General features: G+C 46.7%; 1 protein-coding gene and 1 long non-coding RNA gene across 5 annotated transcripts; one reads left to right on the top strand and one right to left on the bottom strand.

The window, feature by feature from the left end:
* Positions 1-539: 539 nt before the first annotated feature.
* LOC140409588 (uncharacterized) lies at positions 540-58,435 on the bottom strand. 4 transcript variants are annotated; one of them, XR_011940431.1, is made up of 7 exons: positions 58,306-58,435; positions 27,555-27,916; positions 18,224-18,277; positions 14,738-14,992; positions 13,462-13,599; positions 8,488-9,192; positions 540-4,230 (listed from the first exon to the last, which is right to left on the bottom strand). XR_011940431.1 is itself a non-coding variant. In XM_072497955.1 (6 exons), the coding sequence occupies exons 2-6, from the start codon at positions 27,869-27,871 to the stop codon at positions 8,985-8,987; spliced, it is 972 nt and encodes a 323-aa protein (XP_072354056.1). In that variant the 5' UTR covers positions 27,872-27,916; positions 58,306-58,435; the 3' UTR covers positions 540-8,984. The 4 variants fall into 4 exon arrangements, 3 of the variants coding, with proteins under 3 accessions (XP_072354056.1, XP_072354065.1, XP_072354060.1); XM_072497955.1 differs by having other exon boundaries at positions 540-9,192; XM_072497964.1 differs by having other exon boundaries at positions 540-9,192; positions 58,322-58,422.
* Positions 57,112-97,888, top strand: LOC140409621 (uncharacterized). The gene is made up of 3 exons (XR_011940444.1): positions 57,112-57,441; positions 75,691-75,818; positions 96,380-97,888. It is a non-coding gene; the product is annotated as an uncharacterized lncRNA (long non-coding RNA).
* Positions 97,889-109,535: the final 11,647 nt, after the last annotated feature.

Genomic DNA, 109,535 nt, shown 5'->3' with positions numbered 1-109,535 from the left:
AGATTCTGAAAGGAGATACTCCTCCAATCACAGGCCATTCCGTTTGCTGCTGATTGCGCAAATATGGGAAAGGAATAGTTGTAATAAACCTTACTTGAAAGTAGAGAGCACTCACCACTACCATCTCACGGGCAATTAGGGATGAGCAATAGTTACTGGCCTAGCCAGCAATGCCCCCCATCCCATGAATGAATAAAACTCACTTGTTCCTTCTAAATTGCTTCATATTTTTTTATGTTTTTCATCTTCCAGTTGTTGAGACTCCGTCCCTAAGCAGCAATACTCAATCAACTTGTGGAATTTCATAATTTGCCCCGATTCTACTCAGTGGTGGTGAATGGTCCCTTCCACTTGCTTCGTGGCAACCCCGCCACTGGTGCCCTCCGCTCTCCTCGCAGGACCCCTGCCACTAGTCCAGCTCTCCTCCCAAGACCATTCTCCTTGCGAGATCCACCACCGCTGGCCCCTCTACTCTTGGAAAATTTGCACCTCTACTTGCTCTCAAAAATGTGGTGCCAAGTAATGACAGGAGTGCACAATTAGACTGGAGACCAGGCAGTTTATTCAGCATCAAAAAATCAGGGAAACATGAAGTAAAATCTCTGTACATTATGTTTCTGAGCTCTCTAAATAAACCTAATATACAACACAGAATAAATGAAGTAATCAAAACTCTATACACAATGGTGCACTTTACTGATCAGTGGGCACTGCCTGAAGGCAGCATTCCTGTCCTGTATGAACAGGATTGTGCATTAGAACACAAGCTCTGGTAGCCAGTTTATTCTTTCGCAAATATTGACCCATATCTTTAATATCAGTCTCACTTAACCCAATCTCAGTTACTTAATTCAGATAAACTTCAAATAATGAACAAAATGTCACCGTTGGTATATTGGTAGCTTACCAATAGATCTTAAGTCTAATTTGTAAAACAAATTGGCAGAGTTAGATGGGTGGAAATGCAGTCATTTACTGCTGTTGCAAACCCAGAGAATCTTAAACAGTCCTCAGAGTTACAAATATTAACAGGCATGTCCAAGTACAAACTTCAGAAGGATTTTTGCTTGAAGAATGCCGGGATGACCATGAAAAACATTATAATTCCTCAGAATCGACCAAGCCTGAATGAAGTCAGCGATACAAGAAACGGTCTTTTAACAACAATAAATTATGCAAATAAGGAAAACGTGTCCTGTTAAACAACTCTACTTCTGCCAGATCATATTTAGTTAAATGAAAGAACAATCACTTTCAAGTAAGAGCTTTTTAAAAAAAACTGAATTCCTAGTTTCTACTAACCAAGAATATTCAATTATAAAGCTACAAATAAATGCTCATCAACATTTTTAAAAAAAAGTTAGTGACCAATTCTTTTTTTTCACCAATTAAAGGTACAGCAGTTATCATGGGGGATTTTAATCTACATGTCGATTGGTTCAACCAGGTCGGTCAAGGCAGCCTTGAGGAGTTTATAGAATGTATCCGCCATAGTTTCCTAGAACAGTATGTAATGGAACCTACGAGGGAACAAGCGGTCCTAGATCTAGTCCTGTGTAATGAGACAGAATTGATTCAGGATCTCATAGTTAGGGATCCTCTCGGAAGGAGCGATCACAATATGGTGGAATTTAAAATACAGATGGAGGGTGAGAAGGTAAAATCAAGCACTAGTGTTTTGTGCTTAAACAAAGGAGATTACAATGGGATGAGAGAAGAACTAGCTAAGGTAGACTGGGAGCAAAGACTTTATGGTGAAACAGTTGAGGAACAGTGGAGAACCTTCCAAGTGATTTTTCACAGTGCTCAGCAAAGGTTTATACCAACAAAAAGGAAGGACGGTAAAAAGAGGGAAAATCGACCGTGGACATCTAAGGAAATAAGGGAGAGTATCAAATTGAAGGAAAAAACATACAAAGTAGCAAAGATCAGTGGGAGACTAGAGGACTGGGAAATCTTTAGGGGGCAACAGAAAGCTACTAAAAAAGCTATAAAGAAGAGTAAGATAGATTATGAGAGTAAACTTGCTCAGAATATAAAAACAGATAGTAAAAGTTTCTACAAATACATAAAACAAAAAAGAGTGGCTAAGGTAAATATTGGTCCTTTAGAGGATGAGAAGGGAGATTTAATAATGGGAGGTGAGGAAATGGCTGAGGAACTGAACAGGTTTTTTGGGTCGGTCTTCACAGTGGAAGACACAAATAACATGCCAGTGACTGATGGAAATGAGGCTATGACAGGTGAGGACCTTGAGAGGATTGTTATCACCAAGGAGGTAGTGATGGGCAAGCTAATGGGGCTAAATGTAGACAAGTCTCCTGGACCTGATGGAATGCATCCCCAGAGTGCTAAAAGAGATGGCTAGGGAAATTTCAAATGCACTAGTGATAATTTACCAAAATTCACTAGACTCTGGGGTGGTCCCGGCGGATTGGAAATTAGCAAACGTGACACCACTGTTTAAAAAAAGGAGGTAGGCAGAAAGCGGGTAATTATAGGCCAGTGAGCTTAACTTCAGTAGTAGGGAAGATGCTGGAATCTATCATCAAGGAAGAAATAGCGAGGCATCTGGATGGAAATTGTCCCATTGGGCAGACACAGCATGGGTTCACAAAGGGCAGGTCGTGCCTAACTAATTTAGTGGAATTTTTTGAGGACATTAACAGTGCGGTAGATAACGGGGTGCCAATGGATGTGGTATATCTGGATTTCCAGAAAGCCTTTGACAAGGTGCCACACAAAAGGTTGCTGCATAAGATAAAGATGCATGGCATTAAGGGGAAAGTAGTAGCATGGATAGAGGATTGGTTAATTAATAGAAAGCAAAGAGTGGGGATTAATGGGTGTTTCTCTGGTTGGCAATCAGTAGCTAGTGGTGTCCTTCAGGGATCAGTGTTGGGCCCACAACTGTTCACAATTTACATAGATGATTTGGAGTTGGGGACCAAGGGCAATGTGTCCAAGTTTGCAGACAACACTAAGATAAGTGGTAAAGCAAAACGTGCAGAGGATACTGGAAGTCTGCAGAGGGATTTGGATAGGCTAAGTGAATGGGCTAGGGTCTGGCAGATGGAATACAATGTTGACAAATGTGAGAATATCCATTTTGGTAGGAATAATAGCAAAAGGGATTATTATTTAAATGATAAAATATTAAAACATGCTGCTGTGCAGAGAGACCTGGGTGTGCTAGTGCATGAGTCGCAAAAAGTTGGTTTACAGGTGCAACAGGTGATTAAGAAGGCAAATGGAATTTTGTCCTTCATTGCTAGAGGGATGGAGTTTAAGACTAGGGAGGTTATGCTGCAATTGTATAAGGTGTTAGTGAGGCCACACCTGGAGTATTGTGTTCAGTTTTGGTCTCCTTACTTGAGAAAGGACATACTGGCACTGGAGAGTGTGCAGAGGAGATTCACTAGGTTAATCCCAGAGCTGAAGGGGTTGGATTACGAGGAGAGGTTGAGTAGACTGGGACTGTACTCGTTGGAATTTAGAAGGATGAGGGGGGGGGTCTTGTAGAAACATATAAGATTATGAAGGGAATAGATAGGACAGATGCAGGCAGGTTGTTTCCACTGGCGGGTGAAAGCAGAACTAGGGGGCTTGGCCTCAAAATAAGGGGAAGTAGATTTAGGACTGAGTTTAGGAGGAACTTCTTCACCCAAAAGGTTGTGAATCTATGGAATTCCTTGCCCAGTGAAGCAATAGAGGCTCCTTCATTAAATGTTTTTAAGATAAAGATAGATAGTTTTTTGAAGAATAAAGGGATTAAGGGTTATGGTGTTCGGGCGGGAAAGTGGAGCTGAGTCCACAAAAGATCAGCCATGATCTCATTGAATGGTGGAGCAGGCTCGAGGGGCCAGATGGCCTACTCTTGCTCCTAGTTCTTATTTAGCATGACCAATCCACCTATTCTGCACATCTTTGGGTTGTGGGGGTGAAACCCACAAAGGCACGGGGAGTATGTGCAAACTCCACATGGACAGTGACCCGGGAAGGGATCGAACCCGGGTCCACGGCACCGTGAGAAACCCTCCTCAACTTGTGCAACTGGGGGTTGTATCAATTCAGTATCAAAATAAATATATTTTTGATAAACATCATGCTTCATATTTACAAAATAAACTCATCAATGCTGTTAACTTTCTTGGTTACTCAAAAGGTAGTGGGGTACAAACCTATACCTACCAGAGTCTGTAAGCAGTTATCATTCTATCAGGTTACTTGCTGTCGTGGAGAGGGGAGAGCATGACAAGGAAGAATACAAAGATGTTAGGAGAGAAGTAACAAACAAATTAGGACGGCAAAGAGGAACAAATAAGTTAAAGCCAAATTGTAAAACGTTCTGCAGCCAAATACATTTTTAAAAAACAATGGAAAGGCAGGATGGGAATAGGGCCATTAAAGGACGGACAAGATCAATTCAGAAGCCGTGATAATGAATTGGCAGAAATACTACTTTGTTTCAGTATTTTAGAAGGGAGATAGATCAGGTTCTATGGCATCAGAAACAGAGGTAAGAAAATATATACCTGCATTTAGAATAAATGGAATAAATAGGAAAATATTAATCAAAGTCAGAGAGAATAAAGCCCCAGTTTGGACGGATTATAGCTGTGCATTTAAAAATAATCTAATGAGATATGCAAGGCACTATTCCACATTTTTAATAATTCATTGTAAAACAGTGTATTGCTAGAGGACTGGTTGACAGCTAACATTATACTATATTTCAGAAAGGAGATAGAACATGTCTGAAGAACTATAGACCAGTCAGCTTAATATAATGGAATCCCCGCTTAAAAAATAAATTAGAAAATAAATGTAAAAACCAAAACGTTATAGTCACAAAGTGTTTCAACTTCATTGACCAACCTCATTAAATTATTTGAAGAAGTAACAGAGAATAGACAGACAAGGGTAATGCAGTATCCAGCTTTCCAAACGGCCTTTGTTAAAGTATCACGTAATAGACTAATGTGACTTCCGGTGGCAACCATGGAGTGAGTGGTCGCACATTTGGTGGCTCCCGCTTGTAGTGCACGTTTTGGACCTTTTCCCCGACTAACGACGGACCTGAGTGATTGTATAAGGTGCGGGAGAGGTGGAGGAAGAGTGTATCCCACCGGTTTATGGATTTGTGGACCAGAAATGGTTGAAAAAGGGAACGACTGTTGAAAGCTGGCGTGGAGACTGCGACACAGGGTAAGATGACGGAGGGACAGGGTCCGAGCCTGCCTGCCCTGTGGTCGACGGATCAGCTAGTGAGCTTCCTCCATGAGACGTATGCCCAGCAGAGAAAGGAGAACTTGGAGGACCTGGCCAGGATGGTGGATCCCATAAAGGCAGGGATCGACCGCATGGAAATTAGTTTGGAGGCCCAGGTTCAGACGATCCGGAAGGTGGAGGAGGCGGTGGGGAAGCACGAGGAGCAGCTTGCTTCGATGGCTGTGGAGATGGGGTTGATGGGTAATCAACAGAAGAGGCTGCAGGACAAGGTCGAGGACTTGGAGAATAGATTGCGCAGGCAGAAGTCGAGGATCGTGGGCTTGCCGGAGGGCAGAGAGGGAGCAGATGCCGGTGCATATTTGGCGCGGATGTTTGAGAAGCTGCTGCGTAAAGGAGCGTTTGCTTGGCCCTTGGAGGTGGACCGGGCGCACAGGCCGCTTATGAGGAAGCCGCAGAGAAACGAGCTGCCGAGGGTGATGGTGATGCGATTGGACCGGTTCCTGGATAAGGAACAGATTTTGAGGTGGACCAGACGGATTAGGCGCTGTACGTGGGAAGGCAGCGAGCTGCGTCTACCAGGACCTGGGTGCAGAGCTGGCCAAAAAGAGGGCGATCTTCAACAAGGTAAAGTCTGCCCTCTTTAAGGGGGTGAAGTTCGGCATGTTACACCCAGCGCGTCTGTGGGGAACGTACGAAGGCCGGGAACTGTACTCTGGGTCGCCAGAGGAGACGATGGAATTTATGAGAGACAATGGACTGGTGGAGAGTGAGGACATTGAGCTCTTGAGGGGATGTTCCTATCCTATATTTTGCTTTTTTTCTGGTTTGTATGAACCACTTTTGCACTGTACTTGGGGCTGTAGCTCTGTTTTGGGTTTTGGATCTGTTTGTTTTTGATGGAGGATGGTGGGTTGCTTTTTCGTGTTTGGTGGGGATTGTAAAGTTTACACTCTGAGGATGATTGAGCGGGGGGGGGGGGGGGCGGTCAGTGGAGGGTAGGTTGCTAGGCGCTATGGGTGGGGGCTACTGGCTAGCTCACAGAAGCGCAGGGGGGGGCGAGCAGGTGGCAAGCGTGTTGATGGGGGGTTGGGATTGTTATTTTGTTATGGGGTGGGGGTGGGGGGGAAGAAGTCTGCTGAGAGGGAAGGGACTGGTGAAAGGTGAGGGTTGACGATGGTGGGTGCCCGAGGGGATGAGGCAGGGATGTCCACTCTCCCCATTGTTGTTTGCCTTGGCTATAGAGCCTCTGTCGATGCGAGGTTCAAAGGACTGGCAGGAGATAGATAGTACGGGGGGGATGTGTGTGTGGAGCATGGATCTCGTTATATGCGGACGACCTACTTTTGTATATTTTTGACCTGCTGGGGGGTTTGGAGTGATTACGGGAATCCTAGGGGAATCCGGACGGTTTCCGGGTTACAAATTGAATATGGACAAAAGTGAGGTCTTTGCGATTCAGGCGAGGGGGCAGGAGAGGCGATTGGGGGATGTGGAGGTGCCGTTCAAGGTGGTGAGGAGTTTTCGGTATTTGGGTGGCGTGAGAGTGGGAGCAGCTGCACAAACGAATTTGGCTTGGTTACTGGAGCAGACGAAGGACTTTAGAAGGTGAGCTTTTTTTTTTTAAAAAGAGGGTGAACATGGTGATCTCTGGGGTAAAGTGAGAGTTTTTACATTTTGGAAAGACAAATGAGATCACATGCTGCTTGGAAAATCTGGACATAAATGGGGTACAGTAACTAAAGGATCTCAAAGTAGAAATACACAAATCACTGAATGTGACAGGCCAGATTACTACGGCCATGGAAAAAGCATCAAGGGTTTATCTTCAGAGGCAATGAATAGGAAAGCAAAGTAGCAATGCTAAATTTGTGTCAAACCTTGGTTAGACCACATTTCCTGTAGTGTATTCTGGTCACCATGTCAAAGTTATTTTAGGATCCGGATCTTTGTAAATATTTTGGCATTTACACTGCACCCATTTTAATGGGTGTAAACAGGGCTCTACTTACTTATGTTGAACTAAATGAGACAATGCCCCCCAAAAATCAGACATGATGCATGTGGGAGTCTGTTTCCTCACAGCTATTAGAGGGGTGCATTGCCCATTTCCAACATAGGAAATAAGTGGCAACCGCAGCTAATCTTTAACTGGCCACCATTATACTGAGCAGGGAAACAATCTACTCCCTCCATGGACCTGGGGTGTTGATTCCAATTCTCCAATACACCAGTACTTTTGGCCTACAATCAAATAGGCAACCAAACCCTGGCTTAATACCAACGTCGTATAGTTTTTTACAAAGCTGCACAAAGACCTGCTTCGAACCAAACAGGAACAAAGGGCAACACGGTAGCACAGTGGTTAGCAAAGTTGCTTCACAGCTCTAGGGTCTCAGATTCGATTCCCAGTTTGGTTCACTGTCTGTGCGGAGTCTGCACGTTCTCCCCGTGTCTGTGTAGGTTTGCTCCGGTTTCCTCCCACTGTCCAAATATGTGCAGGTTAGGTGGATTGGCCATGCTCAATTGCCCTTATTCTCCAAAAAGGTTGTGTAGGGTTACTGGGATAGGGTGGAGGTGTGGGCTTGGGTAGGGTGCTCTTTCCAAGGGCCGGTGTAGACTCGATGGGCCGAATGGCCTCCTTCTGCACTGTAAATTCTATGAGACGAGTTAGAATGAGGAAATGATGTTGAGAAATTGATCAGCCATGATCAAATTGAATGGCAGAACACTTTTAAGGGGCTGAATGGTCTATTACTCCCTCGGTTTCCAGGAACACAAGAAAAAACAAAAATAAATTTAGAGCCATTGGTTTGTAAGACCAGTGAGATCAGTTTTATAATGAAAGTGATATGTTCATAGCATCTCACCGTAAGGTCTGTAAATACCAGTATCGAGAAAGCCAAAACGTAAATAGAGAAAGAATTACAGCGAGCTCACCCTCGCTGACATTTTCATCTGCTGACACAAGGACCGAGTGACATTCAGATTTCCCACAGCATTGCTCTCAGAAGGAACAGACGTTAAAAGAAACTGTGGTTTAATAAGACCGGCATGCACTAAAAGACTAACTGGATTACATAACAATGATTTCTCTTGTGAGCGCAAGGTTTTGTTTTTGCATTTACACCAATTTCTCTGAAAGATTGTCTTTAAATTTTCTTTCCATATGTCAGAGACTATGATGCAGAAAAAACAATCTTTATCATGAGTTTGCCATTAGCAAGTGACAGTTCAATCTTAAACATTTCCACTTACTGTTAAGAACAGTCAAAAATTCCTTTCATGTATCGCCATACACTGAACAAATCTTGTGCACATGCCTTGGAATGCTTCACCAAATTTCCTACCTCACCATGTGAAATAGAAACAAAAATAATCAGCATCTCAGGTGCATTATAAACTAGGGCACTTATTTCTTCAAAGCTGCCACAAGCACATCAGTTGCTTAAAAAAAAGCTGACATTTGACAGTGTGAAGTTGATTACTTCACAGCCGAGATCAATTGACTGGAATAGGAATACGCTTACAAAAATAGAAAGGCTACCCCATATGCAGTCACTACACAAACACTGTACAAGACTGCAGCAATGTTCAGAATTTGGTTTATGCGAGAACAGTGGGGGCATCAAAACTGCCAAAATGTCAATTTAAAAAGCTTTAAAACTTGAACAGAAAATACTCCACACCCTGCCATGGAGTTTCTTTGCAAGTCAGAATGCTTTTACCCCACAAGTCTGTGCTGTAAGTTGTTTCTAAAGCTCCATGTCCTCTTCAGGTGTGGTTAGATTCATATCACCACACATCAAGGATGAATCCAGTTTTAAGCTCTTGTTGTACACTTCAGGATTCCACCGTGGTTGCCTATGTTTGGAGTTAATTTGCTCCGTTAAAGCTGCAAGTTTATCTGAAAGTGGCTCACATGGGGGTCTCCACAGAACAAGTTCCATGCATGGGCGATTCCTAAGAAGGTATAAAAAGAGCAAATTAGAGTCCTTGAGGGCGACTTACATGTTTAAATCAAAGCAAACCAATTAGAATCGGTATTCAATTTCCAAAGCGCACCTGTAATCACAGTCGATTTGCACTAGTTTGCTCACACCTGATGACAATACTTGAGCTTACATCTGAAATTGTTTCCCCAATGTAGAATTACAAGCAGAAAAGCTTACTTTTACACATGCAATGATGATGTCAGCAATTCTGCCATTGGGTTCTACTGATGGGAAAGAACCAGAATTGGAAAAGCAAATTTCAGTCTCTCAGCTTCATTCACCGATGAAGACCATTCCAATGAACTACAATCCATTTCTTTAAGAGTGGACCAGCCTGACACCGTAGTCATAACATGAAAACAAGCTGCTATTTATATTGGAACATGGCAAAGCAGCAATAAATTTCTAGGTAGCGAAACACACTTGTGGTGTACTCAAGAGTTGCACTGAAACAATACTTTAGACTACAGTTCAATCAATTCCATACCAGCATTACAAGAACATGGTGGTAGTAGTGCGCTACACTTCACTCATCGAGTCTATGGGTATGGGTGGGATTTAACTAAATGGGCACAAAGTCCCATAGCGAGTGTGTTTAGCTTCATGTTTTCTGGCGCTTGCAGCACTCAGAAACACGCTATAAAACGGTACCCTGATTAGATAGGGTACCTCAGCGGGGAAGTCGCAGCTGATGCCGCACATAGCCCTATTTTGTGCACTGTGCAGTGAGAGATCGGGATGCTATTTTTAAATGGCGCCCCAATCTCTGGAGCACTAGAAGAGATCCCCGACCCCCAAACCCCAACGTACTATGAGGGGGTGCACCCCCCCCCCCAATACCCACGTAGGGCACCCCAGCCCGATTACCACCACGCACAAAATGCCAGCTTGGACCTTTGGCAGTGCCAAATTGACACTCTGACAGTGCCACCCTGGCAGTGCTGGGCTGGCACCCAGGTGGCAGTGCCAGAGTGCCACCGTGCCCAAAGGATATGCACGTGTGGGTCTCCAATCCCCCTGGAGACCACCCCAAGAGTGCCATTTCGTCTGGTCCCTGTTCGTGAAGACCAGTACTGAACAGCGCTCGCCCTAAGTCTCCGAGGCGAAGGGCATAGATCCCAACGACACAGGTACCTCAGGAAACTGCATATTAAAGTGGGACTAGCTGTCTCGCTCCAATATGTAGATTTGCCAAAATGTGATCCCGCCCATACTTCGTAACGCCTCGCAAGATCGCGTTAGATCTCGTGAGGGGTTATGAGCCGGGTAGATCATGGGAGCGGGGTCTCCTGGCTTCTATCAACCATGCTACACCTCGGCACACTGCTTTTCTGGCGCAGGGTGGCATTTCTATCGCACCCAAGGCTTTTGTGGCAAGATGCACTTTTACATGTAGGTTGTAGTCTGGAGCTATGGATAGATATGGTAGAGATTCCAACTTTTATAGAACATAGTAGTAACTTCATTGAAGCCTACTTGTGGCAATAACCGGGTATTATTATTATTAGAACATACAGTGCAGAAGGAGGCCATTCAGCCCATCGAGTCTGCACTGACCCACTTAAGCCCTCATTTCCACCCTATCCCCGTAACCCAATAACCCCTCCTAACCTTTTTGGTCACTAACGGCAATTTATCATGGCCAATCCACCTAACCTGCACGTTTTTGGACTGTGGGAGGACTTGATGGCTAAAGAAGGTTCATTCATAATGCGACGAAACAGATTGAGTATAAACCTACAAAGGTTGGCACTCTTGAGGATCTCCAGGGGGATTGGAGGCCCCCACATGCATGTCCTTTGGGCATGGTGGTATCCTGGCACTGCTGGTGGCAACTGGACACCCTGACACTGCCACCTGGGTGCCAGCCCAGCACTGCCTGGGTGGCACTGTGGGAGCACCCGGAGGAAACCCACGCAGACACGGGGAGAACATGCAGACTCCGCACAGACAGTGATCCAGCGAGGAATCGAACATGGGACCCTGGCGCTGTGAAGCCACAGTGCTATCCACTTGTGCTGCCCCAATTTCATCCCATCACATGGCTGACCAGGAATCTCTCCCCCATTGTAGGTTGATACTCAATCTGTTTGGTCGCATTATGAATGAACCTTCTTTAGCCATCAAGTCCTGGGTTGGGACTCGAGGTTGGAGCTACTGGCTCAGAAGTAGGGATTCTACCCACTGCACCACAAGACCTCCAAGATACCACACAAGTACAAAAGGAAACAATCTTGGTTTCTGCAGTCTCTGATCTGTATGGCAAATAAGTGATGGATCCCTTCCCCATTTGCCTGTCATATATAACATGCTTAATCACACCCATTCTGGGTTTGTGGAGGGAGATGGTCCACATTTGTTATTTGCAGACAGAACCTGATATTCACCGCACCAGGCACCTGGGTTCGATTCCAGGCTTAGGTCGCTGTCTGTGAATCTGCATGTTCTCCCCGAGTCTGCATGGGTTTCCTCCAGGTGCTCCGGTTTCCTCCCACAAGTCCTGAAAGATGTGCTTGTTAGATGACTTGGACATTCTGAATTCTCCCTCAATGTACCCGAACAGGTGCCGTAGTGTGGCGACTGGGGGATTGTCACAGTAACTTAATTTCAGTGTTAATGTAAGCCTACTTGTGACACTAATAAAGATTATTCTGCAATTTTTGAGAGTAAAGAATGCAGAGTTTGTGAAATATTGTTTAGCTGCTATGTAAATTGCTCTGAAGCTGAGTTCTGGTATAATTTGTTAATAAGGAAGCACCAGCACCATTATGCATGGAGTATAAACTGTATTCACTCATGAAGCCCACCAATAATGAGCAGATCTTATCCATAACATCAACTTTCCCAATGTTGTGAAGGACTAAAGCAAAAAATCCCTCAAGTTGTACACATCTTTCTGCCAGTTTCATAGTGGCACTGAAAGAAGGTAACAGGGGCAGGTCCCAACAACAATGAATGAAAATACAATAAATGTCAGTCCTATCTTTCCTATGTCAGGCAAAGTGAACACAAATCAATCCTCAGGAATGGGATATTGTTAAACACTAATCACATCAGTTAATTAATTTGTTACCTCCACCGCTCCACTCACCCTCTTTCAGTAACTCTAAACTGAATAAGCACCTTTACAAAAATGTACAGAAAGTAAAAAGCTCACATAAATGGTTTTAGAAAAATATTTTATAATTGGAGAATGTGTTACACAAAACATTATCTTGTCAACTTTCACTTCCAAGACCAGTTATCGAAATTCAATCATGTCTTCATTCTAGTCTGATTTTATTAAGGTTTTCCAAAGACTGATCACTCTGTTGTTCAGCGATAAAGAGGGTGTGAGTTCAGACAGCCTTGTTCACTATCTTCAGGAAAGATACTAAAACAATTTACAAAACAAATAAGACTCGGAAAAATACCTTTTTCCCCAACAATTATCATTTGACAATGGCACAAGAGAGTGCAAATTCCACATTCAAATGCAATATCCACTGCAGATAAAAATGTTTCTCAGTTATCTGTTGTTATCTAAATTAAATAGCTCTTCCCTCTGAAACCTTAAATCCAAAAATATTTCATATTTAACCCTTAATATGATTAAATTACTTTCTCCGCAGTTAGATAAGCGTCTTACCAGGGGCTGGTTTAGCACAGGGCTAAATCGCTGGCTTTGAAAGCAGACCAAGGCAAGCCAGCAGCATGGTTCAATTCCCGTACCAGCCTCCCCGAACAGGCGCCGGAATGTGGCGACAAGGGGCTTTTCACATTAACTTCATTTGCAGCCTACTTGTGACAATAAGCAATTTTCATTTCATTTCTTTCGGTAAGCAGCGTCCAGTGAGGTATGGGTTACATCCGGAGTAAATCTTTGCTACCACCTCAATTCAGCCTGATAAAAAGACAAAGCCCAAGCCCTGTGAACATTTCGGATTTTTACATCAACTATCCTTTGGACTCCTAGCATGACTCCCAATTTGGTTGTTTTGTTCTGTGGAATGGGTCCAGACACACTTCATTCAGGACTTTTATAGGGAAGAAAATCCTACATAAAAAAGAGTTCAGAGTGCCATCTAGCTTCGTACACAAATAGCCAGTGTGGGATAAAGACGAATCAAAGTGACTATCCAGTCTTCATTTGAAGAAAAATGAGAGAAGAGAAAAAGAAAATCCCAACTATGCCAATTCCCCACTTTTCAGAATTCTGTAACTGCTGTGCACTGGGGAAAACATAGATCACACTTACAGGGATTCCATTATTTTACGAGGCAAAATTTCTTTCAGGCCAGGCCTCAGTTCTTCTCGGAGAGAGTCAGATAAGACTAGTACAGGCATGTCCGAAATCTCAATTTCATCAGCTTCTGGATCATCTCCTTCAGTAAGCCTGAGGAGTGGAAAAATATTAAGATTATTCGAATAAAGAGCTTCACTGAATCCCTTTTAAGGAGGTGAGGGCTACAACTACAATCATTAGGAACTGCAGCCAGTCTACCTGCAACATGGCAGCAGCACGCACAACCTATAGAATGGAGATTGCAAACCTGTGGTTTCTAAAATGAAGTTCTACAGTATTAAACAATTGGGATTCAAACACAAATTTGGTCAAAACCTGTCTGATTAAAGTTCCCTTAACTTCCCAGCGGGTACTGGACTAAAATAATATAATTCAACCCTGCCAACAATACCTTTCTCACTTTTAAATGGCTCAGGACTGTATATGCCACTTGTTCAACGTGTCCTATCATTTTGTCCTCTCACATTCTGCAGCACTAAAGTATTTCATGTTTAATATATTGAAGTGGACAATACTTTGGCAGATTTGCAACATGTCTACAGTCAGCTTCTTCTCAACTCCTAAGTAACAAAGTCAGCAAATTCTCTTGGAACTCGAGGATCACTGCCTTGTTCCCCTCAGAAAACATATTCAACCACTTTACTTCATGTTTCGCTTTCAGATCCTTATTTTAAAAGAGTCAACAGCAATTAATAAAAGATAAAAACTCCTTAGATTCAAGCATAGCTATCAGACCATTGAAGCCCACTGCATAATTATCTTCTTACTGGTGTCAAATGTTCAAATATCAGCTGGCCAGACTACGGTTCATTTCCTTATGAATCTTTTTTTTAAAAAGCATTTTTATTCTACCGTATGAAACATACCAACGGGAATCAACATTTCTGTTTTACCTATTTCCCTATCCTACCCTGCAAAATTATCTAATTTTCCTCTCCTATTTACCTTTACCTCAGATCTCTACCCTGGTTATGGATTTTGGAACACTACTGGAAGGTGCCTAAATTTCAAGCCAGTCCATTACTGATGACTTTCCTTCATAGTGTAAGGAAGTCTGTTCACCAAATATACTTACTAAATCTCTTTCTCAAATAATACAGCTGCTTCACAAAAGTAAATTAAGTATGGAGAGAAAGGAATGTGCAGATTCTGGCCACCAATGACCCTCCCCAAACTATTAATAGTAGCCAGCAAAATGCAGAGGCTAGGTTTTGCAGACTCCCCCTACCGATTTTCAATCTCCTTCAGTCTCTGCAGTCCCTCTTCACTTGGATCCAGTTTCATTTCCATATAGGTTGCTTTATTCTCGATTACCCTAAATTCTTGTGAGCTGGGTCCAATCTGCCAAGAAGTGGAAGCAATCTCAGATGACATACTTTCCTGGGGGTATGGAGTGGAAGGCCAGGAGCTGCATGAAACATTTACCGAAGTCATCAGGCAGTCCAGCATCTTTTCAGTTAAACGTTTCTTTCGAGCAGGAGCACTGGGAGAGAGTTAGAACAAGAATCAATCCACAAATGTCACCGGGATACTTTGTTTAAAGCAGAACACCATTTATTCTTTAGACAAGTTACAGGATTCTCAGTTACCAACAGCGAGGCCAAAAGCTCACATCCAAGCTGTGTAGTTTAGTACTGCAGCCTGCAGTAAGATAATGCTTTTACCATCCCCCAAACTCGTACAAAAGTTCTGAATTACCTAATTTCAACTAAAGCAGCAGTAGGAAGAACTACAATTAGTCTAGGAAGGGGATGAAGAAATTTAAGATTCCAGCCAAGGTTCCTTTTCTATTCAACTCTGTGTGCCCCGGTATAAACGTTGGGCGAGGACAAAGCTAAACTCCACAATGAAGAGAAAGGGAGAAAATTAGGAAGAGATGGCAGTGGGGCAGTGGTGTTTCCTTTGATTTTAAATCATCTATTTTCTGCTTGTGGGTCAAGTCGATCAGGTATCAGTCAGGGGACTTTTGGTTTAGGATACCTTTGGAAAAAGACAAGGGTCAATTTAAAGTAAAATACAAAATTGGAGGAAAACCAGTTTTTTCTTTTAAATTTAGAATACTCAATTATATTTTTCCAATTAAGAGGCAAATTTAGTGTGGCCAATCCACCTACCCTGCACATCTTTGGGTTGTGGGGGTGAGATCCACATGGACACGGGGAGAATGGACAAACTCCACACAGCTTGGATTAGACACCTTAACCATGATCTATCTATCTATGGTCATACTCAATGAGTACATTGCATTTATCTTTACCTGAGAAGTAAACTCTAAAAGGAGGTAGTTGAAATACTAGGTGGGCTAGGAGGAGATATTAGAAAAGCTAGTTGAACTTCAAATTGTTATGCAAACAGTACTGGTTTCTTTGGATGCTGAGGGAAGTAAGGATGGAAATTGTAGCGATAATCTATAATCTTCCAAACCTCCTTGGGAATTGGCTGTGGAACCACAGGACTGGAGAATTTGGTGCATGGATAAGCCAAACAACTACAGACCAGTCAATTAGCGGTGGGAAAGCTTTTAAATAAATGATATGGGTGAAGGGGCTGAATGTATGGTTGCTAAATTTGCTGATGACACAAAGAGGTCGGAAAATAAATTCTGGAGAGGATGCAAGGAGGCCACAAAGAGACAGTAGATAGGTTAGGTGAGTGGTACAAATCTGGCAAATGGAGTACAATTAGTGCAAATGTGAAATGGTCCATTTTGGCAGGAAGAATAAAAGGGAAGCTTATTATCTAAATGGTGAGGGAATCCAAAGCTTAGAGGTGCAGAGGCATCTGGGTGTCCTAGTGCATGAATTACAAAAGGCTATTATACAGGTCACTCGGCCCCTCAAGCCTGCTCCGCCATTCAATAAGGTCGTGGCTGACCTGATTGTAACCTCAACTTCATATTCCTGCCTACCAAATAACCTTTCACCCCCTTGTTAATCAAGAATCGATCTTGCTCTATCTTAAAAATATTTAAAGATTCTGCTTTCACTGCCTGTTGAGGAAGAGTTCCAGAGACTCATGACCGTCAAAATTTGCAGATGACTCAGAACTTGGCAGTATTGTTAATTTTGAGGAGGATCGTGACATAGACATGTGAAATGGGCACACGTGGCAGATGAAATTTAATACCAAGACATATGAAGTGATAAAATTTGGTAGGAAGAACAAGGAAAGGCATTATAAAATATCCTCAAAGTCACCGATATAGACTTGCAAACAGCCAAGGCCCAAGGAAAGATCCTGGCAGTATCCCATTGAAAATTGTGAGGAAAGAGTTAATGTTCCAAAAGTTCGAATTGGGGTTTTAATTGTTTAATAGACTGCACTTATTATTTAATAGACTGTACCAAATATAAAAGGGGTTGTTGGAGAAGTAATTGCTGAACACAATGAATCTGAGGTCAAAGAAGTCAAGACCTGCTTTCTAGTTCTCATCATAGTTACCATCGGAGCTTAACAAAAATGACCTATTTATTCTTCGTCTGAAAACCTATCTACAATCTGTACTAATATATTACCCCATTTCCATGAGCCTTAATCTTGTGCAACAACCTTGTATGGCAAGCTACTGAATGCCTTTGGATATACATAGAATCATAGAATTTACAGTGCAGAACAAAACCATTTGGCCTATCGCGTCTGCATGGCTCTTGGAAAGATCACCCTACATCAGCCCACGCCTCCACCCTGTCCCCGTAACCCAGTAACCCCACCTAACCTTTTGGGAGATTAAGGGCAATTTATCACGGCCAATCCACTTAACCTGCACATCTTTGGATTGTGGGAGGAAACCCACGCACATACGGGGAGAACGTGCAGACTCCGCACAGACAGTGACCCAAGCCGGGAATTGAGCCTGGGACTCTGGAGCTGTGAAGCAACTGTGCCAACCACTGTGCTACCCTGCTGCCCCCAAATACCCTTCCCATTCACCTCACTCCACAATAAACAAGCCCTTTCCTCCATTTTAATTCTACTTAATCAGTATATTTCTCAAATAAATTTTCACAACATTTACATTTCCTGCTCTTCTTTTATTTACATCAATATTTTAATTGAAGACACAACTGAATAAAAGCCAGACAGCTTGGATTAGACACTTTAACCATGTTCCACTGTGCTGCCAATTGAGGAAGTGTACAGCAAAGTAGGAGATCATTCCAATTACCAAATTTAAAAACACACTGGATTACAACATCACTACAATGTTCAGGTGATAGAACTGAAACTTTGGAACTGTACCTCGCTTCACAGACTCTGCTTGGCCTGCTGAGTTTTACCAGCATTTTTGGCTTTTATTTCAGATTTCCAGCATCGCCAGTATTTTGCTTTTTAATTACAGTATCCGCTTCTTCTGCTTGCTCTTTTAAAATTTCTATTGCGCTTAATCCACTTTTATCTCCCTGTTTTTACCCTGCTTTCTTTCTTTCCGTATGGTGGACTCAAATTCCTTATTTCTTCCTCCAGCATTTGCGGTTTCTTTAACTGGCGAGAAAATTATGCCACTGAGCACAACATTCATGAGATCCCAGATGGGATATTGACGTGGTTATCACATCAATATTCCAGTAAATTGCAGCACAAATAAAATGCAATGCTAACAGCAAGCCTAAAAATCCAATTGATGCTGTTTGCCAGCCACACCACAATTGCTGCAATTTCTAGCCTATAGTCCCACTAACATAGCAGAATAACAGGGCTTCATGAAGATACTCACTCGTCTTCCTCTTGCTCCCGCTTGTGCTTTCTCCTGAAAAAAAACTCATTCCTCCTGTTTGACGCAGAAACAGAGATTAGATGGAGGAGAACAAGAAATCATTCAAACAGCAAGAATTATATACTTTAACTCAGCCCACTTTGAGCACAGGCTTATTTAACTTTTAAAATTACATTCAAGTACCTGCTTAAAAAAATGAATTTTCTATAAAATTCCACCGAGATGTTGCAGAATTCTTTTAGACTCCAAAATGCCATTGGTAACCCAAGTCCCAAAGATCTTCAAAAACGGTTTAGTTTTGAGGTACTGACATGTCACCTTCCTCTGAATGCATAAACACGCTGGTGCAGATTTTAAGTAAGTCAGACGCACACCATGTTTAATTAGTGGGCAATGGTCATGGCACAGAATATCATATCTGCAGTATTGCACTGTTATACCCCAAAAAGCACACTGTAGATAAAAATGGCATCTCCGTGTGCAAAGCCCGTCACATAATGCCATCCCATTGACATCATAAAGAGTGTCATGCACAGTCACTGACCCCAGTGACACATCAGGATTCAGCGACTTCAGGTTATAAAGTGTAATGTTAGTTTGGCCTCTGACACCATAGTAGCAAATAGTCCCACTTGTACCCTAACAGTCTTCACAACCAAACCTCCTGAAATGTCCTGCTCCCAAGCAAGTCAATGCAGCGAGTACTTTTGAAAGTCTGAAGCCAGCACAAGTGATCAAAGATCTTCCCAAATAGAGCAAGAGACTTAACATTTATAAAAATTAGGTTTCAAAAGCATCTCTTCACCCCGAAATAACTAACTTTCATCGCTGATTTCAGGTATGTTGGTCGATCTCAGCATGGGAGAGAGTTGGGGTAAAATGCTTCCTGATTACCAAGATTACAGGTCTCTTCATGATCTTGCTCCTCTGTAATATATTTGCAATCTTTCCCAGTCTTTTAACTTCTCAAGACCAATCCATCCCTTTGATTATGGTCTCATCTTACTGATAGCAGAGCTGAACCACCTCAACCCTGCTTCCTCCCTAAACACTTCCGTCCCCATATTCCCACTTAAAATCTTCCTTAAAACTTAATACTTATTCAACACACTTGTAACTACTACGTCCAGGCTTGGTTCCTTCACAAACGTTTGTGAAATGCCTGAGGACGTTTCGTTACATTTCGGGTGCCTTACAAACACAATCTAGAGAACTCATACTGGAAATGCAAGTGAAATTTTTGGGTAAGAACAAGATTGAGGGTTAGTTCCTGCAGATGAATATAAGACCTGCCTAGATTAACAGATGGGAGATTAGGGGCAGCACGGTAGCATTGTGGATAGCACAATTGCTTCACAGCTCCAGGGTCCCAGGTTCGATTCCGGCTTGGGTCACTGTCTGTGCGGAGTCTGCACATCCTCCCCGTGTGTGCGTGGGTTTCCTCCGGGTGCTCCGGTTTCCTCCCACATTCCAAAGATGTGCAGGTTAGGTGGATTGGCCATGATAAATTGCCCTTAGTGTCCAAAATTGCCCTTAGTGTTGGGTGGGGTTACTGGGTTATGGGGATAGGGTGGCGGTGTTGACCTTGGGTAGGGTGCTCTTTCCAAGAGCCGGTGCAGTCTCGATGGGCTGAATGGCCTCCTTCTGCACTGTAATTCTATGTTATGTTCTATGTTATGTTATAACCATTAGGATGAGGTACTGGAGAACAATCAAGACCTGCAAAACTATGCTCCAGTGATCAATGCTTTCAGAAGTGAATAAGTGGGGCAGGAATCAGAAAAATTAAAAACGAGAGAGAAAGCAGGGCATGCCATTAGCCCAGCGTGCCCTGCCCCAGCCCGCCTCATTCCAGCTCGTGTGCCCGGACGCCCCATTCCATCGCGCTCCAGCACACGCGCCAGGATTCTAGAACCCACGCTCAAGTAGCTCGCTCACTCTCGTGCAGGTGCCCCCTTGGCTTGCTCCCTCACGTTCTTGCGGGTGCGCGCACCTACACCATGGCTCGCTCACTCACTTGCCCGCACCATGGATCACTCAAACTCACTTGCACGCCCGCACGGTGGTTCACTCGATCTCTCTTGTGCGCCTGCATCCATGGCCCGCTCTCACTCATTTGTGCGAGCCACACCATGGCTGGCTCGCGCGATTTCTCGTGCGCGCCCTCACCGTGGCTCGCTCTCTCATGCGCGCCCGCACCGTGGCTCGCTATCACTTGTCCGCGCCCACACTGCGGCTTGCTTGCGTGATCTCACGCTCACACCGTGGCTCGCTTGATCTCATATCATGCGCCCACACTGTGGCTCGCTCGATCACTCTTGTGCCCACCCGCCTGCACCTCGATCTCCCTCGTGCCCGCCTGCCATAATGTGGCTCGATCGCTCTCGCTCCCACACTCACCATGGCGCACCAGTACTGTTGGGTGCCTCTCTTAATCTCTCACGCACGCTCTCGCCGTGGCATGCTGGCTCAATCTCTCTCGCACGCCCGCACTGTGGCTCGGTCGTTTGATCTCTCCCTCGCACCTGCCCACACCGTGATCGGTCGTTCGACCTTTCTCACGCCCACCTGCCTGCTCCATACCTCGATCTCTCTTGTGCCTGCCCACACAGTGGCTCGACCTCTCTCTGTGTCTGCCTGCCCGCACCGTGGCTCGATCTTTCTTGCGCCCGCCCGCACCTCAATCTCTCTCACACATGCCCGCACCATGCATCGATCTCTCTTGTGCCCACCTGCCTTATTGTGGCTCGATCGCTCTTGCTCCCTTCCACAGTGGTTCGCTGGCTCCATCTCTCTCTCGTGTGCGCCCGCACCGTGACGCGCTGGCTCAATCCTCTGTGGCGTGTTGGCTCAATTGTGCTTGTGCGCGCCTGTACCTTAGCGCACTAGCTCTCTCTCGCACTTGTCCACACCATGGCACGCACAATCCCTCTCACGCGCTCTATAACACCATGGCGCGCTGGTTCAATCCCTTTCTCATACACGCCCACGCCGTGGCGCGCTGGCTCACTCCCTTTCCAATGTGCCCCCGCACCATGGCGCGCTGGCTCAATCCCTCAGTCGCTCGCCCGCATCGTGGCTCAAACCCACTCTCGCGCGCCCGCATCATGGCTCAATCCCACTCTCGCGGGTGCGCCTTCATCGTGGCACGCTGGCTCAATCCCTCTCTCACTCACACGTCCACATCGAGTCGTGCTGGCTCAATCCTGCACCGTGGCACGCTGTTGTTCTCTCTCGCACGCAGCTCAATCGCTCTGTCTCTCTTGTGCACCCACCCGCACCGTGGCACACTGGCTCAATCCATCGCGCACACCCACACCGTGGCGCACTCTCTCTCGCGTGCGCACTCTCTCACACACCCACACTCTGGCGGGCTCTCTCGTGCACCTGCACCGTGGTGCGCTCTCTCATGCACCCGCATCACGGTGCGCTCTCACTCTCTTTTTCGCGCATGCACAACATTAACTCAATTGCGTGGACGTACCGGATCAATCCCTCGCACGTGCCCACACCGCTCTCTTTCTCTCGCGCACGCCCGCACCGTGGTGGCTCTTTCTCGCTCATGCGCGCGTCTGCACTGTGGCACGCACGCATGCAACGTGGCGGCTCTCTCTCGCGCGCACCCCTGCACCATGGCGGCTCTCTTTCACACATGCGTGGCACCGCACGGTGGCGGCTCTCTCTCACGCACGTGCCCGCACCGTGCTCTCTCCCTCGCGCACGCAGACACTGTGGCGGGCTCTCTCGTGCACCCGCATCGTGCCGCGCTCTCTCTCGCACTCGCCTGCAAAACATTAACTCAATCTCCATCTTGCTCGTGGCCACACTGTGGCGCGCTGGCTCAAATCGCTCTCTCTATCTCATGCGCGTGCGCACACCCGTACTGGCTCAATCTCTCTGACACGCGTACCCGCACAATGGCTCGCTGGTTCAATCCCTCTCTCTCGTGCACATGCCCACACCCGTACTGGCTCACTCTCTCTGACACGCGCACCCGCACAATGGCTCGCTGGCTCAATTCCTCTCACACGCGCGTGCGCACACCCGTACTGGCTCAATCTCTCTGACACGCGCACCCGCACAATGGCTCGCTGGCTCAATCCCCCTCTCACACGCGCGTGCGCACACCCGTACTGGCTCAATTTCTCTGACACACGCACCCGCACAATGGCTCGCTGGCTCAATCCCCCTCTCACACGCGCGTGCGCACACCCGTACTGGCTCAATCTCTCTGACACACGCACCCGCACAATGGCTCGCTGGCTCAATCCCCCTCTCACACGCGCGTGCGCACACCCGTACTGGCTCAATCTCTCTGACACACGCACCCGCACAATGGCTCGCTGGCTCAATCCCCCTCTCACACGCGCGTGCGCACACCCGTACTGGCTCAATCTCTCTGACACGCGCACCCGCACAATGGCTCGCTGGCTCAATCCCTCTCTCACACGCGCGTGCGCACACCCGTACTGGCTCAATCTCTCTGACACACGCACCCGCACAATGGCTCGCTGGCTCAATCCCCCTCTCACACGCGCGTGCGCACACCCGTACTGGCTCAATCTCTCTGACACACGCACCCGCACAATGGCTCGCTGGCTCAATTCCTCTCACACGCGCGTGCGCACACCCGTACTGGCTCAATCTCTCTGACACACGCACCCGCACAATGGCTCGCTGGCTCAATCCCCCTCTCACACGCGCGTGCGCACACCCGTACTGGCTCAATCTCTCTGACACACGCACCCGCACAATGGCTCGCTGGCTCAATTCCTCTCTCACACGCGCGTGCGCACACCCGTACTGGCTCAATCTCTCTGACACGCGCACCCGCACAATGGCTCGCTGGCTCAATTCCTCTCTCACACGCGCGTGCGCACACCCGTACTGGCTCAATCTCTCTGACACGCGCACCCGCACAATGGCTCGCTGGCTCAATCCCTCTCTCTCGCGCACATGCCCACACCATGGCGCGCGAGCTCAGTCTCTCTCAAGTGCACGCCCGCTAGCTCAATCTCCCTCTTGCACGCAGGCGCACGCACAGTGTTACTTCAATCTGTGTGTGTGTCTTTCTCTCTGTCTGTGTGCGTGTGTATGTGTGTCTCTCTCTCTCTCTCTATATGTGTGTGTGTCTCTTCTCTCTGTCTGTGTGTGTGTGTCTCTCTCTCTCTGTCTATGTGTGTGTGTGTCTCTCTCTCTCTCTGTCTGGGTGTGTGTCTCTCTCTCGGTCTGTGTGTGTGTGTGTGTGTGTGTGTGTGTGTGTGTGTGAGAGAGTGTGTGTCTCTCTCTCTGTCTGTGCGTGTGTGTCTCTCTCTTCCCTGTCTGCGTATGTGTGTCTCTCTCTCTCTGCCTGTGTGTGTGTGTCTCTCTCTCTCTCTCTCTGTATGTGTGTGTGTGTCTCTTCTCTGTGTGTGTCTCTCTCTCTTTGTCTGTGTGTGTGTGTGGATGTGTCTCTCCCTCGCTCTTTGTCTGTGTGTGTGTGTTTGTGTGTCATTCTCTCTCTGTCTGTGTGAGTGTGTGTGTGTGTCTCTCTCTCCGACTCCCCACAGCCTTTCACCCCCTGCAGACAATGGATATTAGAATTCAACCAGCAATGGTAGCCTTCCTGCTACTGGCCGCAGCCCCAGGGGATGCCCTGCAGTTGCTCGAGGAGAAAGATGCAGCAGTGGAGCGTGACCCAGAGGAACAGGAGGCAGCTGTTCAGGATGGAGAGCGGCCACCCAAACGTCCGAGGAGGAGGAGGTGCTAAGGAGGCACCGCATGAGGCCTCGCCTGTACCGGCAGCACCTATCATTCGATGACCTACAGGACCAGGCAAGCCAAAGGCTCTGACTGAGCAGGAAGACAGTGCGTTATATCTGCCAGATCATGGCACACTTGGCACCGCAAGGGAATGGGGGGGGGGGGGGGGGGGGGGGGGTTGGACACCCGCTCCCAGTGGCCATCAAGGTGACGGTCGCCCTGAGCTTTTACGACACGCGGTCTTTCCAGGCACTGAGTGGGGACCTGTCCGAGATCTCACAGAGCTTGGCGCACAGCTGCATCCGTGCCGTCACGGAGACCCTACATGCCTGGTCAGCACAATACATCCATTTCAACGTGGACCGAGCCCACCAGAATGCCTGGGCACCATGGTTCGCCACCAGTGCCGACATGCCCCAGGTCCAGTCGGTGATCGACAGGATTCATGACCTCCTACAAACACCTGCGATGACAGGCTGCTCTACATAAACCTAAAGAGGTTCCACTCGATGAACGTGCAGCTGATATGTGACCATCAGATGCGCATCATGCACATCTGCACCGATACCTGGGCAGTGTGCACAAAGCCTTCATCGTGGCACACTAGACGATTCTTGACATGTTCGAGATGCCTCCCTGACTGGGGGGTTGGCCTCCGGGCGACAGGGGTTTTCCAATGTGGTCATGGCTGATGACATCTATCCAGAGGCCACACAGACTGATGCCGAGACCCGCCAAAACAATGCCTATACAGCAAACAGAGGCATGATCAAGCAGTGCTTTTGGCTCCTGAAGATGCGGTTCAGGTGCCCAGACCGCTCTGGAGGGGCCCTCCTGTATGACGCTGAGAAGGTCACCCACATCATGGCGGCCTGCTGCATCCTCCACAACATCACGCAAAGAGGGGCGATGTGCTGGAGGAGGAGGATGAACGGCAGGCCGAGTCCAATGAGGAGAATCCAGGTGAGGGCGAGAATGGACAGGGTATGGGGCCCAGGCAGGTACAGGAGACCACACGACATGGGAGCCAGGGCCAACGCGCACGGGACGCAGAGAGGGCTGTGTGGGGGCTAGGGCAGTGTGGGGGGACGAGGGCGGAGGCAGGGGCAAGGGCGGTGGGGTGGTAGTGTTGGGGGAGGGGGGGTTGACACACGTGGCATGTGGAAACACAACTAAGCGAGCTCGCACTTCCTTGCCCGTGGCCAGTTTCCACCCCGGCGTCCTCCCTTTGCTCTGGGCGGCTGACCACATCCAGGGCCCTCTGCTCAGCCGCGGTGAGGGGCAGTAGGTTCGGAGACCCCCCTCCAATTTTCTCCAGTTATGGGCAGCCTTCTCCTTTTTTGGGGGGGGGGGGGGCAGAAAACAACAGTGTTATGACAGTCCAGCACATGCAGCCCAGGTGACAGGTAGTGGCAAGGGTCCCGGCCATGGTGGCCGGTATGGGTGCCAGCATGTGGAGGTTTGGCCACCCTACCGGGGGGGGGGGTTACTGCCAGGGGCACAGTGTTGCCTACTCACCCGGAGGAGGTTGTGCAGTTTTTTAGGGCACCGCAGGCCAGTCCAGATGGTTTTGCTGGTGGTGCTCACCGCCTCCACCACCTGCGCAGAGGCACAGCAAACAGCGGCGGCCTGCGGCCTCCTTCCCGGGCCAGGGTACAAGGTGGCCTGCCTCTCCTCCACCCCATCCGTGAAACGGGGTCCCGCTCACCTCGCTGCCATCTTATTGGCTGGTCTGGTGTGTGTGGGGAGTGAAGTGTGTACATTCCCGGCTGCAGCTGGTCAGTGGCCACCAGAGTGTTAATCGCAAATCCGGTACCGTTTCTCATTGGAATTATGTTCCACATGGCGCCGGTGCTAACCCCTCAACAGTCGCTGAATTGGTCTAGGTGTGGCGCCAGTTTTGCTGTCGTGGAAGTCCACAAATCCTGCCCTGGCGTCAACACTTAAGTCGCAGGAATGGAGAATTCTGCCGACAAACTGTGGTTGATCTCCCGCTAACAGAGGTAGGAGTCCAGCCAGGAGTGCATTGGATAGTAAAGTCTAGAGCTAACAAAGGCACGAATAATAATTTATATATTTTAAAATTCATTAAGGGGATCTGGATGTTGCTGGCTAGACCAATATTTATTGCCCTTCCTTAACTCTCCCTTGAGGTGATGGTGAGCTGCCTTCCTGAACAGCTGCAGACCCTGTGTTGTAGGTACATCCACAGTGCTGTTAGGGAAGGAGTCCCAGGATTTAGACGCAGCAACAGTGAAGGAATTTTTGTTTTTAATTTGTTCATGGGATGAGGATGTCACTGGCTAGGCCTGCATTGATTTCCCATCCCTAATTGCCCAGAACACCCGGTAGGGTGGCCATTTTTGAGGGCATTTAGAGTCAACCACATAGCTGTGGATCTGGAGTCACATGTGGGCCAGACCAGGTACGGGTGAAAGATTTCCTTCCCTAAATGATATTAGTCAACCAGATAGTTTTTTTTTTTTTAAAAAGGACAATCAATAATGGTTTCATGGTCACCATTAGAGTTAATTCCAGATATTTATTGGATTCAATTACCATCATCTGCCGTGGCAGGATTCGAATCAATGTCCCCAGAGTATTACCCTGGGTCTCTGGATCACCAGTCCAGTGGCAATATCACAACACCACTTCCTCCCCAATGGCGTTACATTTCCAAGTCAGGATGATGAGTGAATTGAAGCGGAACTTCCAGATGGTGGTGTTCTCATGTGTGCTTCTAGTTTGTAGCAGTCATGGGTTTGGAAGGTCTTGTCTAAAGAGCCTTGGTGAGTTCCTGCAGTGCATCTTGTAGATGGTACACACAGCTGTCTCTGCTCATTGGTGGTTTATAATATAATCACTCATAAGATAAATTACAATGAGGGGACAAAGCCCCATCTCTCCTCATAAGTTCAAAGTTGAAAGCCTTCCCATTTCAAAATTGTGGCAAAAGTTTGGGCCTGTACATACAGGAAGCTCTTGGGTGAAATATGGCCAACTGAGGTTAAAAAGTGGTAGTAAATTTCTACTTCCATTGCATTTCTTCACCTTATATTGAGTTAACAGGTTAAAAATAATCTACTTGAGACACACCAGCAGAGCAAAGACTCGGTGTGTGAGATGAGCTTGACCAGATCAGAAGGGAGGAAGGAAGCAAGGAAGAGACCACCAGTGGGAACCACCTTTGTGAAAACGGGCCAGAGGAATTCCAGCGATCAGATCCAGAGCCTAGCAAGCCATCTTTGTGGATAGCATTCTTGAATCTGGGGTATCCTCTTACTTTATGTGGGTAATATAAGGGTTAATTGTGTAAATAAATATTGTTGAATTTTGAAAAAATAAAAATATAAAAAATAATCTACTTGAGCACTGTGCTACAGTAGCACAATACTGGGTGCCAGGTTCAGGAGCTATATGAAATTTTTAAAAACTCGTCAGAACTTTCCTCCTAATTGAGTAAAATCACTGTTTCTCCTAATCAAGCACAAGCTATAACACAGAAGGCACTCAACCGTCACCCATACTTTCAATGCCAAGATGAACGAGTTTCTACCAAATGATAATTTCAGAGATTCTTAATACTCACACAGTTGGATGCTTCTGTTCAGAGTTTGCAGAAGTAGTTCTCATTCCATTTATCATGGGATTGGATCCTGGAGACTCCATACTAGTGTCCATGTTTTCATTTATTCCACTTCCCTGCCTAGAGCCATTTCCTTCCAGATGTGCAGTGGAATCACAATATCCTGGTACAAAACAACCTGTCTGCCAGCATAATGGATTCTGGATATGTGCTGCAGCATGTGATGTATTCCTCCCATACACATCCAGTGCAGGTGACTGAAACAGCTGCCTGCCAGAGGGTGCCAATGAGCTGTAACACAGGCTGTGTGCCATCACCATAGCAGACAATGCAACGGAGTTCAGTTATTTAAAAAAAGTCAGTCCCTGTAAGAAGAAAACCAGTGTTACTATGTGTCAGATGAATAACTGCAGCAGAAGGGCACTTGTTTGTTGACAAGGCTCAGCCAAATCAACGGTTAGATGGTAACTATAATGTATAAAACAAATGTAAACAGATTACCTTGCTAGTTTAATTGATCACGATTCATAAAGTAATACATGATAAGATTTGCATTTCAATTTCACTTGTCTTTTAACTAATTCTTGTGCCAGTGTTACAAGGCTCACTGATCCAGACCACTTGTGTGGCATAAATATGTTCCTATTGCAAAAACATTGTCAATTCAGCTCATAAAATTGGTAGCTTTGTGGTGTGTATATTAGATTGTTTACATTCTTACACCAGCCTTGTAAAAGAGCAAATTATTTCCAAGTTATTTAAGAAAGCATGCCTATTTAGTACATTTGGTAGCCAATGCTTTCCTAAATTCACTCCCACCATACCGGATACAATTCTGACTTCAGAGGCATGCTTCAAATAGGTCAGCTCCAAGGACTCAGGGTCGCAGCTGCAAGGAACTTTCATGCCACACAATCCATCAGGACATGCACAATGACATCACAAACATCATTACAGTGACACTGGGGGGTGCAGCTTCACCCAGCTTGCATCACTGCCCCACTCAGACTATTCACAATCAAATGTTTGAGTCACCATTTCAATAATAAAAATGGAATGGAAATGTTCAGACCTAGTCAAAGTTGCTGTGAGTGTACACACAAAAGGTTAGTGTCATATAAGTAAAATGCATTGCAGGACATGCACACATCAATCATAAAACTCAGAAGAATCCCAGATCAACTTGAGCAGCTGGACAATACAGAAATCAAGCCAGAAACTAGTACAGTAGTAATTCCCTCGTCCATGTCTGATGGGACGGATGCTCAGACTAAAATTGTTCAGGAATTCAACCCCATCAGATTTGGAAACAAACCTATTCTTCAGCTAGCTGAAATTTGCTCATTCCCTGGTAAAATATACCCAAATACACATCTTATTTTTGATTACTACCCTTTCAGTAAATATTTATTACATGCGGGCCCCAAGATTTAGGCAATTTATTCAATTGCACATTTGTCACCAAGCATTGCTTTGAACAATTTTAGTTCTAGAAAATCAATCTGCAAGTTACTTTACCAGGAGTCCCTTCAGATCGAAAGGATATCTATGGTTGTAATTTGTCACAATGATACAACACTGGTAGGTTCAAGGCTACAGCATGCCACAGGCAGCACACATAAGCAGTAAAGTTCAGCAAGCTGGTTTTGAAACAAATATTTAAATTCCTGTTTAACACAGGCAGCATGGTAGCACAATGGGTAGCACTGTTGCTTCACAGCGCCAGGGTCCCGGTTCTATTCCCGGCTTGGGTCACTGTCTGTGCGGAGTCTGCACGTTCTCCCCGTGTCTGCGTGGGTTTCCTCCGGCTGCTCCAGTTTCTTCCCACAAGTCCCAAAAGGCGTGCTATTAGGTGAATTGGACATTCTCAACTCTCCCTCTGTGTACCCGAACAGGTGATGGAATGTGGCGACTAGGGGCTTTTCACAGTAACTTCATTGCAGTGTTAATATAAGCGTACTTGTGACAATAAAAGATTATAAAAACATTTTAATCAGAGGCAGAAACCAAAATATATTAAATTTAATTAAAAGTCTCATACTTCACCATAGGACTTTTTTTTATTCATTCATGGGAGATGGGTGGTCACTGGCTGGGCCAGTAGTAATGGGCAGTATTTATTGCCCATCCCCAATTCCCCTGAACTGAGTGGCTTGCTAGGCCATTTAAGAGTCAACCACATTGCTGTGGATCTGGTGTCACAAATAGGCCAGACCAGGTAAGGATGGCAGATTTCATTCCTTACAGGGCATTAGTGAACCAGATGGGTTTTTCTCTGGTTTCAATTCCATTCTTACAAATTTAAATCTAAAATTAAATTAAATCTATAATCTTTATTGTCACAAATAGGCTTACATTAACACTGCAGTGAAGTTACTGTGAAAAGCCCCTAGTCGCCACATTCCGGCACCTGTTCGGGTACACAGAGGGAGAATTCAGAATTCTCAGCTGGTACGGGAATTGAACCCGCGCTGCTAGCCTTGCATTACAAACCAGCAGTCTAGCCCACTGAGCTAACCATCTGCTGTGGTGGGATTCAAATCCAGGACCCCGGAGCATTACCCTATTCCAGCGACAATACCACCGCCTCCCCATACACACACACACACATCTCGTTGGTAAGACAGGCCGAATATTCTTAGTTTCCTGAGGAAGTATAAGCGCTGTTGTGCTTTCTTGGTATAGCGTTGACGTGGGTGGACCAGGACAGGTTGTTGGTGATGTGCACACCTGGGAATTTGAAGCTGTCGACCACCTCCATCTCGGCCTTGTTGATGCAGACAGGGGTGTGTACAGTGCTTCGCCCACCTGATGAAGTTTCTCTCCATCTACTCTGTCAAGAATCCACACGATGGAGGACCCCGAACAAATCTCTTGACCTTCTCTTCCCCAAGGACAATCCAAACTTTGCTGATCTACCAACATAACTGAAGTCCCTCATCCCCAGGATCTTCTCAAATCTTTTCTGCACCATCTTCCAATGCCTTTGAGCTGTCCAAAACCCCACTATTAGCAGCATCAATAACTTACATCCCGCCATTAACACAATAAAGTATGGCAAGGCATTTAATGGGGAGCATTATAAAACAAAATCTGTATTAAAAGGTTTTAAGTCAGATGATCAAAAGCTTGGTCAAACTAGGAGGTTTTAAGGAGTGTCCTTAAGGAGGAAAGTGAGGTAGAGAGGCACAGAGGTGTAGGGAGGATATTCCAGAGCTTAGGCAACTGAATGAGCAGTCACAACAGGTGGGGCAATTAAAATTGGGGCTGATAAAGAACCCAGAATTAGCAGAATCCAGATATCTTGGGAGGGTTGAGGGACTGGAGGAGACTACATAGATGTGGAGGGGCGAGGTCATATGGGGAATTTCAAAACAAAGCAGAGAATTTTTAAATGAAGATGTTGCCTGACCGGAGCCAATTTCAGTTAAGCACAGGAGTGATGGGGAATGGGACTTAAGAAACAAGCAGTAGAGCTTCGGGTGACCTCAGGTAGAATGTGATAGATTTGCCATGTAGGCATTTGTGATATATTGTCAAAACTGGAATTGTTCTCTATAGATAGGAAGTGAAAGCAGATTTGATAACGGTCTTCAAAATCATGAGGGAATTGGTCAGAGTAGAGAGAGAGAAAAACTGTTCCCATTGGCAGAAGAGTTGAGAACTAGACGGCATGAATTGAAGTTGAATTACAAAAGAACCAGAGCCGACATGGAAGAAAAATATTTCTTTGCAAAGAGCAGTTAGGATCTGGAATGCACTGCCTGATAGCAGGATGGAGGCAGACCCAAACAGTTTCAAAAAGGGACTGTATAAACAGCTGAAGAAAAGAGATTTATAAAGCTACAAGGAAGAGATGTATGAATGGGATGGGTGAATGGAACTAGCCAAGTTACACTTGAGGTTAGATTGAGATTTGTCACGTGCCCGAGGTACAGGACAAAGAACAAAGGAAAGTACAGGAACAGGCCCTTCGGCCCTCCAAGCCTCTGCCGACCATGTTGCCCGTTGAACTAAAATCTTCGACACTTTCTGGGTCCGTTTCCCTCTATTCCCATCCTATTCATGTATTTGTCAAGATGCCCCTTAACTGTCACTATCGTCCCTGCTTCCACCACCTCCTTCGGCAGCGAGCTCCAGGCACCCACTACAGTGAAAAGTACTGTTCGCGTACAGTCCAGGAAGATCGTTCCATACATGAAAAACATAGGACATACAATAAATACACAATGTAAATACATGAACATGGGGTGAAGCATGCAGACCATAGTGCTCCAACAGTAGAGAAGGTGCAGACACATTGCGCTGAATGGCTTCCTTCTGTGCTGTTAACTATTTGATGATTCTATAAATCTGTCTTTTGTCCCATTCAGGGCTAGACCCGGTTCCAAGGAAGGAATGGTCGCTTGGAATGTAGAAAGGGGGGTTATGATGTATTGATGACATCATGCTGCAGGTGTCAGAAATGATGAAGGATTGATCTGTTGAACGTGGAGGAAGGTGGGGTGGAAGATAACAAGAAGAACCGTAGCATAGTTCTGGGAAGGAGGGAGAAGTGTAGACAATGGAACAGACACAGTCGAAGGCCGTATAAACCACAGTGTGGTAGCAATTCCCTTGAGAAAATAGGAAGACATCTCAGAAGCACTGGTATTGAAGGCAGCATCTTCTGAACAGATGCAAATGAGGGAAAAACGGAGAACAGAATGGAACCCGTACAAAAGCAGAGCATGAGGATCAGTAATTGAGATGGCTGTGGGTTTATAGTGAATATTAGTACATAGGCTATTCCCATAAATAGAGACAGAGAAATTGAAGACGGGAACAAATCGGAGATGGACCATGTGAAGGTGAGAGAAGATGGAAATTGGAAGCAAAATAGATCAAAGAAAATTTCCAGTTCTTGGAAACTGCATGAAACAGCACTGGAAAATGCGGTCAGCAAGGGAGCCTCCACCACGAGCAGGACTGGAACAAGGATATTTTGCATATCCCACCATGAAGACCCAGGAGGCCCTTGTAGATGAATAAACGTGGGTTTATTGTAGTCATAGAAAATGGCTGCTACGGTCGAGTACACACAAGCCCTCCATCAGGACTACCAGAATGCTGTTCCCTGTCTGGTGCTGCTTTTACATAGCCCGATAATGAGCCCCGGTTGGGAGGGCCTCTGGCCACTAGCTGGGATGCTCGTATTCTTTGAGTCGCCTGTGGGTCGCGTGAGGGTTATTACACCCACATTAAAACAGTTACTCTTAACAACACCTTATATTTTATATGTATCCTCTGAGTTTACCACACTCCTTTCTCTTCTGTCCAAACTTAACACTATCAAACCTCCTCAAGGATTTTATCTGATAAATCAATCTCTACCTTCCAATGGCCGAATGCCATACTGCTTCCAACTACCCCAGGACTATGGACCAGACCACTGAACATCAAACCATTGTCTCAAAAATGTTTGTGAAGTGCCTTTTGATTGTTATATAAATATAACTTCAGAGAATCAAAAAAGATAATGGCCCAATAACATTTTTTAATTTTCTATGATTCTCTCAGAGTCATAGGTGTTTTCAGCATGAAAACAGGCCCTTTGGCCCAACTTGTTCACGTCACCCAGTTTTTAACCACTAAGCTAGTCCCGATTGCCCACATTTGGCCCATATCCCTTGTAGCCACCTAAATTGGCCAGCTCCCGATTTAAAATGGCGAACGGCAAAGGCTGATTGGAAAGCCAGCCAACATAGACAGAAACCAGCAGCTGCAGTTTTGCTGTGTATTTACCTCTGCAAATGCCAGACAACATCGATACCAGCAACCATCAGCATAACAAAGTAGCAGCCATCTGCATACTGATGAGCAATCCCCGGGAACAATAAGTAACATTTTGGACACACAAAGCAAAGTCAGACTCCTCGGCGCCAGCAGGAGCCAACACAAAGGAGGTGAACGAGCACTTCAAGACCGCCCATCGATCAGGGAACCGCTCCAGTATTGGAGAAATCGGACCAAGCGATTGGGACAAAGTCCAATCACTTGGGACCAGGTACAGGGCCCGCCCCGAAAGGCGGGAAGCCCCTGGGGACTATAAGAGTTAAGCACCAAGTTCAAATCGCTCTCTTCACCTCTGCGCCCTGCCCGGGTTACCCAGCAACACGAACCAAATTGACCGTGACCGGTGCAGTGACCCCTGAACAAAGTAAGTCTTAATTCAACGCTCGCTACGAGATAGGCGCTCCTAGCTACCAATCCGTACCAACTTCGAATCCCGCAGACTCAGAACCCGAACGAAAGGCCATTTGTTCCCCTGACATGGTGGGCCAGTCCGAAGTTAAGTATAAGCCTGTTAGTTGTAGAAGTAGCTTAGACGTAGAATTTGTGCATGAGTAGCGATTACTGTGTATAATAAATGTGCTTTGATTTGAATCTTACTAATCGGCGTATTGGGTTATTGATCATTACTCGGACTTGAACCTCGTGGCGGTATCATAAAGATACCTGGCGACTCGAGAGCAAAGGTAATAAAACAAAGCAATTGAACCAAGGAGAAAGTTAGCAACATTATTTGGCGACATCTGACGGGATCCGGTCTAGAAGTGGCTTCACCACTCCGGGAGAACCCAAGAATTTGAATTAGAGATCCACTTGGGAACAGAAAACCACAAGCGTCAAACAGTTCTGATCAATACTCATAATTCGGAAGTGTGTGTATGCATGCGTAACTAACAGGGCGATAAGGCAAAACTGATAGATTTTTTGTTGCGACAAAACTGTCGGGAGTTTGTATATCGGACAGTAGCGAAAGCCGTAACCATATTTACAGCACCACCTTAATACCCCTGTCCCAAATTTGAAGAGCAGCATTCGGATAGGAAATATGGCAATGCAACGCCTCATGAACCCAGAGGAGTTTGCGGTCGCAGCGACCAGCAGCAGTAGAGTGGGACAGTGTCCCATTTGGGAGGAAGAAATCAGGAAATATCTCAAAGGGAATGGATGGCACCTTTGGAGTGAATTCTGTAGCAACAAGGAATCAGGCTCCGGGAGTATAGGAATTACTTGTTGGGAGAACCTGAGCGAGATCCACAAAAAGAGCTTAGGGAAAGCTCGCAAGCTGATGGCAATCGTGTCCTGTTTGGCACAATTGCGAGGCACAGAGGAGATCGTTAGGACGCTCCGGAAAGAAGTAGAGGGCATACATCGAATGAGTAAGGTCAATGTAAGCGAGGTAGAGCGAGAGAATTTAGAATTGAGGAGGAAATTGGCAGCAAAAGATGGAGAGGTGGAGGATGCCAAAAGGGCACACTAGTCTTGTCTGGCGCACTTAAGCAGCTTCCAGTCTCAATATGAAAAGGCCTATCAGGACACGCACCGTGCAGTCCTGCTACGTGAAGAAACAGAAAAGCAGGTAGAAGCATTGCAGAGACAGTGCAGCGACCTAAAGGCAGCATTAAGAGCACTCCATGCTGCCACCACAGAGCAAAGACAAAGCACGCTTGATCACGCAAAGTGCCGGAAGCAGATTGCAGAGCTGCAATCGCTGCTTTCAGTTCAGAAAGGATTCCAGGAAACCTTGGAGCAAAATTAGATCAGGAAGACGGCCCTGATTGGGAAGAATTAAACGAGACAGCGCAGAGATATGTTCAGGAACATGTGCGCAGGGAAAGCCACAAAAGAGGAAAGCGCCCCAACCCCCCACACAGCAGATAGTTCAGGCTCCAATGAACCCAGTCACCACCCACCGCACAGCCACATCGGACGATGTGGAATTTCTATACTCCACCCCCTTAACAATGACCCAATTACAGGATGCGTGTGATAAGATCACACCGTTCCTCCCCACCTCAGACCCCCACCATTTCTTTGCCACAGTAAAGTATCAGGCGACCGTGTACGGCCTGGATGAGCGAGAGCATGTAAAGCTCAGTTTTAAATTTAGACCCTTCAGTAGCAGCAGCCCTTCCCGACCCACAGAATGTAGGAGGAGGCACCCTTGCAGAAATCCTGGATGCGATCGAGTATAACCGGGGTGACCCCGTAGATGGCCTCAACAAATGCAGGCAAAAGAAAGCCGAGCACCCCACAGCGTTTGCTGGACGCCTGAGGATCCACTTTGCAGCAGTCTTTGGAGACTTAGACAGTGCCCATTTGTCCCCAGACAACATGGCCAAATGGACCCGCACCCTTATCTCCCATGCCACAGAAACAGGACAGAAAACTTGCGCGAATTATGATCCCTCAGAGAAGGCTCATAACGAGAAGTGGGTAGTGAAAAGATTGTCCCGTACTTGGGAGCAATCTGTTCAAAGTAAACCCTCAGTTAAGAATACTGAGGAAAAGCAGGCCGACGCAGATATACAGGCAGTAAAAACACACCAGAAACCCGCATGGGTGAATGAAGGAAAGAACAGCCCCCCACCCAAGTCACAGGAGTGTTACAACTGTGGACAGTTGGGACACTTCGCAAGAGTGTGCAATGCCCCTAGAAAGCCACAGAGAGCCCAGCAGACGGGCACTCTGAACAAGAAGAAGACAGAGCCCATTCTTAGTGTTACCGCCTGTTCAGATCAGACGGACCTGACCGGAACGGACTGACGGTGTTCGGGCTCCCCCAGTTGGGTCTGCGACACCCTTTGGGATAGGTCCGGACGACCGGTAGTTGCAGCGAAAATTTGGGGACAGCAAATCGAATTTCTCTGGGACACAGGAGGGTCCCGCACCACAATAAATTCCTCCACCATGTTTCAAAAAGACACGTGGCCCACTACAGCCACCATCACCCTCAGCGGCTTTACAGGCCACTCACAGCAGGGACACATCACAGACCCTGTACCCATTCAAATCGGAACCATCACCACCAAGCACCCCGTAGTTTTAGTTGACCTGCCCCACACAGCAGAACACGTTCTGGGAATCGATTTCATGAATTCCCACAATCTTTCATGTGATCCAGTCAACCAGTGTGTCTGGAAAATGGCAAAGTCTGCAAGAGCCCCCGCAACGCTCAACATAGGAGTATACGCGAACAAAATTAGCGCCGTAGGCAAATTTTGGTTCTACTCGACCACGCTTAGTACAGACAAGCAGGTTAGGGCAGTTATGCAAAAGAACAGGGCAGCATTCGCGACCCACAAGCACGACTGTGGACGGATGACTGGCTCCGTACAAACAACAGGACCTGATCCTAGACCCCAAAAACAATATGGATTTCCCCAAGAGGCAGAGGGAGAAATCTCAAAGGTAATAGAAAGCTTATCAGAGCAGGGCGTACTTAGATCAGTAGCCTCCACTAATAATGCCCCGATTTGGCCAGTGAGAAGGCCTGATGGATCATGGCGACTGACCATTGATTACTGGGAACTCAACAAAATCACCCCCGCAGCAGCCCCCACAGTAGCAACAAGTCCCGAGACCATGCTCAAGCAGGGACTCAATTCCCGATTCTTTACGGTTTTGGATGTCAGTAATGGATTCTGGTCCATTCCATTGGCAAAGGCGTGCCAGTACAAATTTGCCTTCACTTTTAAAAATCAGCAGTACACGTGGACATGCCTGCCACAAAGATTCCACAACTTCCCCTCCATTTTCCACCGACAGCTTGCAAATGGTTTAGCCAAATTTTCTCGCCCCGAATGTCTGGTCCAGTACGTAGACGACCTATTACTGCAGACAGACACCAAGGAATAGCACATCGAGCTTCTGTCCGAACTCCTGGAACTCTTACACTCAATCGGTTGCAAAGTCAACCCCAAAAAGGCCCAGATTTTGGAAGATAAGGTGATACATTTGGGAACAATTATCACACATGGTAAACGCGAGATCGAGCATAAAAGGATTGACTCGATTGCTAAATTGCCCCTTCCCCCAGAACGTTTCAGCCCTCCGGTCGTTTTTAGGACTGGTTGGCTACTGCCGAAACCACATTGACTGTTTCGCCAGCAAGGCAGCGCCCCTCTCAGACCTCCTAAAGAAAGGAGACCCCTGGGAATGGCTTCCGCAGCATACGGATGCTGTGGCTGCGTTAAAACAGGCACTCATAGCAGCCCCCGCACTACAAGTTCCAGACCCGCTTTCCCCTTACGCTATAGAGGTAGCAACCACAGACCGCACCCTTTCGGCCGTGCTCCTCCAGGAACGGCATGGCCAGTTAAGGCCCATAGCTTACGCCTCCAGAATTTTAGATGCTGTGGAGCAGGGATTTTCAGCCTGTGAGAGGCACCTGCTCGCAGTATTTTGGGCAGTCCAGTATTTTTCGTATATTACCGGACTGAACCCCATCACAATTCTCACCGAACACACCCCCACCCAACTTTTACTGGACGGACGATTCAAGGACGGTACAGTAAGCCAGATTAGAGCAGCTAGATGGACCCTTTTCTTGCAGGGACGGGACATCACTATTAAACGGACAAAGACGCACACCTTTTTAGCAGACAACTTACAGTACCCCGGAACCCCCTATGAATGCGAAATTATCTCTCCACACCACAACACAGGCCCCTTTATTGCTAAAACCCCCCCCAGAAAGATAGGTAGTTCAACCCAGAGCCCCCAGCACACAGACACGTGCGAGCCCATAAAGATCTATGTGGATGGATCTTCCACAGTATTGGATGGGAAGCGCATAACCGGTTGCGGTATTTTTGTCGAGGACGCGCAGGGACGCGCCCTAGAGGAAATATCATTAAAACTTCCAGGCCACTTAGGCGCGCAGGCAGCAGAGCTTGCGGCCATCGCATATATAGTGGAACACCCAGATTCCTTCCCCAGCCCAGCAGACATATACTCGGACAGCCTCTATGTCTGCAACAGCCTTACGGAATTCCTGCCCCTGTGGAGAGCAAGAGGATTTGTTTCCGCAGACGGGAAACCCCTCCCCTCAGCCCCAGTGCTTGACACATTCTAGAGAGAGCACAGAACAGGACTTTTGGGATAGTCAAAGTTCGAAGTCGCCATCGTTCCTCCCCCCCTGGAAATGTAAAAGCCAACGCACTGGCTAAGGCAGGTTCCAGACATGGATATTTTTGGACGCCCCCCCAAAGCGCACCAGTGAATGCAGATCAGGTCTCGCAGACAAAGATCGAGGATCTAGTGGAGGCCCAGAAGCAGGACAGCAATCTCAGGGAGATTTTAAAAGGAAACTATCCAGCACCCTACGAGAGATTTAAAAATGCTCTGACCACACATGATGGTGTGGTGTTAAAAGACACCCTTGATGCGGTTCCTGAACAGAACAGGAATCAACTGATTTGTTTATTCCATGACGGTCATGGACATCAGAGAATCGATCCCACTTCAGCCCACCTCAAGCAGCTTTGTTGGTGGCCGAATTTAAAGGACGATGTAAATCACTACATCGAGAATTGTCTTATCTGCGCCCAGAATAATCCGGACAGATATGCCAAAAAGGCTGAGCTTAACCATACCCGACCCGTTAATGGCCCCTGGACTAACCTCCAGATCAATTTTATAGGACCAGTGCCCCCTTGCAGGAATGGTTATAAATATGAACTTGTGGTGATAGACACGCTTACGAAATGGGTGGAAGCATTCCCAGCCAGAACAAACACTGCAAAAACCACAGCCAAGATTTTCACCCACCACATCTTTACAAGATGGGGACACCCCCGCAGCATTGAATCCGACCAAGGTTCCCATTTTACGGGATGTGTCATGCAGAACGTCCTCACGATATTTGGCATCACCCAAAAATTCCACATAGCATACCACCCACAGTCGAGTGGTATCGTGGAGCGCATGAATCGGACCCTAAAATCCACCCTCAGAAAAATGGTCCAGCAAAACAACACCACTTGGGACTCAGTCCTCCCTTTTGCGCTGATGTTTTTGAATAATACAATTTCAACTTCCACAGGTTACACCCCACACACCCTCATGACTGGACGTCCCATGAAAGGCACAGAATTTTTATTAGATTTATACTTGACCAGCCCCGAGGTGACAACCCTCACACACGAGAAAGCAATAGAGCAATTAGTGAATAATGTTAAAACGGCTCAGCTAGCAGCCGCAGTGAAATTGGGCACAAGGAAGAAACAGAGCAAGGCCTGTTTCAACAAGATAGTGCATGCGACTGAGTACAGTGTAGGACAGCAAGTCATGCTCTCCGTATACAACCCCAGCACATTCCTGTCACCAAAGTACTCGGGTCCGTACTCCATTGCGGACAAAGTAAGCCCTTCCGTATACAAGATAAAGTATCCCAACGGAAAGACATGGACATCAAGGAATATCAATATCAACCAGCTGAAGGCATACGGAACACAGTCTAACCACTCACACCACGTCATGCTCGATGCAGCACACCACACCCCACCCACAGCCAACGTAACCCTACCATCCCCGAACATGTCCAGCCCAGCCACGGACTCGACCTCGACTCCACCCCCGAAATATACACTCCGTCCCGGAACGCCCACCGACTGCAGCAGCAGAGACAGCGACTGTGACTCGGACGATAGCCACAGCACGCCTCCCTACTATCCCCATGCAACAGGACCCACACCCTGCGAATCCGACTACGATTCGAGTGATCCCTTCATGATCACTTTCCTAAACAAACCCCACCACCGACCTACCATGATGACCCCGATTCCGTCCCCACACTAGACACCACCTATTGGCACAGAGACAACTCATACAGACTCGTCCAAAACGACGAGAGCAACCCCAAATCACACCATGCAGCCCTATCAACCTTAATACATTCAAGAGTTTGGCACCTGGGAGAAGATGACGACCTTGAGTCCGACTCCAAAACGAGAACCCCTTTGCGACCCTGTTCGCAACCGATAACTGAGGTGTCCAGATGATGTTTTAAAAGGAACCGCTTGGGAGAAAACGGTGTCCTTTCTGATGGAACCTGCAGCATGTTTTATGTTGTTTCTAAGTTTGTTAAATGTTGTTTGTCAGACCAACACTTTTTTTCCACGGCCCCACGCCCTTTCAGCAGAAACTTCTGAGGACTTGCCCACAGAGACTTGCTATTGGCCAGACGCTAGTTCAGAGGAACTAGTTTGTCTGCAGAGACTTGTTAAGGTCCCAGACGCCAGTTCAGCGGAACTCGTCTGTCGGCAGACGCCCGTTCGTAACTGTCCTTCTGGTTTGAGGGAGGAACCACTACGGCAGCCCCCCACGATGACTACATTTTTTGCCCGTTCTTGTCGGTTGCTCAGGCAGTGGAGAAACGGCTTGGGACCCGCCCTGCCTGGGAACCCCCCTCTGGTCATCTACGCTCGGGTAGGGGAGACACGGCATTGGTAGCCGTCCTACCCGGGGACTCCATCCAACTCTTACCCGTCGCCGCCCATAGGCACCTCATTTTGGAAATTTTAGTTCAAAAAGTTTTATTTTGTTTCAGGTAACCCTTAGGTTGCCAACCACATGCTATTTACATCCTGAAACATTTGGATGGTAAATTGCACAGTCTGCGAGACGGCTCGCACTGGTTCATTATTTGAAAGTGTGTCTTGTCCTACAATTCGGTTTTTGAAAAAAAATGAGGGAGTCACACATAGTGACCAATTATAAAGGGAGTAATTGGCACTAAAGGACAGACAGGCTATCATACGAGATGTTAAACCAAGATAGTTACAGACACTATGCTTGTTTCCACAGAACTCCAGGACCAGAGAAGAGAAGGGAAAAGAGAAGAGACGTGAAAGAAGACGCACCATGAGGACATCCTCCGGATTGTGCATCATGATAATGGACATTTGGTTACGCGTGGACGCGAACCCCATGACCTCCAGCCCCCCAGCCGTTAATGATTCACTTCCCCACAGTACCCAGAGCTCAGTCACCAGCGACACCACACCATCTTGGCGTGACAGGTTTATAACCTGGTATTCCCTGTCCTACGTAATAGAATCCTTGTTGGTATTGGCGATACTCTGCTGCATCGTGCAGACTATGCGTCTAAGAAAATGGAGAAGGAGAGCCTACCGCACTCGAACACCGGTATATAGGATCAGATCCCCTATTTTCGGATACGACCAGACCCCCGACCCCCGCGATCTATAATAAAGAGCATTCATTTGCGGTTTTATTGTAAATAAAGAAATGTTCAGAATGTTCATGAACAATTGTACGATCCTGAGCTTGACTGCCAAGCCAGGAAACATGTGTATAAACTGCTATGATTTTGTTTGTATGGTTGAGGAAATTAGAGTGATGAAATGTTTTCATGAGTGATCATGAGAGTAGTGTATTAAGTATAGTTAGAGGTTCCCATTTTTATTGTTTTGTGATGCATGTCCCTGTTTGACATAGCGGCCCTTAGAATTGTCAGTTAAAAATATTTTGCATAGTTATGTCAGTGTAGAGGTCATGAAAGAAGTGCTCACCAGGTCAGGGAATGGAAAGCAACCCAATCAATCACGCTTCGCGTTAGGATCACAAGGAGGGCGTGTAGCCACCTAAATTGGCCAGCTCCCGATTTAAAATGGCGAACGGCAAAGGCTGATGGGAAAGTCAGCCAACATAGACAGAAATCAGCAGCTGCAGTTTTGCTGTGTATTTACCTCTGCAAATGCCAGACAACATCGATACCAGCGACCATCAGCATAACAAAGTCGCAGCCATCTGCATACTGATGAGCAATCCCCGGGAACAATGAGTAACATTTTGGACACACAAAGCAAAGCCAGACTCCTCGAGGCCAGCAGGAGCCAACACAAAGGAGGTGAACGAGCACCTCAAGACCGCCCATCGATCAGGGAACCGCTCCAGTATTGGGGAAATCGGACCAAGCGATTGGGACAACGTCCAATCACGTGGGACCAGGTACAGGGCCCGCCCCGAAAGGCGGGAAGCCCCTGGGGATTATAAGAGTTAAGCCCCAAGTTCAAATCGCTCTCTTCACCTCTGCATCCTGCCCTGGTCACCCAGCAACACGAACCAACATTGACTGTGACCGGTGCAGTGACCCCTGAACAAAGTAAGTCTTAATTCAACGCTCGCTATGAGATAGGCGCTCCTAGTTACCAATCCGTACCAACTTTGAATCCCGCAGACTCAGAACCCGAACGAAAGGCCATTTGTTCCCCTGACCTGGTGGGCCAGTCCGAAGTTAAGTATAGGCCTGTTGTAGAAGTAGCTTAGATGTAGAATTTGTGCATGAGTAGCGATTACTGTGTATAATAAATGTGCTTTGATTTGAATCTTACTAATCGGTGTATTGGGTTATTGATCATTACTCGGACTTGAACCTCGTGGCGGTGTCATAAAGATACCTGGCGACTCGAGAGCAAAGGTAATAAAACAGAGCAATTGAACCAAGGAGAAAGTTAGCAACACCCTCTATACCCATCTTTCCCATATAACTGTCTAAATGCTTTCTAAAAGACAAAATTGTAGCCGCCTCCACTACTGCCTCTGGCAACTCGTTGCAGACACTCACCACCCTGTGTGTGAAAAACTGCCCCTCTGGACCCTTTTGTATTTCTCCCCCTCACCTTAAATCTATGCCCTCTAGTTTTAGATTCCCCTACCTTTGGGAAAAGATGTTGACTATGTACCATATCTATGCCCCTCATTATTTTATAGACCTCTATAAGATCACCCCTTAGCCTCCTACGCTTCAGGGAAAAACGTCCCAGTCTATCCAGCCTCTCCTTATTACTCAAACCATCAAGTCACGGTAGCATCCATTTTCTGCACTCTTTCTAGTTTAATAATATCCTTTCTATAATAGGGTGACCAGAACTGTACACAGTATTCCATGTGTGACCTTACTAATTTCTTGTACAACTTCAGCAAGACGTTCTAACTCCTATAATCAATGGTCTGACCAATGAAACCAAGCATTCCAAGTAGAGACCAGAGAGAGGAGCGAGACTTCATTAAAGACCGGAGAGAGCGGTAAGAATTCAGCAAAGAGCGGGAGAGAGGGGCGAGAATTCAGTAAAGAGCGCGGAGAGAGGGGCGAGAATTCAATAAAGAGCACGGAGGGGCGAGACTTTAGTAAAGAGGGGGGAGAGAGGGGCGAGACTTTATTAAAGAACGCGGAGAGAGGGGCAAGACTTTATTTAGGAGTGCAGAGAGGGTGAGACTTCATTGGAAAAAGTGAAAGTGCGCGAGGAGACTGGGTAAAAGAGCGCGACTGTCGCTCGGGAATTTGCCTTTGCAGGAACCCCAGGAATAGCCGGTTATCGCGGGAGCAGTGTCCGGAGGGCGGAACCTAGTGACCGGTTCACAGGGCAGTATCTCAGCTACATTATGTCAAGGTAAGAGTTTTTTTTTTAAGGGCTCAACGGGTGTTTAATCTTAATTTGTTTTCCTGTTAAATCTACTTGGGAATTCAGATCAGATGGGATGGAAGTTAAGGCAGTTGCATGCTCCTCCTGTAGGATGTGGAAGGTAAGGGATACCGCTAGTGTTCCCACTGACTACACCTGCGGGAAGTGCACCCAACTCCAGCTCCTCGGAGACCGCGTTAGGGAACTGGAGTTGGATGAACTTCGGATCATCTGGGAGGCAGAGAGGGTGATAGAGAGGAGTTACAGGGAGGTAGCCAAGGTTCAGGACAAGCTGGGTTACAGTCAGGGGAAGGAAAGGGAATGGACAGACAGTGCAGGGATCCCCTGTGGCCGTTCCCCTTCAAAACATATATACCGCTTTGGATGCTGTTGGGGGGGGGGGGCCCGGACCTACCAGGGGAAGGCCATAGCGGGCAGTTCTCTGGAGCTGAGCCTGGCTCCGTGGCTCAGAAGGGAAATAGGGAGAACAGAAAAGTGATCGTGATAGGAGACTCAATGGTTAGGGGAACGGATAGGAGATTCTGTGATCGCAAACTAGACTCCCGGATGGTATGTTGCCTCCCGGGTGCCAGCGTCAGGGATGTCTCGGATCGAGTCTCCAGATTTCTTAAGGGGGAGGGGGAGGGGGAGCAACCAGAAGTCGTGGTGCACATTGGCACCAACAATATAGCTTTAAAAAAGGGGATGAGGATCTAAAAAGTGATTTTAGGGAGTTAGGATGGAAACTAAAGAGCAGGACGAGCAGAGTAGTGTCAGGATTGCTACCAGTGCCACGAGAAGCAAGGAACAGAGAGCGAGTGCAGCTGAACACGTGGCTACAGGGCTGGTGTAGGAGGGAAGGCTTCAGATATGTAGATCATTGGGATGTCTTCTGGGGAACGTGGGACCTGTACATGCGGGATGGGTTATACCTAATGGGAAAGGTACCAATATCCTGGGCAGGAGGTTTGTTAGAGCTCTTCAGGAGGGTTTAAACTAGTTGGGCAGGGGGTGGGAACCAGAGCTACGGATAGGGTAGCTGTTGAACGGGCAAAAATAGTATGTAATGAGTCTGTAAGGAAGTATAGACAGTTGATAAGGCAAAGTTGCACTCAGTGGGATGGGTTAAAGTGTGTCTGTTTCAATGCAAGGAGTATCAGGAATAAGGGAGATGAACTTAAGAGCATGGATCAGTACTTGGAACTATGATGTTGTGGCCATTACGGAGACATGGATTTTAATGGGGCAGGAATGGTTGTTAGATGTTTTAAGAAGAATAGGGAGGAAGGTAAAAGAGGGGGGTAGTGGCACTGTTAATTAGAGTGTGCATTACAGCTGCAGAAGGGATTGGCTACTGAGTCAGTATGGGTGGAAGTCAGAAACAAGAAAGGAGCAGTCACTTTATTGGGAGTTTTCTACAGACACCCCCCCCATAGCAGCAGAGAGATGGAGGAACAGATTGGACGGCAGATCTTGGAAAGGTGCAGAAGTAACAGCGTTTGTCATAGGTGACTTCAACTTCCCTAATATTGACTGGAACCTCCTTAGTGCAAATGGTTTAGATGGAGCAGATTTTGCCAGGTGTATCCAGGAAGGATTCCTGATTCAATATCTAAATAGGCCGGCTATGGGGGAGGCCATATTGGATTTGGTGCTTGGCAACAAACCAGGCCATGTATCAGATGTATTGGTGGGAGAGCATTTTGGTGACAGTGACCACAACTCCTTGACCTTTACCATAGTCATGGAGAGGGATAGGAACAGACAATTTGGGAAGGTATTTCATTGGGGGAGGGGAAATTATGCTGCTATTAGACAGGAGCTGGGGAGCATAAATTGGGAACAGATGTTCTCAGGAAAATACACAATAGTAATGTGGGGATTGTTTAAGTAGCACTTGCGGTGAGTGCTGGATTGTTTTATCCTACTGAGACAAGGAAGGAATGGTAAGGTGAAAGGAGCCTTGGCTGACAATTGAAGTGGAGCTTCTAGTCAAGAAGAAGAAGGAAGCTTACGTAAGGTTGAGGAAGCAAGGGTCTGGACCGGCTCTGGAGGGTTACAAGGTAGCCAGGAAGGAACTCAAAAATGGACTTACGAGAGCTAGAAGGGAGCATGAGAAAGCTCTGCCGGGAAGGATTAGGGAAAACCCCATGGCGTTCTACACTTATGTGATAAATAAGAGGATGATCAGAATCAGAGTACAGCCGATCTGGGATAGTGGAGGGAACTTGTGCCTAGGGGACGTAGAGGAGACCCTAAATGAATATTTTGCTTCAGAGAGAGGGACTTTGTTGCTCGTGAGAACAGCGTGAACCAGGTTAATAGGTTTGAACAGGTTGATATTAAGAAGGAGAATGTACTGGACATTTTGGAAACATTGGGATAGATAAGTCCCCTGGGCCAGACGGGATATTTCTACGGGAAGCAAGGGAGGAGAATGCTGCGCAGTTGGTGATGATCTTTGCGTCCTCACTCTCCACTTTAGTACCGGATGATTGGAGGGAGGCGAATGTTGTTCCCCTCTTCCAAGAAAGGGAATAGGGAAATCCCTGGGAATTACAGACCAGTCAGTGTTACGTCTGTAGTGAGTAAAATACTTGAAAGGATTCGGAGAGATAGGATTTATTATTATTTAGAGAAACATAGTTTGATTAAAGATAGTCAGCATGGCTTTGTGAGGGGCAGGTCATGCCTCACAAGCCTCGTTGAATTCTTTGAGGATGTGACGAGACACATTGATGAATGTCGGGCAGTGGATGTGGTGTATATGGATTTCAATAAGGCATTTGATAAGGTTCCCCATGGTAAGTTCATTCAGAAAGTCAGGGGGCATGGGGTACAGGGAAATTTGGCTGTCTGGATACAGAATTGGCTGGCCGAAAGAAGACAGCAAATGGTAGTGGATGGAAAGTATTCCGCCTGGATGTAGGTGACCAGTGGTATCCCACAGGGATCTGTTCTGGGACCTCTGCTCTTTGTGGTTTTTATCAATGACTTGGATGAGGAAGTGGAAGGGTAGGTCAGTAGGTTTGCCGATGACACGATGGTTGGTGAAGTTGTAGATCGTGTCGAGGGCTGTTGCAGGTTACAACAGGATATTGAAAGGATGCAGAGCTGGGCTGAGAAGTGGCACATGGAGTTCAATCTAGACAAATGTGAAGTGATTCATTATGGAAGGTCAAATTTGAATGCTGAATACAGGGTTAAAGGCAGGATTCTTGGAAATATGGAGGAACAGAGGGATCTTGAGGCCCATGTACATAGATCCCTCGAATTTGTCACCCAGGTTGATTTGGTTGTTAAGAAGGCATATGGTGTGTTGGCTTTCATTAACAGGGGGATTGAGTTAAAGAACTGTGATGTTTTGCTGCAGCTTTCTAAAACCCTGGTTAGACCACACTTGGAATATTGTGTCCAGTTCTGGTTGCCTCATTATAGGAAGGATGTGGATGGTTTGGAGAGGGTTCAGAGGAGATTTACCAGGATGCTGCCTGGACTAGAGGGCATGTCTTATGAAGAAAGATTGAGGGAGCTAGAGCTGTTCTCAATGGAGAGAAGAAAGAAGAGAGGTGACTTGATAGAGGTGTACAAGGTGATGAGAGGCATGGATAGAGTGGATAGCCAGAGACTTTTCCCCAGGGCGGAATGGCTGTCACGAGGGGACATAATTTTAAAGTGATTGGGGAAGGTATAGGGGAGATGTCAGAGGTCAGTTCTTTGCACAGAGAGTGGTGGGTGCCTGGAATGCACTGCCAGCGGAGGTGGTGGAGTCAGAGTCATTAGGGACATTTAAGCAATTCTTGGACAGGCACATGGACAGCAGTAAATTGAAGGGGTGTAGATTAGGTTGATCTTAGATTAGGGTAAGTGGTCGGCACAACATTGTGGGCCAAAAGGCCTGTACTGTTCTATGCCAAATGCCTTCTTTACCACCATGTTCACTTGTGACGCCACTTTCAAGGTGCTATGAACCTGTACTCCTAGATCTCTTTAGTCTGTAACTCTCCTCAACACCCTACCATTAACTGAGTAGACCCTGCCCCGCCTCGATCTTTCAAAATGCATCACCTCACATTTATCCAAATTAAACTCCATCTGCCATTCATCGACCCACTGGCCCAATTGATCAAGATCCCGTTGCAATCCCAGATAACCTTCTTCATTGTCCACTATGCCACCAATCTTGGTGTCATCTGCAAACTTACTAACCATGCCTCCGAAATTCTGATCCAAATCGTTAATATAAATAACAAATAACAGTGGACCTAGCATTGATCCCCGAGGCACACCGCTGATCACAGGCCTCCAGTTTAAAAAACCCTCTACAACCATCCTTTGTCTTCTGTCGTCAAGCCAATTTTGTATCCAATTCAGGAAACAATTTGTTTTCCAATTGATCATAGATCCAGCCCGGATTTGTAAATAGTTGGTCACATCTGTCAAACCTGCTGACTGCTTGTTTATTTTTGAAGAAGTGACTTAAGTAGTAAACAGGGAATGTTTATCAATGTGATTTATATAGATTTCCAGAAGGAATTTGATAAAGTCACTCATAACAGATTGTCAGCATAAGCTGAAACTCATGCAGTCAAGGCAAATTATTAACCAGGAAAACTGGCTGAGAGGCAGGCGGCACTCTAATTGGCAAGATAAAATCATAGAAACATAGAAATTAGAAGCAGGAGGCCATTCGGCTCTTTGGGCCTGTTCCACCATTCATTATGTTCAAGGCTGACCATCAAGTTCAATACCCTGATCCTGCCTTCCCCTCATATCCCTTGATCCCCTTTAGCCCCAAGAATTATATCCAATTCCTTCTATATCTAATTCCTTCTTGAAATGACATAACATTTTGACCTCAAGTACTTTCTGTGGTAGTGAATTCCACAGATTCAGCAATCACTGGGTGAAAAAATTTCTCACCTCAGTCCTAAAAGGTTTACCTCAAACTATGATCTCTAGTTCTGGACTCCTCCACCATCGGGAACATTCTTTCTGAATCTACCCTGTTTAATCCTGTTAGAATTTTGTAAATTTCTATGAGATCCCCTCTCTCTCTTCTAAACTCCAATGAATATAATTCGAACTGATTTAGTCTCTCTCCATTTGACAGTCACGCCATCCCAGGAATCAGCCTGGTAAACCTTTGCTGCACTCCCTCCATAGCAAAACCATCCTACCTCAGACAAGGACACCAAAACTGCACACAATACTCCAGGTGTGACCTCATCAATGCCCTATACAATTGCAGTAAAACACCTCTGTTCCTATACTCAAATCCTCTCGCTATGAAGACCAACATATCATTTGCCTTCTTTACTGCCTGCTGTACCTCCACACTTACTTTCAGCGACTGATGCACGAGGACACCAAGGTCTCGCTTGAGTATCCATCTCTCTCAATTTACACCCATTCAAATAATAATCTGCCTTCCTATTTTTGCTCCCAAAGCTAATAACCTCACATTTATCCACATTATACTGCATCTGCCATGCATGTGCGCACTCACTCAGCACATCTAAATCCCACTGAGGCATCTCTGCATCCACCTCATAGCTCACCCTCCCACCCAACTTTGTATCATTTGCAAATCTGGAGATAATACATTTAGTTCCCTGGTCCAAATCATTAATATATTTTTAAAAATAAATTTAAAGTATTCAATTATTTTTGTTCCAATTAAGGGGCAATTTATCGTGGCCAATCCACCTAACCTGCACATCTTTGGGTTGTGGGGGTGAGACCCACGCAGACACGGGGAGAATGTGCAAGCTCCACACGGACAGTGGCCCGGGGCCGGGATTCGAACCTGGGTCCTCAGCGCCGTTGCTGCAGTGCTAACCACTGTGCCGCATGCCACCCTCAAATCATTCATATATAATGCGAACAGTTGGGGTCCTAGCACAGATCCGTGATACCCTGCTAGTCGCTGCCTGCCAATCAGAAAAAGACCCATTTATTCCAATTTTTTCTTCCTACCTGCTAACCAACTTTCTTTCCATCTCAAGACACTACCCATAATCCCATGCGCTTTAACTTTACATATTAATCTGCTATGTCTGACTTTGTCAAAAGCCTTCTGAAAATCTAAATAAAACACATCCATCAGTTCTCCTTGGTCAACTCTACTAGTTACGTCTTCAAAAAATTCTAGTAGGTTTGTCAAGCATGGTGTGCCACAAAACATCTATGTTGGAACATCAACTATTCACCATATTTGTTAACTGCTTAGACGATGGAACAGTAAACCAAGTATTTAAATTTGCTGATGACAAAAAGATGGGCAGAATAAAATCACAATGATATTGGTCGATTATGTGTATGAAATTTACTTTCCATACTTTTGCCTCATGTGCCTTTTGCTTCAGACTCATAAAGGAAATGGTGAAAAGCTAGAAACGGTGGAGGTATAAGAGACTTGGGGGTCCAGGTGCATAGATCATTAAAATGTCATGCACAGTGACAGAAACTAATCAAAAAGGCGAATGGAATTCTGGCTTTTATATCTGAAGGGTATAAGTCATACTGCAGATGTACAAACGGCTAGTTACACCACACCTGGAGTCAAGTGGGCACCATATCTTAGATATGATAAATTGGCATTGGAGGGACTATGGGGTTGATTTAGAATGACACCTGGACTTCACTTTAAATTACAAAGAGAGATTACACAAATCTGCCTTTCCTGGAGTTTCAGAAATTAGGGGATGTTCAGATCAAAGCTTTCGAGATATTAAGGAAAAACAAAAACAAACTATATTCGGGAGCTTCCTCTAAGAGTTAGAGTCAGATCTTTCAGCAGTGAATTTTGGTAGCTTCTACACACCAAGGGAGGTAGAAAATTAGAATACTCTTCCACAAACACCAACTGGTGCTAGTTAGTTTTAAAATATGAGGTTTTTTTGATATCCGAAGGTAATAAGGATTATTGGATGGACGGCGGGCGGGAGGCAGCCGCACATTGGAGGCCTCCCGTTCGGGAATGGCATTTTCGGGGTTTAAAGCCCAGTCCTAGGGGCAACAAAGGCGGCAAAAGCAGGGAGAAGGCACAGTGAAGAGAAATGTCAAAAATAAGTTACAAAACAGCCGTGAAAAAAGCAGCTGAAAGTCCGTAGGGGAGTGGAAAGGCCACCGCGGGGACGGCAAGAAAAGTGGAGGCTGGGGCACCAAGCATTGCCCACGGCTGAAGAAATGACTAAGGTGATGGCCGTGGAACTCGAAAGGCAGTTCACAAAACACATGTAGGCGATGAGGAAGGAGATGGGGGCGGTATTGAAAGTGCTGGTGGAGGAGGCGATTGCCCCGGTGAGGGCGGCGGTATTGAGCGCAGAGTGGAGGTGCGGGAGCAAGGTGAGGCGCTGAAGGAAGTGGAAGAGATTTTATCGCAGCACAGTGATCAACTTACCTCGATGGGGAAGGAGATGCGGAAGGTGATGAGGTCAACAAGGGTTTGTAGCCAAAACGGACGACTTGGAAAACAGATCCAGGCGACAGAATCTGAGGGTTGTGGGTCTGTCCGAAGGAGTGGAAGGCCCGAGGCCGACTGAGTATTTTGCCACGATGTTGGCGAAGCTATTGGGGAGGGCGATGATCCCTTCCGGTATGAACTGGATCGGGCTCATCGGTCATGGAGGCCTGTACCAAAGGAGAGTGAGCCGCCAAGAGTAGTGACGCTGTGTTTTCGTAGGTACAGTGTGAAAGAGAAGGTCCTGTGCTGGGTAAAGCAGAAGCGGGTGGTGCAGTGGGCTGGAGCTGGTATACGCATATATCAGGACTTTACGGCGGAGCTGGCGAGGAGGCGGATTGCCTTCAGCCGGGTGAAGAAGGCACTGTACATCAGTAAGGTGCAGTGCGGCATAGTATACCCAGCTAAGTTGAGGGTGACCTACAAATCCAAGGACTTTTATTTTGGGATGGCGGAAGCAGCGGAGGAGTTTGCGAAGGCAGAAGGATTGTGGCTGAATTGAGAAATGGTCATGTACCGATGTAGCCTCATGTAACAATTTTTTCACTACGTGCTGGTGTATGTGCTAAATGAGCCGACGTTGTATATATTTGGACAAGGAAAGAGATGAGACTTTCACTTGCAATGATGGTTCTTTGGGGTTTGTGTATGTATGCGGGGTTTGTGTGCTAAAGGGGATTTCTTGGTTTTCCTGGGACCGGGCAAGGGGGAAAGAGGCAGGGGCCTCCACGTTGGCCGGTCCAGCCGGCCAGTGAACGGGAGTGTGGTGGGGGGAGGGGCTGCGGCCATCGGAGCCTGGCAGAACAGGTTCCGATGAGTCTAGCCAGGGTGGAAAGTTGTGGGGGGAGGAACAGAGGCTGGCGGGGAGGAGTTTTATAAGAGGAAGTGGAGGGGAGGTGTCGGGGGGGGGGGGGGGGGGTTCCAATTCATGGGTGTCATTTACGGTACTCTTTCGGGGATTGCGTGGAATTGAATGTTGGGGGGGGGGGTGGACTCTATAGGTCAATGGTGACCATGGGCGCTTCCTGATTCCTTTTTCTTTTCCCACCGTGGGAGGGTTTGTTTTATTTGATGCTTATATTGTCAGATCGGCTGTTGTTTGGGGTGGTGGGAGGATGGGATCGTTGTTGTTGATAAGAACATAAGAACTAGGAGCAGGAGTAGGCCATCTGGCCCCTCGAGCCTGCTCCACCATTCAATGAGATCATGGCTGATCTTTTGTGGACTCAGCTCCACTTTCCGGCTTGAACACCATAACCCTTAATCCCTTTATTCTTCAAAAAACTATCTATCTTTATCTTAAAAACATTTAATGAAGGAGCCTCTGCTGCTTCACTGGGCAAGGAATTCCATAGATTCACAACCCTTTGGGTGAAGAAGTTCCTCCTAAACTCAGTCCTAAATTTACTTCCCCTTATTTTGAGGCTGTGCCCCTGGTTCTGCTTTCACCCGCCAGTGGAAACAACCTGCCCGCATCTATCCTATCTATTCCCTTCATAATCTTATATGTTTCTATAAGATCCCCCCCTCATCCTTCTAAATTCCAATGAGTACAGTTGCAGTCTACTCAACCTCTCCTCGTAATCCAACCCCTTCAGCTCTGGGATTAACCTAGTGAATCTCCTCTGCACACCCTCCAGTGCCAGTACGTCCTTTCTCAAGTAAGGAGACCAAAACTGAACACAATACTCCAGGTGTGGCCTCACTAACACCTTATACAATTGCAGCAGAACCTCCCTAGTCTTAAACTCCATCCCTCTAGCAATGAAGGACAAAATTCCATTTGCCTTCTTAATCACCTGTTGCACCTGTAAACCAACTTTTTGCGACTCATGCACTAGCACACCCAGGTCTCTCTGCACAGCAGCATGTTTTAATATTTTATCATTTAAATAATAATCCCTTTTGCTGTTATTCCTACCAAAATGGATATTCTCACATTTGTCAACATTGTATTCCACCTACCAGATCCTAGCCCATTCACTTAGCCTATCCAAATCCCTCTGCAGACTTCCAGTATCCTCTGCACTTTTTGCTTTACCACTTATCTTAGTGTCGTCTGCAAACTTGGGACACATTGCCCTTGATCCCCAACTCCAAATCATCTATGTAAATTGTTAACAGTTGTGGGCCCAACACTGATCCCCGAGGGACACCACTAGCTACTGATTGCCAATCAGAGAAACACCCATTAATCCCCACTCTTTGCTTTCTATTAATTAACCAATCCTCTATCCATGCTACTACTTTCCCCTTAATGCCATGCATCTTTATCTTATGCAGTAACCCTTTGTGTGGCACCTTGTCAAAGGCATTCTGGAAATCCAGATATACCACATCCATTGGCTCCCCATTATCTACCGCACTGTTAATGTCCTCAAAAAATTCCACTAAGTTAGTGAGGCACTACCTGCCCTTTATGAACCCATGCTGCGTCTGCCCAATGGGACAATTTCCATCCAGATGCCTCGCTATTTCTTCCTTGTTGATAGATTCCAGCATCTTCCCTACTACTGAAGTTAAGCTCACTGGCCTATAATTACCCGCTTTCTGCCTACCTCTTTTTTTAAACAGTGGTGTCACGTTTGCTAATTTCCAATCCGCCAGGACCACCCCAGTCTAGTGAATTTTGATAAATTATCGCTAGTGCATTTGCAATTTCCCTAGCCATCTCTTTTAGCACTCTGGGATGCATTCCATCAGGTCCAGGAGACTTGTCTACCTTTAGCCCCATTAGCTTGCCCATCACTACCTCCTTGGTGATAACAATCCTCTCAAGGTCCTCACCTGTCATAGCCTCATTTCCATCAGTCACTGGCATGTTATTTGTGTCTTCCACGGTGAAGACCGACCCAAAAAACCTGTTCAGTTCCTCAGCCATTTCCTCATCTCCCATTATTAAATCTCCCTTCTCATCCTCTAAAGGACCAATATTTACCTTAGCCACTCTTTTTTGTTTTATATATTTGTAGAAACTTTTACTATCTGTTTTTATATTCTGAGCAAGTTTACTCTCATAATCTATCTTACTCTTCTTTATAGCTTTTTTAGTAGTTTTCTGTTGCCCCCTAAAGATTTCCCAGTCCTCTAGTCTCCCACTGATCTTTGCTACTTTGTATGTTTTTTCCTTCAATTTGATACTCTCCCTTATTTCCTTAGATATCCACGGTCGATTTCCCCTCTTTTTACCGTCCTTCCTTTTTGTTGGTATAAACCTTTGCTGAGCACTGTGAAAAATCACTTGGAAGGTTCTCCACTGTTCCTCAACTGTTTCACCATAATGTCTTTGCTCCCAGTCTACCTTAGCTAGTTCTTCTCTCATCCCATTGTAATCTCCTTTGTTTAAGCACAAAACACTAGTGCTTGATTTTACCTTCTCACCCTCCATCTGTATTTTAAATTCCACCATATTGTGGTCGCTCCTTCCGAGAGGATCCCTAACTATGAGATCCTGAATCAATCCTGTCTCATTACACAGGACCAGATCTAGGACCGCTTGTTCCCTCGTAGGTTCCATTACATACTGTTCTAGGAAACTATCGCGGATACATTCTATAAACTCCTCCTCAAGGCTGCCTTGACCGACCTGGTTAAACCAATCGACATGTAGATTAAAATCCCCCATGATAACTGCTGTACCATTTCTACATGCATCAGTTATTTCTTTGTTTATTGCCTGCTCCACCATAATGTTACTATTTGGTGGCCTATAGACTACTCCTATTAGTGACTTTTTCGCCTTACTATTCCTGATTTCCACCCAAATGGATTCAACCTTATCCTCCATAGCACCGATGTCATCCCTTACCGTTGCCCGGATGTCATCCTTAAATAACAGAGCTACACCACCTCCCTTACCATCCACTCTGTCCTTCCGAATAGTTTGATACCCTCGGATATTTAACTCCCAGTCGTGACCATCCTTTAACCATGTTTCAGTAATGGCCACTAAATCATAGTCATTCACAATGATTTGCACCATCAACTCATTTACCTTATTCCGAATACTACGAGCATTCAGGTAAAGCACACTTATGTTGGCTTTTTTTACCTCTGTTCTGAATCTTAACACCTCGATCAGTAACCTCTCCTAAGTTATATTTCCTCTTAACCTTTCTCCTAATTTTCCTTGTCGTTGAACCCATATCTTCATGTCACAACCTGCTGCGTCGCTTACCATTAATGTTTTCACTTCCCGTTTTATTCCTTTTAGTATTCCTGGTCCTATTCACTGAGCTCCCCTCAGTCACTGTACCTTGTACTGTCGTCCTTTTTGATTTTTGACTATGGCTTCTCTGCCTTACACTTTCCCCCTTACTGCCTTTTGTTTCTGTCCCTGTTTTACTACCTACCAACTTCCTGCATCGGTTCCCAGCCCCCTGCCACATTAGTTTAAACTCTCCCCAACAGCTCTAGCAACCCCCCCCCCCCCCCCCCCCAGGACATCGGTTCCAGTCCTGCACAGGTGCAGACCGTCCGGTTTGTACTGGTCCCACCTCCCCCAGAACTGGTTCTAATGTCCCAGGAATTTGAATCCCTCCCTCTTGCACCATCTCTCAAGCCACCACGCATTCATCCTATCTATCTTGACATTCCTACTCTGACGAGCTCGTGGCACTGGTAGCAATCCTGAGATTACTACCTTTGAGGTCCTACTTTTTAGTTTAACTCCTAACTCCCTAAATTCAGCTTGCAGGACCTCGTCCCGTTTTTTACCTATATCGTTGGTGCCTATGTGCACCACGACAGCTGGCTGTTCACCCCCCTCCCCCCAGAATGTCCTGCAACCGCTCCGAGACATCCTTGACCCTTGCACCAGGGAGGCAACATACCATCCTAGAGTCTCGATTGCGTCCGCAGAACCGCCTGTCTATTCCCCTTACAATTGAGTCCCCTATCACTACAGCCCTGCCATTCTTCTTCCTGCCCAGCTGCGCAGCAGAGCCAGCCATGGTGCCATTCCCCTGGTGAGCCATCTCCCTCAACAGTATCCAAAGCGGTATATCTGTTTTGCAGGGAGATGACCGCAGAGAACACCTGCACTGCCTTCCTACTCTTGCTCTGTCTTTTGGTCACCCACTTTCTATCTTCCTCAGTACCTTGACTTTGTATTTGTTATCGTTTACTGCTTGTTGGTGGGGTGTAAATTCTGAAGAAAATGTGAAAATGGAGAATTAAAATTTTTTTTTTTTTAAATTAAGAATATTGGATAAACGCCAGTTTGCAAGTCAGCCGGTACGTACTCGTGCGACTCGGCCAACGTTGTCTACCTCATGCGCTGCAGGAAAGGATGTCCCGAAGCGTGGTACATTGGCGAGACCATGCAGACGCTGCGACAACGAATGAACGGACATCGCGCAACAATCACCAGGCAGGAATGTTCCCTTCCAGTCGGAGAACACTTCAGTAGTCAAGGGCATTCAGCCTCTGATCTCCGGGTAAGCGTTCTCCAAGGCGGCCTTCAGGACGCGCGACAACGCAGAATCGCCAAGCAGAAACTTATAGCCAAGTTCCGCACACACGAGTGCGGCCTCAACTGGGACCTGGGATTCATGTCACATTACATTCATCCCCCACCATCTGGCCTGCGTAATCCTACCAACTGTCCTGGCTTGACACAATTCACACCTCTTTAACCTGGGGCTACCCCATCTTTGGATCTGTAAAGATTTAATCACCTGCTAATGCTCGCATTCCAAGCATTGTCTGGCATATTTGAATCTGTCTATATATGTGTTTCTGGAACATACCTCTTCATTCACCTGAGGAAGGAGCAGCGCTCCGAAAGCTAGTGACATCGAAACAAACCTGTTGGACTTTAACCTGGTGTTGTAAGACTTCGTACTAATGATCTCACTGGATGGTGGACGAACAGACTCGAGGGGCTGAGTCGTCTACTCCGGTTTCCAATGCTTGCCACAAATCAGGGAAGTGCCCCAAATGCCTTTAGCCAGTCAAACATTTGTTGAAAAACATAAAATATTAAAGCGCATCGGGAGCAAGACTGGACCAGATGTCATGGGGAGAAAACTACGACAGGTGCATACTTGGCAGACAGACCAAGAGATCTGATTTCTGCGCCGTCACAAGGAGCTTGTACTGATTTGAGGTCTGCCGCTCCAAGACTGCCCGCTGTCCCTTTAAACGCTAAAACTACGTGCAGCAGGTAAGCGGCTTGCGTTCTGGGTGACAGGGCTGCATTATGCTCATTCATTTCAACACAAAAATCAAGTCAGTCATCTTGCACTGAGCGCCGATCCAGAACGTGCTGATGGATCAAAGCGGGGTGAGAAATTGGTTTTAAAATTGTCAAACGGGATTTGGGGGGGGGGGGGCGGGGGCGGAAAAACAGAAACAAAAAGGAGAGACGAGGCGGCATTTTAAACGCCTTTTGCAAATGGGCGGACACCAGGGCCGCGAACGCCGCCCACAGTCTTGTTCCAGAAACGTTCAGACGTACCCCCAACCCCCCTTCAATCTTTCCCTATGTCGCAGCAGATGGGGGGGGGGGGGGGGGGGGGGGATGATGAATTTAATGACCGTGAATCCTACACACGCAATCAGCCATCCGGTTGCACAAAAAGAACAAAATACAACTTGCGCTGCCACGCCAAACGGCAACGTGCCAGCAGCGCTTTCAGGTCGGTGGAGATCAAGGTGTTTTGGCATACATTGTAATATAAACAAAATGACGAGGAGCGGGATTCTCAAAAAGTGCACAGAAAGCCGATCAAAGGGAACTGTTGAACCGACGGCCAGTGTAAGTGTGGTAAAGATAACACACTTCTCAGGGTCGTTGCTAATTGATAACACTGATATTACACCGTGGTTGCAGACAGTGCAATTGCTGCAATCCGCAGTCTGGATGTGTCAGGAAGCAGCCGGGAGGGAGCAACCGCCGCTGGCGCGCGCCAGCACCCCCCCCCGGAACCCGCGCGAGGGTTTCAACCGTCACTTCAAACACATGTGGCCTCAAGCGACCGCGGAGTCGTCCCTTTCTCCGTGCAATTTTTTTTTTTTTTAAACCTACCTCGCCGCCCGCTCACCTCGACAAGGACTCGAACTCCGATTCCCGTCCTCGGTTTGTCTCGCCGTTTCGCCTTGACCTTCACGTCGTTCCGTCATCGCAGGAATGATCCGAGACGCAAACCCACAATCGAGTGCCCGCATGCGCAGCAGCAAACCCGAGGCCCGTTCTGGAGGAGATGTATTCGCCATCTTTGTTAGGGGCAAAGCAAAGGCTAACATCGCGGAGAATGACGGCAGGACAGGTAACAGGTATCAAAATAGCATCATTGATGGCATTGACAATGGCAGCTGGTCTGAACTTTGATGTCTAAACTGGTCTTCTGTGCTCGGGTCATGAAAGTTCACTTTTTTTTAAAAGAAGGAAACACCCAAGGCCCCAAACACCTGACTATACTGAGGGAAGAATCACTGAAACGACTATACGATGACATCAATCAGTTCCATCCAACCATCAGACTCACCATGGACTACTCTCCAAAATCTGTTGCATTCTTGGACACACTCGTCTCCATCAAGGACGGTCACCTCAGCACTTCGCTATACCGCAAACCCACGGATAACCTCACGATGCTCCACTTCTCCAGCTTCCACCCTAAACACATTAAAGAAGCCATCCCCTATGGACAAGCTCTCCGTATACACAGTATCTGCTCAGACGAGGAGGAGCGTAACAGACATCTACAGACATTGAAAGATGCCCTCGTACGAACGGGATATGGCGCTCGACTCATCGATCGACAGTTCCAACGCGCCACAGCAAAAAACCGCACCGACCTCCTCAGAAGACAAACATGGGACACAACCGACAGAATACCCTTCGTCGTCCAGTACTTTCCCGGAGCGGAGAAACTACAACATCTTCTTCACAGCCTTCAACACGTCATCGATGAAGATGAACATCTTGCCAAGGTCATCCCCACACCCCCACTACTTGCCTTCAAACAACCGCGCAACCTCAAACAAACCATTGTTTGCAGCAAACTACCCAGCCTTCAGAACAGTGACCACGACACCACATAACCCTGCCATGGCAATCTCTGCAAGACGTGCCAGATCATCGACATGGATACCACCATTACACGTGAGAACACCACCCACCAGGTACGCGGTACATACTCGTGCGACTCGGCCAACGTTGTCTACCTCATACGCTGCAGGAAAGGATGTCCCGAAGCGTGGTACATTGGCGAGACCATGCAGACGCTGCGACAACGAATGAACGGACATTGTGCGACAATCACCAGGCAGGAATGTTCCCTTCCAGTCGGGGAACACTTCAGCAGTCAAGGGCATTCAGCCTCTGATCTCCGGGTAAGCGTTCTCCAAGGCGGCCTTCAGGACGCGCGACAACGCAGAATCGCCGAGCAGAAGCTTATAGCCAAGTTCCGCACACATTAGTGCGGCCTCAACCGGGACCTGGGATTCATGTTGCATTACATTCATTCCCCACCATCTGGCCTGCGAAATCCTACCAACTGTCCTGGCTTGACACAATTCACACCTCTTTAACCTGGGGCTACCCCATCTCTGGATCTGTAAAGATTTAATCACCTGCTAATGCTCGCATTCCAAGCATTGTCTGGCATCTTTGAATCTGTCTATATATATGTTTCTGGAACTTACCTCTTCATTCACCTGAGGAAGGAGCAGCGCTCCGAAAGCTAGTGACATCGAAACAAACCTGTTGGACTTTAACCTGGTGTTGTAAGACTTCGTACTGTGCTCACCCCAGTCCAACGCCGGCATCTCCACATCATACGGAGGGAACACCAGTTTTTTTTTTTTTTTAATTGTCTTAAGTTCAGGAAAAAACAGTTTTTATTTTAAACCAGGACAAATTGGTGAAAAACAGATTTAATTTTAAAGCAGAGCAAATTCATTCAGTGAACATCAATTTTTATTTTAAATATGTAAAAAAACAGATTTTGTTGCAACAACCACAGGTTTACACCAGCAAGGATAGACACCACATTTGGGATGTAGAGGGTGGACAGAAGGACACTTAAGAGTAAGAGACATGTACGTGGCATGGGGAGACTCTGAGAGGCTCCAACTCCCGAAATGGAACAAGCTTGGGTACCTACAGCCCTGCAATTTTCTTCTGCACATCATTGGGTTGTGGGGACGAAACTCACGCAAACACGGCGAGAATGTGCAAACTCCACATGGACAGTGACCTTGAGCTGGGATCGAACCTGGGACCGATGCAACAGTGCTAACCACTGTGCCACCATGCTGCCCTGTTTTGAGTTACTTATACACAATTACTATAGTGTCACTAATATTGTTGAAGGTGCAGAAGTAAGTAAGCATGCAATGTGTAAAATGAAAGCACAATGAAGCAGTATTTAAATGGTTTGTTGAAGGTTTGAAGTGTGTTCTAGGGAAGAGATATTGGGTTAAAATTAAACTGGCACTTCTTGGTGACTTAAGATCTGCAATATAAGGTTCTCAACTCTGGTGGACATATTCTAGGACAGTAATGTACTGCTCAGGTTCCTCTTCCTGCTCTGATCCATACTGATCTACATCCCCAAGGCCTTTTTCAAAGCAAGAGACAATATTACCACTGGGCGCCCTTGGCCGAGAGAGTGAGGGGATGAGTGAAGGAGACAAACATGGAATGGGTGAGGATGGAGGAGTCCTTCTGTACAGGAACGACCCTTTGGGTCCTTGCCACGACAGCACTCCCATCTCTGCCAATAAAACACTCAACCAGCCCAGTAGTAGTAGCTACACTGAGAACCTGGAACCAAATGAGGCAGCACTTAGGTCTGACCAAAGTGTCCATTATGGCCCCCATCTGCGCCAATCACAAGTTTCCACCAATCATGCTCAACGCCAACTTTAAGAGGTGGCGATCGGACAGGGAGACACTGACAGTTAGGGACTTTTACACAGGAGACAGACTGGTGACTCTAGAAGAGCTGACGGAAATACTGGAACAACTGAACGGACAGGAACTCCGACATCTGCAAATCAAGAACTTTCTCCACAAGGAGACAAAGTACCCAGGGGCCCCGAGAGATGTAATGTTGGAGGGGTTTCTGGACATGGACAGTCTGGGAAAGGGGTACTGCGGGGCCATATACGGACGACTTTTAGAAAGGACACACTCCGCACTGGACGAATCAAGGGAGGAAGAGCTAGGGACGGAAATAGGGTGGGGACTCCAGAGCGAAGTACTGAACAGGGCCAACGCTACCTCATCCTGCACAAGGCTAAGCCTCATGCAGCTAAAAGTGGTGCACAGAGCACACCTGACAACCCGAATGAGCAGGTTCTTCCTGGAGGTGGAGGACAAATGTGAACTGTGCCAGGGAGGCCCGGCCAACCACACCCACATTCTGGGCATGCCCCAGACTTGTCGGGTTCTGGACAATCTTCTTCGAGGCAATGTCAAGGTTGTGGGGGTGATGGTGGAGCCGTGCCTGAGAGTGGCAGTCTTCTGGGTATAGGACCATCCAGAACTTCATATGGGGAAGAGGGCTGACACCCTTGCCTTTGCTTCCCTAATCGCCTGCCAGAGAATTCTGCTCGGTTGATGATCAGCAGCACCAGCTACAGCTGCGGGCTGGCTGGCAAACCTATCGGAATTTCTCCACCTGGAAAAGATGAAGTTCACCAACGGAGGGCCGGAAGATGGCTTCCACAAAGCGTGGGAGCCATTCACCAACCTGTTCCAAGACTTGTTCAAAGCAAACGGGGATGGGAACCAGAGCTATGGATCAGAGGATAGGGTAGCCGTTGAACAGGCAGAAATAGGATGCTGCAAGTCTCTGAGGAAGGATAGACAGTTGATAGGACAAAGTTGCACTCAGTGGAATGGGTTAAAGTGTGTCTGTTTCAATGCAAGGCGTGACAGGAATAAGGGAGATGAACTTACAGCATGGATCAGTACTTGGAACTATGATGTTGTGGCCATTACAGAGACATAGCTTTCACAGGGGCAGGAATGGTTGTTAGATGTTTTCAGAAGAATAGGGAGGGAGGTAAAAGAGGAGGGGGAGTGGCACTGTTAATTAGAGAGTGCATCACAGCTGCAGAAAAGGAGTAGCTGAGTCAGTATGGGTGGAAGTTAGAAACAAGAAAGGAGCAGTCACTTTATTGGGAGTTTTCTATAGACCCCCCAATAGCAGCAGAGAGATATATGAATAGATTGGGTGGCAGATCTTGGAAAAGTACAGAAGTAACAGAGTTGTTGTCATGGGTGACTTCAACCTCCCAATATTGACTGGAACCTCCTTAGTTCAAATGGTTTGGATGGAGCAGATTTTGTCAAGTGTGTACAGGAAGGATTCCTGACTCAATATGTAAATAGGCCAACTAGGGGGGAGGCCATATTGGACTTGGTGCTCGGCAACGAGCAGGCCAGGTGTCAGATCGCTTGGTGGGAGAACATTTCAGTGACAGTGACCACAACTCCTTGACCTTTACCATCATGGAGAGGGATAGGAAAACACAGAATGGGAAGGTATTGTGGTAGTCTGTGTAGAGGTATTATGGTACCTGGTAATGCTGGAACACCATTGGTAGATATTGTATGTTTCCTATTGGTCAAGCTGTATGGAAGCTCCGCCCTGCAAGGTGGGGTATAAGAGCCTGTGCCGCCCCAGCAGCCTTCATTCTGTACCTGAGCTGCTGGGGGAAACATCTAGCTTATTAAAGCCTTCAGTTGGACTACAACCTTGTTTTAGTGGTCATTGATCGTGCATCAATTTAACAAGCTAGATTTAAAAGGATGGAGCTCCGAATCAAGCCGGAGTGTCTGCAACTCAGCCCCCACGCGGCGAACTGAGCGGCAATCTTCAAGCACTGGCTGGCGTGTTTTAAAGGATATCTCGGAACGGCCGAAAACACACCCACGGGAGAACAGAAAATGCAAGTCCTGCACTCGGGGGTGAGCCCAGAAATTTACGCCCTCATTGAGGACACTGAAGACTTCGATGCAGAAATAGAGCTGCTAAAAGGACATTATATTCGCCCGGAAAACCAGGTCTACGCCCGACATCGGCTAGCAACGAGGCGACAAATCCCTGGGGAATCGCTGGAAGAATTCTACCGTGCGTTCCTGGTGTTGGGGAGAAACTGCAGCTGCCCGCAAGTTTCGGCGAGCGACCACACACAACTCTTGATGCAGGACGCTTTCGTGGCAGGTATGCTGTCCTCCCAAATCCGACAGCGATTGCTGGAAAAAGACACCCTAGTCCTCAAGGAGGCATGGGCCCTTGCAGGTTCCCTGGATGTGGCCTCCAGAAACGCCCGCGCATACGTTCCCGACCGCGCGGCAGCCCCCTGGGCAGCGTGAAACGCCTCCGCAGCCAACCCCGAGACATCCCCCACCCCCCCCACAACCTTGTGCTGCAAAGTGGCCTGGCAACCCAGGGGGGCCCCGCTGCTACTTTTGCGGGCAGGGCAAGCACCCCCGGCAGTGCTGCCCGGCCCGTGCATCCACCTGCAGGGGATGCGGTAAAAAGGGCCATTTCGTGGTGGTACGCCAGGCCCGTGCGGTCGCCGGCGGCGAATGAGGACCGCCACCACAAACCTCTCCATGGTTCCCGTGCGGCCAGCGGGTGCCGCCATCTTCCTACTCTGGGACCTCATGCGGCCCCCGGGTGCCGCCATCTTGTCCCGCGGACGCCACGTTCGATGGACGGTGCCGCCATTTTGTGCACCCCCAGCCATGTGCGACCAATGGGAGCCGCCATCTTGGATGGACTCCCAGGACCCCAGCTCGGCTGATCGCACACCGCCCGAAGGGAACACTCCACTGCTGAGATTAGCCTCGGTGACCCTGGATCAGTCCTGGCCTCGAACACTCTCAACTGCTACAACAACAGTACTAATCAACGGGCACGAGACGTCCTGCTTCATCGACTCTGGGAGCACGGAGAGCTTTATACACCTGACACGGTAAGGCGCTGTTCTCTCTTCGTCCACCCCGTTAATCAAAAAATCTCCCTGGCCTCCGGTTCCCACTCAGTAGAGATAAAGGGGTTTTGTGTAGCAAACCTCACAGTCCAGGGAAGGGAGATTAAAAATTACCGGCTCTACGTCCTTCCCCACCTCTGCGCGGCCACACTCCGAGGTTTAGACTTCCAGTGTAATCTCCAAAGTCTAACTTTCAAATTCGGCGGCCCTATACCCCCCTCACTGTCTGCGGCATCGCGACCCTTGAGGTCGATCCATCTTCCCTGTTTGCGAACCTCACCCTGGATTACAAACCCCACCCTGGATTACAAACCCGTCGCCACCAGGAGCAGGCGGTACAGTGCCCAGGATCGGATCTTTATTAGGTCAGAGGTCCAAAGGCTACTGAGGGAAGGAGTCATTGAAGCTAGCAACAGTCCCTGGAGAGCTCAAGTAGTGGTGGTAAAGACCGGGGAGAAGCATAGGATGGTCATCGACTACAGTCAGATCACCAACAGGTTTACGCAGCTAGAAGCGTACCCTCTCCCCCGCATATCTGACCTGGTAAACAGGATCGCGCATTACAAGGTCTTCTCCACGGTGGGTCTTAAGTCCGCCTACCACCAGATCCCCATCCGCACTAGTGACCGCAAATACACTGCCTTCGAGGCAGACGGGCGGCTCTATCACTTCTTAAGGGTTCCCTTCGGTGTCACCAACGGGGTCTCGGTCTTCCAGCGCGAGATGGACTGAATGGTTAACCGGTACGGTTTACGGGCAACACACCCGTATCTCGATAATGTCACCATCTGCGGCTACGACCAGCAGGACCATGACACCAACCTGCGAAAATTCCTCCAGACCGCAAAGATCCTTAACCTTACATACAGCAAGGATAAATGCATGTTTAGCACCGACCGCCTAGCCATCCTCGGCTACGTAGTGCAAAATGGAGTTATAGGCCCCGACCCTGAACGCATGCGCCCCCTTATGGAGTTCCCCCTCCCTCACTGCTCCAAGGCCCTGAAGGCATGACCTGCCCCTCACAAAGCCTGCTGACTATCTTTAATCAAACTATGTTTTTCTAAATAATCATAAATCCTATCTCTCAGAATCCTTTCCAATATTTTGCTCACCACAGACGCAAGACTGATAGAACATCCCTATCAACCTGACTTGGCTGGCAGCTCCCGGACCCATCCTTTTTTTAACAGGGGGTGAATGTGGTAGTCTGTGTAGAGGTATTACGGTACCTGGTAATGCTGGAACACCATTGGTAGATATTGTATGTTTCCTATTGGTCAAGCTGTATGGTAGCTCTGCCCTGCAAGGTGGGGTATAAGAGCCCGTGCCGCCCCAGTAGCCTTTATTCTGTACCTGAGCTGCTGGGGGAAACATCTAGCTTATTAAAGCCTTCAGTTGGACTACAACCTCGCTTTAGTGGTCATTGATCGTGCATCAGGTATTTAATTGGGGGACGGGAAATTATACTGCTTTTAGACAGGAGTTGAGGAGCATAAAGTGGGAACAATTGTTCTTGGGGAAATGCACAACAGTAATGTGGGGATTGTTTAAGGAGCACTTGCTGCGAGTGCTGAATTGTTTTGTCCCACTGAGACGAGGAAGCAATGGTAAGGTGAAAGGCGCCTTGGATGATAAGAGGGAGCTTCTAGTCCAGGGTCTAGTCTAGCTCCAGGGTCCCAGGTTCGATTCCCGGTTGGGTCAATGTCTGTGCGGAGTCTGCACGTTCTCCCCGTGTGTGCATGGGTTTCCTCTGGGTGCTCCGGTTTCTTCCCACAGTCCAAAGATGCGCAGGTTAGGTGGATTGGCCATGCTAAATTGCCCTTAGTGTCCAAAATTGACCTTTGTGTTGGGTGGGGTTACTGGGTCATGGGGTTAGGGTGGAGGTGTGGGCTTGGGTAAGGTGTTCTTTCCAAGCGCCGTTGCAGACTCGATGGGCCAAATGGCCTCCTTCTGCACTGCAAATTCTATGATGTAGTCAAGAGGAAGAAGGAAGCTTACGTGAGGTTGAGGAAGCAAGGATCTGGACCGGCTCTAGAGGGTTACAAGGTAGCCAGGAAGGAGATGGAGTGGAGTTAGAAGAGCTAGAAGGGGGACATGAAAAAGCCCTGGCGAGAAGGATTAGGGAAACCCCAAGACGTTCTCCACTTATGTGAGACATAAGAGGATGATCAGAGTGAGAGTAGGGCTGATCAGGGATAGTGGAGGGAACTTGTGCCGAGAGTCTGAGGAGATGTCGGGAGGCCCTAAATGAATACTTTGCTTCAGTATTCACTAGAGAGAGGGACTAGGCTAGGCTAGGCCATAGAAGGCAGAGAGTAGCAATGGAAGGATGCTTTTCTCATTGGAGGGCTGTGACCAGTGGTGTGCCACAGGGATCAGTGCTGGGACCTTTGCTCTTTGTAGTATATATAAATGATTTGGAGGAAAATGTAACTGGTCTGATTAGTAAGTTTGCAGACGACACAAAGGTTGGTGGAATTGCGGATAGCGATGAGGACTGTCGGAGGATACAGCAGGATTTAGATTGTTTGGAGACTTGGGCGGAGAGATGGCAGATGGAGTTTAATCCGGACAAATGTGAGGTAATGCATTTTGGAAGGTCTAATGCAGGTAGGGAATATACAGTGAATGGTAGAACCCTCAAGAGTATTGAAAGTCAAAGAGATCTAGGAGTACAGGTCCACAGGTCATTGAAAGGGGCAACACAGGTGGAGAAGGTAGTCAAGAAGGCATACGGCATGCTTGCCTTCATTGGCCGGGGCATTGAGTATAAGAATTGGCAAGTCATGTTGCAGCTGTATAGAACCTTAGTTAGGCCACACTTGGAGTATAGTGTTCAATTCTGGTTGCCACACTACCAGAAGGATGTGGAGGCTTTAGAGAGGGTCCAGAAGAGATTTACCAGAATGTTGCCTGGTATGGAGGGCATTAGCTATGAGGAGCGGTTGAATAAACTCGGTTTGTTCTCACTGGAACGAAGGAGGTTGAGGGGAGACCTGATAGAGGTATACAAAATTATGAGGGGCATAGGCAGAGTGGATAGTCAGAGGCTTTTCCCCAGGGTAGAGGGGTCAATTACTAGGGGGCATAGGTTTAAGGTGAGAGGGGCAAGGTTTAGAGTAGATGTACGAGGCAAGTTTTTTACGCAGAGGGTAGTGGGTGCCTGGAACCCGCTACCGGAGGAGGTGGTGGAAGCAGGGACGATAGTGACATTTAAGGGGCATCTTGACAAATACATGAATAGGATGGGAATAGAGGGATACGGACCCAGGAAGTGTAGAAGATTGTAGTTTAGTCGGGCAGCATGGTCGGCACGGGCTTGGAGGGCCGAAGGGCCTGTTCCTGTGCTGTACATTTCTTTGTTCTTTGTTTGTTCTTTGACCTTGTTGCTCATGATAACAGTGTGAACCAGGTTAATAGACTCAAACAGGTTGATATTAAGAAGGAGGATGTGCAGGAAATTTTGAAAAGCATCAGGATAGATAAGTCCCCTGGGCCTGACGGGATATACCCAAGGTTACTACGGGAAGCGAGGGAGGAGATTGTGGCGCCGTTGACGATGATCTTTGCGTCCTCGCTCTCCACTGGAGTAGCACTGGATGCTTGGAGGGAGGCAAATGTTGTTCCCCTGTTCAAGAAAGGGAATAGGGAAGTCCCTGGGAATTACAACCCATGTTCTATCAGTCTTGCTTCTGTGGTGAGCAAAATATAACGCCTTCTTAACAACCCTATCAACCTGGGTGGCAACTTTGAGGGATCTATATACGTGGACCCCTCTGTTCCTCCACACTTCCAAGAATCCTCCCTTTCACCCTGTATTCAGCATTCAAATTTGACCTTCCATAATGAATCACTACACATTTATCAAGGTTGAACTCCCTGTGCCATTCCATCAGCCCAGCTCTGCATCCTGTCAATGTCCTGCTGTAACCTGCAACAACCCTCAACACTATGTACAACCCCCCAACCTTCGTGTCATCGGCAAACTTACTAACCCACCCTTCCACTTCCTCATCCACGTCATTAATAAAAAACATAAAGAGCAGAGGTCCCAGAACAGATCCTTGCGGGACACCACTGGTCACTGACCTCCAGGTGGGATACTTTCCATCCACTCCCACGCGCTGTCTTCTTTCGGCCAGCCAATTCTGTATCCAGACAGCCAAATTTCCCTGTATCCCATGCCCCCTAACTTTCTGAATGAGCCTACCATGGGGAACCTTATCAAATGCCTTACTGAAATCCATACACACCACATCACTGCCCGATCTTCATCAATGTATCTTGTTACATCCTCAAAGAATTCAATGAGGCTTTCATTAACAGGGGGATTGAGTTTAAGAGCCACAAGGTTTTGTTGCAGCTTTATAAAACTCTAGTTCGACCACATTTGGAATATTGTGTCCAGTTCTGGTCGCCTCATTATAGGAAGAATGTGGATGCTTTGGAGAGGGTACAGAGGAGATTTACCAGGATGCTGCCTGGACTGGAGGGCATGTCTTATGAAGAAAGCTAGGGCTTTTCTCACTGGAGCGAAGAAGGCAGAGAGGTGACTTGATAGAGGTGTACAAGGTGATGAGAGGCATGGATAGAGTGGATAGCCAGAGACTTTTCCCCAGGGCGGAAATGGCTGTCACGAGGGGACATAATTTTAAGGTAATTGGAGGAAGGTATAGCGGAGATGTCAGACGTTGGTTCTTTACACAGAGTGGTGGGTGTGTGGGATGCACTGCCAGCAGAGCTGGGGGAGTCAGAGTCATTAGGGACATTTATGCGACTCTTAGCCAGACACATGGATAGCAGTAAATTGAAGGGGTGTAGGTTGATCTTAGATTAGGATAAATGGTCGGCACAACATCGTGGGCTGAATGGCCTGTACTGTGCTGTACTGTTCTATATTCAAACAGCTGATAGAGCAGGCGAGGTGGGGGGGAAAGGGGGGGGGGGGTGGGGGGGAGACACAGGGAAGCCACTTGGACCACAGAAAGCAGACGGAAACAAGAGGGGGAGAAACAGGGGAGGAGAGGAAACACCAAGGGGGAGGCCAGAGAGAGACTGAGGGCCGAAGGGCCTGTACTGTGCTGTAATGTTCTATGGGAACCAGAGGGCCCAACACAAGACCACACGAAAAATAACCCCCAAAAGACAAGTAGACAACAGGAGGGGAAGAGCAAAAAAGAAGGGAGGGGGGGACAAGCGACAGGGAGAGGGAAAGGAGAAGGAGGGCACTGCCCACAGGCAAACACCAAACAACCACCCACAGGTGAAGTAAAGGACCTTGTTTAAGACCCGGAAACAGTGGAAATGGGAAAGTCGGGGGAGGAGGGGAAGGGAGGGGGACAAAGGGAGGGTGGAGGGGTTGCCGAAAAGAAACAACATGTCAACTGTAGTCGTTTCATCTATCTTTATGTTCAGTTTAAAATTGTAAACTTTAATAAAAATATTTTTAAAAATTTATATTCTAGCACGGTGTTTTTCAAACTTTTTTCCCGGGACCCACTTTTGCCAATTGGTCAACCTTCGGGACCCACAACAGCTGAGCTTCAGGACCACACCAGCCCAGTCTATCCTAATTCAAGGAAGTGTTTGAGACACAACAGTTTTCTTGCTCCAGGCAAGGTGGGGGGGGAAAATAAATCATCTAATCTTCCTGTTCTTATTCACTATCCAGTAGCCTCTGGTATATTGAATTTATGTCAACATTGAGTGAGGACAGGATCATATAGGTCTGTGATGTCCTCCCATCTATAAAAGTTCACTGTCCAGGGTCACATGAAAGATAGTTACTCATGAGAGACACCGGTGTGCAGCCAACAATTGTTAACCTGCATTCATTGTGGGACACTACCTTGAGCAAACAAAGAAGGGAAGGAAGACTGAGGTGTGGAGAAGAAAGAACAAGACATCAGTGTGAGAGAGCCGTATGTGGTAAACAAAACAGCTATAAATCTGAAGATAGTGATATTAAATCTTGATTTATAATTGCCTTAAATGCAATAAATTATTTGATGCAAGTTTATTCAACTTCCGATATTGATGAATGCTGACAACACTAAAACTGACCCAAAGACAACTGACAAACTAACTGTTCTGCTTGTCATTAATCAGACAAAGTTTTCTCAAATATTCATTATTTTCTCAGATATTCAATCGTGGCATTGTGATGTGCACATGTCTCCCAACCAGATGAAAATCCATTGTAGTCACTTCATGGAGACTATTGTCTCCAATAATGGCAGCCGATTCCCTCTTACTAAATGTGCCTCCATGCCGTCACTGACACACACACATCTGGCCCTTCAGCAGCAGCCACACTGCAAGAAGATCTGCAGAAGATTTACAAGCTTTTTGTCTGCACGGAGACGTTATACACACAAACACACACAGGTCCCCTGTCCAGGTTTATGCTCACTCACCAGGGGCTCTGACACACACTGACTCTTGGATCTGCTGAGCTTGGTGGTGAGTTCTCTGATGGCCTCCTCCTGTTTCATCGAATCATCATAGAATTTACAGTGCAGAAGGAGGCCATTCGGCCCATTGAGTCTGCACCGACCCTTGGAAAGAGCACCCTACCCAAGCCCACACAGCCACCCTATCCCCACAGCCACCCTATCCCCGTAACCCCAACTAATCTTTTTTGGACACTAAGGGCAAATTAGCATGGCCAATCCACCTAACATGCACATCTTTGGACTGTGGGAGGAAACCGAAGCACCTGGAGGAAACCCACGCAGACACGGGGAGAACGTGCAGACTCCGCACAGACAGAGACCCACGCCAGGAATCGAATCTGGGACCCTGGAGCTGTGAAGCAACTGTGCTAACCACCGCTACCGTGCTGCTTCTTTCTGCTGCACAAATGTCTCCCAGAGGGGTTTATGGTCCCCTTGATGTTGTCCACCGGACCACTGTTCTGCATTGGGGCAGAACACAAGGGGTCCATGTCCAGTGGGGATGGAAGTACAGATGGGCTACATCTGGGTGAACTCTTGGGCCGCAGCTTTGACCAGGAGAGGTTAAGGAATCTGCCAAACGTTTCACTGTACATGATTTTAGAAGCAGAGCAGAGCCAGGAAGGTGTTGCTGGCGGTGGGTTGGAGGGAGCTGCGAGGCTTACAGGAACGGTCATACACCTGCTCCCTCTAGAGGACTGATGTAACATTTTACGCAATATCTTCCCTGCAGGCTTTTGAATGCTGACTTTGGGAAACTGCATTACTAGCTGATGGATTCCGATCCCTATGACCCTTAGCTCCGCAATTCTTCTGATACCCAGGTCCTTGGCACCATGAAGCAGCAGTGCTAACCACAGTGCCACCGTGCCACCCTCCGATTGTCAGGAAAGATTAATCTTCAACAGTAAACATAAGGAAATCAACTGTATTTTTTTTACATTACATTGGGGTTTTGATTGGTTTATCAATACCAAAATCTAGCCAAATTAGTCTATTGATTTAATTGCATATTGATGGGCGGCACACAGTGGCGCAGTGGTTAGCATTGCTGCCTACGATGCCGAGGACCTGGGTTCGATCCTGGCCCTGGGTCACTGTCCGTGTGGAGTTTTCACATTCGCCCCCTGTCTGCATGGGTTTCACCCCCACAACCCAAAGATGTGCAGGGTAAGTGAATCGACCATGCTAAATTGCCCCTTAATTGGAAAAAAATAATTGGATACACAAATTTTTTTTTAAAAAGTGAGTTTGGGCTTAAAGACTTCAGGTTCCAATATTTGTCTTGATATTGGGGATACTTGTTCCAATTTGCCTTTGGAAAGACACTCTAAATGGGCTGCACTCATTCAGCAAGCGGCGAGTATTTCACTACACACTTGATTGTGCCTTGTAGATGGTGGACAGACTTTGATAAATCTGGAGGTGAGTTACTCACCGCAGGATTCCCAGCCTCTGACCTGCCCTTGTAGCCACAGTATTTATATGGCTGGTCCAGTTCAGTTTCTGGTCAGTGGTAACCCCGCCTGGATGCTGAATGTGCCGGAGTCAGCATGTGTGATGTTCGAGCCATTAATGTGGTCAGGAAACCATCTGTGATGTGCACTTGACTTTCCAACTGTGTTTCTAGTCAAGGAAGCTTCCACTAACGATGAAAGATCAGACGGATTCATCTACTATAATTGTTGAAACATAGGAAGGAGCTTGTCGGGATCTGCATATACATAAGGGGTTAATGCATAGTCATAACAGCTAAGTGATCACTAGATGGCAGCACTAACAAGGGGTATAAAGACAGACTCAATCTGAGTTCCCGCCTCTTCATGTGTATTGTGACTAGTGACCAGAGGTGTAGAGAGTTAGCTCAAGAGTGCAAGTGTAGTTAATCATAGTTTATTCTTATTCAATCTTGCTTATTTAATATCTAGTAAAAGTATTGGAGACAGAGCGAACTCACAGTTTATTTGTTTTAGTTAATAAATTATTTGCTTTCATTGGACGACTAAGAGTGTTAATCAACATCGAGTTTAAGAGCATCTTGATATGAAGCAAGTGAGTAACATATATTACAGTAAGTAATATAACAGAGCTGACTGAAGACCTGCTGAAATTGAGTGCAGATTGATTCGGGAAGCATGTGCGGTCTGTGTTATCACATCACTTCCTACCCCTGGATTTGGTGCTGTACTTACAGAGAAGAACTTGGGGGAAATCAGTGAGTGCATGAAATATGCCCTGCAAAATGATCAATCTGGACATAATGGATGTTGACAAGAAGGAAATATTTCACTCGTTGAAAGCTTTGCTCAGCCACCTCTTCCTTGTTTTCTCTTGTTTTATTGCTTTAATTTCCTGTCCCTGATTGCTATCCAGTGATTCCCTGCTGATAAGTGAGCATCTGTGGATATTGGATATGAACAAGAATGAGCTCTTCTATGATGCTTGCCAAGCTGAAAGCTTGGTGATAATGCCTTGGCTCCCAAATGGTAAATAGTTGTTTATATCCAGTGCAGACATCTCACTGCCTCTCAATCCAAATTGTGTGGAAGGTGGATAAAAGAGAATGCTCATTATAACAGTGGATGCCTCTAGAAAGGGGCATTGCTGAGTGATTGCTAATTTCCCACTTTGATACAGTACACATGCTGACTCTATGTTCTGGGGAGTGTCGACTTGGTACTAAAGAAGAGGGGAGCAGATCCCTTACCTTCATATCCATTGGTTTGGATTACAAACTACCCCACACAAACAGGATGCATAACAGCACAAGCCGTTCATATTCCTTTTGCTGAGCCATGGATGCGGACCTTCACCTCCTCAGGCTTACAGAAAACTTGTGCTGCATTTGTACTGCTACTTCAGCTGCACAGAGACAAATGCTGTTTGTGTTATTATTTATTCACTTGTGGCTGACATTTATTGTCCAATCCTAATTTCTCTTGAAGGTTGGGTGAGGTGTCTTTTGAACTACTACATGTGATGTATACCTATAATGCTGGTTGGAAGAGAATGCCAGGAACCGTGAAGGAATGACAATATAGTTCCAAGCCTGGATGGTGTGTGACTTGGAGGGGCAGTCCAGATGGTGTTGTTCCATGCGTCGTCTGCCCAAGACTTTCTAATTGGTGGAGATTGGGGGTTTGGAAGATGCTGTCGAAGTATGCTTGCTAAGTTGCTGCAGTGCACCTTGCAGATGCCACTACGTTGTAGATAGTAGCTGCCACTGTGCATCGGTGGTGGAGGGAGTGAATTTTTAAAAGTGGTGGTTTGGGTGCCGGCCAGGCAAGCTGCTTTGTTCTGAATGGTGTTGAGCTTCATCAGTGTTGTTGGGGCTACACTCAGCCAGGCAAGTGGAGAGTATTCCAGCACACTCCTCGTAGTATAAGGGTATTTGGCATAGCCAGGGTTAATATGGGACTGGGAAACAGTATCACCCACAATGTAATATGAAGAGATGCATGACCTGAGACAAGAGTCAGTGTGCACTGGACAGAGACCTGTGTAGAAGCAAGCATGGAGTTAGCTCATAGCTTGGGCTATACCTTATTTTTGTACATAGTTTTGTGTTATCAATAAACACTTAATGTTCAACCAAAAAAGACCCACAACCTCTTTGTGACATCGACCAAACATAAAACATACAATACTCCTGACCTGTGCTTTGTCAGTCAAATAAGCTAGACACCAAAAAATCCAAAGGGAATTTAGAAGTAACTTCTTCACCAAAGAGTAGTGAAAATATGGAACTTGCTACCGCAGGGAGTGGTTGAAGTGAACAGTACAGTTCCATTTTAGGGGAGGTTAGACAAGCATAATGGAGAAAGGAATAGCGGGTTATGGTGATACAATTAGATGAGGAAAAATGGGAGGAAGATCAAGCGGAGCAAAACACTTGCATGGACTGGTTGGGCCAAGTGGTCCGTGCTATATATCCTATGTAATCCTATGGAAAATATCTTCAAAGGCACTTTTGAGGAGAAATGTAGTTTCATTTTTCATAAGTCAGGTATACTACATAGATGTCAGACAATAGCCCAGATCATTCATTCTGTGGATAAACAGAGACCAGACGTAACCCCCGAGATGCGTAACAAGATTCCCTCGAAGCCCCAACACAATGATTCCCTGGGAGTTGCCGGGGAAGTTTTAACTTCCAATGGACAATTCCTCAGCTCCTTGGGACCCTCTCAAAAAGTCTCTTCCATTTGGAGGCTTCAACTTATTTGTGTTAGGAAAACAATGGTAGTTTTAAGGGATATTTATTATTAATGGCAAACATTAGAAATAAGGTATAGTTTTCAGTGTGTTTAATGTGATGGGTGCTGTTGTAGACAAGAGGCAAAGACTCCACGAGAGGCCAGGCTGACATGGTCCACCTCACCCCACACTCCGCAGGGTCTCCTTCCCCAAACTGCTTCATACTCAATGGAGAGCTCCTCCAATTAGGAGGGAGCTCTGCCCCCTAGTCACCTGAGTAGCTCATTCTCAGGTCTCTAAGAGGGGAAGTGGATGTTATACAGCTCTGTCCCTGTAGGGTGTTGTAACAGGCGCGATTCTCCAGAAAGATTTCGAAGTGTGGTAGCGAGCAGGAAGACACCTGGACGTAGCAGTAGAGCTGGGAAACTTAAGCACGTTGAGGATCACTGACACCTGTCACACATTACAAACCTTTGGGCATAACCAGTATGACGCCTCTGTCACTTTCTTTCGCTATGACCTGACCCATCTACCAACCTAATCCCTTACCCACATACCTCACCCACCCTAACCCCTCACCGACTCACCTTCTTTCCCTAGCTTTTCTAAGCACTTTGGGACTTGCACTCGTTAATTACCAGAATTCGGCAACTAATGCTGTCAGAAAGAGCATGGCTTCTGTGCAGGTTCCCTTTGCTGATGTCTCTGAGGTTTCCTGAGTTGAGTCAGTTTGGAAGGATTCCTCATCGCAAATTTGTCCAGAAAAATTGGGGAAATAAATGTGTATTTTTTTTGCCCAGCCAGAGTCAGAAATATGGGTTATGACTGCAAACGCAAGATTTGGGCCAGTAAAACCACAGCTTTGGACACATCCCATTGAGTATGCAGGGTGTGGGTGAAGGTATCTACATTCGAAGGTTGCCTGCCGGTGAGTATATCATGTTGAGGTAAAACAAACAAAATGACACACTGATAAGGGAAATCAATCCAGGCAAAGATTTTTCCCATCAGATTTCCTCAGCATGAATTACAACATTCTATTCACTCCTGTTAAAGGGTGAGTACATAACAGGTGGTTACCTAAAATACTACCTGGTAATCAATTGTCATTTTGTTGGGAAAATTGACAGTTGTGAAATCCAATCCCCAGAAAACAGAAATATTTGTGGAATCCCAGGATTAAAAACATGGAATTTTCTCTGTACGCAGATGATTTATTGCTGTACATTGCGGACCCGGACTCATCGGTGACGGACATAATGGGAAATTTGGACGTTTTTGGAGTATAAATTGAATTTAGGGATAAGTATTTTGTCGTGTCACTTTCAGGTGGAGGGTCGGGAGTGGAAGGGTTGCCATTGAGGGTAGCGCAACTCACTTTAGGTACTCGGGGGTGCAGGTAGTGCAGGATTGCGCACCACTCCATAAGCAGAATTTCATGAGCCTGGTAGAGAAGGTGAAGGAAGATTTGTGAAGGTGGGATAGTTTCCCTTTGTCGTTGGCAGGTCGAGTGCAGGCAGTCAAAATGAATATTTTATCACTGTTCCTGTTTTTGTCCAAGTGACTACCAGTCTTTTTGCAAAAGGCATTTTTTCGAGGGGTGGATAGGCTGGTCTCGTTGTTTGTGTGGGCAGGGAATGTTGCGAGGATAAGGAAGGCGGTGTTCAAAAGGGACAACAGGCGGAGGGCTTGGCTCTTCCGAATCTGTTGCACTATTACTGGGCGGCGAATGCGGAGAAAGTGCGGGTCTGGAGGAAGGAGACGGAAGCTTTGTGGGTGTGGATGGAGGCGGGGCCCTGTAAGGGTCGGGGCTGCTGGCGCTGGCAACATCGACGCTGCCGCTAACCCCAGGAAAGTATTCTGGGAGTCCAGTAGTGGTAGCCACGTTGAGGATCTGGGGGCAATTTTGACAGCACTTCAAGTTGAGGATGGCGTCGAGGGTAATGCCAATATGAGGGAATCATGGGTTTGAGTCGGGGACGATGGATGTGAGGTTCCGGGAATGGGAGGAGAAAGTTGTAAAAGAGATGAAGAATCTGTTTCTGGAGGGGAGCTTCACAGGTTTGGAAGAATTGGGGGTGAAATATGGGCTGTAGCATGAGGAGGGCTTTAGTTATATGAAGGTGTGGATTTTCACAAGAAAGGCTTTCCTGAGTTTCCCGGTGGCACCATCCTCCTCGTTTCTGGAGGAGGTGCTATTGGTGGGGAGTGTTAATAAGTGGGGTCATCTCAGGGATTTATGGTAGGATTATGGAGGAGGTCAAGGAGTCTATGGAAGGGATTAAGGCTAAGTGGGTTGAGGAGCTGGGGCTAGGGCTGGAAGAAGGATTATGGTGCAAAGTGCTATGAAGAGTCAATGCCTTGACCTCATGTGTGAGGTTGGAGTTGATTCAACGCAAGGTGGTACCTAGGGAGAACTTAATGAAGGCGAGGGTGAGCCGGCTGTTTGAGGGGGTGGAGGATAGTTGCGAGCAGTGAGAGAGGAGCCCTGCCAATCATGTCCATATGTCTGGTCCTGCCCGAAGTTGGAGAGATATTGGTTTTTTTTAGCACCATGTCCAAGGTTCTGCATATGGAAGTGGAGCTGAGTCCCCTGGAGGCCATATTCGGAGTGTCAGACCTGCTGGAGCTGCAGACCGGAGCGGGGCACCTGTCTTAGCCTTCGCCTCCTTGATTGCTCGCAGGTGGGTCCTGTTCGGGTGGAGGTCAGCTCCTCCCCCCCGTGCCTTCTCTTCCCCCCCCCCCCCCGTGCCTTCTCTCCCCCCTCCCCGCCCCCCCACCTGTGCCTTCACTCCCCCCCCCGCCCCAGTGCCTCGGCATGGCTGTGGGACCTGTTGGAGTTTTTGGCCTTGGAAAAGGTGACATTTACCCTGAGAGGGGCGGATGAGGGGTCCCACCAGAGATGGGAGTTGTTCATTTTACATTTTGAAAACCGAGTTGCTGTCGAAGAGTTGGGGAGGAGACATTACCTTCACTAATAAGCAGACACCTGGAGAGATAATTATGCATAGTTCCTACTCTCCTTTATCATCTTTCTTATCATGTTGAAAGTCCAAAAGGTTGCTGACTAAATTCTTGCACATATAATACTCCTATATACCTCAACAGCAATGACATCTCTTTGTGAAATCCAGCAACTTACATTTATACAGCATGTAGTAAATCATCAAGATACTTTACAGGAGTTAGTAAACTAAACTTAACACCGAGCCACATAAGGATATATTTGGACTGGTGGTCAAAAACTTGGTCAAAAAGGTAGGTTTTATGGAATGTTTTAAAAGGAGGAGGTAGAAAGGTGAGGATGGAATTCCAGAGCTTAAGGTGCAGGCAACTGAAGGTGCAGCTGTCAATGGTATAGCACAGTGATTCTCAAAGCGTGGCTCCCAGGAAGTCTGTGGGCTCCACCAAAATGCACCCCCCACGATGCCACACAACCACACTCCACTTGCATGGCATGAGGTCCCATAAGCACAAGCAATAAAGGTGTTTATAAGCAAGATTTTTTTTTTTTTTTTTTTTTTTTTTTTATAAATGTTTTATTGAAAATTTTTTCCCAAACAACAATTTTTCCCCTCTTACAAAGCAAACGCAACAATAACAATACAGAAATTTTAAACAATACACAAGTAACAAAACCCCTTTATCTTTGACCTAAACTAAACCCCCCCTCCCCCCCCCCCCCCTCCCCCTGGGTTGCTGCTGCTGGTCATCTGTCTTCCTCTAACGTTCCCCTAGGTAGTCGAGAAATGGCTGCCACCGCCTGGTGAACCCTTGAGCCGATCCTCTCAGGGCAAACTTTATCTGCTCCAGTTTAATGAACCCCGCCATATCATTTACCCAGGCCTCCAGTCCGGGGGGTTTCGCCTCCTTCCACATGAGTAGGATCCTGCGCCGGGCTACTAGGGACGCAAAGGCCACAACGTCGGCCTCTTTCGCCTCCTGCACTCCCGACTCTTCCGCAACTCCAAATAGAGCTAACCCCCAGCCTGGTTTGACCCGGGCCTTCACCACCCGCGAAATCACTCCCGTCACTCCCTTCCAATACCCTTCCAGTGCCGGGCATGCCCAAAACATATGTGCGTGGTTTGCCGGGCTCCCGCCACACCTCCCACATTTGTCCTCCACTCCAAAGAACCTGCTCAATCTTGCTCCCGTTATGTGTGCTCTATGTAGCACCTTAAATTAAATCAGGCTAAGCCTGGCGCATGAGGAAGAGGAATTTACCCTGCTTAGGGCATCAGCCCACATACCCTCCTCTATCTCCTCCCCTAGTTCTTCTTCCCACTTTCCTTTTAGTTCGCCCACCGAATCCTCCCCCTCTTCCCTCATCTCTCGGTAAATCTCTGACACCTTGCCCTCTCCGACCCACACCCCTGAAAGCACCCTGTCCTGTATCCCCTGTGTCGGGAGCAATGGAAATTCCCTCACCTGTTGTCTGGTAAATGCCCTCACCTGCATATATCTCAAGAAATTTCCCCGGGGCAACTTATACTTTTCCTCCAATGCTCCCAAGCTCGCAAAAGTCCCATCTATAAATAAATCTCCCACCCTCCTAATTCCCAACTGGAACCAGCTCTGAAATCCTCCATCCATTCTTCCTGGGGCGAACCTATGGTTGTTCCTGATTGGGGACCCCACCAGGGCTCCCCGCACCCCTCTCTGTCGCCTCCACTGTCCCCAGATATTCAATGTTGCCGCCACCACCGGGTTCGTGGTAAACTTTTTAGGTGAGATCGGTAGCGGCGCCGTCACCAGCGCCTCTAAACTCGTCCCTTTACAGGACTTTCTCTCCAGTCTTTCCCACGCCGCTCCCTCACCCTCCATCATCCATTTACGTATCATTGCCACATTGGCGGCCCAATAGTAATCGCCCAAGTTCGGTAGTGCCAATCCTCCTCTGTCCCTACTACGCTGAAGGAACCCCCTCCTTACTCTCGGAACTTTCCCTGCCCACACGAAGCTCGTGATGCTCCTGTCTATTTTATTAAAAAAGGTCTTAGTGATTAGTATAGGGAGACATTGAAATACAAATAAGAACCTCGGGAGGACCATCATCTTAATTGCTTGCACCCTGCCCGCCAGCGATAGAGGCTGCATGTCCCACCTCTTGAAGTCCTCCTCCATTTGTTCTACCAACCGTGTCAGATTAAGTCTGTGCAAGGTTCCCCAGCTCCTAGCGATCTGAATCCCCAGGTATCGGAAGTTTCTTTCCACTTTCCTTAGAGGCAAGCCTTCTATCTCTCTACTCTGGTCCCCTGGATGTATCACAAATAATTCACTCTTCCCCATGTTTAGCCTATACCCCGAGAATATAAGCAAGATTTATATTACAGCATGCAACTGGGTGAACAATTTTCAACGCTGAAAACCGAGGAATCAGCTGAATGTGGTGCCCAACATGAGACTGGAGCTCTCCAGCTTTAAAACAGACATCACCTCAAAAGCAGCGCTATTCTTCTTTTTAGTTCTGATGAGTTTTTTGTGGGAGCAAATGAAAATGGGTGGGGTAGGAGCAGAATGTGATCTGTGGAGTCTTCTGTTCCACCCAAGTGATGTAGCACTGATATAGTGAAAATGGAGCACGTCAAAATTGGAGGGCCATGACATTTGATGGGTGGTAGGGCTGGAGGTGGTTAATAGACATATGGAGGGGGGGGGGGAGGAGGCAATGGAGACATTTAAAAATACGGATGAGAATTTTAAAATTAGAAAGTGTTGCTGGACCGTGAGACAATGTAGGTCAACAAGCGCAGAACATTGGAATAATCGAGTCTGGAGGTGACAAAAATCTGACTGACTGAGGGGTTCAACAGAAGTTAGGTTAAGGCAGGAATGGAAATGGGTGATCATAGAGATAGAGTTAATTATTTGTAATGGAGATGATAAGGTGATAAGGTGCGGTAGCTCAGCTCAGGACCAAATAGAATACCAATGTTGAGAACAGTGGGGCAGAACCACAATTACAAAGAAAGGAGAGGAAGAGAGGATCGGCAACAGTAACAACATGTTCAGACTATGGTCAAGCCCGCAGGGCCTCCCAAGGTAGAGAAGAAGGAAAATAAGATAACCCCTGATAACAACACCTACCAGTGTAGAGCAGAACAAGCCACTCAATCAACAAGAGGGTGACCCTCTCCACCCAGAGGGAAACAACAAGATAACCACCAAGGCACAGAACCTAACCTCCAAGCTCCTTGCACCAGAAAGACCAGGAAACAAAACCCAGCTTTGCAGGAACCCCGCCCCACACCCTCGGAGAGGGACATCCCGAGCCCTTAGGGGCAAAAGGATCACAGCCCAGCCCCAACTGACACATGAAAACTTTACCCCCAGGGCCTCCAGCACACGCCAAAAAAACCTGCACTCCCATCAAACCTGTTCCTTTTCAACCCCATGCAGAACAATGCACCACAAGAGGGTGATTATTCCAGCCCCAGCTGAGAGGGCTCCTGCCCGAGAAGAAGAGGAATTGTCAAGATACCGATAATTAGGCACCCTGGGAGGGAAGGCTGATTCCCTCCTCCCCTGGCACTAGCACAGAAACTCCCCCCAAAACAACAGGCCAGATCAAGATAAGAACCAACACACTACTCACCCAGAATAAGAAGAAAAGGAGACAGGAACCCCCAGAGAGGACACACCCAGTCTAGCTCAAAGTGGCCACTGTCACAGAAAGGAATCCAGAGTAACCTCCCTCTTCAACAACACAACCATCGCTATAGCCCAGGGGAGAAACACAAAGAGAAACCTAAACAGAGGTAAGGAAAAACTCAATCTCAAAAAGGAGACAGAAGGAACCCAGTCCTCCCCAGGATACGAAGTCTGCCCAGGCCAGAGAAGGATGAAGACACGGTTCTTAATTCAAAGAACATACAGGATTAGCTCTAACTGGGGGGCTATCCTCAATTTCAGTGTGGACTGAACTAACCTTATCAACCATTCCCGTAACAGCCTCCCCGAACAGGTGCTGGAATGTGGTGACTAGGGGCTTTTCACAGTAACTTCATTTGAAGCCTACTTGTGACAATAAGCGATTTTCATTTCATTTCATTTCATACCCACCCAACCTTCACCCATCCCAGCTCCACTCGCCCTCTTCATAAACGAGATTGAGTGACAAAAAGGACTCCCTTCCCCCAAACATAAGGATTATAGACACAATAACCAAAAGGAGTAAAACTGCACAAATCACAATTTCTATAACTGACGCAAAATGATCTTGCTAATACAGGATAACAGGATTAGGATAATCAATGGTAGAGGCCACACCCACATTCCTCTACAGGAAAAAGGACAACAGGAAAAAGTCAATAACATGATCAACAGCGAGTAACGATCAGGATTATTGAAGAACCATAGGGTAAATTGCAGGACAAGGACATCTTCCATGTCGCACGAAAAGGCAAAGATAAGACAGGATCAATGAGCATCCCCAGGATCTCTCAAGGATTCCATCGATTGAAGCACAAGACACCATCACATCCATCATGTCATTTCGCTGAAGCCCAGGCGGTCTACCACCTAGGCCCTGGCGGAAGGGGTGGGGAATGACTCTATCTGCTCGGCCACCTCCCTTCACAACGAAATAGAGCCAGTGATCGGTGGGCCCTACGTACCCCTGACCTCGCAGATAGTTGTGTTCCATCGAATATTCGATCCAGCCTCCAAATCAGGATTACCGAAGCATGGCAGTCAATTCTCGAACTCATTCGGGAAATCATCTCTCATCTCTCACCAGGGACGGACTCAGAGGGACATCCTGGCCGACCCCCATCTCCTGAACCTGTCGCGATGATTGATACACCATGCAGCAGGATATGAAGGTGGCCTCTAACCAGGACAGTGCTCTTTCAAGAGCAAGAACCCTCTCAAGTGCCTCCACCGCTCTTCTGAAGGTACCTGCAATCCCTCGAAGTGAGCTCCAACACCCTGCACCTCAGCCAGAATTCTCAGCCAAGTCAATATCTTCGATGGCGGTCATCATCCGGTATATACAGTACCTCAAGGCGAGAGACCAGTACCAGCTTGCCCCACTCCAACCGCCAGGAACAAATGAGGATTTTAGCATTTTGTCTCAGCTCTTTCTTGCATAAAGACCTATCAGGAACTTCGAGGGGCATGGCACAAGCCTTGTAGCCCAAGAAAAAACAAGTCTGAAATGTGCATCGTCTAAAAGACGAGCAAGGCCAGAGCTTGCTGAAATGCAACCATTTCCACATTCACATCACATGACCCCCCCCTCCTCAGGAGAGCTTCCTTAATGAGAGAAAAACTCTAATGCAGAGAGGTGGCTGCAAGCTGCCAGTCCTATTGTTATGACAATAGCCTGAGCACCTTTATTTCACTTGGTGAGCAAATTTGTAATCACAGCAATATGAAAGAACCCCACAGTGCTCAAGGGTCATGCATTGTTTCATCAAATCTCTGGCCTCATCTGCACCCCAATATCCTTGTCCCCTACCACTGACGGTTGTGCTTTCAGCTGTCTGAGTCTGAAGCACTCAAATGTTCTCCCTAAACATCTGTGCCTTTCTCTGCTCCTTTAAGCCTTATTTATTTGGCCACGCTTTTGCTCAGCTTCATGTCTTGATGTCACATGTTGTCTGAAAGAACCCCTGTGACATTTCCCATGTTAAAAGTGTCATATAAATGCAAACTGTTGTTAATGCTCATTGAAATTGGATAAACATAAAAACATTTGATGAGCTGATCTGATGAACAATTTAGCATACCAATGCAAATTAAATATTTTGATTTTGAAACGTAGTGGGAGTTGTGGTGATCTCTGTGAGGTTGACTTCAGGATGGAAAGCGTAGTGTTCACAAAGACACTTGAAGTTCTTTTCATGAACTAAACTAATTTTATTTACACCACTTGATTTAGAGTTCGACATAGTCCTATGGTAACCAAATATATTGTTAAAACACACTCACTAACACTATCTCTACATTCTACCTACAATTATACTCTATCTTACTAGCTCTACAATGCACTCTACTCTAGTCTCCTCTAAACTCTAATCTACCCTTTCCAGCCCACTCTCCCAGAAACTAAGAGTCAGTGCAATTTATAGTACTGTCCCTTAGCTCCCTCTAGTCGCTAGGTTTAACATAACATTAACTCTTCACATGCTGAACATTTACTTGGATTACTTCCCATCTTAATAAGAACAAATTCACAATTTTTAGCTTCAACTAGAAGGTCTGCCAGTGAGATTTTGCCATCAGTTGGGAGATCCGGAATTGCTGTACCTCACAATAGCTGTAGTGCATGTGCTAAATTGTAAAACAGTTAGCTGTTTTGCCCAGAAGCCGCTATCCTAGATCGGCACATCCAGAATCAAACCTTGATTTGTCAGATGCAATCCAGGACAAATCTTGCGTTGCTATAGAATCAGCAGAATAGAGTGGTGAGGTCTTGAGTTAAGGTATCAATTAAACTACAACAAGTGACATTCATGATGGAGTAACTCCACTAAATTTTGAAACAACCATGAAAAAGGGATATAGGCATGGCTGAACTATGGATATTGAGTTTTGCTTGAGCATGAATAGAAAATATTAAAAGGGAACCTCATCATATCAGCTTGCATTAAAATTTCTATAAACCTCAGCAGGTAGGCAGCAAAGTCCCCTGTGTACTTCTAGAAGACTACAACTACGTTACCATGGCCAAATAAAGTCTCCATACAGTTCCAACAGAGTACAGCAAGTGGATTAACAATGCTTAATAAAAGCTTTCATATTGATTCCCATTATATATACATTCACCTGGATTTAATCAGGAAAGAATCTCTGGCACGTTTCTGGATCTATTTTATCTTTAAGTACTACAGAATTACTTCTTTAAAAAATCCCAAATGTGCAATTGATCTCCTTGAAAATTCACTCTTTGTCTGTTATATTCAGTTAATTCAGCAAGTTCAGTATTTAGGTTCTCTCAGATACAGTGTTTCTACAAATCCCAATTAATCCTTTGAAAAATGTCAGGATCTTTAGCAATCCCATATACGTTCCTCTACTTCCTTTTTCCGTTTGAATTCCACATTCGAAGAAGACCCAAAATAGACAGAAAACAAGATTTGTTTTTGCATTCAGCGCCAACACAATTTGCAACGTCTGCTCACCATCAATTTGATTTTTCTCATGAACAAGAGCAACAAGAGCTTCATTGATTTGATTCAAATGGGAGGAAAGGTTGTTGGTGTGTTTTGGAAGCTGTGATTCTTTTTACTTTGAAATATTCTGCTTGTATCCAACTTAGTTTTAAGCGCACTATCTAAAATGATGGGTCCGAAGGCGACTGATGACTTTTCAGCTTGCCCGACGTACTAAAAGCAGGGCAAGGAGAGAATGATTTGACAGGATACAAAAATTATAAATCTAATCAACTTACACTAAATGGAATGCGAAGGGAAAATCCCTAAAAAAACTTTTCATTCAAAAGCAAAATACTGGGAATGCTGGAAACCTAAATAATACAGTTGTCGAACTTTAATTATAGTTCAACCACATTAATATGCAAACTGAAAAAACAGGGACAATGACACATCTGTCAGGAAAAAGGCAGCTAACAATCCAGGACAAATCTTGGGTTGCGACAGGATCAGCAGAACAGAGTGGTAAGGTCTTGAGTTAAGGTATCAATTAAACTACAACAAGTGATATTCATGATGGAGTAACTCCACTAAATTTTGAACCAACCATAAAAAAGGGGTATAGGCATGGCTGAACTGAACAGTTATCAGGATGTGCACGTGGGAATCACAAAGGAAACGTGGACACAGAACTAATACTGAACAACATCTAGCTCTGTCACTGTGGTCAGTAAAGGTAGATCATAAGACCATAAGACATAGGAACAGAATTAGGCTACTTGGCCCATTTAGTCTGCTCCGCCATTCAATCATGGCTAATATTTTTCTTATCCCCATTCTCCTGACTTTAGGGGCTGGTTTAGCACAGTGGGCTAAACAGCTGGCTTGTAATGCAGAACACTGCCAGCAGCGCGGGTTCAATTTCCGTCCCGTACCAGCCTCCCTGAACAGGCACTGGAATGTGGCGACTAGGGGCTTTTCACAGTAACTTCATTGAAGCCTACTTGTAACAATAAGTGATCATTATTATTATTCTCCCCATAACCCTTGATCCCCTTATTGATCAAAAACCTATCTATCTCTGTCTTAAAGATACTCAGTGATTTGGCCTCCCAGTCTTTTTAAAAATAAATTTTGAGTACCCAATTCATTTTTTACAATTAAGGGGCAATTTAGCGTGGGCAATCCACCTGCCTTGCACATCTTTGGGTTGTGGGGGCGAAACCCACGCAAACACGGGGAGAATGTGCAAACTCCACACAGACAGTGACCCAGAGCTGGGATCGAACCTGGGACCTCGGCGCCGTGAGACAGCAGTGCTAACCCACTGTGCCACCATGCTGCCCTGGCTTCCCACAGTCTTCTGCGGCAAAGAGTTCCACAGATTCACCACCCTCTAGCTGAAGAAGTTCCTCTTCATCTCTGTTTTAAAGGATCGTCCCTTTAGTCTGAGATTGAGTCCTCTGTTTCTAGATTTTCGGACGAGTGGAAATATCCTCTCCACGTCCATCTATCCAGGCCTCGCAGTATCCTGTAAGTGTCAATAAGATCCCCCCTCATCCTTCTAAACTCCAACGATTACAGACACAGAGTCCTCAACCATTCCTCATACGACAAGCTCTTCATTCCAGGGATTATTCTTGTGAACCTCCTCTGGACCCTTTCCAAGGCCAGCAAATCCTTCCTTAGATACGGGGGCCCAAAATGGTTCCCAATACTCCAAATGGGGTCTGAGCAGAGCCTTATATAGCCTCACGTGTACATCCCTGGTCTTGTATTCGAGCCCTCTCATTATGAATGCTAACATTGCATTTGCCTTCCAAACAACCGACTGAACTTGCACGTTTACTTTAAGAGAATCGTGAACAAGGACTCCCAAGTAACCAATCACGACTTATTGATGTACCATTGCCAATGTACTCTATCGATTATTCTTTTGTCTACTATGTACGTACTGTGTACGTTCCCTTGGCTGCAGAAAAATACTTTTCACTGTACTTCGGTACATGTGACAATAAATATCAATCAATCAAGTCCCTTTGTGCTTCTGATTTCCTAAGCATCTCCTAGTCCAGTGGAAAGAAGACATCTTAAAAAAAAAAAATCAAAACAATTTGAGTAATCACCAGTTTGACAACTGGGCACTTGAAGACTTTGAGAAAGGTTTTGGTCTGTATTTAATGACAATCAATAAGGATAATCTTTGTGAGAGCTAGTATGTCTGTATGTTTCTGTTAAGGCAAATTTAAATCCACAAACCTCACTCGTAATGCCCAATGTGGAAGGTATGAAAGGCATATATAATGCATATAAAGGCTAGCAACAAAGGTTTAAGATCCTAAAATCCATGAAAATTTATTTTTCCCAATCGCACACTTGTGACTGTCCTTCAATGATGCCTTGTTTGAGCTTCAAATCTGCATCTTTTGCAGAATAAAAACAGAAAATAGTGGAAAATGCTCAGCATGTGGAGAGAAAAGAAGTTAACGTTTCAGATTGATGACCCTTCATCAGAAAGGAGAAAAAATAGAAATGTAATAGATTTGAAGCAAGTCAAAGTGAGAGAGAAGGAAGAACAGAAGGGAAGGTCTGTGATGGGAGGGCGAGCAGGAAGGATTAAATAACAAAAGGTTTCATGGTACAAAAGTCAAAGGGAGTGGTCATGTGTGTAATAAGGAAACAAAGGATCTGTCCAGATGAGGTGTGAATCGCTGGATAACAGTCATCTGACTACAAAGTGAAAGGAGAAAGAAACAAGGGGAAAAAAGCAAACCAGCAAAAAAAGACTAAGATGGAGACAGAGGTTCGGATCTAAAATTGTTGAATTCAATATTGAGTTTAGAAGACGAGAGTACTGAGTCGATAGAGGTTCTGTTGCAGAAGCTTGCTCCTTGAGCTTCATTGGAACACTGTAGCAGGCCAAGACAGAAAGATCAGAGTGGGAATAAGGTGGAAATGTGAAATGACAAGCGGCAGGAAGCTCAGGGACCTATTTACGGATTAAATGGAGTGGTCTACATTTCAGTCTGCATTTGTTCCAGCTTGCATTTGATCTCACTAATATCGAGCAGACCATGTTGTAGGCTGCAAATATATCACACGAAACTGAAAGAAGTACGTTGCTGTTTCACTTGCAAGGTGTGTTTGGGCCATGGATGGTGAGAAGGGAAGAGGTAAAGGGCAGGTGTTGTAGCTCCTGTGCTTGCATGGTAAGGGAAAGGTGTTGGGGTGACAGGAGAGGATCAGGATGTTGCAGAGAGAGTGGTCTGTTCAGAAAGCTGAAAGGGGAGGGCAGGGAAATCAAAAGCCTTTTGCATATTTACTGGCCTAACAACCTCTCCTAATGAGATTAATTTATATATTGCATTATACGCACCTATCACCAAGCCATTGGTATTGTTCATCTGTAATTAAGGGCTCAGTGATTGGTCAGTCCAGAAAATTGATTAGTGTTAATGAGTTTTTCTGCTGAATTAATCAACTTCCAAGATCACTTTCTTTAACTAGCAAGTAACTCCCTGGTGATCGTATTGTTCATTTGAGGCAAGCAGTTGTCCTCTGTAGTATCCAGCAGCTAGTGATCCACTCTCCAACTCCATATCATGAACATAGAACATAGAACATTACAGTGCAGTACAGGCCCTTCGGCCCTCGATGTTGCGCTGACCTGTGAAACCACTCTAAAGCCCATCTACACTATTCCCTTATCGTCCATAGGTCTATCCAATGACCATTTGAATGCCCTGAGTGTTGACGAGTCCACTACTGTTGCAGGCAGGGCATTCCACACCCTTACTACTCTCTGAGTAAAGAACCTACCTCTGACATCTGTCTTATATCTATCTCCCCTCAATTTAAAGCTATGTCCCCTCGTGCTAGACATCACCATCCGAGGAAAAAGGCTCTCACTGTCCACCCTATCCAATCCTCTGATCATCTTGTATGCCTCAATTAAGTCACCTCTTAACCTTCTTCTCTCTAACGAAAACAGCCTCAAGTCCCTCAGCCTTTCCTCATAAGATCTTCCCTCCATACCAGGCAACATTCTGGTATATCTCCTCTGCACCCTTTCCAATGCTTCCACACCCTTCCTATAATGCGGCGACCAGAATTGCACGCAATACTCCAAATGTGGCCGCACCAGAGTTTTGTACAAAGAACAAAGAAATGTACAGCACAGGAACAGGCCCTTCGGCCACCAAGCCCGTGCCGACCATGCTGCCCGACTAAACTACAATCTTCTACACTTCCTGGGTCCGTATCCCTCTATTCCCATCTGCAACATGAACTGCTTTACCCTCATCCACCTGTTTGGTCACCAACTCAAAGAACTCAATAAGGTTTGTGAGGCACGACCTACCCTTCACAAAACCGTGTTGACTTATCTCTAATCAAATTATTCCTTTCCAGATGATTATACATTCTATCTCTTATAAACGTTTCCAAGATTTTGCCCACAACAGAAGTAAGGCTCACTGGTCTATTGTTACCGGGGTTGTCTCTACTCCCCTTCTTGAACAAGAGGACAACATTTGCTATCCTCCAGTCTTCTGGCACTATTCCTGTAGACAAAGATGACTTAAAGATCAAAGCCAAAGGCTCAGCAATCTCCTCCCTAGCTTCCCAGAGAATCCTAGGATAAATCCCATCCGGCCCAGGGGACTTATCTATTTTCACACTTTCCAGAATTGTTAACACCTCCTCCTTATGAACCTCAAGCCCTTCTAGTCTAGTAGCCTGAATCTCAGTATTCTCCTCGACAACATTGTCTTTTTCCTGTGTGAATACTGACGAAAAATATTCATTTAGCACCTCTCCTATCTCCTTGGACTCCAAGTACAACTTCCCACTACTGTCTTTGACTGGCCCTACTCTTACCCTAGTCATTTGTTTATTCCTGACATATCTATAGAAAGCTTTAGGGTTATCTTTGATCCTACCTGCCAAAGACGTCTCATGTCCCCTCCTGGCTCTTCTTAGCTCTCTCTTTAGGTCCTTCCTAGCTAACTTGTAACTCTTGAGCGCCCGAACTGAACCTTCATGCCTCATCTTTAAATAAGCCTCCTTCCTCTTGACACGTATTTTGACTGCTTTAGTAAACCACGGTTCCCTTGCTCGATCACTTCCTCCCTGCCTGAGAGGTATATACTTATCAAGGACACGCAGTAGCTATTCCTTGAACAAGCTCCACATTTCCATTGTGCCCATCACCTGCAGTTTTCCTCCCCATCTGGTGCATCCTAAGTCTTGCCTCATTGCATCATAATTGTCTTTCCGCCAGATATAACTCTTGCCCTGCGGAATATACCTATCCCTTTCCATCACTAAAGTAAACGTGGCCATCCCAGATGGCTACAGAAAGATGTGCTTGTTATGTGAATTGGGAGAACCTGTCAGAGATACACAAGAAGAGCTTGGGGAAAGCTCGCAAGCTGTTGGCAATCGTGTCCTGTTTGGCACAATTGCGAGGCACAGAGGTCGTTAGGACGCTCCGTAGAGAGATAGAGGAGAGAGACAGAAGTAGTGAGGTAGACGTGAGCGAAGTAGAAAAGGAGAATAGAGATTTGAGAGAGCAGTTAGCAGCAAGGGACAGAGAGGTGGATGATGCCAAGTGGGCACACCAGTCTTGTCTCGTGCATTTGAGTAGCTTCCAAACGATAAGGCCCACCATGACAGCAGAACATATCCTAGGGATCGATTTTATGGCTCCCACAACCTTTCTTTTGATCCAGTTAACAAGTGTGTTTGGAAAATGGCAAAGGCAGCACGAGCTCCCGCCACGCTCACAGTAGGAGAGTATGTAAACAGGATTAGCTCAGTAGGAGACTTCTGGTTCGACCCTCGAGCCATTAATGTAGACAAACAGGTTAGGGCAGTCCTGCAGGAACATAAAGCAGCATTTGCACAGCACAAGCACGACTGTGGCAAATTGACTGGCTTTGTGAACATTACAGGTCCCGACCCTAAACCCCAGAAGCAGTACGGATTTCCCCACGAAGCAGAGGGAGAAATCTCCAAAGTAATAGAGAGTTTGTTGGATCAAGGCGTACTCCGATCAGTAGCCTCCACAAACGCACCAATTTGGCCCGTCAGGAAACCGGATGGATCATGGTGACTGACCATTGATTACCGGGAACTGAACAAAGTAACCCCAGCAGCATCCCCCACCGTAGCCACGAGTCCTGAGACCATGCTCAAACAGGGACTCCTGTCAAAAATTGTTTTGGTTTTGGACATTAGTAACGGCTTCTGGTCCATTCCATTGGCTAAAGCGTGCCAGTACAAATTCGCCTTCACATTCCAGGGACAACCATATACGTGGAAGTGCCTTCCACAACTCCCCCTCCATTTTCCACCGACAGCTGGCAAATGGATTAACAAAATTTTCCCTCCCCGATTGTCTGGTCCAGTATGTAGATGACTTGTTGCCACAGACAGACACAAAGGGAGAGCACATTTCACTTCTCGCCGAACTCCTAGAACTCCTAAAAGAAATTGGTTGTAAAGTCAACCCCAAGAAGGCCCAGATTCTGAAACAAAAAGTGATTTTACTTGGGAACAGTGATCACAAATGGTAAACGCGAGATCGAGCAAAAGAGAATTGACTCGATCGTCAAATTGCCCCTTCCCCACAATGTCTCAGCCCTCCGGTCATTTTTTGGACTGATTAGCTACTGCCGAAAGCATATTGACGGTTTCACCACTAAAGCAGCGCCCCTTTCCGCACTTCTCAAGAAGCAGGCACCTTGGGAATGGCTTCCACAGCATACAGATGCCGTGGATGCTTTAAAAGGAGCACTCAGCACAGCCCCCGCACTACAGGTCCCAGATCCACATTCCCCATACGCTATCGAAGTAGCAAGCACCGACCGAACCCTTTCGGCCGTGCTCCTCCAGGAACGCCATGACCAATTACGCCCCGTAGCATACGCCTCACGCATTTTAGACCTTGTAGAGCAAGGATTTTCTGCCTGTGAAAGGCACCTGCTCGCATTTTTTTGGGCAGTGCAATACTTCGCCTACATTACAGGACTCAACCCCATCACCACCCTCACAGAACACACCCCAACACAGCTATTGTTAGACGGCCGACTTAAAGATGGCAGTCAGCCAAATCCGCGCAGCCCGTTGGACCCTTCTTTTGCAGGGACGGGACATCACAGTAAAAAGAACCAAGACCCACACCTTCCTTGTCGATAATTTGCAGTATGCAGGCACCCCTCATGAGTGTGAGATCATCACCACAAAACAGAACACAGGCCCATTTATTCCTAAAACACCTCCCAGTAAAGCAGGTATTACACCCCAGAAACCCCAGCCCACAGACACGTGCGCACCCCTGAAGATTTATGTGGATGGCTCCTCCACAGTTCTAAATGGAAAGAGAATCACCGGTTGCAGTATTTACGTAGGGGACGCGCCCTAGATGCGATTTCACTAAAGTTGCCAGGACACTTTGTTGCTCGTTTTAACCTTAGTTTATTTGCTCTAATTCTGTCACCTTTGCTCTTGAGTCGCCAGGTATCTTTCTGATACCGCCACGTGGTTCAAGTCCGAGTAATGATTAATAATCCAACACACCGCTTAGTAAGAGTTAAATCAATGCTCATTTATTATATACAGCAATTAATACTTGTACATTAATTCTACTTCTAAACTACTTCCTACCACTAACAGGCCAATACTTAACTTTGGAAATGGCCCACCAGGTCAGGGAAGCGAATGGCCTTTCGAATGGGTTCTGAGCCTGCGGGATTCAAAAGCTGGTACAGGCCGATAGTCAGGAGTGCCTATCTGGTAGCGATCGTTGGAGTAAAACTTACGTTCTCTTTCAGCAAGGGCCTCGAAGGGTGCGGAGAGAAGAAGGGTGCAGCCGGGAGGAGAAGAAGGGTCGAGTTGAACTTGGCCCCTATTCTTATAGTCCCCAGGGGCTTCCCGCCTCTTGGGGCGGACCTTGTACCTGGTTCCAAGTGATTGGACGTGGTCCCAATCACTTGGTTCGATATTCTCCAATACTGGAGCGATTCCTTGATCGAGGGGTGGTCGTTTAATGAAATGAAAATGAAAATCACTTATTGTCACAAGTCGGCTTCAAATGAAGTTGCTGTGAAAAGCCCCTAGTCGCCACATTCCGGCGCCTGCTCGGGGAGGCTGGTACGGGAATTGAACCGTGCTGCTGGCCTGCCTTGGTCTGCTTTCAAAGCCTCTCTTTGTGTCAGCTCCTGCTGGCGCCGAAAGGACTGGGTTGCCTTTGTGTGTCTATTTTGTATCGATTGTTCCCGGGGATTGCTGATTAATATGCAGATGGCTGGGTTGTTGTGATGTTGATGGCTGCAGGTATCGGTTTGGTCTGGTTTCCCCAGAGGCGAATACACTGTTTTACCTGCAGCTGTCTGTTTGAGTCCTGTTGGCTGATTTTCCCATCAGCCTCTTCCGTTCGCCATTTTAAATCGGGGTTTGGCCATTCTAATCGGGAGTCAGCCATTTTACATGGCTACAACTTAGGCTCGCAGGCAGCAGAACAGGCAGCGACCGCTTACATTGTAGACCACCCCGACTCGTTCCCGACCCCAGCAGACATCTATTCGGACAGCTTGTATGTATGCAACAGTTTGACGGAATTCCTACCCGTGTGGGAAACGAGAGGATTTGTTTCCACGGACGGTAAGCCCCTATCCTCAGCCATTACTCCGCCATATCTTTAGAGACAGTGAAGGATAGAAAATATGGAATAATTAAGGTTCGTAGTCATCACCATTCTTCCCCCCCAGTAACGTTAAAGCAGACGCCCTAGCGAAGGCAGGCTGCAGGCATGGTTATTTTTGGAACACCCCCGAAAGTACCTCAGTACGCAGTTCAGGTCTCACAGCCTCATATTCAGGATCTAGCAAAGGCACAGAAAGAGGACGAGAAACTCAGGGAAGTTTTAAAGGGTACCTTCCCAGCCCCGTATGATAAATACAAGAATGCAATAACCACACATGACAGTGTGATTTTAAGGGATGGCATTTATATAGTTCCCAGCCAGGACAGGAACCAGATCATTTGTCAGTTCCACGACAATCATGGACACCAAGGTATTGAACCCACCCTAGCCCTCCTCAGACTGCTCTGCTGGTGGCCTAATTTAAAAGCCGATGTTACCCACTACATAGAGAATTGCTTGATCTGTGCCCAGAACAATCCGGACAGATGTGCGAAAAAGGCTCAACTTAGTCATACCCGCCCCGTTAATGGACCCTGGACAAATCTATAGATAGACTTTATAGGACCCCTAACCCCTTGCAGAAATAGTTATAAGTATGTGTTGGTAGTCAACGACACCTTCACAAAATGGGTGGAAGCATTTCCATCGAAAACTAATACGGCCAAGACAACAGCTAAAATACTAACACAGCACATCTTTACAAGATGGGGCCTCCCCCGCAGTATAGGATCCGATCAAGGCTCCCATTTCACAGGACGTGTAATGAAAAACGTCCTCACGATTTTCGGCATTCGACAAAATTTTCACATAGCATACCACCCCCAGTCAAGTGGTATTGTAGAGAGGATGAACAGGACATTAAAAACCACCCTCAGGAAAATGGTACAGCAGAATGACAGCATCTGGGATTCAGTTTTTCCATTTGCTTTAATGTTTCTAAGGAACACGGTATCCACGTCCACAGGCTACACCCCCCCACACTCTCATGACTGGACGCCCCATGAAAGGGACAGAGTATTTATTAGGACTGGATTTGGCCAGCCCCGCAGTCACAGCCCTCGCGCATGAAAATGTTATACACCAATTGATAGAGAACATAAAAGCAGCCCAACTCGCAGCAGCTGTGAGACTTGGGACCAGGAAGAAACAGAGCAAGGCTTGTTTCGACAAAACAGTACAAGCCACTGAGTTTGCAGTAGGGCAGCAAGTGATGCTTTCCCAATACAACCCCAGTTCATTCCTTTCCCCTAAATTCTCCGGACCGTACTCCATTTCGGACAAAGTCAGCCCCTCGGTATACAAGTTTACATATCTCATGGCAAGTCTGCGTGGTTTCACATAAACCAGTTCAAGGCTTATGGCTCGCAGAATAGCCACACAGATCCTGCTCGCAGCAGCAGATGAGCACGCCCCGCCCACAGATGACGTTTTCCTACCCACCCCCAACCAGCTGAGCCCGTCCTCAGACACGACTTCAACTCCACCCCCAGAGGCACGACTTTGTCTCTCCCTTCCTTCAACCAGCAGCGACAGCGATAGCGATCACGATGACAATAGCCACAGCACACCACGTTACGATTACCCCCCTGTACCAGGCCCCACTTTCAGCGAACCTGAGCATGATTCCACTGACCCCTTCGAGATTACATATATCAAAGCCCCTGACCCAGACCCACCCACCCGACGATTATGGATTGAAACCGAGTAGCTCCAACCTCGACACACGATTCTGGCACCGAGACAATACGTTCAGGCTCATCCGGAATGATGAGATGGACCCCAATTCGCCCCAAGCAGCTTTAGCACGATTACTACAGTCAAGAGTTTGGCAGCCGGGAGAAGATTATGACATAGAGTCTGACTCCCACCAAACAAATCCCTTTGCGACCCTGTTCGCTGTTGAGCAATGAGGTGTTCAGATGCTGGAAAAAAGGAACCGATGGAGAGATACGGTGTCCTTTCTGATGGAACCTGCACCATTTTTGTTATATGTTTGTTCGTCAGTGTTAAGATTAAGTGTTGTTTGTAAACTTGAAACGGCCCCACGTCACCACTCCTTTAACGCCCCCTGGCGGTTAATGGAACAAGTTTGTCCCCAGACAACAGTTCAGAGGAACTAGTTTGTCAACAGAAACCAGTTCAGAGGAACTAGTTTGTCAACAGAAACCAGTTTAGAGGTACAAGTTTGCAAGCAGACAACAAGGCAACCCCCACGACGACCACAGTCTTACCCATTCTTGCCGGTTGCTCAGGCAGTGGAGAAACGGCACTGGTCCCCGCCCTGCCTGTGGACCCCCACTCTGGTCAGCTATGCTCGGGTAGAGCCCATACGGCATTGATTACCGTCCTACACGCGATTCCACCCATTTCTTATCCGCCCATACACACCCCATTTTGGCACTTTCAGTTCGAAATTCTTTTGTTTGGTTTTGGCAACCCTTAGGTTGCTTCCGTATGCTATTTACATCCTCAAACACTAGGATGGTAGATCGCACAGGCTGCAAGACAGCTCACACTATGTCAGTATTTTTCTCGGATGTCTTGTCCCAAATATTTGTTTTTTAAAAAATGAGGGAGTCACAGATGGTGACCAATTATAAAGGGAAATTGGCAACAAAGGACAGACAGACAGGCATACTTGATCTTAAGCAAGATAATAACAGATATTATGCTCGTGTTCAGGAACCCCAGAGGAAGAAAAAGAAGAAGACAGAAAGACAGAAAAATGAAGGCGACCTCCATCATGTTCACCTGGATCTTAGCGGGATCCCTTCAGTTGCGCACGGACGCTACCCCCCTGACCCCTACCACACAAGCCGTGAATGATTCCCACCCCTGCAATACACAGAACCCCAAGATAGCTAGCCCCACGATAGTTAACAATACCCTGACCTGGTGTGATAAGTTTTATTACCTGGTACTCACTATCGTGCGTAGTAAGAGCCCTTTTAGTACTGGCGATACTTTGCAGTGTCGTGCAGACACTTAGTCAGGAAATGGTGAAAGCCTACTGCTCTAGCGCCTCGGTATACAGGTTTAGGTCCCCTATTTTCGGATTCCACCGAACCCCTTGACGTGAATTAAAGTGGATCCGTTTTTCTTTATGTATTCTGTTAAATAAAGAAATGTAAACCTCTGTGCCTGACTGCCAGGCCAGAGAAATGTGTGTGCTGCTAGTTTGTACAGTTTAAGATGTTATAGATTATTTTTGGGATTGTTTGAGTGAGGATAGTTTATTGAGGATAGTTAGAGGTTCCAGTTTTTTATTTTTCTGTAATGCATGCATTAATGTCATAGCGCCCCGTAGAGTTTTCTAATAATGTATGTATTTAAAATGATTTAGGTAAAATTGTGTTTCATAGGATAGGGCAGAGTAGAGCCTGATTATGGGTACCCCGTTTGGTCAGAGGACGAAGACGACGCAGTAATGTGATCCTTCACGCTTCGCGTTGAGGATCACAAGGATCACGCTTCGCGTTGAGGATCACAAGGAGGGAGTGTAGCCATCTGGGATGGCCATGTCCCGATTACAAAATGGACACTTTGCAAAGAATGCAGGGAAAAAGCAAGCAGGTGCAAGGTCTGTCTGTTGATTAGAGCTGTAGCTCTCAGACAAGACCGATACTGCAGAACCATCTATATACTAATGAGCCATCCCCAGGAACAAAAAGGCAACATGTAGGTAAACAATGCTAAGACAGACACCCCGGCGCCAGGGGAGACTCAAACAAAGCAGATCAACGGCCACCTAGGACACGCCCAGCAATCAGGAACCCACCCCTCTATTGGAGGAAAATCGATAAGAACGATTGGGAAATGGCCCAATTAATTGGGGCCAAGTTCAAGGCCAGCCCAAAAGCGCGCGAAGCCCTTTAGAGTATAAAAAGGACTTCCCAAGAGAGAATCGCTCTCTTGGCATTGACTCTCAGCGAGGAGAGACCCGCCAAAGCTGCTCCAGACGAAGTAAGTTCCAAGTCAACGCATGCTACGAGATAGACGCTCCCAGTTGCTATCCTGTAAACAGCTCAACCCAGCAGCCTCAGAACTGAGCAACGGCCATTGTTCCTCTGACTGAGTGGGCACCCGAAGCGAAGTATAGGCGTTTAGTAATAGTGATAGTTTAGGTTGTAGAGTTTTATGCATGAGTATATTTGACTGTGTGTAAATAAATGAGCATTGCTTTTGAACTTACTAACTGGTGTATCGAGTCTTTGATCAGTATTCGGTTTTGAACCTTGTGGCGGTGTCGAAAGATACCTGGCGACTCTTGAGCAAACGTAATTAAACAGAGCCAAATTAAGAGACAATAGCATGATAGCACCATTTCGGGACTTGTAGGAGGAAACCGGAGCGCCCAGAGAAAACCCACACAGACACGGGGAGAACGTGCAGACTCCTCACAGACTTCCATCTAAAGCCCCCTAAACATGAACAATCTAATAAATTGCTGAATTCAAAACCACTGTCGTTGATACTGGGCAAAATAAGTTACAACACATAAACATCCCGGGAAACACCCTTCCCAACAGTCAACTATACGGTTTGTACAACTTTCCCCCCCCTTTTCACCTTTCCCCCTCTCCCCTTTTCACCTCCCCCCCCCCCCTCCCCCCGCCCCTCCATCCCTACCTCCCCCTGCGATGAACAACTCCTCAAACACGGTCACGAACATCCCCCATCTTATCTCAAACCCGTCTGCTGAGCCCCTTAACTCATATTTTATCTTTTCCAGCCACATGAAGTCGTACAGGTCGCCCAACCCGGCTGCTACCCCCGGTGATGATGCCAACCGCCACTCCAGTAAGATCCATCGCCAGGCAATCAGGGAGGCAAAGGCCATGACATCGGCCTTCCTCCTCTCTATGAGCTCCGGCTTCTGCGAAACCCCAAATATCGCCACCAAAGGATCCGGCTCCAGCTCCTTCCCCACTATCCTTGCTAAGGCCGCAAACACTGCCAACCAAAATCTCTCCGACTTTTCACTTCCCCAGAATACATGCGCGTGATTCGCTGGTCCCTGCTCGCACCTCCAACACTTATCTGCCACCCCCTGGAAGAACCCACTCATTCTTGCCTGAATCATATGTACCCTATGTACCACCTTGAACTGTATCAGGCTCATCCTTGCGCATGAGGAGGTTGCGTTTACCCTGCGCAATGCCTCACTCCATACTCCCCAATTGATCTCTCCTCCCAACTCCCCTTCCCTTAAGTTCCTCTTCGTATTCAGATCACTCCCAATCTTCATCCCCAAAGTCTTCTTCACCAGGGTCGATAAGTTAATCATGGCTTCGTCTGGGGGGGGCGGGGGGGGGAGTTCTGAGGATATGCAAGGTCATCTTACAGTGAAGGCGAAACGTGGGAGGCCTGGCACTACCGAACCTCCTATTCTACTACTGGGTGGCAAACGCAGAGAGGGTAAGGGGGTGGCTAAAGCAGCCGGAGGCAGACTGGGTCCGAATGGAGGAGGCCTCCAGCACGGGGATGTCTCTCCAAGCACTTGCCTCTGCATCCTCCTGGCTCCCCCACACACTCACTCCAGGAGCCTAGTGGTAATGGCCACACTAAGGACATGGAATCAGTTCAGGTGTCATTTCAAGCTTGGCAAGATGTCAATAGAGACCACCTCTGCAACAACCACAGGTTCACACTGGCAAGGACAGATACCACATTTGGGATGTGGAGGGAGGATAGAAGTACACTGAGGGTGAAGGACATGAACATGACCCTGAGGGAATTCTCAGAGTGGCTCTAACTCCCGAAAGGGAATGAGTTCAGATGCCTGCAGTAGCACGACCTTCTCAGCAAGGAGGCAAAAACTTTCCCCCAGAGACCCGGACACACATTTCTGGACACAATAGTAGGGCTGGACTGGTTAGGGGATGACAAATATGGTGACATCTACGGACGACTCATAGAAAAGGTCAGGACCCTGTGGTGATCTTTGTGAGGTTGACTTCAGGATGGAAGGTGTAGTGATCACAAAGCTCTTGAAGCTCTTTTCATGAACTAAACTAATTTTTATTTACACTACTTGATTTAGAGTTCGACACTTATTCCTATGGTAAACAAATAGATTATTAAACTACACTTACTAACATTATCTCTATATTCTAACTATTACCAGATTCTATCTTCTCCAGCTCTACAATACGCTTTATGCCAGTCTCTTCTACTTCTACTCCACTCTCTCCAGCTCACTCTCCCAGAAGAATCAGTGCCTTTTATAGAACTGTCCCTTAGCTCCATCTAGTGGCTAGTTTTAACATACCATTAACTCTTCATATGCTGTATATTTGCATAATGTCACAGACCCCACTGATAGGAAAGGAGCCGTGGGGGGGGGGGGGGGGGGGTAGGAAGGGTGGGGCAGTGAGCACCGCCTGGATAAATGGGACCTCGCATAAGCAGAGAAGAAATGGGGAGGAAGGCCACTTGCAAGAGGGGGCATGGATCCCTCCCACACGTGTCAAACCAGAAAGGCGGACCATCCTAATCTCCCTCGAGAACTCGGGGCGGGGGGGAACAGGACCTCCCACCCCAGCAAAAGAACATAATCGGAACAACGTAAAGAATCCTGGCAATAACTGTAAATAAGCATGAAAAGTTGTGTATAATTCTTATTGATGAAAGTTAAAAGTCCCAATAAGAACACCTTTATAAAAAAACTGTATGAGACACACTAATGCAAGTAAGGTAGGGAAAGATAGGGGCTACTGACACAGACACGGTGGGCAGCGGGGTTATCTGTGTTGGTGGTGTTATCCATAAGACCATAAGACATAGGAGTGGAAGTAAGGCCATTCGGCCATCGAGTCCACTCCACCATTCAATCATGGCTGATTTCAACTCCATTTACCCGCTCTCTCTCCATAGCCCTTAATTCCTCGAGAAATCAAGAATTTATCAACTTCTGTCTTAAAGACACTCAACGTCCCGGCCTCCACCGCCCTCTGTGGCAATGAATTCCACAGACCCACCACTCTCTGGCTGAAGAAATTTCTCCTCATCTCTGTTCTAAAGTGACTCCCTTTTATTCTAAGGCTGTGCCCCCGGGTCCTAGTCTCCCCTGCTAATGGAAACAACTTCCCTACGTCCACCCTATCTAAGCCATTCATTATCTTGTAAGTTTCTATTAGATCTCCAATGAATATAATCCCAGGATCCTCAGACGTTCATCGTATGTTAGGCCTACCATTCCTGGGATCATCTGTGTGAATCTCCGCTGGACCCGCTCCAGTGCCAGTATGTCCTTCCTGAGGTGTGGGGCCCAAAATTGCTCACAGTATTCTAAATGGGGCCTAACTAATGCTTTATAAAGCTTCAGAAATGCATCCCTGCTTTTATATTCCAAGCCTCTTGAGATAAATGACAACATTGCATTTGCTTTCTTAATTATGGACTCAACCTGCAAGTTTACCTTTAGAGAATCCTGACTAGGACTCCCAAATCCCTTTGCACTTCAGCATTATGAATTTTGTCACCGTTTAGAAAATAGTCCATGCCTCTATTCTTTTTTCCAAAGTGCAAGACCTCGCACTTGCCCACGTTGAATTTCGTCAGCCATTTCTTGGACCACTCTCCTAAACTGTCTAAATCTTTCTGCAGCCTCCCCACCTCCTCCATACTACCTGCCCCTCCACCTATCTTTGTATCATCGGCAAACTTAGCCAGAATGCCCCCAGTCCCGTCATTTAGATCGTTAATATATAAAGAGAACAGCTGTGGCCCCAACACAGAACCCTGCGGGACACCACTCGTCACCGGTTGCCATTCTGAAAAAGAACCTTTTATCCCAACTCTCTGCCTTCTGCCTGACAGCCAATCGTCAATCCATGTTAGTACCTTGCCTCGAATACCATGGGCCCTTATTTTACTCAGCAGTCTCCCGTGAGGTACCTTATCAAAGATCTTTTGGAAGTCAAGATAGATAACATCCATTGGCTCTCCTTGGTCTAACCTATTTGTTATCTCTTCAAAGAACTCTAACAGGTTTGTCAGGCACGACCTCCCCTTACTAAATCCATGCTGACTTGTCCTAATCCGACCCTGCACTTCCAAGAATTTAGAAATCTCATCCTTAACAATGGATTCTAGAATCTTGCCAACAACCGAGGTTCGGCTAATTGGCCTATAATTTTCCATCTTTTTCCTTGTTCCCTTCTTGAACAGGGGGGTTACAACAGCGATTTTCCAATCCTCTGGGACTTTCCCTGACTCCAGTGACTTTTGAAGGATCATAACTAACGCCTCCACTATTTCTTCAGCTATCTGCTTTAGAACTCTAGGATGTAGCCCATCTGGGCCCGGAGATTTATCAATTTTTAGATCTTAGTTTCTCTAGCACTTTCTCCTTTGTGATGGCTACCATATTCAACACTGCTCCCTGACTCTCCTGAATTGTTGGGATATTACTCGTGTCTTCTACTGTGAAGACTGACGCAAAGTACTTATTTAGTTCCTCAGCTATTTCCTTGTCTCCCATCACTAGATTACCAGCGTCATTTTGGAGCGGCCCAATGTCTACTTTTGCCTCCCATTTGTTTTTAACGTATTTAAAGAAACTTTTACTATCATTCCTAATGTTACTGGCTAGCCTACCTTCATAATTGATCCTCTCTTTCCTTATTTCTCTCTTTGTTATCCTCTGTTTGTTTTTGTAGCCTTCCCAATCTTCTGACTTCCCACTACTCTTTGCCACATTATAGGCTTTCGCTTTTGCTTTGATGCATTCCCTAACTTCCTTTGTCAGCCATGGCTGCCTAATCCCCCCCTCTGATAACCTTTCTTTTCTTTGGGATGAACCTCTGTACTGTGTCCTCAATTACTCCCAGAAACTCCTGCCATTGCTGTTCAACTGTCTTTCCCACTAGGTTCTGCTCCCAGTCGGTTTTTGTCAGTTCCTTCCTCATGCCCATGTAGTTACCTTTATTTAACTGTAACACCTTTACATCTGATTCTACCTTCTTTCTTTCAAATTGGAGATTGAATTCTACCATATTATGATCACTGCCTCCTAAGTGTTCCCTTACTTTAAGATCTTTAATCAAGTCTGGCTCATTACATAACACTAAGTCCAGAATGGCCTGTCCCCTCGTGAGCTCCATCACAAGCTGTTCCAAAAAGCCCTCCTGTAAACATTCAATGAATTCCCTTTCCTTGGGTCCACTGGCAGCATTATTTACCCAGTCCACCTGCACATTGAAGTCCCCCATGATCACTGTGACCTTGCCTTTCTGACATGCACTTTCTATTTCGTGGTGCATTTTGTGCCCCTGGTCCTGACCACTGTTAGGAGGCCTGTACATAACTCCCATTATGGTTTTTTTGCCTTTGTGGTTCCTCAACTCTACCCACACAGACTCCACATCATCTGACCCTATGTCGTTTAGTGATATTGATTTAATTTCATTCCTAATTAACAAGGCAACCCCGCCCCCTCTCTGTCTTTTTGATAGGTTGTGAATCCCTGGATGTTTAAATGCCAGTCCTGAACCCCCTGCAACCAGGTCTCTGTGATGCCTACCACATCATACCTGCCAGTCACAATCTGGGCCACATGCTCATCTACCTTGTTCCGTACACTGCGCGCATTTAAATATAGCACCTTTAATTCTCTATTGACCGTCCCTTTTTGTTTTCTTAGTGTGGTGGACCTTGGTTTACTGAGCCTTTCCATACACTGTGTCATATTTTGTGGGATGGGGACTATCGTAACCTCTCCTGAGTTCTGTCTTTTCGTGCTTTTTTGTATTCCTAAGCAGCTATGCTTCCCACTGATTACTTCACCTCTTGGTTCCCTGACTTTCCCTTCCCCCCAATCTCTAGTTTAAAGTCCTATTAACCACCCTATTTACTCTTTTCGGCAGAACACTGGTCCCAGCTCGGTTCAGGTGGAGACCATCCCAATGGTATAGGTCCCCCCTGTCCCAAAACCGATGCCAGTGTCCCATGAAAAGGAACCCCTCTTTCCCACACCACTCTTTCAGCCACGTGTTAACTTCCCTTATTCTTACCTCCCTATGCCAATTTGCACGTGGCTCAGGCAGTAATCCGGAGATTATGACCCTTGAGGACTTGTTTTTTAATTTGAATCCAAACTCTTTATAATCTCTAAACAGGTCCTCTTTTCTAGACTTGCCTATGTTGTTGGTACCGACATGGACCACAATGACTGGATCCTCCCCCTCCCTCTCCAGTATCCTTTCAAGCCGGTCAGAGATGTCCCGCACCCTAGCAGCGGGCAGGCAACATACCATGCGGGACTCTTTATCCTGCTCACAAAGGATACTATCTATCCCCCTGATAATAGAATCCCCTACAACTACAACTTGCCTATTTACTCCCTCCCCTTGAATGGCCTGCTGAACCATGGTGCCTTGGTCAGCTGACTCATCCTTCCTGCAGCCCTGTTCGCCATCCACACAGGGAGCAAGTGCCTCATACCTGTTGGACAGGGTCAAGGGCTGAGGCTCCTGAGTTCCTGACTGCTGGTTCCCTTTACCTGCCTGACTTGCAGTCACACCCTGCTGTCCCTGGCCACTGGCAGGATTTAAACTACTTACTCTGACAGGTGTGACTGCCTCCTGAAACACAGTGTCCAGGTAAGTCTCCCCCTCCAGGATGTGCCTCAGTGTTTGAAGCTCAGACTCCAGCTCATCAACTCTGAGCCGGAGTTCTTCGAGCAGCCAACAGTTACTGCAGATGTGGTCGCTGCAGCTCGCAATGGGATCTGCCAGCTCCCACATGAAGCCGCTCAAGCACATCACCTGACCAGCCATCACTAATTAATTAATTAGTTTAATTTAAGTTTACGAGTTTAGCTTTAAATTTGGGGCAGATTTGCTATCAACCAATCAGATCACAGCTTCCCTCCGACGTCACCTTTGGAAAAAAAACAACTGGAAAACAGGAAGTTACCGTTAGGTTTTTATACTCACAGAGACTGCTCCTCCTCCTCCGAACGGCTCCCGAAATTAGGCCCGAAGAAAGAGAGAGAACAAAACAGTCGGGAAAAAGCACCTTCTCCCACTCTTCACCGAATTACCTCATTGCACCAAATTACCAAATTCTCACTCTGTCTGTGTCTCACTCACTCAGGCTGTGTCTCCTTGACCATACATAAGAACATAAGAGCATAAGAACTAGGAGCAGGAGTGGGCCATCTGGCCCCTTAAGCCTGCTCCACCATTCAATGAGATCATGGATGGTCTTTTGTGGACTCAGCTCCATTTTCCGGCCCGAACACCATAACCCTTAATCCCTTTATTCTTCAAAAAACTATCTATCTTTATCTTAAAAACATTTAATGAAGGAGCCTCTACTGCTTCACTGGGCAAGGAATCCCATAGATTTACAACCCTTTGGGTGAAGAAGTTCCTCCTAAACTCAGTCCTAAATCTACTTCCCCTCATTTTGAGGCTATGCCCCCTAGTTCTGCTTTCACCCGCCAATGGAAACAACCTGCCCGCATCTATCCTGTCTATTCCCTTCATAATCTTATATGTTTCTATAAGATCCCCCCTCATCCTTCTAAATTCCAACAAGTACAGTCGCAGTCTACTCAACCTCTCCTCGTAATCCAACCCCTTCAGCTCTGGGATTAACCTAGTGAATCTCCTCTGCACACCCTCCAGTGCCAGTAAGTCCTTTCTCAAGTAAGGAGACCAAAACTGAACACACTACTCCAGGTGTGGCCTCACTAACACCTTATACAATTGCAGCATAACCTCCCTAGTCTTAAACTCCATCCCTCTAGCAATGAAGGACAAAATTCCATTTGCCTTCTTAATCACCTGTTGCACCTGTAAACCAACTTTTTGCGACTCATGCACTAGCACACCCAGGTCTCTCTGCACAGCAGCATGTTTTAATATTTTATCATTTAAATAATAATCCCTTTTGCTGTTATTCCTACCAAAATGGATAACCTCACATTTGTCAACATTGTATTCCATCTGCCAGACCCTAGCCCATTCACTTAGCCTATCCAAATCCATCTGCAGACTTCCAGTATCCTCTGCACTTTTTGCTTTACCACTTACCTTAGTGTTGTCTGCAAACTTGGACACACTGCCCTTGGTCCCCAACTCCAAATCATCTATGTAAATTGTGAACAATTGTGGGCCCTGAGGGACACCACTAGCTACTGATTGCCATACAGGGAAACCCCCATTAATCCCCACTCTTTGCTTTCTATTAATTAACCAATCCTCTATCCATGCTACTACTTTCCCCTTAATGCCATGCATCTTTATCTTATGCAGCAACCTTTTGTGTGGCACCTTGTCAAAGGCTTTCTGGAAATCCAGATATACCCCATCCATTGGCTCCCCGTTATCTACCGCACTGCTAACGTCCTCAAAAAATTCCACTAAATTAGTTAGGCATGACCTGCCCTTTATGAACCCATGCTGTGTCTGCCCAATGGGACAATTTCCATCCAGATGCCTCGCTATTTCTTCCTTGATGATAGATACCAGCGCTTTCTGTTTGTCTTTTATACAGACTTTAGGATGACTCACACTAAAACTTCAAAGAGAAGAATACAATGTGTACCTTCGTTTTGGTTACTATTATTGTTTTTATATTGTTGTGCAAAGTTTTGATATTTTTTAAAAAATCATTTAAACCATGAGTGGAAATGACTATTATTGGGAAACTAGACCCATTTGCCCAAGGAGTTTTGTCATGGAGTCAGTACATCAAACAACTCTGTTTCTTTTTTATCATGCACTCGATCTCTGGTCAGGACAAGCAGAAGATGATACTTCTGACAGTTTGCTGGACCCAGGCCTACGATTTTATTTGAAACCTCACGTCCTTGGAGGCACCCGATTTGAAGACCTTTGACCAGATAGTGAAATTGTAACCCTAGACCCATCCTTCAATGTTATAAGTTCAACTCTGCAGTGAGAGACTATGAAGAATCTGTCCAAACATTCATAGCCAGGCTTCACCAGCTTGCTGAGCAGAGTTTGGAACATTTGTTGGGCTTGTTAAGGGAAGATAAGCCCATACCGCCCATTACCTCAGGTGCAGCTTTGGGCCCTGCTGTTGACGGTTTACAACCATGTTTTTCAACACCAACCTGGGACACAAATTGTTAATGTGGATGTGTTAAGTCGCCTACCCAAGAGCATTTCGCCACCTCCAGTCCCCCAGGTTATCATTCCAGCCCTAAACTTCCTAGACACCCTGCCAGTGTCCACGGGATGTATGCATCCACAGGTGGACTTGGAGAACCTATTCTTTCAAAGTCAAACGAATGATACAGTCTGGCTGGCGATACGTGAAAGCTAAACTGCTGAGGGCCTACTTCACTCGTCAAGACGAGTTGATATGTGAAGACAGTGTGATTCTCGGGGGATCATGTGTGGTTGTCCCGCCTCAGGTAAGGGGGCTCCTCTTTCAAGAGCTACACAGCAGCACCCAGGGCAGACAAACATGAAAATATTGTACAGAGCTATGTCTGGTGGCCAGGATTAGACAAGGCCATTGAAGAGCTTGTGCCACACTTGCCAAATGCTGCAATCTTTGTCTCCTTATGCCACACTTCACCCTTCAGCATGGCCAGGTAGCCCGTCCACCAGGGTCCATGTGGAATATATGGGCCCATTTTTAGGCAAGATGTTTTTTGGGCTATTAGATACCTACTGCACTGGTCATCAGTTCAGGAGATGGGGACCACTACCTCGGTGGTCACGGTCGAGGCTTTGCGCTGTGTGTTTGGCATTCATGGGCAATCATTTCAGACAATGGTACCCCCTTCACTGGCAATGACTTCCAGCATTTTGTGAGAGTCAATGGCAAATGACACACAAGAATAGCCCCCTATCATCCAGCCTCAAACGATCTGGCTGAGTGGGCCAGTCAAATTTTCAACAACACCATGAAAAAGCAGTCAGATATACCACTTTGCCAGAGGTTGGCTAATGTTTTGCTGTTGTACAACCTCATTCTACCACAGAGGTTGCACAAGCTGAGTTGCTCATGGGCCGTTGGTTGAAAACCCAATTGGACCTTGTATTTGCAAATTTGGTGGGTGGAGGGACACCAAGCCTCCCAGAAGAGTCAGCAGTCAGAGCAGAGAAAGGACAGGTCATTCTAGGTGGGAGGCCCAGTTTTGGTCCATAATTTCGCAGCAGGTTCGTTGTGGTTAGAAGGATGGGTTATGGCCCAGTGGGGGCCGTAATGGTCGATATTTTAAAAAATAAATTTAGAGTACCCGATTCTTTTTTCCAATTAAGATGCAATTTAGCATGGCCAATCCACCTACCCGTCACATCTTTGGATTGTGGGGGTGAGACTCACGCAGACACGGGGAGAATGTGAAAACTCCACACGGATCGAACCCGGGTCCTCGGCACCATGAGACAGCAGTGCTAACCACTGCACCACCATGCTGTCCCCTTATGTGGTTGATATTAATAGGAAGTCCATTAAGAAGCACGCCGTCCACCTATATTTGCCATGCAAATGTAGGAATCGTGAGGCAGATAGCAGGATGTCATTTTCACAAAGCTAATGACAGAAACACAAATGCAGACAACTTTCAGATATTTGAGTTTATCTGTGCATCTGCTCCTTGCATAAATCATGGCGAGTCCCATTTGCTTCACTATTACTTTGGCAGCTAAATCTGAGCAGTGTACATCATTTCATGAACATGTTAGAGTGCAGAGAAAGAGAAAAGTACATTTTCATAGCATCTTTCCCAACCTTAGGATTTCCAGCCAATGAAATGCAATTCCCACTGGAGAACACATAAACAACATTTTTGGGAATTTGTGGCCTAGTGGACTATTAATCTGGATGCCCATGCTTATGCTCTGGTATCACAGTTTCAAATCCCATCATCGCTGGTGAAATTTATTCATTTGGGAAGGAAATCTGCCATCCTTACCTGATCTAGGTGGTCTTGTGGTGCAGTGGGTCATGTCCTTGCCTCTGAGCCAGAAGCTCTGGGTTTGAATCCCACCCCAGGACGTGTTAGTCAAGTAAGGTTTATAAAGCGGTCAAACAGGTTGAGTGTGTCAACCTGCAAATCCTTCCAAACACACCAATGGCTGGCGGTAAGAGTGGGAGAGATTCCTGCTCAGCCATTTAAAAATAAAATTGTTTTTAATAAAATTAAAATACTCAATTCTTTTTTTCCCCAATTAAGGGCAATTTAGCGTGGCCAATCCACCTACCCTGCATATCTTTTGGTTGCGGGGGTGGGACCCATGCAGCCATGGGGAGGCTGCTGTGCTAACCTCTGGGCCACCGTGCCGCCCTTGCTCAGCCATGTTTGATGTGGAGTGGCGCCCTTCAAGCGATAAGCCCCTGGAGACAGACCAGCGACCTGTTCTGGGAATTACTAGCAATCGAAACAGACGAGAGTCTGCCTAGTGCAGAACCAGGTGGGGGAGGAAAATTGGATTGGAATGATCTGATCTGGCCTAAATATAGGGGAGGCAGTGTCCTAGTGGTAATGTCCCTGGACTAGTAATCCACAGACCCAGGGTAATGCTCTGGGACTCGGGTTTGAAATGCACCAAGACAGAGGGTGAAATTTGAATTCAACACAATTCAGGCATGAAACCAATGGTGATTGTTGTAAACCACATCTGGTACAATAATGTCCTTTAGGGAAGGTAATCCACCATTCTCACCTGGCCTACATGTGACTCCAGACCCACATGATGTTTTTGAGTTCATCAACTAAATAGACTAACAGAAATTGGGGCAGCACGGTGGTGCGGTGCAGTGGTTAGCACGGCTGCCTCACGGCACCGAGGTCCCAGGTTTGATCCCGGCTCTGGGTCCGTGTGGAGCTTTACACATTCTCCCTGTG

The sequence above is a fragment of the Scyliorhinus torazame genome, chromosome 1 (genome assembly GCF_047496885.1).
Source record: "Scyliorhinus torazame isolate Kashiwa2021f chromosome 1, sScyTor2.1, whole genome shotgun sequence".
Taxonomy (NCBI): domain Eukaryota; kingdom Metazoa; phylum Chordata; class Chondrichthyes; order Carcharhiniformes; family Scyliorhinidae; genus Scyliorhinus; species Scyliorhinus torazame.
Note: the sequence above shows the minus strand (reverse complement) of the source record. Positions and strands in the feature narration are given on the sequence as shown.

Bases quoted from the DNA above. Each gene is read 5' to 3' on its own strand.
- LOC140409588 (XM_072497955.1), bottom strand. From the start codon at position 27,871: ATGGTGATGGCACACAGCCTGTGTTACAGCTCATTGGCACCCTCTGGC. The intron at 14,993-18,223 runs GTGAGTATCTTC...ACTCTCTCCCAG, and splicing joins CGGGAGCAAGAGGAAGACGA to TGCTCCTGCTCGAAAGAAAC. The intron at 13,600-14,737 runs GTAGGGGGAGTC...TCCACTCCTCAG, and splicing joins CTGAAGGAGATTGAAAATCG to GCTTACTGAAGGAGATGATC.